Genomic DNA, 144,179 nt, shown 5'->3' with positions numbered 1-144,179 from the left:
AAAGCAAATTTAAACATGTTCCTATGGCAGCGAACAACACAACACCTTTGCTTCTGGCGCACCACAGGCAGTCCCGACGAGAAACAGTGAGCAGTGGGATAGGAAGGTGGTCTTACGAACCCTTCACACCATCCCCGGCAGCATAGTGGCCATACGTGACCACTATGAAGACAGTGGAAGAGAGGAGATGAGACTTCTGAAAAACCTTCGGCACTAAGTAACTCACTCCAGCCGACAGGACCGCAAGAGAAATAAAGGTCAGAGTCGAAGGGAACCTTCCCTTTCACTGATACCGCTTCTTCGGGGGTGGGGTAGTGAACAGTATTTCAGGACTTCAGTATAGCAGGATTTCTCAACAGCTGAAAACTGTGCTCCAGTATGGGCTAGAAGCGCCCACACTTCCATGGTCGATGTTTAATTTAATGCCACAATGCAAACCATCAGTGGAGCTTTAAAATTTACACCTCTCCTTTGGCTCCCCGTTTTTGCAAATATAACCGTGCCTAAAATCTAGAGAGAGATTGCAATACTGAAGGAATACAAGAAGGCGTTGCAAAAAAATCGTAATAACTTTGCACGATGATCTCATATTTTACCCTGCATGCCGCTTAAAATCCCAAAAAACCTTTTGAATGGAAGAAGAGAGGCTCCTCCGATAACTTTTCACTCCAAAAGATAGGAAGGAAACTTGCGTGGCAATCGGTCAACGTGAAAAATGCCCATCTCATGCCCAACCCCATTGAGAGACAGCCTGGATTCTTATTGTCTCGTAAACTCTGGTCCACCATCAATAGGATAATGTCCTCCGACATCCGCTGTGCCCACATGATGCACACGTAGGGCCTTAAATAGTCGGCCATGTGTGAATGCGTTGCTATCCCCCCACCGATATGAAAGAAGAAGAAGTAAATATAAATATTAAAAAAAAAAACAATTAAAAAAATATGAACATTGATGAAAACTAATCAACAAACACATAAAAAAATACGCTGGTGAAAATGTTAACAGAAGAATAAACTAAAAGCTGAGAGATCGCGCCGACTTATCGCCCTTTACATAAAGAATATCACCCTTTACATAAAGAACACAAAATTTGATTTACTCATTTCTGTTTATTATTATGTTTAAATTAGTAAAAGGTATAAACGTAGAACTATTTGTTTAAGATAAAAGTTATCGAAAATTCAACATTTAACACGCCTCTCGCGGTAAGTCAGGAGATCCTGGGTTCGATTCCTAGTTGTGACCGTTACCTTTTTTATTTTTCTGTGTCTTGTTCTGTTTTATGTTTTGTTTAGACCAGATATTATCTTCTTATTCAAAGAATAAACAACATCGATGTTCATTATTTTTAAGGTGAAATACATATACCTCCAAGATCAGAATATTTATTTACGAGACTATGAAGTCTGGGAAAGGGGAATTTCGATAAGCCAATGCTCTGGTGTTGTTGTTGTAAAAGGACAATAAATGTCGAAAAGATCTTTTGGGAACATGGATATTGATTAATTGAAGCATTCGAGGACATTTAATTTTGTAATGCAGTATTTTATTTATTTATTGGAAAATTTGTATAGCGCCGCTTTTGCGAGATATCACCTCAGGGGCGCTTTACAGTTGATGCAAGTATTATAAATAAAGTATTATAATATAAGTAAATATAAATATTACAAATATAAAGTGAAATTAAGTTAATTAAAATGAAGTACAGGAACATGTGACACGAAGATAGAAGATGGAGACTCTGCAGCAAGAATCCTAGGTGGTGAAGAAGCTGGACCAGATGATGCAGCGAAGGAGTCCACCGCAACTACCAAAAGTGCCAGCTCGAGGTTCGTCAGCCGTCCAGGTGTATGTCTGCTGCTAATAAGGTGCTGACTGAATTTCCTCTCACAGATACCAGACCTTGGCAGCACCGCTGTGACATTCGACGAAGATAGAAGATGAAGACTCTGCAGCAAGAATCCTAGGTGGTGAAGAAACTGGACCAGATGATGCAGCGAAGGAGTCCACCGCGACTACCAAAAGTGCCAGCTTGAGGTTCGTCAGCCGTCCAGGTGTATGTCTGCTGCTAATAAGGCGCTGACTGAATTTCATCTCACAGATACCAGACCTTGGCAGCACCGCTGTGACATTCGACGAAGATAGAAGATGGAGACTCTGCAGCAAGAATCCTAGGTGGTGAAGAAACTGGACCAGCTGCTGCAAGGAGAGAGTCTACCGCGTCCATCAACATTTATGTATCAGTTTTAAATCTGTGCTTTTTCTTTTTTCTTAAATTTTCAATTGAGACATTTTGTCTAGTAGGTAATTATAAAAAATCTTTTATGTACACATATGCAATTTATGCGCCCTTGAGGTGATTTTCTCAGGAAAACGGCGCTATATAAATAATCCAATCATTATTATTAATAGTTTATATACCTTAGGAACTTATGCTGAATATTTTCAATATTATCGGAATGAATACTGAAAAAGATAGACCATAACGCAGAGTTATACTCTAGTTGACATCTGACGAGGGTTTTATGCATGATAAATGTGCCTAAATTGTTGAAGTTATTAACAACTCGTAATGATAAATGAAATGGACAAAGATATTAAAGATAGTCATTACTATTATTTAACGTATTGTTTTAATATGTATGAGCGATTCAGCAGAATTCTGCCTGAGCATTTACTAATAATAATAATAAATAAATAAAATAATATGATGTCAAAAATCTTCAAAAATCTGTTAATGAAAAAATAAGAAAATACTCGTACACAGATTTAGGAATTGAGATAAAAAAATATTACAATTTGTTATTTCGGCTACTGGCATTATACCTAGCTCTCTCATTAAAAATTCAGGCGTATTAGATCTATCAAAAAATTATATTTAATAATTCAAATATCAGTCATTTTAAATACATGTAGGATAACGAAAGATCTTTTAAATATTTATGTTAAGGGATCAGTATGATTCATAGGCCCTGTTAGGAGTTCTACCGAGCCGAATCCTCTGATATGAAAATATCTGGAGTCGGTGAATTATTTTCCCATTTGATCTCTGGTGAGTTGACGTATTGTTCTTGTATTGTTTTGTATTCATTTTGCTTATATAATGCACTTGCATAATGTTGATTGACTAGAATCTAGATGATCATTTGTGGAAAAGTGTGTGGAAGGGTTTAGTTTTTCCTATGGGGAAGATTTAACCCGGACATAAAATCGGAAAGATAAAAAAAATAATAGTTATAAAATAACAAAACTCTTCAAATAATTTTCCCTAATACTAGTATTTGTGCCTCTACTAGTTTACATTTGTAATTGTATAAAATATGGTGTCTATTCGTTCAGTAAATAATAACATTTGTTTTGAACTAATTTATTTTAAGACATTGCTCTGCCTACAGGTTTCAGAAGTGCCCTTCTATCGAAAGGAGAAAATTTAAACATTATTCAGTTTTAATAGCCTAATATTCAAAGTTTTAATGAAGAAATGATATTTTGTAAACTGATAAAGCAATATGTTAAAATGAAGTAACTTAAAACAAATTTATTTGTTTTCAAAAAAAAAATCATTAAATAATCACAGGAAACTCTGAGGAAAATGATTTCACTCCGAGGTTTGGTGTTGCTGTCGATGGTATTTTTGAGGAAAGGAAGGGGAGGAAGTTCTGTAAGGAACAAAGTATGAGGGGTGGGAAGGAATTTGGCGGTCAGTGTGTTCAAGATTGAAGTATAAATCCATCCCTCCCTCTGCGGCGCAAGGCGATGGGTCGAGAAAGTCCCGCAGATCAAAGGGTATCCTTCGGCCGGCCTTTACCGATCTTGCCCGCCAGGTAGCTAACGGGCAAACGCAGCCGCCGATACCTGGACAGACCCCACCTCATAAACCCGGGCACCCCGGACCCCTGCCAATATTGTAAATACAAAGCAAGATACAAAGTAAATGTTTTTTCGTAACTTCATAAAAACTAAATTTGCACAAAGTAAACCCCAGATTTAAATTTATAAATTTCTTTGCATGCGTACTTAGGGAAACTGATTTAACATTGAAATAAATTACAACCTTACTTGGAATTCTGATACAGTCTTTCAACACGTCAAACTTCTAGAGTCTTAACCGAATACATTATTTAATCTTAAACCATTTTCGTATTCATTTGCAAGAATGGCGCTGTTCTTAAAAAAACGCGCAGCAGTGTCTTTTTCGTGAAGTGCATCAAGTCATTTAAGTCCCTTATTAAATTTGTTTTCAGCGAGCATAAAAATAAAGCAAAGATGTCGTGTAAGTGCCAGATGTCGAGTGAAACTAAAACCTTCCAGGGAGGTGCAACATTTGACTTGCTAAATTTCCCGGAGAGAGTTTTCTAGTATTCCCCGCTGCAGCGTCTGAAAAATCTAGGGACAAACAAAAATTATATCTATTCAGTAAGTTGTCCATACTTCGTAAAGTTGGGCGTATTCACAAACCATGACTTGTTATGGATCAGCTTGTTTTTGGTTGCAGGCGAATTAACAATATCTTCTACGTTCATGTGCAAGTAGACAAGTACCCATGACTTCAATTACAAATGAGGAGATCTGAATAAGACTATCTGATAAAATAAGCGTACTACATAAGTAAAATGAACACCAATAGACACGCTGAGGTTTTTATCTTCAAATTCTTTTCCTTGCAGGTATTTAATTACGAATACTTTACAGCTATTCAACATCCTTACTATATTTTTGTTCTACACAGACAAAACTTACTGTAGTAAAATATTGCTTATTTATTTAAAAAAATGGACTGCAGGCCTATGACGAATGAATTGACAGATTTTCTAATCAACTATTAGTAAAACACAAATGTGTTATGAGGATGTCCGAAACGTTCGTTTCGTCATTATATTTATCAGGATAGGTAGAGCTGCATAAACACGTGTTACGATATATTCCGAATGTTCTAAAAATCATCTCACACAAAAGAAACTTCTTTAAAAAATTCATTGTGATTGTCATCAAGTATTGTTTTCTGAAGAACAATAATAAAACATATTGCTTCCGTCGACCTGAATAACCACGTTCTAAAAATGTTGTATGTGATTTTCAGCAAAAGTGATGGAATCTGCCAACTCCTATCAGCTATCAGGGGATTATCCATATCGCACCATGGTTTGTAATTCTAGCACTTTGTGATTCCTGACTCGGAAAAGTGTTCAACTTTTAAACTTTCATAAGAAGACAAAATTATGTTGTTTGATGTAAAACGACAGGGAGAACAAACGGGAGCCAACTTGAGCCGAGTAAACAGCGGCCAGAGGGATTTCAAAAATTTTAAATGCTAACAACTTTTTATTCGTTTCACATATGTTTTCAGTTATAATGTCACTTTTATTTAAATATTTGCTTTTGTACAACGTTAACTAATAGCATTAGGATTAATTGTTATTATTGTTTCAATAATGTTGTTTTTTATCGTCTGAGCTTAATCACCACCATCTTTATTAACTCTTAGAAGACGGTTAGTATTTTGTAAATATCTCGAAGCCAAATATAATATTTAAAATAATATTTAAAATAATTAAAAGGCATCTACAATCTAAAACCTAGCTTAACATTGCAGTGCACCTGAAGGTAGTCATGATTTCACTGAACTGTTATTGTAGTTGGTCGTATCCTAAAGGTTAATACAGGGCGTATAGTAGAAAATGCGCTGACTATTTAGTACTAAGCTCTGCAAAAACCAGTGGAAGAGAACTTTTAAGTTACGCAAGGTTTTCTTTTTGACTTGATTTCTTTCAGGTTTGGACTTTTTAGTCCGAAGACAGGTCTCTTTAACTGTCAGTGCATTTTATACAGCACGGCCTGTATTAATAAAAATTTGAATGACGGTGTCTTATTGTAAAATTACTATTGTTTTGATTACTTTTATGTAAACTAAATTACGAGTTTCAGCTGTCCTGTGCCAGGGAAATGTGTGAGGACGCACCGAGAAGACATTGCACAGTTAAAATTATCAAATATTTAAGTCGGGTCTTAGTTCTTCAAGAACTATGAGCCTTGGTAGGCAAATAGCATTATATTGTCCCTATTTACCCTTGCGGTAAAAGGTAGTGTTAATTAGTTAGTTACTTCACTTCCAGAGAGTGGGACGAGCCAGTGAAGGTCTGTAGGTAGAGCACACATCTAGATAGTGAAATATCAATTTGGAAACTAAATAAGGCCCTCGCAGTAAATTAAATACATACAGGCACATTTAATTAAGCCAGTCTATGAATGTCATAAAAATTAGAAGCAAGGATTTATGATTCGTTTCACAAATTACGAATTTGTTATTTCAAATCAGATCCTTGCTAGAATTTCGATTACGCTCAGTAGAAATGTTTCAAGGAAGTTGCCTTTCTTTTATTCTCAGTACAATAATCCCTGCGTTTTTGAAATAAACATGTGTGACTTATTTAGATAGACTAGCCTATCCACTACAATAAACAGGCTTAAATAATTGTTAAAATTTGTTATTAAGACGAGACAATACCCTAAAATAAGGCCAGAATGTACACGGCACAAAAACATGGGACGCGCAGCCCTGGTGTATTGGACTGATTTGCCCTATCAAATCTCTAAAATAAATTGGGAATCTTAACGACATGAAGTCGTATAAAAACAATATTCGGCGGGCAGCCCAACGTAATGGAAGGACCAATGGCCGACTTTGCCCTAGCTGGTCTAGAAAGACGATCTTTCCGTGGGGTTTATTTTGACTATTTTTTATTAATTTGTTTCTAAAATCTCAAATGCTTCTGGAGGGATACCTAGAAAGTTACTTATTCATCGTATAAAAAAATTTAATCTGGTGTTAATCGCTAATTTTATAGTTGAAAAAAATTTATAAAGTTTTTAAACCGTTTTAAATAAAATATTTTAATTGGAATGTCCTCTTTTATTAATCTTAAATGTAAATAATTTACTTCCGTAAGGATCCTTATAGATAGATTAGAGATTTTAGTAATAAGTTCATCAGAAAACAATGATATAAATGTCGTGCACAACTATCAGAGCTGAAATATTTTAAATAACATTCATTCAACCGTATTCTTTCTTTTTGGCAAACAACTTCTACTAATCAATATGTTTAAAATTTTTAAACAAATTGCTTAAGAATCTTTAATATCAATTAAAACTTACAAACTCTGATGTGGTTTCAAAAAATCTCGGTCATTTAATAAAATACTGCGTAATTTCGCTCTGCAAGTTAATAAAGAATTCACCTTTATCAAACGTTAAGTTGAAATTTCCCAACTGCCGTAAATCGGAGCAACACCTTCGGTCCGGCGTGATTTACAAAACCGAGGCAGCTCATAATGACGGCATAATAATGGCCAACTGTAAATAAATCAAAACGGCTCCAAGGCGTTATTGTAAATTACGATAAAGTTGAATGTTAAGGGCCACTGGAAAGGCCCTATTTTACAAAAACATCAAAGGGCCATCCATTAAAGTCTCACTGCTTATTATACATCGTATTACTTTGTTTGTACCGAAATTTCTTTTCGGAATGGAGGGCAGTCAATATTTTAGGGCAATTATTGGACATTAAAAGGCAATCTAAATGTGGATTATGATTTTTAATACGTGGCTTCTCTCAATTTGTGTTCGTTTTTTTTAAACTTAAATATTTTAAGCATTCTCATCGGTACTTTGCATAGATTTGGTCTCTTAGGATTAATATTAACACTTACTATTGCGTAAAAAGGATAAATAATAAAACAATAATTTATTTATTTTTAACGTGAAAAGCACGTAAATGTTTGACAACTGTTTCAGATTGTTTGGCGCCGATTGTACGCCCTTAACGATTAAAATTTTAATAAAATACAAATATATTATCACGATATCGGAGCACGTGTTCACAGAATATACTATTCTATACTACTGCTATATACTATCAAGCATTAGAAAAAATTTGGCTATTGTAATACTAAAATTATTATTGTTGTTATTATGTTTGTAGTTAATTTGAATATTGAATTTTGTTAATTTGTGTATTTAATTACGTTTGTAACTTTTCAATAAGACTTTGATATATATTTTTTTAATATACTCCTCCCATAAACACGAGCCCTGCAGCTCACTTTATGGACTAGTAGAATAATATATGTGCCCGCCTCAGAACAGAAACCTTCTAGTGAGGCGGGTTACTTTCACATTTGTTATATTAAACAGGTAATTGCAATAAACGCCCGGGTTTCCGGCTATTAAAAAAAAAATAGAAAAAAATTTTTGTTAGTAATTGTTATAATTTGAAATGTTGTATTATTTTGTAATTAATAAAGAAAAAATCATAATATTTTCTAATTTCGCCATTTATATTATGAAGGTAAATGCAAATGCATGAAAAAGTGTTCCGTTATATTAGGAATTCTCTAAAACTTTATCAAGAGACGGTCTGCAATCTTTTGAAAAATTTTTTAATAAATTAGCAATACTATTTTTTTCCGTGATGTCAGCCCAAATCGGGGTATATACAGGGGTTGAAGGGAGTGGGAAAAGAAAGGATATATTATTTTAGAAGAAGGTTTGTACCTGCCTATTTAAATACTGTCTCGAAACAAGGCTAAAGCCATTCCAGTCAAGATTCACTTCTAAATGGTGGTGTTTCATCAGAGCGATGTTGAGAACATCTACCACTCGGCTTGTGGGGCAATTTCTGTTGATTAAGGATAAGTGTGGAAAAAAGGCTAAAGCCATTCCAGTCAAGTTTAATTCCTAAATGGTGGTCTTTCATCAGAGCGATGTTGAGAACATCTACCACTCGGCTTGTGGGGCAATTTCTGTTGATTAAGGATAAGTGTGGAAAAAAGGCTAAAGCTATTTCAGTCAAGTTTCATTCTAAATGGTGGTGTTTCATCAGAGCGATGTTGAGAACATCTACCATTCGGTTTGTGGGGCAATTTCTGATGATTAAGGATAAGTGTGGAAAAAAGACTAAAGCCATTCCAGTCAAGTTTAATTTCTAAATGGTGGTCTTTCATCAAAGCGATGTTGAGAACATCAACCACTCGGCTTGCGGGGCAATTTCTGTTGTTTCAAGATAAGTGTGGAAAAAAGGTCGATCCTTATTAATTATTGTCTACGTTACATCCTCAAACTTGTTTTTCAAAATATGTATTTTTAATGCAAATTTTCTCCCTTTTGGATGAGTGCTGTGGTGAAATGATCAACCATTTAAACTTTGAATTGAATGTCAGTAAGAGCAGAAATATCAAAACGGAAATTACTTTTGACTGTCTTTCATTTCAGCGCTCCCCTGAGAGAAGACTAAATAAAAATATATTACTGAATATCATGTTGTTTATTTTATCACTGTTGAATAGACATTTCAAACATGTTTAAAAGCCAAATACAAATGTGTTCTAAAATTCTAGTTAAAAAATATATCTCAGAACTCACACAAAAAAGAACAGGAATGCCCGAACACCGTAAAAAAAATTTTTTTTAAACTAATTTTTGATATGGTGATTTATTTTTGGTATATTATGCCGTCTTGCGTTACGCAGGACGGCATAATACACCATATAAAGGCAGAAGATGGACACTGTAATGCTGTCCGAATCGTTGGCTAATGAAGGAGGTAGCGCAACATGGCATAGTACTTCAAAAATACATACTATAATACTTTTGGCCGTGAGCAACTCAAATGACATCTAATCTCTGGGACTTTACTTAATTCGCTTATATTAAAAGAAGTTAACTTATATGTGCCTCGTGTAAGTATGCTCGTGGAAGATCCCATGCACTTTTTTATTCTCTGGAAGCGAGGACTATCAGAGTAGATTGTAATGTTGATTGTCACCACATATTATATTAAACTCACCGTATTCTGGTAATATGCTCCACCATAGCTTGTAGCAATAAGGGGAATTAAAAAGAAGACTCAGAATATCAATTGTGATAAAAAAAATATGAATGAATAATTAATTTAAACCTTAAATACAAGAGCAAGACTTAAATTTAGAAAATCAGGGGTGGTTGGCTATTTGATAGCACAACGTAATTTGAACTCGGCCACGACATTTAATCGTAAAATTAAATTAACTATAAAGCTTAAAATAAGACATCACCACTGAGCGCCAGTCTAGAAAACTCTTCTAAACGAATTTATAAACATGGTGATATCTAAGAAATGATGTGTCTTATTCATGAGGATTAATAAAATGTCTCACGTGCGTGTTTCAATCTCCGACGATCAAGCAGCCCGTCCTCAGGTCCGTTTCCCACTCGCCTCGAAAACCAACTGCCGGCTTCTCTGGAATTCAACGCCTAGCTTATTTGGATCCTCCTAGTGGCAGCTGTAATTCCATGCCAACGCGTGTCTAGAAGTCTTGGTATGTCAGCGGATGGTTCCTACCGCTACAAGATTACTAGTAGACTATCAGAGACTAACAGAGCAATTGAGTCGCTCTTAACGCTTCTGCATTGACCATCGACATTTTCAACGTCATTTATGGACAGATCAGCAAATACTATATTAAAGCACAGTAATAGTAAGACTGTCCACATGAACTTTAATACTTACGTGTACCTCAAATTTATTTGCAAGCGTATCCGTAAAATATTGGTACATAACCGTTTTATAGAGAACATGAATATGTGGCAGCCGCGTCACCGCTGCTTGCACCTTCCAAGATACCGACCCGGGAATCATTGATCAGACCGCATGTGTAGGAAGGCAAAGAAAAGCTAAATCAACAATCAGGCGATGTATGAATTGATATATCGACCAATGATACCGCGATATGAAAACTGCTGATAAGACGAATGTCAACGATCCTGCGGGTTTGATGTCCAGATGCTTTGCTCCAACCCGTGGAAGACAAGAACAAAGGAATCATCACCTATATAAGCGGAGGAGGACCTAAGTACTTGCATCATTTCACTTAACAAGTCCAACTCGACATAACGTTACTCTGCACAAATCAAACACTCTGTGCTTAATGATTATCGACGTATTATTTTCGTGTACTAAATCTGTTAAATCAACTGCTCATCTGCAGTTTCCTGATTATTCTCTTGTACGTAGAGAAGCATCCAACTTCCTACAAATATATAAATAAATGAATTAATAAATAGGAACAACTCGTTCTTTTAACTTATTTTAAAGGTTGTAACCATTGACGTAATATATCTCGGCAGTTATTTAATAAGACAAGCTTGTGCTACATACGGAAAAATAACCTGCTCAAACCCTTATCAAACCTGAGATGCGTGGTCCCTAAAACTAGAACCACATTCGATAAACGACAATTCTGGTTCATCGCTCCTAAAATATACAATGCCTTAAACACCGATATAAATTCAAACAAGTCTATATCCCTTTTTACTATCCGTGTTCAATATTGGCTATTTGAAAGGAGACGAGCATTTATTATTTACGATAATTTATTTAATTTTCTTTTTTATTTCTAATATGGTTTGTATAATAATATGCATTTTTTAAATTTTTGTTTTGCCATAGCAATTTCCTTTTCAGTTATGTTTTATTATTGTTATTCTTACATTTATGTATGATTGAGTGATTGATCATGTACGACTACCATAATACGGGCATGAGCCTTGTATGGTAGTTGAGCAAATCACAAATATTGTTTTTTTTTTTGAATTTATAAAATACATAAATATAATTGAAGAAGTACCTAATACTAATAAATTTTAACGATACGTGAGATAGAACAGAACACCGAAAATTAAAAAAAAAGTAAACTAATTATAAATAAATTAAACCAAATATTTTTTTTAATGATAAACTATTGTGTATAAGACAAGGTTTCATGCATAGCACAAAGGATAACAAATTATTATACGCAATAATTAGTCGCCTGAAATATCAATACAAATTGAAAATATCTCCCGAGTAAAAATAAATGCCGCAGACGGGGATTGAACCCGCACCTTATAATGTCCGGTCAGATGCTCTGGACCACTGAACCACGTCGGCTTATTTCCAACCCGCCGAAAAATTCAATAGGTACTGGTACTTCAATCAACAATAAAATTACTGCTTTATATTATATTTTTTCACCTGTAAATAACCAACTTTATTTTTGTAGGAAAGGCTTTGTTAGTGCTGAATTTCCCACTAGATGGCGTCGAGACATATTATATCTACATTTGTTGATGAAATTTTTTGACTTGTCGAATATTATTATTTTTTTATGATAAACTAATGTTTATAAGACAAGGTTTTATGCATAGCACAAAGGATAACAGATTATTATAAGCAATAATTAGTTGCCTGCCTAGTAAAAATGCCGCTGACGGGAATTGAACCCGCACAAATATTATGTTTAATTAATTGGTCCTAATGGTCAAGTGGTTAGAGACGCCTTTCTTGGTAATACAAGAGATTCTGGGTTCGATTCCTAGTTTATTTTTCTTGTCTTGTTCTATTTCTCGTGTCGCTTAGATTTATTTTGATGTTTGACAAACGAGCAGATTTCTGCTGTGTAATTTAAATACAATCCCGCTGAAGGAAAAGTAGTGATATAATTTTGTTTCTTATTCTTTACGTTTTTCCTGCTAAAATCCATTTGAATTTTGTCCGCTTTGTATATATTAACTTATACAAATAGTCCTAAACAATAACTGATGAGGAGGGACTTATAATCCTTCCACAGCATCCGACTAATTTTATCTCCAACCTTACTTTACTTTCCCCATCCGTTTCCCGAGAATTATTGGGTAATAAAGTTTAACATCTTATTGATTACCTAAAATCTGTATTACATTATGGTTTGATTGTTTGGTTTCATTCCGATTTAATTCCTAAGTTATTCAGCATTAAAACCATGATTTTTTCTAAGAATGGTTATTGCATATTATTCATCTTATTCAAGTGATTGTCGCAATTTATGGAAAAAGAATTACATAAAATCTAACATTTAAAGAATATGTTAAGTACGCAATGGCTAAATTTTCACTCGGTTTAAAATGCAGTCACGTTTATCAAACTCCCATTTTCTGAAGATTTAAAAGCATGTAATTATTACATTTGGTTCGTGATCTGTCTGCTAGAGACCTCCACTAATTTGTAGAATATCAACGTAAAAATACCAACTTAATGACGCAGGTACAATGTGTTCCTTATTTTACGCTGACTATAATAATAATAATAATGTTTTGATGATTTGTATAGCGCCGTTTTTGTGCAATATCACCTCAAGGACGCTGTACAAATATATACTACATTTAAAATGATCTATCAATAAAAGCAAGATATTTAAGTTAATTTTTAAGTTACAGTTACTTAACATTTAAAGTGATGTGAATTAATTAACAAAAAATTTAGGTACAACTTAGTCATTCAATAATTGAAATGATTTTTAACGGTGTGCTCTGGCCGATTAATTTGATTTAAATTAAATAAAAATAATAAAAAAATTTTACCACACGTCTTAAAACCAAAGGTTTCTTCATCAGGATTAAATGAAGGCATTCAAGAAGATATTAATAAAGTTGATGAATATTGGACAGAAAATCAATTATTTCTAAATATAAAAAAATGTATTTTTATTTATTTATTTACTAACGGACAAAGTCCAATTAACGCATTAAATATTACGCCTACAAGTTAATAAAAGGAGAAGTGTTATAATAATAGATGCTAAGACAAAAAAAAAACACAAAACAATAGAGATAATGTCAAGTCAAGACAGGAACAACGTTTTGATGGAGTTTACGACTTCTGCCATCTCAATACAAATGCGGTAACATTTTCAAAAACAAGTCACCCAATCACCCATACTTAATAATTGATTTCATTTTGGGAGGCGGGTATGGGTACCGTCACCTCGGGAACCATTTGTTGGATAACCAACACCCCTCCCTGCTGGTCACCACAAGTGGTCTGCTAAGTTTGGTGATTTAGCAGGGGTGCCCGGTTTCATGGGGTGAGGTTTGTCTAGGTCTTGGTGGTGGATGCATTTGCTTACCTACTACGTAGCGGGCCGGATCTGGAGAGTGGTTGAGGGAAACTTTTTGACCTCTCCAGTCGGACTCTCTTGAGCTATCATTTAATCGCAATGGGAGGGGTCGATATATGCGTCCGTCACTCCTCGATACTTCGACCCTCAGATCGCTACCCAACCCTTATACCTTTTCCTTCCCAGAACTTCTCTTCCTTCCTTTCCCTAAAAAGACCCTCCACACAGCATCTCCAAAAACGACAAGGCATGCGTCGCTTTAAAGAGTATAAAAAATCAGAGAAATTGGAGTAAAACTTGACTCTAAATTACTATTTAAAGATTATGTTGAAAGTGTCTTAGAAAAATCTTACAAACAAATGGGCTTCATTCTACGCATCACAAAACCATACAATAAACCTTTTCATCTTAATCTTTAAACTTTTAATATATGGCATATTTATGTAAGATCCCATCTCAAATTTGTATCTGTCATTTTGAATACTCAATACGAAACTTATATTAACCGCATTGAAAATATTCAAACAAAATTTTTGAAACACCTGTCGTATTGTTTTGTAAATCATCGATCATTTTTGACGTACCGTTTCTGTATAATTGTAAACTTTTTTATTGTCTCACCAGCTGTATCAGAAAGTATTGCTTTTTTGAAAGCAATACCAGATTAAATACCATATTTTATTTACAACATTTAAAATCAAAATACGCGCAAAACTTGTAGCTCGTGCGTATCTTCAAATAATCCCTTAGAGATATTGATATTTTCCACTGTACTCCTAAAATGTATTTAAATCAAAACTTAATCATGTCTTTATTGTTAATTGATTATTTTTATTATTTTTTTACTTTAACTATGTAATATAATAACTTTTAATATATACTTGTTTTGTAATCTTTCACCATAACAAAATTATTGTAAATTGAACTAAACTAGTTTATCTTATATTTACCATTAAATATAAAAATAGTTTTTGAATATTTCTTTAAAAAACTTAAATAAAAAATAGTCAGAGAAGATTGCAGGGCTGATGTAAGCGTAATGAGTAAGATTAAGAAAGGAACGATCAGATGGTTCGGGCATGTATTCTAAGAAGATTGAATGACACAGTTTTGAATGGTATAAGAAGTCGGGGACGCACGAGGAATAATGGAACGTTCATTATGTATGAATGTGAATGAGGCAAGTAGTGTGTGCCAAGACCGAGTTGATTGGTGGTCCGTTTTCTCTGCCTTCCCCTCCAGATAACGGCGTGTTAGTTAGTCAAAGAGTTAGTTAGTTAGTCAAATAATCAAGAACAAATAATTACTTTAGATAAACAGGCCAAACAGATATTAGTTCGACAACAATCTGGTTTTAGAAAAAATGTTCTTGTGAAACTGCTATTAATTATGTAATAGACGAGTAGAAACATTTTCGAGACATAAAAAGTAAAATTATTGCAGTATTTCTAGACTTAAAACGAGCATTAGAAACAATCGACAGAGATAGATTAATCAAGAAATTAAGTAATATTGGAATTAATGGTAAAGAATCTAAATGGTTCGTTGATTATCAGAAAGAACGCAAGTAACAAAATATGATGGTTTAACATCTGAACCACATCACACTAATAAAGGCGTTCCGCAGGGTTCTGTATTAGGTCCACTGTTGTTCATTATATACATGAATGATATTATCAAAGTGTTAAAGCATTGTGCAATTAAACTCTATGCTGATGATACATTGTTATACATAGCCAGTAAAAATTTACAGGACGCCATTGAAAAAATACAAATTGATTTAAATTGTCTAACAGTTGGTCGGGTGGTTATAGCGCAATACATTGGTCCTTGGGCCTGGACCGACATAGCTTCTCCCACCCTCACTTCTCATACCTCTACGCGGTGACCAACAGGCAACGGACTGGAGGGTGAAGTTGATGGTAACCAATCCGTCGGGGGACCCCAAAAGTACGGCTAAAGTGAGAAGCAGTGAGCGTCTGTTCCGCATGTTAGTGGCGGCTCACAAATGGTGGGTGTGGCAACTCGACATATTCGGGTACTAGTCGCATACACCATATCTAATGGGTATCCAGGCTCATTAGTTTAATCCGATAATTGACCATAAACGGACAATGATAGCGGATCCAGCTCTAGTTAGTTGGGTCACTCTGGTTCCACGTCTGACGACCATCGGTGGATAAAAACCATAGTCAATCAACCAAAGCTTCATGGAAAAACATACGCAAAGATGCACTACCCTGTCTGGCAGCGAGGGGGAATCTCTCCTCGGTGATCCAGAGACTGACATTATGTTAGGGTCAGCTTGCAGAACTCCAGGAGCAAGCAAAATGAAGCGGAGGAAAGCCAGTCGTTCTGGGTTTGAAAAGATAAGAGCCATTACTTGGAATCTGGGAACGCTTACAGCAAAAAGCAAAGAATTGGCCGAATTGATGAGAAGACGTAGGATTGATATTGCATGCATTCAAGAAACCAAATGGAAAAATACAAATATAGACAAGTGCCGCTACCTAGAAACACAAACAAATGATTACAAACTGTATTACTACGGAGAAAGTAGTACCAGAAATGGAGTAGCCATAGTACTACAGCAAAGGTTTCATGAAAATGTGATAAAAGTAATAGCACCCAATGATAGAATTATAATGTTAAAACTGGTAATATGTAACACTATTTACAATATCATTTGTGCATATGCACCACAAATGGGATGTGATAGAGAAGAAAAAACAGTTTTTGGGACAAGCTGGAAGAATTAATCTAAAACATTCCAGAAAATGAAGCTATCATGATGGGGGCAGATATGAATGGGCATGTGGGGATGTCAAATAGTGGCCATGATACTAGCCATGGCGGCTTTGGATATGGAGCACGAAACGAACTAGGAGATGAGCTACTAAATTTCTCAGATGCATACGGTTTCACTATCGTGAACACATTCTACCAAAAGACACCAGAACATCTCATAACCTACAAAAGTGGAATTGCTGCAACACAAATAGATTATTGGTTATGTAGAAATGAAATGAGAAAAATGCTCAGAGACTGTAAAGTTATCCCTGGTGAACCCCTTGTAACACAACATCGCCTACTATTGCTGGAATTACATTTAACTAGACATAAATTGTATAAGGACAAGATAAAACCAACAACCAAAATTAAGTGGTTCAATATCTCAAAAGAAAACGGAAAACAATTAACGTCAAAACTCCAAAACTGGATGCTTGAAAATCTCCAAAATGAAGAGACACAAAACCCAACTGAAATGTGGAAAGCATTTGAACAGGTATGTTTACAGGAAGCCAAACAACATCTGGGAGTCTCCAAAGGTAAACTGAAAATAAAGAAGGAATCATGGTGGTGGACAAACGAGGTGCAAAAATGTGTAAAAGAGAAGAAAACTGCTTTCAGAAACTGGTCACAATGTAAGTGCGATAACGAGAAAGAGCAACTCCGGATAGTGTATAAGCAAATCAAAAAGACAGTAAAGAAAATAATTGCCTCTGCACAACATGAGGGATTGAGAGAGCTGTATGATGACCTAGAAACACCCAACGGAGTGCAAAAAATATACAAAATTGCAGCACACAGGAGAGAAAGGGCCAAATCTATTAGAACAACCAAATACATAGAAAACACTGACGGTGAGTTGATCACAGACGAAATCAAAATATGTGAAAGATGGAAAGATTATTATTCTACATTACTGAACGAAGAATTTCCAAGAACAATTCATGTGTCAGAGAAACCAGTGCTGGGGCCAGTTGAAGAAATCACTCCGACAGAAGTTAAAGTAGCCATATCACAAATGAAAAAGGGGAAAGCAGTGGGGCCAGACAATATTCCAGCCGAATTATGGAAAGAGTGTGGGGAAGTGGGACATAAATGGCTGTGCAACCTGTATAATAAAGTACTGACCGGAGAACCAATGCCAGAAAGCTTTAGGAAAAGCTATCTTCTTCCATTTTACAAAAATAAAGGAGACTCTAGGAAGTGCGACAATTATAGAGGGATAAAGCTTATGTCTCACACCATGAAAATATATGAGAGGATTATAAACACACGAATTAGGAATATTGTAAAAATACACGACGATCAATGCGGCTTTGTATCGGGGAAATAAACAATAGATGCTATTCAAACAGTCAGAATCATAGTTGAAAAATATCGAGATGCAAACAAAAAGATTTACACATGGTATTTATAGACTTGGAAAAAGCATTTGACAGGGTACCCCGAAGCCTGATATGGGCGGCATTGAGATCTCATAACGTACCAGAAAGATATGTGCTCTCCATACAAGATATGTATACAGACGTAGAAACACAAGTAAGATGCACATCAGGGATGTCACCAACATTTCCAATTAAAGTGGGGGTACACCAAGGATCTGTCCTCAGCCCATTGCTATTCATAATGGTCATGAATTACCTAACGAGCCAAGAAATGAACAGTATTCTCAAGACTATGCTTTTTGCAGATGATGTAGTACTGATAGAAGAAAATCATTGTGATCTACAAAATAGCCTGGAAAGGTGGAGAAAGATCCTGGAGGATAATGGACTAAAAATTAGCAGGAAAAAGACGGAATATTTGTATTTACCATTTGAAGACCCAAATGCTGTAACTCCTTCGATGCAATTGGATGGAGTAACATTAGCCAACTGTGACTCATTTAAGTATCTGGGCTCACTCATCCACAGAGACGGAGGATGTGCAGCGGATGTCAACCATAGGATAGGAGTGGGATGGATGAAATTTAGATCCGTAACAAAAATTTTGTGCGACACGAAAATGCCAATAAAACTTAAAGGAAAGACATACCAGACTATTGTTAGACCCGCGATAATGTATGGCTCCAAAGCTGGACTATGTACAACTCCTACTCTAGGCAACTCGAATCAGCAGAAATGCGAATGCTTAGATGGACGGCAGGAGTATCATTAAAATATAAAATTAAAAGCTCACGCATTCGTGGTAGCCTGAGTGTCACTGAAATAAACAGTAAGCTAGAGGAACGACAGTTAAGATGGTATGGGCACATAAGACGGAGACCACCAGACCACACAGTGAAGCAGGCAATGTCTATAGAGCTTCAAAGACAGTCATCCAGAGGTAGACCAAAGAACTCCTGGATGACCCAATGCTCCAAAATCCTACAAAGAAACGGCCTAGATGAAAGCGACACTCAGAACCGAAGAAGCTATACCTGAGAACGAGAAGAGCCGACCCCAACAGCCTACCTAGGCAATGAGTTGGGATAGTGCTAGGAAGAAGAAGACTTAAATTGTGTAACACTTTGGTTAAACCAAAACAAACTAAAATTGAATGTTATGAAAACAAAGTATTTAATTGTGGATAGTGTAGGGGGAAACGAGCAGGCAATACTAAAAATTGATAACGAAAACATAGAAAGGGTGAGTAGTATTAAATATCTGGGTGTAATATTAGATGAAAAATTAAAATTTGATGAACACTTAGAATACATAACAAAGAAAATTTCTAAAAAAGTTGGATTCCTAAAAAGGATCAGAAATAACTTGGATCTAAAGACAACGCGCCTTTTTTGTTGTTTGTTTTTGGGGTGTTATGCCGTGTTGCGCTAACTCCTTCTTTAGCCGACGTTTCGGACAGCGTTGCAGTGTCCATCATCAGGGCAGATCCGGTAGATCCGAAGATCAAAAACAAACAACAAAAATGCTTTTGGCCGTGAGAATCTAAAAACTTACCTGACACAACGCGCCTTGTTTACAATCCTATTGTTACTCCGCATTTAAAGTATTGTTCTAGTGTTTTATTCTTATGTAACGAAGCCCAAAACAATAAACTCCAGATTATACAAAATAGGGGGATGAGGATGATTTTAAAATGCAACATTCTTACTAGAGTTAAAATTATGTTACAAAATTTAAATATGATGACAACCAAACAACATATAATATATAATACGTTAACAATGATGTATAAGCTTCAAAATAATATGCTCCCAAATTATCTGCAAAGAAATGTTATGTACCATGAAAATGTTCACAATTATCCTACGAAAAGACACAGAGATTTTAGGCTTCCCAAAACTAAACTTTCATGCACACAAAACAGCGCATTTTATAAAGGGCAAAAACTTTATAATAACCTACCAAATGTCATAAAGGAAGCCACAAGCCTTAGCACTTTTTGTAGGACATGTGCTTTATATGTAAAAAATAATTTTTGATTGTTGAACATACTCACCAATATTATTTTAGTCACCTAGATATCTTATATAATATAATTTTGTGTATTTATCTTTTTCTCTTAAAATGTAATTGTTATTTTTTGTATTTTTTATATTTTCCTACTAGATGTATGAAAAAATTTGCGTACATCTAAATAAAGATTCAAAAACAAAACAAAAACAAAAATATTACGACATGCGGTCATTAATTAGCTATCATAAAAAATATATACTCATCAATATTATTTCTTCTTAATGCTAATATGTTTCCTAGTATCTTCTCAGCGATGCAAATCACAACAAACAAGACGTAGAAAACTTCGTATTCCCTTTTGAGAAATTTGAATAAATGTGGAAATCGTTTATAATACATTATTCAGTAGACGACTCAAAGTGTTGCAAAATTGAACCAATCGTTTTGCAATTCTTCAAATGGAATACGCTAGGAGCTTTTTATTGTAACGTGTCGTGGGACGGTTTCAAGTGACGGACAAAAACTAAGATAAATGGCCCTTTCAACGTACTGAACCTTGTTCTTTGAACACATTGTGTACCCATGTATTATGGGATTGTAATGCGGAGTTTTTTCTAAAGTCCCATATTGCTTTACTTTGTGATAAATGTGAGTTGTGTTTTGGATAAATTACTGTTTCAAGGCTTCAAAAAGCATGTATTTATATTCCAGTTAGATCACATTGGGATTTGGGACTGGCTGAAAAAGATGACAGTAGACAGAATGCATTTAAAATGAGATGTCCAGGCTGCAGTATCTATGTAACTAGGCGATACATAGATTATTGTCTCAATCCGATACCTTGTATTAAATTCTGAATCCAAAGTCATATATTTATTAGAGGGGCAATCATTCTTACTTGATTGGTATATACCACAACGCCACTGGATTTCTCCAACCCTAACAACCTTCGCTTCTTTACCAACCTTTTTGCAGGTGCTGTCAGTGGGAATTCACCGAGTTTGGTTTAAGGAAACTCTTCACAAATACGGTCGTTTATTGTTGCTAAAAAAGAAACTGACATAAAATATTCATGGAAATATATTAAAAAAAAACATCACTTTCATAGAATTCTTATTCAATTTACGCGGTAAACGCCGATTAAAAAAAATATGTGGGAAATATCCTAATTTTACAAGACAATTTAATTTCACGTGGCAATCTGGCGAAATGTGACATTACCATTTCATTTAGATTTTCTTTTAGTACCAACACGAATTTATACTTTATATAACGTGCAACAAAAACACCATTTAACGGTTGTGAAGTAATTTTATTTATTGACAAATTATAGTAAAATTGATCTTAACAATGACGCTTGCTAAGAAAACAGCCCAATTACTTAGGATAATTGACATATTTTTTCATCTGCAAATAAACCTATCACCAAGTTAAGGAGGTTATGATTCTGTTTTCTTAAATCTTTTTCTCTTTTATTTCTCACACTCCTGTTATTATTTTGAGAACAATAAATAGCTTACAGTTTAAGGCCATTTTCAAACCGTGGTTATGCCACATAAAGACGACTTATTTATATGATTCTATTTCAGTTTCACTTTTTATGGTGTCTAATGTCTTACCGGTTAAACCGATTTATCGGTAATGTCTTACCGGTTAAACCGATTTATCGGTAATGTCTTACCGGTTAAACCGATTTATCGGTAATGTATTTGCGACAATAGATTTTCGTATTCTGTGGGGGATTTTACACATTCGCACATTAAATGCAATGTTTTCTTAATTGCTTTATAATGACGTAGCTACTATTTGCGATAACTAATATTGGCTGAAAATATCATGCATCCTATCACGTAAATTTAATTTAATTAACTCTTGTTTTTTTATTTAACATTTTTTAAAACTACCTTTTTACTAATTATATATTTAGCTATTCAATAAAATATTTTAAATAATATAAATAACATAAAGCGTAAATTAAATTCTTACTTGTATATATTTTATTTATCTCTATTATTTTGACTTATTCAACACAATTTCTGTATTGTTTTTTTCTATAATGCCATAAATTTGCAATTATTTTGAAGTACAACACTCTATTAAATTGTATGAACATGCTCAAATTGTCAGACAGAAGAATTTTCACTGACTTGGTATTTCTATATAAAATTTTAAATGATTAAGTTGATAGTCCGGTATTGCTAGAATTGATAAGCTTTCGGATTCCACGACATAGTAGAAGTCAGAATTTATTTCAGTGTAGAAATTGTGGGACAAACTACCATATGTATTCCTCTTTGCCCGGAATACTAATGGAGGAAAACAATTATAACAAGTCAGTGAACATTTTCAATTTATTTTTAAACAAATATAAAATGTTGTTAATGAATCAATTCAGTTATGTACAATAAATAATGGATATTTCTTTACATTCGTATGTAAAAGCCCTGAAAAGGGCGTTAATAAATAAATAGATGAAATCGTAGACTATTTTCGTAGCAAGTAGGGAAATAATATTAAATGTAACAAATATTATAAAACTTGTATTAAACATGTAAAAAAACCTTTAGACGGTGATATAAGTCATTTAAAGCGATGGAAAAAAGCTAATCTGTCAACCTAACCTACGTAACCTAGTTTTTGTTTCATCACTTTTGACGACTCTATTTCACATTTCAAAGGTGTGTTAAATTATGGTGTGTTGAGTTATCCGGTCTCCGAAACTAACCACCCATTACAAAAAAGTGTTTCACAAAAGTTAACCATTTATTTTTAGTTCATTTTTTATCAAAGCTATCAGTAAATATTATCATTAAAAAATCCATTCATCAACTAAGACAGATATAATATTTGTTAAAAACGCGTTTTCAAATTTAACGCGCCCTTCGTCAATAATAATGATTATTAATTCACCTAATCGTAAATTTAATGAAGTACTCAATGAAATAAAGTCTTCAGAGCTTTTTCGTTACAAAGCGGTTTTCATGTTAAATATTTTATTTTAACAACTTGAAATACGTTCTATATTTAAAGTGTGTGCGTTTGACAGGTGAAAAGGTAGGAACTGTCGAATGCTTTGATTTATTCGTGGTATTGAAATTTTCTTCGGTGATTTTCCATTCATCATCATTAAAATCAACATTGATTAATTTATAATAAAAAATACACATTTTAGTATGAGCATTAGGGCCTACTTTCGAAATAGCGGTCACTCTAGGAATAAGTTATACTATAATTTGTTTTTTGATGTTGTAACACCTTTAGTCTAATGTAAAGAATAGAATATGGTTGTATTCGAAAACAACTGGTGTTGCAAAATTGCGATTGTATTAGTTGGCGTTTGAAGGTACTGCAAGGATAAGCCTTTTGCAATACACTCGAAGGAGTCCTTCAACATTTGACATACTTTAGGACTGGTCCTTTGGAAGGACCAGCCACAGACTGAAAATGTTAAATTTAAGTTGAAGACAAACTGTTGATCCTATATTTGTAGAAGAAATTGTAAATTATCAGCTGGATAGCCCTGATATATTAATTTTGAATCACTTTCATTTTCGTACCATTAGATCAAGGTTACCTAGTATGTATTATTGTGATAAATATACTACTGTTTTAGGCTAAAATTATATTAAAAATAAATTGTATACCTTTGGTAACTCTTATCCTTTGTTAGCTATTGTTTTAACGTGCCTCTATTGAAGTATAAAACTGTTTTAATTAAAAATTTTAACAGTGTATATTTTAATGAGGTCACTACATGACAGATTTATTGTTTTTGTTTTGTATTCTTCTTACAGGGTTTCAGGTTTGTCTAATGTCATTTAAAGCGTGGCGGGCCGGATCAGGATAGACTGATTGAGTGAGACAATTTTACCTCTCCAAAATCGGGAAGCACAATAAATGTACACAATGTTAATAAGACAATATTTAATCTACATGAAATACAGCTAACGAGTATGTTATAATTATTAAACTGCGTATTATTTCACAGATGGACGCATTGAACTTTAATAAATTTCCAACCCAACACCTTTTTAATATGCAATCTAATTTTTTGACATGTAAATAAATCATAACACTTTGTACCGTGACATTTTTACAAAACGTTATACAAAAAAGTTCATCGAACCACCACTATTGTAAGTTAACGACACGCCGGAATTGCGGAACTTTAATTGCGTTTGTTTAACAGTTTAGGAAGGGCGCGGCGTCGCGACGTCCTACCGACCAGCGGCGACGCACGAAGTCCGGTAAATGTCGCCGCGCCAAAAACAGCCTTTGCCAGTCGGATGGGCCGCTGCCTCTCTATACTCTATAATCCACATAATGGTTAAGGGTTGGATTGAGAACTTCATTTTCGATAGCCCTGGTTGGTGTCTTTGTTCAAGGAAGAGAATGGGAGGTTCAAGGATGCAATGGGTTTTCAATTTTCGGGGGAAGCACTCACCAGTAGTGTTCAAATCAAAAGTAATTTATAATATGTGCTTAAGTGCTACACTTATTTTATTTTCTTACACACAAGCGTTTTTAAATGAAAGTATTATTAATTCTTTAGTAAAACTGAGATCCCACCTACGATCTATTTCATGGAATGAACTCTATGGCCGATTCTATGAATAATATGATGAAGGCTGATAAAATATTGGGTTACTATTCCTATCAAGCATTAAATGGCATAAAAAGCATGTTCTCACTGATTTATCGATAAAGGCTTAGTCCTAGTGAGGCTGATTTTTATGATAAAAAGCGTGACATGCAATAAATAAATAAATAGATTCTATGAAATAAATCACAGAATAAATTCCCACAATCATGGAAAAAACTTCGACATCATTTTTTTTAATTTTTAATTTTTTTAATATTAACTCCACACAGGAGGCCCTGAAGAAAATAATTTCCCTCAGGGCCTATGTCATCTTTGGGGATGCTGTGTGGAGGGTCTTTTTGTGGAGAGGAAGGAGTGAACATGGGTCTTGAAGAGTCCCATGTTGTAGGAGGGTGGAAACACAGAGGCCGGCAGTTCGTTCCACAGCCGAGCTGTTGAACTTAAGAACGAATCGTAAAAGCGACCCGTTCTCATGTGACAAATGTCAACCGTGTACAAATGTTGGGCGCGCGTTTGGCGTGTATCCCGACTACGCACCGGTGCCGAAGGGATCAATGACGCTAGTTCCTCAGAGCATCTTCCATTGTAATACCGATAGAACAAGGACAGCATACCTACCTGACGCCTGTGCTCTAAAGATTGCAGTCCGTTTGTTAAGATTGGGGAATCTATCAAACGGACCGCCCGTTTTTGCACAGAGTCAAGGGTTTTTATCAAGTATTTAGGGGCTCCGGACCAGAGATGGTTGCCAAATTCGACAGTAGGGCGCACTTGCGATTTGTACAGGGTCAGCAGTTGTGTACTATTAAAGTATCTGCGGGCCCTGTACAGTACGCCCAGCTTCTGAATGGCCAGCTTTACTCTGGCTTCGATGGAGCCCCCATACCTGAGCTGGTCACCTATAGTTACACCAAGCATATCAATGGAAGGCCTGTTCAGAAGATTGCTTCCGTTGAAGGAGACTAGGTTATCATTTAGATCCCTTTTAGACGTAATCAGACAGGATTGGGTCTATGAAACATTAAATTCGACGAGATTATTTTTACTCCAGGAAGAAATACTCTCGAGATAACCGTCCATTCTCTGCTTCAAAGCCCTCCGAGCCGTTGGAGTTTGTGTACCATGTCATCAATCGTTAAAATATAAATCAATTTAGAAAAAAAAATCAACTCAATTACTGTTGAACTTATTGAGAATTTAGGTATGAGAGCATCAACAAAATGCTGACTGCTAATTAAATAATAATAATAGCCAATTTATAATATGTTTTATTTATATGTATTATCTGCCCCGACAAAAGCACGCTGTAAAACAAGTTACAATCTTTCAATTGACGGAAATGGTTACGCAGCCTTTTTAATACAAAACTTTAATTTGTATTTGAGGCCAAAATACCCAACCAAACTAAGAAAATATTATTTTATTCAAATTAGTAAATATCTTTCAAGTCAAGTTTGTAAATTATTATTATTACTAATGGTGATAACTAAAAATTAAATTGTCCCTTTTCTAGTATGAAAATATAATGAAATAATTATTTTCTTATATATATATATATATATAATTATTTCATTATATATATATATTTTTAAAAAGAAAGTCAATCATTCCCAGGTTACGAATAACCTGAAAATATTTAAAAATCTCCTACTACCACCACAGTAAGCTGAAAATGTTGCTTGTGTTGTGATGGAGGACTTAGCCCGCCGAGGAATTGAACACACTACGCCTGGGTGGGACCCAAACGCGATGTCAACTCGGCCACCGACCGGTATATATATAGTTTTATTTTAATTATATATTTATATATGTATATATAATTTAAAAAAAAACTATTTTCAAATCATACACGACAAACGTCTTTTTTACGATGTTTAATTTTATTGTATTTACACAGTATATTGGAATAGATTATTTTTTTATAATTACCGTTAACTCACAAAAATTGTCAAAGTTTCAAAAATCGGCCTATTTTTGATAATTTGAAACACAAATAAATATAACAGAACATATCCGTGCTGGATAATTTCCATACCTTTTGATTACAAAAATAAACCGCGCAAACAAAAGCTTCCTTATCAGTAATACGCATAATTCTTTTAGTTACTTCTTCAATCCGTTTTTTCCTATGGGATAGACTAGTCTCAGAAAGTAGGAAGCGCCCCCATGCTCCAGGTAGGTACCAAGACTACCCGGTACCCAGGGGGCCTGGGCCCACGGTACAGGTTGATATACCCGCTAACCGCAACGAGCGCATAAAGTATTTCGCTGTCTCGTAAATGACTGCGCTTCACAAAAGCGGCTGCTAAGTGCCCCTCAATTCTGGGCTTCGGAATATTTACGTGTCCATAAACATTCGCAAAGTCGCATACCGCACACCGCACACTGTGTAGTCAGAAGTGTGTACCCGGACTAAGGTATCTACTACGTAGGAGGGTTAAAGACGGAGTTGGTAGCTGTTAGCTAGAGGGTGTGTGTGTGCGGCGGTTAATGTGCCAGACTGCATGGAACTAATTTTTAAATGTAGATTATTCAAAAATCATCATCAACAAATCAGAGTTATTGTTTACCTATGCTTTTAATTTCATACTTCACTATTCAATATTCTCACCATATAAGCAATTAACATCTCTTTTATTAATAAAAATCTTCCTTACATGCCACAGCATCTTTAATAATTTATTTTCATTTAAGGTTTATTTGCAGCATTTGTTGGAGTTTTTTTGTTGTTTTTTTAACTGTTGTTTTTATAGTTTGATTATCTATACCTTCGAGTTTTAGTAGATTGATAATGGAGATGATAAATATTAGAATGTCGGTTACGTGTGAAAAGTCTCCTAAAAATATCCTCTACTTTAGTATGAAATTGATAACTTTCGATGGTTAGCATTTTTTGACTGTGTAAATATTATGTATTGCCTATCCAAGCAATGAATTATTAAGGTTTTATTAGTTAGTTCGTTTTTTTTTAAATTTCATAACACTTTTTAGGTTTCGTTTTACTGTATGGATGATTTTACTATGAAAACCCTTTATTTAATACAAAAAAAATTGAAAAAATTAAAATTTCAAAAGCAATATTTTTTTGAAGATAACGAAGAGTCTAAAGATTAATGCGATATCCGAGTAGTTAGATACGCAGTATATAGTGTGTAGCATATTCCGACCGTGAAAATAACTCCCTCTCACGTGTAATTATTATGTAGCGGTTACGCCACCGCTCCTAGGGTCATCATATCATAACCAGACCGCACGAATTAAAAAGCTGAATTAACAATCACACTTATGAAACTTCAATTGAAATATCGGTACCGCGATACGTAAACTGCTGATAAGATAATGTTTGCATACAGGGTGATGCAAACGTTCATACAATGATCCTGAGTCTGCGATCCTGCGGGTTCGACTTCCAGACAATACTCCAACCCGTGGCAAACAAGAACAAAGGAATCATCAGCCATATAAGCGGTGGAGGACATAAGTACATCATTATTACAGTCATTCAGTCCAACTTGGCATGACGTTAGTCTGCGCCTCGGCCCCGTGGCATTTTCGCTGGTCAGCATCTTCCGCTCATCTGCAGACCAATCCATCGCACCTTCGCCTATCTCGTTCACACTGGAGTACGGGAGTACTGGAGTACCCCACGTCTTCATCAGTGCTGAACGCAGCCACGAGGCCAGCGTCATCGGACCAGAGCCATCTCCCAACGGCGCAATTATACTGACTTAAAATAAACACTGTGAAACAACACCATCATTATCTTTCATTGTCACATTAACAAGATCCTACAATTAGAAGGCAGGATTTACCAATAAAAATCATCAATACAAACAACAAATCATTTTTAATATTTCTATTTTTGAAACTGATAATTTATGGTGGAATTCGATTATAATATATTAATTAACACTAATTAACTTAACTTAAAAATGTAACTTAACCGTAAATGTATAATATACCTCCTATGTATATATGTCAGCGACATGTCATTGGTACCAATTATTATACTAACTTTTATAACTTTGTAACTATTGTCATCTATGTAATTATGTACTGTTTGTTTCTGCAATAAACAAAAATAAAATAAAATAAAAATAAAATAATAAAAGAAATATAAAACTTTTTTCCATTTTAATTGGAAACATCACATTGACCATAACCGGTTTCACCTCGTTAAAGCCATCTTCAGACTGGTATCATGACATATTCGACCAGTCTGAAGATGGCCGAAGATGACGGTCAATAAAATCAAAGTGGAAAAAAGTTTTATATTTGTTTTATTATAATATATAAAGTCATTTTTACATATTGAAAACACAAATAAGGTGCATTGATGCCTATCATATGGGTTCAAAAATATAGTCTAGGAAACTTACGACCGACCCGCCATACCTCTAGGCTGTGAAAATGGAAGATGTCTTTATTTCTCTCCAGTAGAAAAGACGAGCAAGAAAAACTGCCGTCAGAAGTCGGGAATATTCGGTAAACTGGGGGAAAATGCCTAAAACTCAGCATTAGTGTTACTGTGTAACGGGGACTTGGCAGTACCAACTCACAACTCGGGTAAGCCCGACAATAGATTACCATGATGACGTCATTAAACTTAGCCAAATTACTACTTGTAGTATGTTTTAAGGTACTACGAGAATTTCACCATGTTACACATCTTGAGAAAATGTCTCTGTTGTTTTAAAAAATATTTATGTTACCAAATATTTTGTATCCATTCCGTTTTTAAAATGTTATTTAAAATGTCGTTAAAATTTCACTTTAGGATAAACGTTCAATGTTGAGAGTATGTTTGAATTTCTAAAGTAAAATCCAAATTCACGAAATTGCGATTGCCCTAAAACAATGGTTTCAAAAGCAGAAATCTCGGATATAATATTTAACAGGCACCACCGGAAAATATACACTATGTAGTCTGCTAACGCAAGAAGTACTACGACTTATTTATCTGAAAATTGAATATGGGTAGTTAGTAATATGTATAATGTTTCAAATGATAAAAGTGCTTACACTGTAAGCTTTTTAGTTCTAAAAAAATATATTTACTGGAATTTTAGATAACCCAGTAAAAAAGATATTCTGAGGGTCAAGCATGGATATGTCAATATGATATTGACTAAATTCGAGATATACGAGAATGTCTACGTCGTCAGTTAACAATATTGCCTAGCACGGCTCCTTGACTGTTTATTTTTGACAAACGCAACTGAAAAATTTCATTCTTTATTCAAAATTACTGGTTTATCAATGAACGGAATTGTGCGGTAAATAATTTATTTTTAAAAATTACAGGCTAATTAATTGAGAGAATTCGTATACGGGCATAATATGACTGTTCGGGCTTTGAATCGAATTTTGTTCTCATAAAAATTTGCGAATAAAGACCTAATTTACTAATTAAGTCCCATTTTAGAGCCAAAAAGCAAAAACGAACCAATTCATATTGAGGTTAGTATTTCAACACAATTTCTTAATATTTTCCTGATTTATTAATATTTTTACCTAACTATACAACGTTTGAAATTTTTCACAGGAAAAATGATTTTTCCAGAAATGCAACTTATCGTTTTGGACCATGATCCTTATAAAAATTCCAAAATTTCACCCCATTTGGTAGCGGAGAGCCATAAAAAATTGCTTCTAAAATTCTATATCATCTATGGACAAGTGAAAACAACAGCTGATTCTGACAGATCCATATTTAATGACAAAAGTAGTGAAATTTAAGCAAATTTAGCAAATAATCAAAGTTGAAACATATAAACTAGTGAAAAATTTATCAAAATAATAGTGTATTTCGTGGTGACAGTGCGAAACCATTTTACATATTGCCCTGAAAAATTACGCATAACGAATTCATTGTCATTGTAAACCACAACCACAGACAATTTATGTTTTTGAATTTTTGAATTTGTGAACAGGTTTTTTTTTTGTCATAAACAAATAAGTTAAATTATTTTTAACTCAATAAGGGGTATTTCTGAACAACTGTAAGAAACCTACCTACAAACTAAGAAATAAATCAACCAAAATGTCTAAAACTCGCAAGGTTTGCAGTGCAAAGAAAGATACATCTTCACCTTTAGCAACCACGTCTGGCCCTATTGATTCACCGTCGGCGCATCAGTCAATGATTAACATTGACACTGACTCATTAATCAATTTTTTTGAGTCGAAACTTGAAATCATGCGCAATGAAAACAAGAAAGCAATTGACGCTGTTCAGTTAAAATTAGATGCGCTGTCTAACGAGTGGAAGGATCAATACACAAAAATTCTGGGATGTGTGAACGTTCTCCAAGAAGAAAACTCAAACCTCCGGCAAGAAGTCCAGTCACTCCGAGATGCACAAGATGAGATGGAGCAGCCCAGCAGAATATGCAATGTAGACATCCATGGGATTCCCGAAGCAAAGGGCGAAAATTTGATGACATTAATAGAAAAAATAGGATCCAACATTAACGTCCCGCTTCCAAGTAGCTGTGTGGTTTCTGCGCATCGCGTCGCTCGCGGCCACTCCTCGCCCTCCAACCGTCCACGCAATATAGTCGTCCAGCTCTCCACAAAGCGACTTCGTGATGATGTCATCGCTGCAGCAAGGACTCGCAGCGGCCTTACCACGGAACAATTAGGATTTGGTGCTCCCACCACCAATTTTTATATAAATCAGCACCTTACATTGAAAAATAAAATCCTATTTGCCAAAACACGAGCCGCCGGAAAAGCTAACGGCTTTAAATACATATGGGTGCGGAACGGCAGTATTCTGGCGAAGAGGAACGATCTATCTCGGGTTTTCACCATTCGCCGTGAAGGAGACCTTCAAAAGATAATCACACATGAAAACATGTGACTACAAACATGTTACTGCTGTCTTCGGTATCCGCTTTCTCACAGTATTCTGTATCCTGTAATTTGTTTCTTTCAAAGCTACTTTATATTTTTGTTTACCGCGCAATATCCCTATAACTTTAAACCAATACCATGTTTCTCACATATTCATTCACATTCTAAAATGTCAACATATTTCACATTCCTTGATCTAATAAGTAGTCTATGTTTTTTATGTAATTTCGAAGCCTCATATGCCCTGCATAATGTATCACTCGTGCGATTGTGGAATATGTCAAACGGCACTCCTACTCTGGTAAAATGATCTCATCATCATCTATATCCGTTTATTACCAGAACTGTGGTGGTATTAGGACCAAAACCCAGGAGCTACTAATTAATGTATTATCGAATAACTACGACGTTATAGTTCTAGTTGAAACATGGCTTGTAGCAAGTATAAATACGGCTGAATTCATAGATTCGAGTTACACGGTGTTCCGACGTGATAGGGACCGTACACTCACTGGTAAAATGGACGGAGGCGGTGTGTTGGTAGCAGTGCGCAAGGAGCTTGCATCTTCCCGGCTCGATGACTAGGAAAATGGTCAAATCGAACAAATCTTCATTTCTATTCCGGTAAGGTCTTTCAATCTCATCATATGTGCAGTATACATACCTCCTGCCTCACAACCTACGGTCTATGATACGTTCTCCAAAAACCTGGAATCTGTATATTCATCACAACCAAATAATACTTTTTGTGTACTAGGAGATATGAATCTACCAACTCTGACTTGGTCATTTTCCGAAGACAGCAGTCAAGGTCTTGCCTCCTCAAATACGGCTGCATCGAAAACTTTGCTTCAAGCAATGTCATTGATGGACTTACTCCAATATAACTGTATTCCAAACCATAATGAAAAATACTTAGACCTCGTATTCTACAGTCGCGAAACAAATGTTAAACGTAGCAACAACCCTCTCCTCTCAGAGGATAGACACCACCCAGCCCTTGAATTTGATATATCCTTCGTAATTCAACCAAAAATCAAAAACAAAATACAGCGTAGGCGCAATTTCAGGAAAGCTAATTATGCTCAGATTAATGAGGACATTAATTGTATTGATTGGTTATCTGAAATCGCAAATTTACCAGCCGAAAAAGCAGTAGATCGATTCTATTTAAAAATAAACAGTGTAATTGATAAGCTTATTCCAGTATTGGCACGACGAAATGACAAATTCCCCATATGGTTTACTCCAGAACTTATTAGGTTATCAAGGAAAAAAGATAAAGTCTGGCTCAAATGGAAGACATATAAAGGTTTTTCTGACTATCGTGAATTTTCCTTCTTACGTGCTACATACAAAAAATTGACTTATGAAACCCGAAGGTTATTTTTTGACAACATCGAAAGTTCATTGCAAAATAATATCAAAAGCTTTTGGTCATACATATCCTCATTTAAATCGTCTGATGGATACCCTGCTGAAATGTCCTTCGAAGGGCGCAAATCTAACGATGCCCAGGAAATTTGTAATATGTTCTCTGAATTCTTTAAGTCAACATTTGAACCTTCCTCTATCAATGACCCAATTATTAACATTGACCAACTCGAGGAAGTTCAGGACTCTGGACTTGCGCACATTCACACAATTAAACTAACGGAAAAAGAAGTGCAATCGAGTTTAAAATCGATAGACATAAACAAGGGTGCGGGTCACGATGGAATACCGGCGTTTTTCCTTAGATCTGCTGCGTCGTCACTGTGTGTGCCGCTTACCATTATATTTAATAAATGCCTGAGTGATGGGGTTTTCCCTGATAGGTGGAAGTTGGCCTATATTATACCGGTCCACAAGGGTGACTCGCGTCAAAGAGTGGAAAACTATAGGCCAATATCCATTCTCTCGGCGATCCCTAAACTATTGGAAAGACTTGTCCATGACAATATATATCCCCAGCTTGCTGCCAAAATTATTGAACAACAACACGGGTTTGTAAAAGGCAAATCTACCACGAGTAATTTACTTATTTACTCAAATTTCTTATTTACTAGCATGGATCGAGGCCACCAGGTAGATGCAATATATTGCGATTTCAAAAAAGCTTTCGACAAGGTTGACCACCTTATTCTTATTAAAAAAATTATGTACAACGGAATAAGAGGAAATTTATTACGTTGGTTTATCTCATATTTAACAAAAAGACAACAAGCCGTATCATTACGAGGACAGACTTCTACATGGGAACCAGTTACTTCTGGCGTGCCACAGGGGTCAATCCTGGGTCCGCTGTTGTTTATTATTTTTATTAACACTGTTACTAAATGTTTCATGCATTGTTTATATCTTTTGTACGCTGACGACATAAAAATATTTGCCATTGTTTGAAATTTAAACGATTGTCTTCTCATACAAAGCGACTTAGTAAGGTTCGAAACGTTTTGCAATGAAAACAAAATTTACCTAAGTTACAATAAATGTAAACAAATAAGTTTTACTAAAAATCACAACGCTATCAAACACAATTATTGCATTGGTAATTATTTACTCGAGCACGTTTACTGTATAAGAGATCTAGGCGTACTGTTTGATTCCAAACTCCACTTCGATGCGCACATAGATAATATTGTGAATAAAGCTTACAGCATGCTAGGATTTGTCATCAGAAACAGCCGTGAATTTCGAAAACCTGAAACATATCTTCTCCTTTACCACACTCTGGTCCGTTCTCAACTTGAATACTGCACCTCCATATGGAATCCACTTTACGATATCTATAAAGAAAATATTGAAAATATTCAAAAGAAATTTCTGCGATGCCTCAATTACAGAATGAGCGCACCCAAACGTGGGTACATAAATATGCTCTCGAGTTATAACGTCTCCACTCTATCTAACCGGCGAACATACCTTGATCTCATGACTCTGTATAAAATCTGTAACAACGTTATTGACTGTCCCGACTTACTGAAATTGATAAACTTCAAAGTACCACCCAGAGTAACAAGGCTTAACGACTTATTCCACATTAGCAGGACGCGTACAAATGTTGGTGTCAGGGATCCAATCAGAAGAATGTGCGAATCACTTAATCAAAATCAAAACCTCAAGGACTCTGACTTATTTTTTGATACACGCACTACTTTTAGTAGAAAAATGAAGACTGTTTTCCTACAAAGTTCAAAGTAAACAACATAGACATACTTCGTTTAAATATATTTATATATTTTTTACTTTCTGTTTAACATTGTTTATCTATTTATATGTATATTTTTTTTTGTTTTACCCTCTAAATTTTTTCAAAAATAATTTGTAAATTCTTAAAAGGATATTGCGCATTTCTTTTATATCTCTATTTGTAAAATAATATTCTTATGTATATATTTTTCCCCTATTTATAAGTGAAAATATTTGTAAATGTTTTCTGCTGTTTAAGTTAATTCGAAATAGTTTGGATGCAGGTGAATTCTCTAGTTGATGTTTCGTATATATTTTTGTCAATTGATATCTGTATCTGTTTTTTCTCCTTAAAAAAAAAAAAAAAAAAAAAACCCAAGTCTGAAATTTTGTCCGAAAGTTAGTTTGAAATCAGTGCACAAAGGAATGATGATTTTTCCAGAAATGCAACTTTGCATGGTTTGTGACTGATTTCGTTTTGGACAATGATTCTTATCACGATTCAAAAATTTCAGTCCGTTTGGTAGCACAGAGCCTAAAAAAATTGCTTCTTAAGTTCGAAACCAAGCCTGAAATTAGTGCCCATAGGAATGATGATTTTTATTAAAATAAAACTTAAGGCAGATTTTGAGACTGATTTCGTTTTGGATCATGATTCCTAAATTTCATCCCGTTTGGTTTCATAGTGGCTGAAACAATGGCTTCTAAAGTTCGAACCCAAGTCTGAAATTAGTGCTCATAGGAATGATGATTTTCGTAACAAAGAGAAAAATATTAATTTTTATATATATTGTGTAATTTTTTAACAAGCTACTTGCATTTGAAATCTGTATCAATTTTAGAATAAAAATTCGCCATTTAAGGCCATTTATTGAATTAAGGTCCCCCTAGACAATACGTTTTCGATTATTTCGTTTTATAAATTATTAATTTATTTCAAATTTGAACGAATTCAATAATCTTCAGGTTTGAATGTATTAAAATATATATAAATATTTTTTTGTATATAGTATTTTAGAAAATATAAGTATTGATAAATAAATAAATAATAATGAATTTATTTTAACCCTTTTTTTCAATGACTCAAGTGAGAGTGAAATAATGAAAAAAGGGTTTCTATTTCCTAGAGAATAAAGTTTGGGCAAAAGAATAAAGTGATTTACTTTGTCAAAGACTTTTAAAGTTTGTGAAGATTAGAGTAAAACAACCTGTGTGTTTTCCTCCAAGGCTTTATTTATTTCCTCCATGGTTTTAAAACTGGTATTTTGTAAAGGAACGTAAATTAGTTGTATATTTCACTTTATCTAATTCACTGATTATAAATAAGTGATTTTCTTTTTAATGACATAAATATTAATGGTCTTTATTTCAGAATAATTGGCTCAAATATTTTAAAAATATTTGTCAATCAATCAATTAATAATTATTAGGTACTATTGGCCTGTAATAACCTTTGCTTGTTTCCCAACTGAAAAATTAGACGAATAAAATATTTTTCCATGAATCTGATAGTATTATTGTCCTAGTCTGATAGTATTATTGTCCTAGCGTCTGGACGATGTAGGCCCTCTGATTGGTCAAATTTAAATTGTTTGTTTCGGTTAAATTCCGCTAACTTGAAAATTAAGACCCAATTTCATACTAAAATAGGATCACCAGATTTCTTCAAAAGCATCGTTTCTGCTCATATAATTTTTGGATAATATCGAAGAAAATATGTTTTAGAAAGTTCACAATCCATTGGATTAATTACATTACAGTAAAAATTATCCACAATTACATTTTATATATTTGACGTCTGTCAAGAATCAAACATTCCAAAGTTCCTTAAAAATGTCAATCCCTCCTTTACCGGCCGCTGGAGTAGTTTCCCTACTGGCCGACAGAGCGGATAAGAGCGATATACAAATACGTACAATTACTGTTTCAATACGCATTTACAAATAAAACAAACATTTGAATCAACTTAATGACAATAAACAACAACTCTTTGCATGTACGATTTTGAAAAATATTGATATTTAATATTATAAACGTAAATAATAATCTCGCGCTATTTTGACAGAACACCGATATGAAGTAACGCATAATACGCGTATGTTTGTAGGAAGTATAGGCACTGCTAACCCAATAAAATAACATGAAAGACAATCGGAAGATAGAAACGCTTCGTTGATTGTAAAATTAGCCAACAAATCTCTAATGTGACATGTACTTATATGTATAATAAAACAATCATTTTGTCAGGTATATAATATATATTAAGGTATTATTCGGAATCGCTGGACAAGGATAATACGAAATATTTTTAAATAAAACCTTCAGATTTACCTTAATTAATATAAAAAGAATCTGAATGCATTTGGGAAATTTTTAATTTTAGCAATTTAATTTTTAATTACGTAAAAATTGGTAAAATGTAAATTAACTAATAGTTAATGTATTTAAAAATTTTTTTTCACGGATTCTATTTTAGTTTAAAATCAAAACCATCTAACGAGTATACATCCATCTTTGCGTCCGACATCCTTTCTTCTTTAAACTTCAGAAAACCTCTTCCTCGGCATCTTAATGGAAAATACTGAGTTCACAACTTACTCATCAGGGTTGAGACCCTATCACAATGTAGTACACTCTCAATGCTAGTACGATGGCATATCGAGCACCCCTTTGTGAAAACATACCCCTAATAGGGTTGAGAATATTTGCGAAAATCTTATACAGAGTTACTGGTTTTCGATTCAAAATATTGAAAGACGTTATAGAGTAAGTGAGAGAGACAACTTGAGCTTGGTTGCTTAATGGTTTTATTTATTGTTATTTTTGCCTCTTTGATGTTATTTGTTTTTATTAAAATGCATTAAACGAAGCACTTTTAAAAATCCTATTTTAAAATCACAAGAAAACAAGGTATGATTTTGGATTTTCAAGGCCAAAAGTATAAAAGTGATTTATTTGTGGGGTCCACATCTGTCCCGATGATGAAAACTGTAATGCTGTCCGAAACGTTTAATAAAGAAGGAGGAAGTATACCGCGACATAATACGCCAAAATAAATCACTTTAACACAAGAAAATAAGTTCAGAAGAAAGGTGTAATTTACCACGCAATTTTATATTGTTTACAGTAAAGATTAAATCGAGTTATTGTAAGGTCGATACTATCAGTGTGGCCCTGCAGAAAGATCTCATGTTTCGTTACGACATTTGTCATTTTTCTGGCTACGCCACATTATCAGCTTTGTTCTGTTCCCGCCAACCATAGAGCAGAAATTCAAACTCCAAGCTTGATTGTACGTAGAACAGCACGCACCTAGTGAAAGTGCAGTAAGTAAAAATTCAACCGTCATCGACTCAAGATCGAAGAGTTATTTACCGGAGAGAACACAAGTGACTTGTAATTCATTTTTATTGAACTTTTTTCCCAAGTGCGGGCCCGGCTGGATATCAAACCAAAAGAATCACCAAACCTGTAGAAATCTTGCGATTAATTGATGTGTTGGTTGGGGCAGCGTAATTCCCTATCGAATTACAAGACTCCCTAAAACAGAGAGAGGATAGAACGCCTTTCTTTGTCCCAATTACGGTGACGCAACCTACAGAGTTATCGCACACCACCGTTCAGTTTAAAAAAATTTAATATAATTTTTTTAAGTTAACTTCGTGTCCTTAGTGGAGACCCCAAGAGAGATAACTTCGCTGAGGGCATTTACCATCTTTGATTCTATGTGGAAGGTCTCTTTGAAGGAGATGCCATAGTCTCACGGAATGCCATAAAATATGTGAATATTTCTAAAGCCGACTGTTTTTTTCTAAAGGTGACGTTATAATTCAAAACCTTGATCTGATTATTGAAAAATTATTATTTGTATCTTTTCCCCAAAGATTGGCGCTGCCACCCTTCAATAATTCCACTTGCCACTGAATTATTTGAGTGAATTGAGTGCACTCTGACTGCCGCGTCCTAATTCCAACTTTTACTGCAGTCGACTGCAACATACGGTGTACTCCTGTCCGCCCCCGGTGCCAGGCCGATATCGCCCCCCTACACGCCACTGCAACAACACCACAACCTGGACTCAAAATAGAAAACCTAACCTAAATAATTTAGTCTCGCGGTGGAGATAAAAGTTGCGATCAGGTACCTACTCCAGAGAAGCTTCACATACATAATATTGATCCCATAAATAATTGAAATTGAAGTTCTGTTTCTCAGAGGATTTGGTGGTTAGTGTTTTCAATTACTGGATGATATGATTCGTCTGCTTTGGGTTTTTATTTAAAATACTTTGAGTACTTTTAAATAATATACGGTTTGCTAAGGGGCATCTTGAAATTTTTTTATTGGATTTTTACAAAGGATGAATAAAATATTATAAGTCGTTATTTAATAGTGTTTTCTACGTAAGTTTTCTTGGAACTTTACGCCAAAATATCTTTTATCTACCATCATAACCTGAATGCATTATTGTACTGATGTATAATGTGTGCCGCAAACGATAAAATGATAAAGTGAATTCATTAGAAATAATACGTCTAAGTGAATAGTTCTAATTCTATTCATAAATAAATAACACGAGAAACAACAACATATTCGTATATTAGAATACAGGATCTGATAAAACAAGAAACTACCAATTCAAAATTATAAAAAAGCCTTCTTATTCTGTGGTACTAAACTTTACATCAAATACCCACTCACTTTAAAAAATAACAAAAACGTTATGTAAAATATTTAATTGAAAAAAATCTGGGTACGAAATATGAGAATATCAGAACAACCTTCATATTCTGCTATATCTACTATCTATATATAGATATAACATATAGATATTCTACTACAGATATCTTGGAGTACAATATTTTTGTTATTTGTTTTTGGGGTATTATGCCGTGTAGCGCTAACTCCTTCTTTAGCCAACGTTTCGGACAGCATTGCAGTGTCCATCATCAGGGCAGATGTCTTATTTTTAATTAAATTTAATTAAATCAAAAATAAGACATCTGCCCTGATGATGGACACTGCAATGCTGTCCGAAACGTTGGCTAAAGAAGGAGTTAGCGCAACACGGCATAATACCCCAAAAACAAATAACAAAAATACTTTTGGCCGTGAAAATCTTAAATCATATTTGGAGTACAATACATTACCAGAAAGTTTCAGAAATATAAATAACAATAAAAATTTAAAATTTCAACTAACTAAATAAATGTAAATTGTAACCTGACTATTTAAACATGTAAATAAATAAATAGCGAACATTATAACCCACCATTTCTACACACCCCCTCACACAAGCCTAGCTTTATTGTGGTGGTATATCTTATGTGAAATGTTTACTATGTACATTACAGTTTTTAATGATTTTTGGTGAATATAAGTATTGTCGTATAACCCCACTTCTAAGGGATTGCCTTCATTGGTTTCGATGCCCTGAAAGAATAGAGTTTAAGATCCGCTTAATGTCCTTCAAAGCATTGCAATGAATGGCGCCAGCCTATATATCGGAACTATGTGTCCGACAAAACTTAAGCAATAGACAGCTTACTCTAAGGTCAGCAGATCTAGATGGTAGTAATCGTCTAATCGGACTTTCTAGGTCAAATCGAGCCGTTTACTATGATCGCTCTTTTAGTGTAACAGGCCTGCTCATTTGGAATAGACTTCCCTCAGCTCTTTCTAATCTCCAGAATTTGGCTGAATTTAAACGGGCTTTAAAAACAAAATTATTTAAAAAATCTTAACTTCTTTTCAATATTTTATACTAAGCCATATATTCTAAAACTTCCGGTAATTGTTTTGTTTCGGTTGCCTCCTTAATGTACCTTTTTAAAATGTCTGCTCAGAAGATTCTCATTTCTGAGCACAAACTGCCTCCTGTTTTATGTTATATTTTAGTTTTAATATTCTTGTTTTGTCTTGTCCTGCTGTCATTGTTATTCTAAGTTTTGTCATCACTTTGTAAGAGTATATTTATTGTTATAATATTAGATCTGTATTGGGTAAGACACACTGTAGGAATAATTTTAAGAACATGACCACTAAAACTGAATTACCGTTTTTAAGTTTGTTATAGTTAAGTGCACTTGAAGTGAAATGACACTATTCCATGTTATTAAGTAACTTTCGATTTAATGTCCGGATTAAATCTTCCCCATAGGAAAAACTAAACCCTTCCACACACTTTTCCACAAATGATCATCTAGTCAATCAACATTATGCAAGTGCATTATATAAGCAAAATAAATACAAAACAATACAAGAACAACACGTCAACTCACCAGAGATCAAATGGGAAAATAATTCACCGACTCCAGATATTTTCATATCAGAGGTTTCGGCTCGGTAGAACTTCTAACAGGGCCTATAAATCCTACTGATCCCTCAATATAAATATTTAAAAAATCTTTCTTTATCCTACATGTATTAAGAATGACCAACTTTTGCATCTTTATATATAAATTTTTTGATAGATCTAATACGCCTTAATTTTTAATGATAGAGCTAGGTATAATGCCAGTAGCCGAAATAACGAATGGTAATATTTTTATAGTCTGCGAATGCCAAATTCTTTTTATTTCGTTTCCTAAATCTGTGTATTTTCTTATTTTTTCATTAACAGATTTTTGAATATTACAGGAATTTGGAATAGCGACATCAATGATTGAGTTATTTTTTTAATTTTGTCATGTAAAACTATATCGGGTCTATTATGACTAATCGTTCGGTCTGTTAGTATAGTTTTATCATAATATATTTTATAAAATTCGTTTTCTAAAAATGAATTTTGTTTGTATTCATAATATGGTACTGTATTACGGCAGTCAATCAAGTTATGTTTAATTACCAAACTTCGGTGAATTATTTTTAAAACTTGATTGTGCCTAAATGTATACTCGGACGGTGCTAATATAGAACATCCCGATATAATATGTTCTATAGTTTCCGGAAAAGCCAAAAATTTTCTACACAAATCATCAATTTGATTTGTATCTTTGATTACATGCTTCCTACAATTTTTAGTATTAATGACTCTATCCCGAATGAAAGCATAATAATAATTATTATTATTATGATTGAAATGATCACTATGTACATTACGTTACACATTTTCTGTTAATGATGTAACATTATTTTTTTTATAGGCACGTGAAAAAAAATAATTAATGTAGTAACTAAGTAATTAAAATGTAAACGAGATCCCAGAGATCATATCATTATCTTCCACGTATCCAAAAAAGATTATAAAACATTTATTACAATTATATTATTATTTAGACGGTGTGTGAAGGTAACTGAAGCAAAAAATGTGTGCTTGGGGCAGAATTGTGTAGAGGTCCATCCTTTCTGAGGAGAAATGGCGTAACGGTTGGCAAATCAGGTAGTCATTCTCGCTCAATCAATAAAATATATTCCAACCAATTCGTTTTAGTTGACAGTAATCGCTCTGTTGTTGAAATTATCTGGTATCGCAAAACATCTGTTCGGGTGTCCAACTAAAAGCTTTTGAAAGGTGAGATCTACCAAAAATATATTTGAACAAACCTGTCTGGACTATTCAGGAATTATCAGTTATATGTTTTAACATTGCTACATAGAATAAAGAAGAACACAAGGATTGCGATGTGGGCATGTTTCGTTATCCAAATGTTCCATTAATATCCAATAGGTGCAAAACTATGTTTCATCATTATTATAAAAAATGAATGGGATGGCCATATACGACTTCAGGCAAGTGTGAAACAGATAGTAACTTTCACATTTAAAAATAAAAAGAACCGTAACGTTTTAAGTTAGTGGCGACAGTGGTTTCCATTTAAATCTACATTTAAGGAATTTCTAGTGTATATTATGTATTTTCAGCCTTTCTATAGACGGCCTCCGTGGTCGAAGGGTAAGGTCAGGTAAGGTAAGGTCAGAATCTAGTCGCAGGTTCAAACCCGGCGTGCGCAAGTAATTTTTTTTGATTAATTTGTTATATTACAATTTACTCATTTCAAATAATATTTAGTATTTTTGTAACGTTTCAGAGTGGAAGATACTGTCAGTATCACCCTGGTGCAAGACCACAATTTATAATAGAAACGTTGCTTGAAATGGCTTTGGCCATATTTGGTAACAAGATCTGAATAGGTACTCCCCCACCTTCCTCTACCCCGTCTCTTTCGCCTTCACCACTACCTTCAGCCTCACAAAATACCCCAATTGGGGATGCCAGAGCCATTTTTTTAAATCAACGCTAACATTATACATATATTATGTTAGAGCTGATTTATATATCCTTTTGCAGCATTTTACGGAACGTGCTAAAAGTTACGGTCGTTTGAATAGTTATGAAACAGAACAGCAAAACTTTTAACAAGCAATCAGAAAACTAGAGACGGTATGCTTATAAAAATAATTGCAATTATTTTTTTAATATTTTTATTTCTTGCTAGAGCAATCCCGATGAGTTACAAAACTCATTGCAAGATGATAGGAACTTATAATACATAGGTGGAAGTTGATAGGTGCAATTTTAAATTGGTATTTTGATATCAACATTATTAGTTTCACATACGAAACAGAACAAAAATAGAAAAATATAATAATTATAAGTTTCACATACAAAACAGTAGACAAATGGAAAAAAGGAGTTTAATTGGAACAAACAAGAAGAAACAAAAAAGAAACAGACAGAGATATACACACAGAACCAAGGTAGGAATTTAGAAGAAGGTACTTACCCACTAATAAGCTAATATTTTATTGGCGAAAAATTATTATGCATGATTACAGATACACAGTATAGAAAAGGAGAGAGAAAGAAACAAAATAATGTACAGCACAACAAGAAAAACGTATTTTCGTTTTTAAAAAATATTATTTTAGTCTTACTTCGAATTGTTGGATTATGCTGGCTGTTTTTATACATATCTGAAAGAGAGTTATAGAGTGTGTACTGCAGGCAAGAGGAAGCTACAAACCAAAAATGTGTATATTCTTGGTATACCTTATAACGCAGGTAATAGGCATTAAAATCGCTTGACAAACATAGTCTAGAAACGTTCGATTTCAAGCAAAAAACTCGTTTTTAATTATTTTGTAAATAATTTAATAAGAAAGCAAAAAAGTTAATCAAGTGAAACTGTCACAGATAATCTTTGCTATAATACTGTATTTTTTTAAGATGTTTCCATTTGTGCGTTCATACATTTCTATTGAAAAAAATTTTTTTTTAGTAATTTATTTTTTTATTTGTATTCTAATCAAGCGAAGCGTTAGGAAAACCTTCAATTTATCTAAAACATATTTTTTGTATTCATAATGTACACTAATTTGTTATAAAGATTAATCAAAATAGTGATTTGGCATTAAGCTTCGCCTTAAGAGATTTTATGGCATTTTTCGTAGCCTGTGTAAGAGGAATGCGGATTTTATTGTTATTCAGGGTATTGTGGTTTTGGATTTTTGATTGTAAAGTAGTTTGATGTTACTGTGGGTTGATTGTTGGGTAATTTGTAGGATGAAGCTCGTGATTTTATTTTTCTGAAGGACTGTGATTGGAAGGATACTGGAAATTAAATAGATGCCTTTGACATCTTAATTGATGTCCCATAGAAAACCTAGAACATTTCTGAGAGCTCGGTCTTGGACCACCTGCAGGTCATCAGTAGCAGTTTCTTTAAGGCAACGCCCCAGATACAAAAGAGATAGGATAGGTGTGAATGTACCATGACATAATACACCGAAGAATATTATTATTAGAATAGTAATAAGAATAATAGTTTATGAATGGGTAGTAATCCTTGAAGCCTATACAGTACACAAGTTTATGAAGGGTAATTTTCTCCTTCAGATGAATTCAACATCAAGGATTTTCGTTGGTCCGAATTATTAGAATTTTTTTTTAAATTTCTTCTTGTATTAATTTAAAAGCATAAAATATTATTTCAGTCAACTGAAAATCACAAATTTAAAGCTGTTCAATCTATCAGCTCAGAAATGCGAATCAATATTTCCAAATTTTGAATGGCAATCTTGGTATTTCAAGTTTTTTCAAGGTTCGTAATTGAATCAAAGGCTCGTCTAAGTCCTCTAGAAACCACTTTACAAATTTCATGAATATTAAATCTGAATGTCGATGTCAAAATGGATTCTGCTTCTGTATAGGAAAATTAATACTTTTTAATATTATAAATTTTGATTTCATCTTTTGAAATCTTTCTCTAATAGTATTGAGAAAATTATTAAGTTTTCTTTTAATTTTTGTTGTGCTAAGAAAACATCTCAATAAGTATCTAGAAATTTTATTTATGGGGAGTAGAAATGTATAATATGTATTTATATTTGTACAGTGCCCTTGAGGTGATTTTGTACAAAAACGGCGCTATACAAATCATCCAAATATTATTATTATTAACTATATATATATATATATATATAGTTAATAATAATTATATATATATATATATATATATATATATATATATATATATAATTTAAATATATATATATATATATATATATTTAAATTATAATCAATTTATGGCTAATAAATTGAATCCACAGGTTCGTCGATCACTAATACAAAACTGTCTGTCATTTGGTTAATGAACGTGATTCTTGTACATATATTGTTATTATTTATTCATATTTTCTACAGGAAGATAATGTACAGGACCATACTTAACTGGTAGATCACTTGAGATTAACACTGTTTATTGTTTTTTGAAGAAATTTCAATACAGTTCGCACGAAGAGGGCATAATCATTGGAACACATGTAATTGGAAATGCCATTATTTATTCTGCTATTTATTTTAGTAATATATGTAATAATAACACATCTTCCCTGATGATGGACACTGCAATGTTGTCCGAAACGTTGGCTAAAGAAGGAGTTAGCGCAACACGGCATAACACCCCAAAAACAAATAACAAAAAAGTAATATATGTATTTATGTTCTTTAATGAGCGTGTTTGGGATAGGATAAGCAAATTTTATGTTTGGCGGTGCATCAGAAGATTTTGATAAAAATTTATCTTCCAAAATGTGATTCGTCCCTCGGTATGAAACAGATTTCGAATAATGTAAATCGAATAAGAAAGTCTGATTAGAATGTATTATAGACAAAACATGAATGCTTCTATCACACAGCTTTATTGCATTTAACTGAATGAGAGAGCCCCAGAATGTAGGTTTTTAGTTAATACCTGAATTCAGTTAGGCTTGTTAGTTCGGGGGAAGTTTATTGGAAGCTTTCGGCCCAGATGCTCCGAAAGCGCGATCACCAAACTTAGTATTTGTCTTGCGCTTAGGTTACAACAGTCTGTTTATAGCTGATGATGTTGCTTGATCTAAGAGTTGACTGCCTCAGACCAGTATTTTCCGGGATGCATACATAGATGTTATGCGGGTCCATTTCTTTGATGGATTTAAACACCATCCAGCACAACTTGTACTGGATTCTTTTAGAACATTTGAGCCAGTGAAGGTTAGGAAGGTGTTCTTAAATGTGCGAATATTTAGAAAACCCGGTTTCGAACCGTGCTACTGAATAAAACACTGATTGAAGTTTGTCAGATTGATATTTTGGAAGGCTGGCGTAAGTGCCATTACAGTCATCGAAATTTAAGACTACGTAAGAGTTGATTAGTAGTTTTGTTGATTCTGTAATACGGTTTCTTCGGACAGACTTGAGTGACTACGTAAGAGTTGATTAGTAGTTTTGTTGATTCTGTAATACGGTTTCTTCGGACAGACTTGAGTTGTCTTAGGTAGAAAAAAACGGTGCGTACAGTCCTAGTTTAATTGACTTTCAAGCGAAAATTCAGAATCTAAATTGACACCGAGAAGTTTGATTGTTGTTTTGGAATGATATCGCTGCCGGAAATAGAAATAGAAATTGGCCGCCCAGATAAACTCAGTCTTGGATGGATTCAGCTTCAACTTGTTTGAAGACATCCAACGAGTTATTGCTTCTAGACATTCAGCTGCACGGATTTCGAGATAATTGATTTCGTTTGGAGTGCAGTAAAAATAAACTAGCAGATCATTAGCGTAGCAGTGAGACAAAAATGACTACATTATTTTGGCGATATCATTTGTAAGAAGGATGAAGAGAAGTGGACAGATATTCGTTTTGGGTAAAAACCTTTGAAGAAAGTGTTGCAAAGTTAGACAGTTTATTTCTAACCTTCACGACTTATGTGCTATTACGTTATGCGTTTTATGTTATGTGTCATATATTAATATATGTGTTATGTGTCATATGTTATATTTTTTATGTTATATTTTATCTGTTATGTGTTACGAATTATGTGTTATGTGTTATTTATTTATGAATTTAAGCGCCCTGATGTGCTTTTACTTGATAAATATTTTACATGACTTACTGGATAATATAGTGCCAACGGAAGGTTTTTATTTTTAAAACAACAACAATAATAACAATACATAAAATAAGTATGTTCGTACATGCATACATACATTAACACATGCATATGTGTGTTAAAAACAAAATAAAAAAATAGTAATAATAAAAGTGGTACTCGTAGAAAGGTATGGAGAAGAGATTTAGAAAAATGCAGGAAATGATAAAAGTAACGAGCGAACATTAACGACACCCACAAAACTAATAACACCAAACACATCAATAAGTTCACAGCGTTTGTTTGCAAGGTGATGAATTCTTAGTATTGGGAGAGTAGTTATTATTGTTATTGTTACATTTTAAATTGTCTTTGATTCGAGTTAGTCTGGCATGTTTATTAATTAAAATTAATTCTAATTAATCAGGGCTGTGAATTAGAGATTTAATAATTTTGAATAAATAAAAATTATGTGTTATTTGGTATGGGTAACATTTATGTGTTATATGTTATGTGTTATATGCTATGTGTAACATTTAAATGATATATGTTATGGTACGATTTGAGATTTTCACGGCCAAAAGTATTATAGTGATTTTTTACTTTATTTACTTAATAAATAACACATTAGCAAACAGCAGAGTTATTAGATCGTTCGGTAGAAAAATATATTTGATGAGAAACCCTCGCGATCCATTACTCGGTTTTCGGTTCAGATATCAATCAAAGTCAATTTTGGATAGGCCATCGAGGAGGTGTGTAGAGGGGTACGAAACAAGTTAATTTTGTACTAAATACTAGTAGTTCGATTCCAGAGAAAAAGGTAAAATTGGGGAAAAAACCAAAAACCGTAAAATAAAAAAAAGAACAAAAACAAAGAAATTCACTTAGTTTTTTTTTTTAATTGTGTTTGCTATTTCGGCCTTCAGAGCAATTTATTATCAAACTGTGGTTACGCTACATGGGACGACTTATTGTTATATTATATAATTTAACCACCCCATTTAAGTTGGGTTCGATGTACGATATTTTGGACGGTGGAAAACCGATTGACATTATGTATTGTTTATTTTTTATTGTTAATTGTTTATTGTTTATTGTTTATTGTTTATTGTTTATTGTTTATTGTTTATTGTTTATTGTTTATTGTTTATTGTTTATTGTTTATTGTTTATTGTTTATTGTTTATTGTTTATTGTTTATTGTTTATTGTTTATTGTTTATTGTTTATTGTTTATTGTTTATTGTTTATTGTTTATTGTTTATTGTTTATTGTTTATTGTTTTTTGTTTATTGTTTATTATTTATTGTTTATTGTTTATTGTTCATTGTTTATTGTTTATTGTTTATTGTTTATTGTTTATTGTTTATTGTTTATTGTTTATTGTTTATTGTTTATTGTTTATTGTTTATTGTTTATTGTTTATTGTTTATTGTTTATTGTTTATTGTTTATTGTTTATTGTTTATTGTTTATTGTTTATATTGTTTATTGTTTATTGTTTCATTATGATGACAGGTTGTCCTCATTAGTTTATAATGACGTGGTACCACGTACTTTATGCCTTTTTGTACACAGTTTACACAAAATCACATTGAAAATCTAGAAACCGAATAACCACTAATGATAGAATCATTCCAAAACTACTTTATTAAATACTATCAAATAAGTCCAATGCTAATCAAAATATGTAGCCTCGAGTAAATTTTCAATCCGAATATATTATGAATGATCCTTACAAATGAAATAAAGCCAACCACTTTTACTGGAATTTACTGAATTGAAATACTTCCGTTGTACGCAGGGTTAACGCAAATAACCAACATTCTCAATACCGGTAAATTACAATCGGAAATTCTCAGCAGGTTCCGGTTTTTCAATTTCGCTATCCCAGTATAAATAGTTTCTGTTTATTGGTCTTATACTCGTATACATAATTTCAACCTCCGTTATACAAAAAACATCTAGTTAGTAAATATCAATAAAAAGACAAAGCGAACTCCATATTTATATCATAAAAAGGCATGTGTTTTCGGGTGAAACGTTTGGAACTTCAATACCCTCAGGTGGCGTTTTTCGTTGGAACAAATAACCGAGAAAGCTATGCAGATATGAATAATAATAAAATTTGGCTAATTTAATTTTAATTTTCGTGAGAAATCACCTCAACGTACAAAAATACAAATATATTTCCCAAATAGTTAACACTAGAACTATAGCTCTTAACCTAAATAGATCCAATAACTTCGGGTGGGCAATACTCGCCAATTGTCATTTTCATTTTTTAAATGTGGTTAATTCTGTAGAAATGAAATCACTATTAACTGTAGTAAAACTATGATCTAGAGAGAAATGTGGAGATTTGCAAATAATGCATGGCTGATGTCAGCGTAATGAGTAAGAATACGAAAGTAACGTTAACATGGTTTGGGCATGTAGAGCAAAAAAACAAAGAAAATTGTGTAAGGAAAACATATGAAACATACTTGAGTCAAATCATGTCAAGAATCAAAATAAGATAAGATGAATGAATAAGAATGAAGCAAGAGTGTGTGCGAAGTCTATCATCTCTTATTTCTACGGGTAAACAGCATGCTGGTAAGTTAGTTAGTCAGGATAGCTTTACGTCTCTTTCTAATGTTTCGTACTCGAAGTAACAGAAGTTGAGTGACCACTGACATACTGACCAGCATTCTGTCCGCTTCATAATCATCCACCAATTTCCAACTAATTTTAGTCACCTTTCTATGAGATTCACAAAAAGCAGTCTATTTCCTGGCATTAATGTTTCGATAACGGTACACACCAATAAAAACCGGTATGCAAACCCTTGCCCCATCGTTTCGGCTCCAACAAAAAGTTAATTTGTTTGAGTTCCAAAGCTTACATATTATTTTGGGTCGACGGCATTTATTGGCGGCGTTTAGTTTGTTACAAAAGGCTCACTTATTGAAATGGACTGGTTTTCAATCGTGTTAAGTGGTGTACTTCGGATTTTATCATTTAACCCGTTTGAACAAATTAATGTTCAAAGTTTTGCTTGAAACTTTCTAATTCTGTATACTATTGATACAGTTGAACCCAAAATCATGTTAATTAATTCCTTAACTTTACATATGTATCCTTAAAAGTTTGATGATTTCGGTCAATATTCGTACCTACCCTTCATTTTTTTATTGGAGAGTGTCCTTTGTGAAAATATATGTATTTTGTTTATGAAGTTGTAGAATGTTTGAGTTCGAGTTAACAAACTAGTGGAGACGTTGATTTTATTTCCAACATTTTTAACAATTTCACTGTAATTTATTTTGGATTAAATGCGTGCTTTACAATTATTATTTTTTTAAATTGTTCTCATTGCTGTTGGTGAAAAACAAACATTTCACAGAAGCCTCGATAATATACTGGCTTAGAATTAAAACACAGTATCTCAAAAATTGTGTCTTTTAAAATTTATAAAATAAAAAAAAAATAATTGAGAAGTGAAGTGCACCTAAGATAGCCTATAATTTTATGGGTCCAAATATTGCATCTCCTACCCACCCACATCCACATCACCCACCGTCCAAGAGATATAAACATATTAAAATATATATCCATAGTCGAGTATCGCCATGGTGATAAGACCACCATTCAGAATTGAAACGTTGCTTGAAATGGCTTTGGCTGTGTTTGGTAACCAGATCTGAATAGCCAAGCACTTCCTACCCACCTTCATTTTACCCATCTCCTTCTCCTACCCACAACCTTGAGCCTCACAATATATTACACATGGGGTTGCCATAGTCTCACTGGCTCCCTACGGTTGGGAGCAATTGAGACTCTTGTGTGGTAAAAACATAAAAAAAAATTCTCCCAGCAATGTTTTATAAGCACAGATACTGCACCTCCTTCACAATTATATTTACCCTTATGCTAAAATCCATGCCAAAATATTGTGTTTTTTACAAGATATAGATTTCCAAATATCTATAATCTCAATATTATGATTTATGGTGATAGAATATTTTAACCTTAAGCCATCGAAATAAGTAAACATATATGTATACTATATTATTTCGTTGCCTCGTTTGAAAACTGACACTAAACTGAAGTGTAAATTTTACAATATGATAAATGAAGATTACAACCATTTCTCGAAGAAATTCTCAATATTCTGGCCATTATTTCTAAATAAATCTGTTTATATTTCAATAAAGCAAAATCATAAATATAGTAAAAATAATTGATGTTTTGTAATTAACAAGTATTTTTTATTAAACCAGTTAAACATATTATATATAATACAAGCTACAACAAACAGTTTAAAATCTTATCAATTTCTTCTTATGAAGTATTGTGGAACAATCGTCAACCATTTTACGTTTCAGAGGCTTACTGGCCCCAGTTCCAAACGTCTTCACAGCGTTGAAACCAAAAGTAGCGCTAGAAACAAAAGTTGATTTGGAAATGTTTTTGACCAAATACTCCTCAGTATTAAAACGCCGAAGGTTAAGAGGATCACAGATCTTAGACGAACGCACATATCTGCGAAGTCTTGTCCTTAGAACTCTATCTCCCTTGATGACTGATGACCATACGGGATCAACCTTAGATGCTGATAGCAGGGAAATATCATCAAGTTTTCTGAATATAATAGATGAGATTTCTAAAGGCAAACTGCTTATCAAATCAGTAACATCAGCTACAACTCGAGTAACTCCCATCACACACAATAGCGAATAGAATGAATTCATATCTGGTATTATTAGCAATGCAGTTAAATGGAGTTAGTAAAATTTTGTATTGGTTTGGTTTTAGATTACCATTAAATTTGGTGGTAGTCCAATGGTTTTGATAATACCGTGTTGCGGACGTGAATTTTTTCAAGACAATTTTTTTTTAAATATTTTTTTTCTTTTTTTATCTTTCATTCAGTAGGCAAAGTGCCATTTTTAAATTAATTTTGTGATTTATATTTTACGTGTTATGTATTTATTGTTGTTATTATTACGTGTTGAAGGCTGTATAAATTCATCAATTCCCGATACTTGTACCCAAAAATCAAAATCAATTTGCAGTTTTGGTGAAGTTTCCTTTCTCCGTTTACTACTAAATACGCCCAAATGATTACAGTAATACTTCGTTAATAGGTACAAGAAACACGTATTTACGTCGGGGGAAATGGAAAAGCATGCACAAAATAGGTTATTAGGTTTTGGTTTGGATTATTTAAAAAAATTGTGCGTATTGAGATTCGCCTAACGTCACTTCAAGCTAACATAATCCAATATCAAACTGCGGCACTTTATCTTTAAAAGAGAAATTTTTTAATTCGAGTAAAAGTAAATTAATTTGATTGCGTGTTTCGACGTAAATAGTTGTTTCTTGCAATAATTAAGTTGAAAAAAAGTGTTTTTTAAATAATTTATGCGGAAGTAGGGAAACTTTACCGCAGTGTTTTTACAGAAGGCAATTTAAAAAAATATATAATTTAAATAAGAAGGTTCTTATTTTCCTACACAATTTTTAAAGGAATATTCTGAAATATTCATAGTTTTCATTGGAAAATTTAAAGGGTACCATTTGACCGTACTTAAACGACATCGTGGGAAGAAACAGCAAGATTCTTATTTTGTTTTAAATATGTGCAAAACCGTTTTGTAACATACCACACGACTAAATTATTATGTTTCTTTGTGAAAACAAGAAGAAAAAATATAACAATCCTAGCACAATTTTTAAGAAAAAAATAACCGTAATGATGGCATTTTAATTTTATTTTTATAATGACAAATACATTTTCTACAGCGGTATATAATGTATAAACTTTGATTTGCCGCCAAAACCACAGGATTTTATTTATGAATAGGCGGGGTTGACGTCATGACGGTCACATTCAGTGACAGCTGTCTTACCAGGCAGTAGGATTTTCTACTGTCTTCATAGTGACGTTATATTATAGCTAGTTTGAACCTTTTAATTATGTGCGGTTCTAGATCGTTTTTTATTCAAAAATATTATGAATGAAATTATTACAATTGCACATACTACTTTCCAGATTCCGGAAAACTGAGCATTTATAGTAATTTTTACAACTTTTTGAAAATCCCAAGAACATAAAATTTTTAAATACGTTTAAATCAGTAGTGACGCGATACTAAAATGATACGAGCCACTCGCAGCTCAGCTTAAAATGTTCGAGACTTCTAGTATGTCATCGCGCATTACAGCCTGGAAGCTTTTGGAATTTTCCCGAGTGGAAGGCACCGCGCGTCTATATAAACGCCGCTGCATTCTCAGTCAGTCTAGTATTCAACAACTCACCATGACTTACGACACTAGCGTCGCTAGCATTAGCAACTCCAGCCTAGATCACCATCCAGCCTCCGCCCACATGGCGTTGAGGACCGAACCACAACGCTCTGGGGGACCAGGAAGATTCGTGATCTTTACCACTAACAATCAACCTCATCATCAAGTCTCCGCCTACCACGCATCGAGCACGCATCCACATCCTATCATTCGTCATCAGAAGCCTTCGCCTTCGTATCCACATATACGTGTTATCCATCCCATTGCGATACACACACACACCTACACTGTCTACATAATAAAGACGAATTGATCCATACATTTCTCTCTACCTATCGTTACCCACAAATCCATTAAAAACTGAATGCATACTTTTCAATGGCTTTGTTATACTCTCTGATAGTCACAAATTATCGGTAGGTTCATCATAGAATTACAGGCCATCGCGATCCACCCTACTATTTCCCATGATTAATACAGCTATTAAGTAGTCGGATCCGAGGAATCACCACGCACCACCCAGACCTGCGACCTCGAGTTAAATGTGCCGTGCGTTGCTCGAACACGCAATTAACAGGTTAGTGTTATTAGCTCTGCACGCGATCCTTTACCAGTACAGTTTGATGGTGAATAGTGAATTATCGACAGTGGAAAGGCAAAAGGGGAGGGCTCAAATTTTTAACATTGAAATTATTGTAATATTATCCCAAAGAGTGAAGGAACCTTCCTTAACAGGCAGGGAAGTTTTGGTTCTAACTGCGATTCCAAGTCTCTCGTGTGACAACGAAAACATCGTTAATTTTAAGTCTAAGGACAATTCCTTATGCTTAAGTTGAACCGAAATCTCTCCCCTGACAGATTGTTCCTCATTTTGCTAGATGATTGCTCCCCTAGAGCTGTTAGAGTTGGGGTTCCGATCCCAAGCAAAATAACTGCAATCGCCTTCACTTCAAACACCTTTCTAATAACAAATAATGCTCTAGCAGACTTCGTAACGGTAAAAAAACTTTTTATATATAGACTAACCTATTAATAAGTGAAAAGGGCGGATACAAAACAAAAGTGAAGGATTTGCATAAAAAAAGATGTCTAGAGTAAAATGCAAAAGGAATGGAATGATATGCATAACGAAGACCACAAAGACGAGACTCGTAGTGGCGGGAAAAAATAGATTTTTAGAGTCAGTGAAAGAAATTGGATGGACGTCCTCGAAATATGATGTTGGGAAAAATATTTAGTATTTCATGGACTAATGCATCTATTCTGGAAGAGCTAGGGATCCACAATATGCTTCCAACTGTCTACCAAGCATAGGATGCTAACTTGGAAAAACTCTTGGTCATTGGAAAAGTGTTTGACAGGAAAAGCAATGGAAGGTCACCTATACGCTAGAGTGACCGAGTATCAGTCCTCAGCTTTTATCTATCCCACAGCCAAGTGGGGGAGTAGGTAGTACTCAAAATTAATATCCTCCTTATATTAGTTTAAATACTTGACATATCATTTTAGTGTTTTACGTATTTTTGTGCAAAAACATTTATAATTGACTGAATAATTGGGATTTCTATAGTTTAAAAGCACATAGGACAGAAAATGAATTTCATTAATGTCAATTTCAGATGTGCGCGTATATTTGCGTGAGTTATACCAAAAGTTGATAGAGTGTACTGTCATCGAGAACGAGTCTATCTACCACAGTGGGTTTATTTCCACTTTAAAAATTCCATTTTGTTAATTAATTCAGTTATATATTCTCTGAAATTGACATCATAAAAATTTATTGCAGTTATTAATCTCGGTACTATCCAATTAGGATTTAGCTTAAGTGATAGCGCGATTCACTCATTTTAGTCAGTTCCTGGGGAGGTAGGTTTAATCCTCAGTCAGACCAATTATTTTTAATTTAAGTTTTAAAAAACTATGAAAAAAAAACTTTTTATTCATCACTATGTGATTAAAATATATCACATTTGATCTTTTTTATTTAAATGGTGTTGTATGGTAAGTATATTATTTTCAAATAATTAAGATGACACCACAAAGTAATTTTGCAATTATTGAAGAAGACATGTTATAAATTTACAGCAGTTAAGAGCCAGTCCATATAGAGGAAGGTTTAATCTACAGTCCCGTGATGGAACTAATGGATTCTTTACCAGATGTGTTAAACTTAATTTTTTTCAATGTTTTCAATTAATGTAAAAGCTAAATATTTAAAAAAAATTATACAAGCTATTTAAGACACAGTCAAACTATTCTTACATACCTAAAATTAATTACGTAATTAGAATTTTTTGAATTGAATGTAGATATGGGTCATGGGAAAAACATTTTCTTTTCATCTAAATATTCTAAAAAATTAATTAAAAATATGTGGAGGTTCAATAATTGTATATAATTGACCAAATAAAGTTAGGTAATAGTAATTTTGAAAGTTAAACAAATCTTTCTAATACTCTGCAATATATAACCATGAAAAAAATACGTGCTATATGACAAAAACTCAATGTACAAACTAGGTCGAAAATGCCAAAATACGTTGTTCTACATACTGTACAACATAGCCAAAAAAACTTATAGCTATTATTATTAATTTTATTTTATTTCATCATCATGAATTTTATCAACCAGGATGGAAATAAATTGTTTCGACGTCTCTATCGTTTTGGCAGCCTTTATTACGTCGGGTAATTTGTTTTCCCAATCATTTTTTATTCTCCGTCAAACTACATAATTACCTTCTTATTATATTTTATCAATGCTCATCATCGACGGCCTCCAACGGTGGTCGATAGGTATAATCTAGCGAGCCGAAGTTTGCGGGTACAAATCCCGGCGTGCGCTTGAAAATTTTATTTGATTAATTTGTGTTATTTCCCAATTGAATAATTAAAAATAATATATAGTTAACTTTCGTAAGTAGGGTGGAAGATGATCTCAGTATCGCCCTGGTGTAGGACTTGGATTCAAAATAATAATATTGCTTGAAAAGGCTTTGACCGTATTTTGGTTACCAGCTATGCATAGCGAAGTACTCCTCCACCTTTCTCTTCCCCATGTGCTTCCCCTCCTCAATAACTTGAACCTCACAATATACCCCGATTGGTAATGCCATAGTCTCACTGGCTTCAGACAGTTGGGACTTTTGTGCGGAATTAACATAAATAAATAAATTGGTAAGGATTACCAATGAAGATGAAAAGGTAATTATTTTTATTTCTAATTACTGGTGAATTTTGATGAACAGATAAATTGATTTTAATAAATCATAAAAATGACCAAAAGTAATACATTTTCGGGCGATTTCAGTCAGGCCCATTAATTCCCATCAAATTGTATTAAACAGACCTTCCCACAATAGACTTACCTCTGAATGCTTTTTAATTGAGAGTTCAAAACTTTTGTCCGTTATAATTACCAAAAAAACAAATTTTTCGTTAAATTTTCAGCACAGCAATTTGTTTTCGAAAATATCGTGATTTTAAATTGTTGAAAATGTATTTTTAATCACAGCAGAGAAACACGAATTTACTCGGCTTTTTTGCAATACGGAGTTTTGCTTAAATAATAATCATCTTGTAAATGTAAGGTTTTTACTCTGCTTTTGGGGATATATATTTTTAAGTCTTTGAAGTTTTTCATCTTTACCAATTTACCGATTTAAATCTATCTATGCATGATGCTCTTGCTCACGCTCAAGTGTTTGCAGAGTTTTATTACGGGATTTACAAGCATAAGATATAGTCAAGGTATAAAAACTAAAGAGTGCTGTGGAAAACTTTTATTTTCAATTTAAAGTTGTTAAGTGTTTATATCGTAAAATAAAATTAATTCCAAATATCTTCGCCCTGTGTTAAACTCGATCGGTCGTCCGTGATATTGAGAAATAACTCCATTCACATGTAAGCAGCATTCGGTAGTTTATTCAGTGAATTATAACCCTTTCGGACCCCGTACTCACGATTGTGAGGGTAATTTCAATATTTAATTTCGGATAGTTCAAATGCTTCTATAGGTTTGGGACCGGGCTAGATGGATTGTGAGCATGGTGAACTATTTGAAAAATGTTATTTAGCCGTGTAAATGATATATTATATGACTAGAGAGATGTTTAAAATGATCTAGCGCCAAATGCATGTCTATCAAAATATGTCAACTGTGTCCTTATATTTCATCGCAATCAATGATTCTTATCAACTGACCTATGAATGTTTTACTCTATAGATACCTTATTTTGGAACTGATGAGACTCGGTACTCACAATTGTGAGTATTGCTTTATCAAAAATATTTGATTTATTTCTTTTTTAAATTTTGTTACCTTTATTCATATTATCAAAAAAAACTGTTTGTCAATAGAGCTCAGGTCTGAAAGAAATATAAACCAACATATTGGTGGACATTGGCTTACAGAGTTTGACACAGTGCATAATAGAGGGTGCGTGTACTGTAGTATGTTGACTTACTCCCATGTTAGGTGCGAAGGTAGAGTTATCTGTCTGCTTCTGAAATGCCCGATTTATTTCACGGCAGTAAAGAAAAACCTTTTTTATATGATAAAGTAGTAAATGCTCTCAGTATTGCCCAGGTGAAAGATCCTCACTCAGAATCAAAACATTGCTTGGAATGGTTTTAGCCGTTATTGTAACAAGATTTGACTTCCCCACCATTTCCACTGACTCTGAACAATGGGCGGTAATCGGGGCTCTCGTGTGATATTCACATTTTTTTTTAATTCCAGAAAAAAGATAAGAAAAATTGTTTTATTATTCGTTTATTTTAATTTTTCCCTACTTAAATGTACAATTTTCAAATATTTTGATCAGAATACTTCATAAAATAGGTTTTGGCATCTTACAAACGAGAAATGATATGCATTTGAAGGACTTTCTACAATCTTACAACAATTGAAATATCTTACATTATTTACAAACACAGTTTTACTTAAGACAAGGGATTTTGGTTTATGATTTCTTTTCGGAAGGAACATTGCTGACAGGATAAATGGTGGTATCAAAAATTTTATTCACTCTTTATAAAATTAGCTATAATCTAGTTACACCATTTCCAGATTATTAAAATTAATTAATTTTATATATACTTTAAACATGTGCTTAGGGATCGGTTTAGACAAACATTGACATTTTTAAAAGTATAAAACAAATTACTCAAACAATAAAAAAATGCAGCATAATTTAGAAATTAAATTTAATATTTTCATAGTAACGGTTACTTCAGTCCAAAATTAAGTAAAAACTTATGTTCTTAAAAAATGCGTTCCTTATACATTTACATTCACGTTAATTAAAATACTGCCTATTTATAAAGAGAAATAAGAGTTTAAGGAAAAAAAATGAGAAAACCAAAACATTTATTTCATTCAAAGATTAATAATTATCGTTTCTAAAAATTTTAAAAAGTTGAAAATCTTGAAACGAAAAAAAAATTATATTCATTTAGTTTAATGATTCAACAAATATACTTGTTTATTAAAAAAAATTAGAACTCAATATATCGTAGAAAAATAATCTTTTTTAATACACAAATTAAAATAATAAATAGGCCTATTATGCACAATTTAACAAAAATGTTTGGTATTAATTGAATTACATTTTGTTTTCAATCTCATCAAAAGATTAGAATAAAATATTCAGTAAAAGGGGAAAGTATAAAAACAATGATGATAGCAAAGATGAAAGTCATATACGTGACGAAGTGATTGATGAAATGTAACACTAATTAATACGAATATTATACAATATGGTCCGACGTCAGTATTAAAGATAACAATTTGTTAAAAATTTAATTGAACGATTCGAAGTTTACATTAATTTTAACAGGCCGTTACATTGACAAACATTTCGGTAAAAGAGGACAATGTATGTTAATGGCATACCGTCGATATCAATGAATACAAACCAATATACAAGATGTACCAGAACATACCCAAAAGACTTTTTCCATCGAGTCCTGGGAATATTTTGAGTGAAAATATCATGGACCTAATAAGCCCTGGACTGAACCATTCATATAAAAGTTGAAGCTACGGGATGAGGGAAAAGATGCATGAAACATTCAAAATACTATTACAAATTTTAATGAGATAATATCCCATTGCCTGTCTCATAAAATACTAAAAAAATTGTAAGCCGTTATAATTGCATTAACAATACAGATAAAAATCATTTTAAAAAGGTTGTCATACAAGATGGCTTCCAGGCAATTTCCCTTCACCCTAGATTTGGCTTCAATGCCGCTCATACAAAATCGCACTAATGTTCTATCCAGGGCTTAATAGGTTCATGGAAAATGAAGATGTAATTTATGATGCTCGCTTGAAATGGCTATAGCCGTGTTTTATGACCAGATCTGATAAGCCAGATTACTTCCCAACCTTCCTCTTTTCGTCTCTTTCCCACTACCTTCAGCTGGACAGCATGACGCAATTGGGGAAGCCATAGTCTCATCGGTTCTAGACGGTTGGGAGCAGTTAGGACTCAAGACAATTAAATGACAAAACAATGAAATTTATGTATCAAAGTCAACATCCATGAAAACAGATTCTTAAAAATATTCAAGTATCAACAAAAGATCAATCAAATTTCAAAAAATCTCGACAGCACCAAAGACGAAAGCACTGCGATTGCCGTGGTCGACGTATGTTTGGCCGGTACGGGAGCCGCGGCGGCCAAGGCGCTGGCGTGACACCTCAGGTCCTCGGGGTAGAGACGGAGCAGTCGGCTGCTGGAGTAGGGGGGCCCCGCGTAGTGCGCGCCCGAGCGGGAGCACTCGGCGGGCGGGGGCAGGCGGCCCACGGGACCCGACTCGCGCGCCCAACGCCGCACCCAGCGGGCCAGCCAGGCTACCCCGCAGTCACAGGGCAATGGGTTGTCGGAGACGGTTAAACCACCTAAACAAGAAAAGATATCGAATTAAGGGTCAAATAAAAATTATTCACACTTACTACCATCTACGAAAGGGGCAGTTTATGAATATTCTAAAATTTACCCTCAAGGTGAATAGTTTGTTGACGGAAGGTATATACGGAATATGAAAATATAGTTATTTTTTCCCACTCGAGCGATTAGTGGCGTATAATGCCATGTTTACAAAAACGTTTTGAGCGATCACTTGCCATAATTTGCCAAATTTATAGAACCTAAAAATATGGGATAAACGATGAATTCTGGGTGGATTCATTGGCTCTAAACCAAAGTAAGTAGTTTCATATGTTTCCATATTAATATTTTGAGGAACGGTATCAAACAAATAATACGGTAATGTATATATATTATGACAAAAATTTCTTGAGTGGATTAACTATAAATTCAAATTTATATTCCGTGTGTACATCACCCGCCAACAAACAATAATTATTAATTTTTCTTAAGATTTTAAAGCAGAACAGGCAAAAAGTTGTTTTTTTTTTTTTTTAAATTTAATTAACGCAATCTATGAAGGTATCGATCATAAATTGTGTAACGTTTTTCTATTTCCCAACCCCTATTGTTGAATTAAAAAAGCAAATTTTCAGAAAATAATCGATCTTACAAAACACATTATTTCTACGGTAAAACGCGATCGTTACAAATTTTGAGTATTGATATTGGTATAATTCTTCTTAATAAACTATGAGTTTTACCCACTTTACAGAATAATTAACCATTAATTGCCTGTTTACGTATTGAATAAGGAGTTTAATATCGAGTATTTGGATGTTAGACGATGAAAACAAAGACTGCATTCAAAATCCCCTGCGATTTTCAGGATATTTTCATTGAAAAATCGTTAGTACACGAACTATTTTTACAAAAAATAGCCACTTCTTTGGTAAAATGCCCGAAACTTCTTAAATAATTCAATTAAGAGTGACCAATAGAAAAACCAGACAAAACCACACGTTGAACGTCCCTCTATGCAATACTCACTCAAAACAAAATATATTAATTCACCGCGCTTCGTACATGCTTAACACTTCAAACAGTGTAATGTACTTATTTAATACAGAATCTCACATTTTCAAACCCAAAATCCATCAAGAATTTCAAGAATTATCCAAAAATATATACACTCACATATAAATGTGTGTTTTCATGTTTCAATATATGTATGTGAAAAAAAATTAACTTTCTACTACAACACATAAATACCTGTCACACTTAATCACAAACACGTTAACACCTCAGCACAGGTTCTCCTAGTGAGGTGTTCACGTAACATACAATATCACCCATACACAGTTTTACCTATATCAACCTATGTTCTTTATTTTTTTATACCTTTTTCTGTACTTTTTTCTTTGTACTACAATAAAAAACACTGTAATCATTTGTAAAAAGTGTATTCAAGAATAGACATAATTAAATAAATTAATTAATTTTGTTATAAATAACTAAAGGTTCGTTAAATCTATTAAAAAATGGTCAAAAATTCAATACTAGCCGAGAGTGGTGATTTTGGATTACCCACATTGTGGTTGTTATCATAAATCACCATAGAAACCCCATATTCAATATGGTGACCGGATACATCATCAAAATGATAATTCATCACATCTTTGAAAAGTTATATAAAGTCATGGAAAGTGATGAAACAAAAACTTTATTAACTGGGTTAAGTAGGTTAGGTTAGGTTAGGTTTAAAAAAAATAATTTCATCGTTTCTAATGACTTTATATCACTTTTTAAAAGTTTGTTGAATTGTCATTGTGTTGAGTTATCATGGAACCGAAAAAATAGGCATTTACAATGCATTATATGTTAGGTCATAATTGATAATTTATGCTTACCGGCAATAAGTTTGGTGGCCAGTTTCTCCCAGGTGGAAGAATTTGGGTAGAATGTAGCTGGACTCAGTGAAGCCAGTTGATTTCTGCTCAGGTCTAGAGAGAGCTGTGACACTTTCCCTAAGTCCTCCAATAGCCCCGCTGGTAGTTCTCTGATAGCCGTGTCTTGAATCTGTACACTGAGTTCATAAAGCCTCTCAGCTCCTTCAAAAGCTTCCGCAGAAATCTTCTTGACCTCTTCCCCAGTTATTTTTAACTCTTTCAGCTTGGGCACAAAAACTCCATTCAGCTGATATTCAATTGTTTCTTCTTTTATGTAAATTTTTAATGTCTGTAGACCTAAAACTTCTGAAATAATACTCCCCAGGTGAAAGTCTTTTATGTTATGTCTAAGTTCCGTTCTCAGCGACGTCAAACTTTTGAGTGAGGACAAAGTACCGGGATCAAAATGCTTCAGCTTGTGAAGGTTGCAAATATCTAAATTCTGTAGCCTCTCCAAACCGTGAAAGCTGTTTTCGTTCAACGATTGAATCGGGTTCTTAGATAAATCAAGAAACTTTAAATTTGGCGTATGGGTCCAAATATGCGCAGGGACCGATGTTAGAGAATTTCCCTTCAAGTAGAGATACCTTAAAGCTCCCAAATTCTTCACGGAAATTTCTTTAGCGTGTTCTATAAAATTAAACGTTAGATTAAGAGAGGTGAGATTCCTCAAAGGAATAATGGGGAAAACTTTTAGCCCGATATTTGAAAGACTTAAATATCTCAAGACCGGGAGGTAATGAAGAAGTTCTTTGAAGTTTGCATTCACAGTGTTTGAGCTAACATCCAAGTTTTGCAAATTTCCTAAGCTGTTGAAAATATTATCTGACAAAATAGTTAACCTGTTGTTACTTAAGTCTAGACTCAGCAGGAATGGAATAACTTGGAATAAGGTACTGTCGACACTCTCTATGCTATTGTGACTTATATCTAAATACCTCAGAGTAAATCCCACTTGCGAGAAAGCCATCGAGGGAAGAATTATAAACTCGTTTATACTCAGATCTAAATGTTCTAACATCGTATTCTTAAAAACATCTCTTGGTAATGTTCTTATATGATTTCGTCTTAAATTGAGAAACCTTAAACTATTTAAATTCGAAAATTGTTCTACGTATAATTGTTCTATTCTATTATGGGACAGATCGAGTATCTGCAATTGTTTTAAACCTAAAAACGCCCGTCTCTGTATTGTGCTAATATAATTGTGGTCTAAATTCAAAATTTCTAATACATCTAAGTTTTTAAATGAGTTGGTATCTAAGTGTCCTATCTCGTTGTAGGAAAGAATGCATCTTTTAAGTCTTTTTGCAATTTTTGATAAAAACGATGTAGGAGTATCAGCTAATCGATTATGTGAAGTATCTAATGTATCAATAAAAACTTCAGTGCCACTTCCATCTAGTAAAATAATTTGATTTCTACTTATATTTAAAAGAAAGGGAATTTCAAAATCCGTCACATTGTGAAACACTTTCAAAGAGAATTCTTTCAATTGATTTTTCTGTAATTCTAACTTAAATAAACTAGGAAGATCGTGGAACGCGTTATCCCCAATATCAGTCACGAGGTTATCGAATAATGCTATATGCATTAACTTTGGCATATTATGAAAAGCGCTACTAGAGATATTCCTTATTCTATTAACTGTCAAGTCCAGAATTTGTAATTCGGAAAGGGAATTGAATGTTTCAGAATCTATTATTTCCAACAAATTATAAGAAAGGTAAATTTCTCGGACGATCTCAAATTTGTAAACGTCAAAAAAACTGACGGGGATACTAGTGATCCTGTTAAATTCTAAATTCAGGTATTGTAACTTCTGTAAGTGGAAGAGCGATTGTACGAATAGCGACTGAATATTATTATTATCTAGACCAAGCCATTCCAAGCTGGTGAGGTGTAATAATACTTCTTCGGGGAAATCGTCGCGGTACATCGACAGAGACATCTCTAATATCTTCAGAGTCTGTGACATGTTCACGAAAACTTCGGGGTGAACGAAATGAATATCGTTGAAACTTAAACTAAGTTCTTTCAGCTGCGGCAGGGAAGAGAACACCCCTGCATCGAGTCTTGTAATTTTATTACTTCGCAGGTATAAAGTTTTGACGGAGTCACCCCACTGATCGAAATCCCCTTCCTCCAAGTAGGCTATCAAGTTGTAGCCCATATCGAGATGAGTCAAACTGCAGTTGCGCAGGGCGTCTCTCGGAATTGATGTCAGCAAGTTTCCATTCAGAGATAAAACTTTCACATGTTGCGGTAAAAAGTGTACGTTTGCAATTTTATTGGACGGCAAATATAAATGTTTAAGTCTTTTGAGATTCATCACGGCGTAAGGGATGCTAGAAAGTTGGTTGTGTTCTAAATCTAGTTGTTCGAGGGTGTGTTCCAACCCGTGGAAACAATCGTCATCTAAATGTTCTATCCTGTTGTATGATAAAACTAGTTTTACTGTATGCATTCCTTTGAAAGCGTTCGCCGGTATCAGTTTTAATTGGTTAAGTTCTAGACTCAAATGCCGCACGACGAGGGTATTGTTAAATAGATTGCTAGGCCAAGCCTCCAGCCCATTATCTCCTAACTCTAGTTTGTCCATGTTTCTATGGTTTTTAAATGTTATGTGTGATATTCGTTGTATGAGATTTCCTCTGAGATTTAAAGTTTGTAGATGTTGGAGATTTGGAAACAAATCCACAGGGAACTTGTTCAAAAGGTTATCAGCCAGATTCAGATTTTTTATATTCGACGGTAAAGACATCTTGGTTATTGAAGATATCTTATTTTTATCCAAGTCGAGTTTGTTTAGATGTTTAAGTTGATGCAGCGAATCACTTGGGATTTCCGATATGCTATTTCCCGTCAAGATAAGACTAGTTAATGATTCTCTCATGTGTGCCCAATCTCCAATTAAATCTACAATGTTATTGCTGAAAACAAATAAAAATATTTGATAAATAATGAATTTATGTTCATTTTCATACAATTTATATCCACATTGCTTTAATGGTGTTCTAACTATATTATTCAAAAATAATTACGTACTTTTGAAGATTAAGCCAATTCAGAATTTTCAGAATCTTCAGGGTGTTAAACGGTATTTCTGGAAACTCGTTGTAACCAAAGTCCAGGGATGATAAAGTTTGTGACATCGACCTAAAATAAAAATGTTTAAATCAATAACTATTATCTTATATCACTAATTAATCTTTATCCTAAAATTTATGCTGCAAATGGTGACTAACGTCAATGCTCGATCTGGAAGGTTTTGCAGTCGGTTATCCGACAGAACTAAAGACTGTAGTCTGAGAGCATCCAGCGCACCACTTTCTACCCCTCGTAGTCCGGTTCCAGTGACTTCTAAATGCATGAGACCCGAGCTGCTTAGTTCTGTAACAATAAAAACAATTAGTATTTGTCGGCGTGAAGAGACCTATTTTTTGTTTTGGCAATTTTGTAAATTTCTTAGATTTTCTGGCATCCGATCAGCAAATGTATAGTGGAAGCATAGAGCTATAATTAGAGGTGATACTGCGTACTAGTACGAGTATTTCGTCGAATCGGTGCGCGTAGACCGGAATCGGTAGTTTTAGTTAGAGCGTTGGGAGAGTTGGAAGTCACAAAACGAATTGTTGACAATGACATTGACAAAATGTTTTTTTCGCTTCATGTCTCATCTAAATATAATACACAATGAGTGGAAGTCCCTTTAAACGTCTTCCCAAGATAAGGAACAGGAAATGATTTCGCAGCAAGTGGTAAGATACCTACTATTGACTGCGAGTCAAATTTTCTCAAAAAAAGCAGAAAACAAATAAAAAAGCACGTAACTATGATCAAGAAGAAAATACTATCTGTAACAAGACTAAATCAGAAGATCACAATTGAGAAAATAATAGTTGCTAGACTGTGCAACACTCATAGCACCATCGCCGCTTAGGGACGTTTGTCCCTGTTGCTGCCGTAAAAAAAGACCACGAGTGATATTTGTTACCTGGCAGTTTGTGGAGCGGCACCGCCACGCAGGAGATCTGTCCAGGGCGGCACCAGCACAGCGAGTTGAAGGAGCAAGGCCACTGTGCGCGCGCGCCGCCCGCCCACATTCCCATACACACCCATAGCGCCAGTGCCGCCCAGGGACGCATGCCCCCGCTGCTGCTGTAACAAAAAAGATTATTACGGCAAACTGCTGGAATTAGGGCAACATACATATTTAAAAATCCATTTATTAAAAAATATTACTGAGCAAATTCGTGCATAGGTCCGTCCATTACGCAACGCCGCGCGCCGAAAATTGATTTTACACGACTTCATCACTTGTGTCGTTAATATTCACACTTTATTCAAGAGATTTGTTGGGCAAGTTCAACCGTATCTCTGTCCAATACGCAGGGCTAAGCGTCGCATATTTATGTGCATGGCTTCTTCACTTTACGTCGTTACGATTCTGACTTTATTTGAAGGTATTGTCTCGTCTTAAGGCCGCATATATCTAGCAAATGATTACGGTTTGATAGAACGGATGAAAACCTTCCTAGAAGGTGACCGTGAATACCTATTTGTATTGTAAGTCTATTGTCCACATAATATATCAGCACAATATACTAAACATTTGGTGATATATCATATGCAAGAATTGTTAAATTAGTCGTGGTAAATTTGCCATGATTTACGGCTGATGGTTAATTGAGTAAAAGTTAGTTTGAAGATGGGAAAAATCTAGTGACAAGTTTTTTTGAGGTTCTAATTTAACACAGTAAATTAACCACTTAAATGATGTGATCGACAATCGCTTGCAGCGATACTTTTAACGAAGATAAATTTTAACTATTATTGTTCGCCTTTCTTTCGTACTTAATTCCAAGACTCAAAACCATTTCTTTACCGTCTGCACTGTGTTTAAAGTGATGAACTTCAAAATGTTCACCGAAAAAATGACAGCACTTAAACATTTTTCCGTTAATTTATATTTCGTACGTGAATACTAAAATTAAACTGGAAACTTTTGATAAACCACTGAAAAATTTAGCATAATGTTTACTTTTTAAATATAATTTTTTTATTTATTAATTAGGTTTTAGTATAGTGGATTTGCACAAAAAAATAAGCTTGTACCTAAAAATTCCATCTTGAGCTACTACTGTCATACCGTGTTTTACCTAATTTTACTAAAAACACATAGAAATAAAATTTTATCTCGATGATTAGTAAAAATGTCTTAATAAAGCGAAAAATTACACTACTATAGTTATTATGTATAGATACACCTAATACTTCTTCAGTTATATTTTCTGGAGAAAATTGAAGAAAACTTTACCGATGGATCCTAAACCAATAAGAATTTATTCCTAAGTAATTTTACTAAAACCAAACCAACCACGAGTTCCATTTTGAGAGTATTTTTCACACAATGCGTGGCTTTAAGTGGGTCATTAGGTCCGCTCTCTTTGCCGGAATGGAACATGGAACATCTTCTTGTAAATACGATCTTTCCTCACTTTCTCACAGGATTTGGAATACGCGGAGTTGCTTCGACGGATATCCCCACATACCAAAAATTGATTTAAAAGATTATGAATAGAAGAAAAATAAATATTTTTTACTAGAGCTACTTGGTTTAAAAGACCCCGATGTTGAGGAATGTTATTTTTCAGATATAATAGACGAATTCAAGAAAAATGTACTTTTATAAAATGCTTTTCCTTAAATCTTATTATGTAGTTAATTCAAGGTGATGATGAAATTATTTACGCCTTTAAAAATAATTAATTCTTTTGTAATCAATTCTAATTGTAATAATTATCACCTTAAGAGAAAACCTCAACCATAAACAGACAATAAAAGTATTATTTTATTTATTGACGCCCTATTGGGCTTTTAAGTACATAAAAATAAAAAAAATTATTTTAACAACAGTATAAAACAAACAATAGAAAATCGAAATAAAATATATTGATTTCTCATACATTATTTACATTTAAAAAGTTGTGGACTAATTTGGCTTTAAATGTATTGAAGTTTAAATTAAATATGTCAGCGACATCACTTAGTTCATTGCCCAACCTATGTATTCTTTCTAACACAGAATTCGTAGCGAAGTTATTGTTGTAGAATAAAATATTCCGTCTAGTATATTTTGGAGGTATATGTAAAGATAGCAAGTTTATAGTGTCAGGGCAGTCTAACTAACTAACTCTTGAATGAACAATTTTATATAATAAAAGAAGATCAAATATTTTTCGCCTTTCAGATAATTTCGATAAGTTAAGTTTACTGCGTAAATTGACATAATTGATTTCAATAATAGGAATACCAATTTTGAAATTAATAAAACGTAAAAATTTATTTAGAATTTTTTCAATTTGTAAACAATGAGAGTTGAAATGAGGACACCAAATGGTTGCATTGTATTCAACCTGACTTCCAACCAGAGACGTGTATAGTAATTTTATAGTTTTTATGTTATTGAAGTCTTTAGCGAATTTATTTTATTTTAATGATAATCTAATGTTTACGAGACAAAGTTTTTATGGATAGCTCAAAAGATCACTCATTATTTTTAAACAATAATTATTATCTTGAAACACCAATATAAAATTGAAAAAAAATTCGAGAAAAAATACATGCCGTCGACGGGAATTGAACCGGATTGAATTGCCGGTCAGGTGCTCTACCAATTGCGCTAAGAATAAGCCGAAGTAGAGAAACTGACCGGCGGTAATCAAAAGGTTTTATCAGTTTATATAGGTGTTTCAGGCTAATAATTATTGCTTAAAAACAATAAAAAAAATAAAAGTTTTAAATAAAAAATGGTGTATTTTGTTTTCATTACTACTGGAGACATTTTATGTAGCTAAGCGAGGAGGTGAAGAAATTATTTAAACCTTTTAAGAGACATTAAAAGTAATTCTTTAGTATTTAATTCTACTGGTATCATCACACTAATTCAAACTCACAACTTCAAACAGAAAACAAAAACTTTAAACAAATTATAGTGTTATTTATTTAGTAAATTAAAAAGGGTTTCAATTTTTTAAATATTTCACAAGGTTAAAATAAAATAAAACAGATTTTTTTGCATAGCTCATAAAAATACACAAGACAAATAATTTATTTCTGCTCTTGACCAGGTTGTTACCCGTTTGCAATGTCCGAGTCTTTAACTCCTTGAGGTACGAACTTTTTTTTCTTATTTTTTACCTTTTTTTTTTTAATCAATTGATGTTACTTATAATAACGAGGAAAAAATATTTAAAAAAAAATTGGACTGAAGGCTTTTCAGGAATGAGGTGGTCAAAATTTTATACCACAGTACACATGGGAAAAAAATATTAGGTTCAAATCAAAAGTTTATTAGAAATAAAAAAAGGCCATTTTATATGACTAATTGTGGAAATTTTCAAAACAGTTTTTATCTTTTTTTACACAAAGGGGTACTTTGCAAACACAACATATCCAGTTGGAACGTATGGGCCTGTCTTTTGTACTACAATTCGCACAACGACGTGAAGTAGTATGTTCTGGCCGGTGGGCGCTATTTTTCAGACGTATTTCAGGGTCCACGTAAGGCTTATGTCTCTTAATTTCCACCACCTCCGATGTGGACCCACGCTTTTTGGTGCATTTCAGCTCCTCTTCAGCCAAAAGTCCTCTGTAAACTTGCCTCCTGAAATCTTTGAGCCTCAATGGATTGTCTTTGTCAGCCTTACCCAACTTGCAGAGCTCTGTGTAAACAATGTAAGAATTTACAATTGTTGCATCTAAAAAGTGGAAAAATAAACGATGCCACCATTTTTTAGACTTTCTGTTTATCGAGTAAACCGCCTTCTTTTGATCAAACTTGTCCACATAATTCATGCAGTTGTTATAATTATTTAGAGCCAACGGACATGGCACCCTTGTGATCTCACCAGTTTTCTCTTTACGGTTGACATGCATGGCATCCTTTGGGTTGTGAAAGTTTGAAAGGAGGTGTACAGCTCTTCTATCTCTCCATTTTATCATGGAAATTCCTGTATCACTCACGTACCAGTCATATTCACCTCTTTTTAGGTTTTTATCATCCTTCATCTTAGGCAAATATTTTCTGGTTGATTGGACAGTTCCACATGAGCGAATATTCATATCTTTCAGCTGTTTTTGTAGGGAGTAGCAATTAAAATAATTATCAAAGTAAACTGTGTAGTTACGACCTTGAATAGATTGACAAAAATTTAAGACAACTCTTGGCCCTAAGTTAGACTCAGCGTAGTCACCAATTTTTCCTGTGTATATTTCAAATTTTAAGTTGTATCCATTTTCTGCACACATCATCCAGATCTTATAGCCTCTTTTAATGGGTTTTTTGGGCATGTATTGCTTCAATGTGCTGCGGCCTTTGAATTTGACCATGCTCTCGTCAATTGTCAAAGTAGGTGATGGCTTGTAATTTCGATCAAAGGTGTCTGACAAGCAGTTCAACAAAGGCCTTATTTTATATAATTTATCGAAATTAAGTTGACCTCTAGCAGGCATCAATGAATTGTCGTTGAGATGAAGGTTTGACAACAGCCAGCCAAACCTATGGACTGTCATAAATCTTGAAATATAGGGGTCGTGTAAATCAGGGGACGATGACCAATAGTCTCTATAACTGGGGGATTTTTTAATTCCCATTACTAAATTTAGTGCAATGATTTTTTTAATTTCCTGAACGGTTGTGGGTTGGTGATTTTCCCCGACTTGTTGTGCGTATAGATTGGTCTGGAAGCAGATATTTTCAATCAAACTAGGAGTCCAAAATTTCAGAAAAATTTCCAAAGGTGTGGGATTTTCCATCGTAAGAAAGTCATTATGTAGTCCTGTTTCTTCACGGAATTCACCAGGGAGGGCGGTATTGAACGTACGGCTCCATTTAGGCACGACTATAATCGCAGGTATGACAGGTGTAGATGCAGTTGTGCCTGGAACAGCAGCGGTGGATGACAAAACGGACATTGAGATATTAGGACTATACTGGGCAGATGGAGAAGACGATACTGGTCGGTTACGCGTACGCGAAAGATGAACATCAAAAGTAGATGGTGATTGTGAACCAGAAGGGCTGGATGTGCCTGCTATAGGGTGATCGAGTGTGGTAGATGAAGAAGACGCCGGGATTTGATTCCTCACACAAGATAGAGGCAGTTCAACATCATCATCGTCCGAAGAGGCGCTAACTGTGACATTTGCTAGATGCTCCTCCTGTAGATCCTCTTCCTCATTGTCTGAGCACCCATAACAACTGTCATCATCAGAAGGTATCTCTTCTAAAAGTATTCCTGCGATTTCTTCTTGGCGAAGACCTTTCTTCGGCATGGTGTATCTGTAAAATTATAAAATCAGAATAACCATGTTGTAAGACTAAAAAAATTACCTCAAGTACGGTGGTCGAAAAGCAAAACCACCAAAAAATTTCGATTTTACAAAAAAATACTATATTTATAGACATTTCTTATTGATAATTCAACAAATGAAAAACAAGGGCACTAGAATTCATAAGAAATGGACAAAAATTCGAAATACATACCGTTATATTTCACTTTAAAGTCGGAGATCACAAAAAACCACAATTCGCTGGCAATTGTCAAACACATAACCAAACCGTGCAAAGCCACCTATTATCGCTATTGGAAACTAAATAGTAGAGAATCTATGTCTCACATGGCATTTAAAAAACTTGTCAATAGATGGCCGTTTTAGCATAATTATTTATTTTCAAGGTGGCCGAATTTTGAAACCACAGTACTTCAAAGAGTTAAAAGCTTTAAAAAAATAAAAAAATTGAATTTTTGATACGTTGGAACAGTTAATAATTTATTTTTTAAAAAGGTGTGCAAATAAAATAAAATCGTTCAAATACAAAGCCCATGCGTGAGTATTATAATTATTTTTTATCACGATAAAATATTTTAAAACTTAACATAAAATCTTGATAAAGAGAGTTCCTTGGTAATTTTTTAAAGGATAAATGGTAAAAAAAAGTTGTATGAAATAAGAACAAACTAAAAAAATATAAAAATATGACAATTAAATTTTTTTACGCATAAGAATGGGGTTCGGATGAAAGTTCAAATCAAACATACAAATATGGTGCTAACATTTAAAAAATATTTTTTATAAAATGTGTTATTGCTGCAATAAAAAAAACAAGAATTTAATGTATGTCATTGTACAACTAGTATTAAATTCAGTTTCTGAAAGTTTATGTTTGAAATTTTTTATTATGTAAAATTGGAGAATTTCGTTCAACAAATACTGTAGGAGTAATTATGACTGTTAACCCCTCCGGCGTTTTGGGGTCATATATGAACGGGTGTTTTTTATAAAAGTATTTTTATGAGTTTTTTCTATCATGCGGAAATACTTCATTTTTTGACACTAGAAAGACTTATAATAACTCTTTTCAGTTTGCCTCAATTATATATACTGGATGCCATTAATAAAATAGGCAAAATGAATCATTCATATTTTGCTCCGCTATCGTAACAATCGGTTTAACTTTAAAAATTATTTCTTATTTTTTTATTATATGAACGAGATAAAAAAGAAGTTACTGTTTTCTTACAAATTCTCCAAACAAAACGAATGTGTTTTCGAAATATCGAGTTCTCTCCATTTTTCTATGATTGTGGTAAAAAAATTAGTAATGTTTTTGGCATCTTTTTTCACGCTTTATATTAAAATTTTATTATTTAGATATAGTTTTGACATATAATTTTATCTGGTTTCTAAAACAGATTTTTTTTGAAAATATAGCAAAGTGAGCAAAAGTTTTGAAAGAACAAGCTTGCCAAAAAATACTGTTTCAGTTATAGGTAATATTAGGTATAAATTCAGTGACGCGAAACAAAGTTAGGTGTTTCAGTTTCTTCACGGACATGTGTTATCCATTCAAACTTATAAATCCCACCCCTTTCGGCTGGGGTTGTGTTCTCCTGTGTCACCCCCTCAGAGATAGTACCCACCGAGATTAAGTCGAGCGTTTTAACCTCCGCACTTCCGCCACGTTCCGCCTCACTTCCACATCCTATCTGAACGCAGCCTAGGAGATTCATAACATGCGGAATTTCGGCACGCGAAATTGTTAATTTGAAGCCAAGTTGGATGTGCTAATATTGGAGTGTGTAGTGCTTAGATTCTGCAATAGTTACTGTTAGTTTAAGCAGAGTGTGGTTGGTAAGCTTAAGTCTAGTGTGTACATAAGTCATAATGTGTAGTTAGTACTAAGCCGAGCTTTTAAAAGGATCCGGCAAACTTAAGGCGTAACTTTAATGATGATGTATACGATTATTGAAAAAATTATATGTATCCTTTGCTTCATTTGAAAGGCAAAATACAAATTAAATTTTGGATTTTAGACCAAAATACCATATTAAGTATTGTAAGGAAAAGGTTGCGCAGCCGTGTCCATTAAAGCCAAATTATTGACATGTATCAAAAAATCATTATTTCAAAATGGAGTTTCTTGAAGTATCTCAAATACCACCGCAAAGCATAATGGATTATACCCTTCTGTACTTTCAACACTTTTGTTCAGTTTGCAGTGTTTTCTGTGTATTTCAAATGCGCTTTATACATCTAATTCTTAAATTTTCCATAAAAACAAATACACTGATATAGAAACAAGTTAAAATTATCTTTTTGGTGTATGCGTTTAAAATAAACATTACTATTTCCAAATAATAAAATTTTAATGTCAAACGTGAAATTATTGTTAAAAACGCTAACTACATTTTTACTTAATTTTTTCCCCCAATCATGGAAAAAATTAAAGAAATCGATATTTTGAAAAAACATTCGTTTTGTTTGGGGAATTTGTAAGAAAACTGTACCTTTACGTTAATCTCGTTCACATAATATTTATTTTTTTAAATTTAAACCGATACATAAATTATTAATTTCGGCTATTTTTCGAATTTGATTAATGTAATCTAGTATAAATATTTGAGACAAACTGGAATGAATTATTATTTCTTGTTTTTAAAGTAAAAAAAATCGTATTTCCGCGTGATAGAAAAAAAATATGGACGCCGGGTCATATATGACCCTAAAACGCAGGAGGGGTTAAGGAGGTTTGAAAAGTTGATGTTTTTATGTATGTACCTATCTAAAATAATAATTTCCAGATGAAAAAAAGTATTTAATGGTAAAAAACAAATATTGAACTCTATAATCCTGTAATATTCTACTTATCCTCAATTTTTTTCTACTTTTTCAATACGTTTCTTTTAATTTAATAATCATTATTAAAGTGAAACCATCACTAAATGTATATAATTTAAAAAAATACTTGTTACATACCATAATACATTATTAAACTTTTATTAAATAAAAAATATATTTTTTCCATTTCTTTCATTTCGGTATTTCATCTATTATTACTATATCAGATTATTATTTTCGGTTAAAAATCTAATTTTAAGTTTTAAAAAATGCTCCGTATTAAAGTACGTACTTTACTTCACATATATGAATTCTTATTATACTTTCACCGTTCTCGGTGGTACACTAGTATGTTTGAAGTCCCCACTCGCCAACGACAGTCTGCCCGTAAGTGGAAAAAGTTGGTGAGAGTCTTGACCTTTCTGATTTCGATGTGGACATGGTTTCTTGAATTAATTTTGAATCTCATACATGTGAAGTATTTGCCAAACCCATTGAGGCTTGACTCTGGCTGACCCTCATTCGAACCAGTGCCATCGAAGTTTAGTGGTGTAAGTGAATCAGAAAATTACTAATTTTGGGTAAGGGTAGTTAAGTTCTTATGTATAGAAAAAAGTTGAATACAGTATTATTAATTTAATCATCTTATAAAGGGTGTTAAGGGATGTACTTAACATTCATTAACCAGTGATACCTGACATTATTTAGAGTAGAAAATGTACATGAAATATTTGTCTATGGTGACACTTTTTATGTTTGTTTTTAAACAAAAACATAGAAAATCAGAAGACATTGTGAGATGATTAATCGGCTGAGTTACCAGTGACGTCATGTGGAATTTTTTTTCAAAATTGTTTAAAAACAATCGAGAACAAAGTCACCGGAGACAAATTATTATTTTTTTACTCCAAATAATGTCAGGAATCACTGATTAAAGTAAGTCAAGCACGTCCCTCAACACCCCGTATGTAGATACTCACCGAATATATATAATAAATTACTTCAACCTACTTTTGTACATCCTCTATATAATCGTATATTATTATTATTTTCTACAGAAAATATACTGTATACTTTGATTTCATGTATTACCTTTGTGAATAGAATTTAGAAAGGGATGGAAAGGATTTGGGCATGTAGAGCGAATCAACGAAGAAAAAGTATAAGGAGAAAATATGAATAACTATTTTTTTGATGGTAAACTAATGTTTATAAGACTAGGTTTTTTTTATATCTAGGATAACAAATAATTATAAGCAAAAATTAGTCGCCTGAAATATCAATACAAATTGAAAACATCTCCCGAGAAAATAAATGCCGCCAACGGGAATTGAAACCGTGCCTTCTGATATCCAGTCAGGTGCTCTGAAACCACTGAGCTATGTCGGCTTATTTATAACCCGCCAAATGATTCAATATGTACTAGTAACTCAATCAACAATTACTGCGGATTGTATTTTTTCCACCTATAAACAACCAACTTTATTATTGTAGGAGAGGCTTTGTTAGTGCTAAATTTCTCACTAGATGGCGTCGAGACATATAATATCTTCATTTATTGGTGAAATATTTTTGACTTGTCAAATATTATTATTTTTTTAATGATAAACTAATGTTTATAAGACAAGGTTTTATGCATAGCATAAAGGATAACAAATAGTTATAAGCAATAATTAGTCGCCTGAAATATCAGAAGGCATTGAACCCGTGGCTTCTGATATTTGCTTATAATTATTTAGAAAATATGAAAGTGTGGTAGAAAGAGCTGTTTGGTGGTTCTTCCTTTCTGCCCACCTGGGGAAACGACGTGTTGGTTAGTTAGATAGATCCCTTTATGTAAAAGCCTTTTTAGGTGATAACTAAATAAAGGAAATAATTAAATTTTGACCGGTCGGTGGCCGAGTTGACATCGCGTTTGGGTCCCACCCAGGCGTAGTGTGTTCAATTCCTCGGCTGGCTAAGTCCTCCATCACAACACAAGCAACATTTTCAGCTTACTGTGGTGGTAGTAGGAGATTTTCAAACATTGTCAGATTAATCGTAACCCGGGAATGTTTGTCTTTCTTTATAAAAAAAAAATAAAAAATAATAATAATAATAATAATAATAATAATTAGTGAATTGACAAATAAATTAAATAATTAATGCTTAAAATAATCTACGAACGAATAATTGAATTCATGAATTAAGGCATCAATAAATGAAATAAATAGTGAATTTATTAATTATTTCTTAATTAATTAATGAAAAATTGAAATATACGAAGTAATATATTAAAGAATGAATTGATCAATACATAAATATGCAATCTAACATGAACATGAAGATGAGGAAATTCTTGAAACATTCTTATAAAGAGACGGTAGGTTGCAAGGATTGTTTTTTATGTTCTTACGAAGGTTGAAGATGAGTTCATGTAAAATTATATAATATATTTATTCTGTTGCCGGGATAAAACAGTTGTGAATAAATTTTAACAATACTTTATATATCATAAAAGTTTTTAATCACATCAGACACAGCAAAGATTATTTAAGTAATTGCGGCGCGAAAGGATAAAATTGTTTTGATTAGCATGCTAAAGATATGCAATTAGTAGACTGCCTGAGTAGCTTGCTGCTGTCGCTTATATAAGGTGCGAATGCATCGAGAATCATCCAGCGGGTAGGTAGAAGGGCAGTACCTACGGTGTTCGCTAATTAGTTCCAATGCAATTCAAGTTGCACCTAAGAACGTTCACGAACATTCTAGTTACTATCGCTACAATATGTTGCCGCCCGTAACGCTGAAGATTCTAGCGGTCGCCCAATGCCTGTAGGAATAGCGCGGTAGTTTCAGGTACCGTCTGGCTTGACCTTTAGGCAACGGCCGAAGTGTCCAGTAAGTTCTACCACATCCTAGGTACCTAGGTACAACTGTGTACTATGCAGTCCCCGGCACTACAATGTTTTTAATCTATTTGAGACAGTTGACAATTTTTTTTTGAGGGAACATTATATAAATGAGAAAAATACAAAATTGAATAGCTTCAATATAATCTATCCTTTATCATGCCTGCTGCCGAATATATATTATGCAACTAATCTGGAATTTCAATATAAAGCCAGTTCTAACGGGTAGTCGGAATCAAAAGGTTACCTACATATCAATTGAATTCGTATTTCGGGGTAAATTGAAACTTCACTCCAATGTAATGTATCAGTTTCCTTTGAATTTCGCTAGTGCGTCAGACACGAATACTACGTTTGTATGGATATTATTCAATTTCAGTTGATCCTATATTACATTCTAAACTATATTGTGTAACTAATTTGTTATTTCTGGAGAAGTTTATATTATTATTATTTTTTTTTTTTTTTCATTATTAAATTTGATTACATTCAATAAGAAATATGAGTTAAAAATATTTCATTGAAGAAGAAGATAAAACTAATATATCTAAGCGAATGAAACAGAACAAGACACAGAACAATAAAAAGATAACGGTCTCAACTGGGAATTGAACCCAGGATCTGGGTCTTACCGGGACAATGTGTTTAACCACTCGGCCATTGGGAACAAATTATTGTACATTATTTATGTTGATCTCATATTAAAAATTCAGAATTAACAATATCATTTAGCAACTATTTTTTCCATATCTATTTGAATGATTGCAAATTTCTAAAAAATTGGTTTGTAATCTAGATATAGTCTCGGATAACTTTTTGTTAAATTGATTTTTTCTAAAAGTCTAAATTAGTATTTTTTTTTTTTGGAAAAAAAATCGTTTAAATAACTTTGAAGGTTAGTAACTAATAAATCTAAACAAAATGTCTTTTTTTACTTTTCTTTGTCTTGTTCTATTTCATATTCCGAAACATCTTTTTTAGTTCTATGTACCTTGTTCTGTTTCATCCATCGTTTAGATTTATAAGTCTATTCATTTTCTTCAATGATATATTACATAATTGGGTTAAAAGTTGTTTAAAAAATTGGAATAATTTTATAATTTAAATTTTGCACTCAGGACAGTGGCAATTCAACATACTTCTGAAAAGTGATGTAAAGTCAGTAAAAATGATGAGAAAAGGCCAACAAATCTAAACTTTTCATCTCTCTTATCACTTTTCAAAAGTGTGTTGAATTGCCACTGTCCTAAGTTGCCCGGTTACCAAGTATGTATACAAGTTTTATAAGTTTTTTTTTCATGTGATAATTTAATTTAAAACAAAAAACAATAACTTAGAAACCCGGTCGGTATTAAGTTTAAAAAGTAAGATAGATGTTTGTTAGTTATTGTTTTATTGTAAATTAAAAGTTTTATTTTAAAATTAAAAGTTTTATTTTAAATTAAAAGTTTTATTTTAAATTAAAAGTTTTATTTTAAATTAAAAGTTTTATTTTGTTTAATTATTTTGAATTTATAAATCGTCATTCAAAAATGATAAAAACCGTTAGGACTTAAAAGCTCTGTGATAGTTCATTTATGAACCACAGTTTTGTCATTTTGGGGCAAGGTCTTTTATTATCCTCCAATTTTAAGTTTTTATTAAGTTTGTTACAAGTCATTCAAGCGTTCAACCGCCATACTTTTTCGTGACCGTAGAGTTTTTAGACCTTTTATGCCGGTAAATCTTGAGCTGTGTCTGTGTAACAAACAAATAGCGTATTTAAGTTCCTACCAGCAATGATTTTACTACTGCACGTGCAAGTCAATTTGGGATTGGCGTTTGGTGACTTAGCAGGGGTGCCCGAGTTTATGGGTAAGGTTTGCGTCTGCCCACCTACTGTGTGGCGGACCAGATTTGGAGCCTTGCATCGCATTGAGAGGGATGGATATAAACGTCCATCACTCCTGGACACACTGAATTTCGTGTCCTTCAGATTTATACCCACCCTTCATACCTTTTGCACAAAGAAAACCACAAAATACTTTTTATTTCAAATAAAATAAATTAATGTTTTATCCGTAAATAATAATATATCTCAAAGATGTGCACATAACATAATTTTATAAAAGAATCCTGAGTACAAAACAGTCAAACAGAGTCCTTTTAAGTTAATTTTATATATTATTTAACCGGATCGAGGCAACCTAGAGGCTTTGAAAAAGTAGAGACAGGGGTTTTATATTTAAATCCACTGCCCCAAAAATCTACAGGGTCAACACTTTGGATTTATTTCCTTTTTTCGAATATTGCAATTTTATTTAAGACTGGCTTTCATACCCGGCTATTCCATCGTATTTTATTCAGGAATATTAAAAACAAAGGATTTTTTTATTGCTGAATAAAGTACTACATTTTTCAATCATTTGTTGGAAACAGGCTACCACTTCATTAAAATCAAAAAAAAACTACGTTTTAAAACATTCATAGATGATGCATATTTCAAATTTTCCTCCGTAGAAATATTAGAATTTTAAAATATGAATAAGTACAGTAATAGCACCCTATAAATAACTTTGCTAAAGAATAACCATTTTTGATGTGATTTAAGATTTTCATGGCCAAAAGTATTATAATGATTAATTTTTGGGGTACTATGCCGTGTTGCGCTACCTCTTACTTTAGCCCACTTTTAAGACAGCATTATCTGCCCTGATGATGGACACTGTAATGCTGTCCAAAACATTGGCTAGAGTAGAAGGTAGCTACACACGGCACAATACTTATACTAAAAAAATAAATCACTATAACACACTAATAACCATGTTTCCTTATTATTATTCCACCAACTCAACGTTCTTCGAATATCTACCCCACTCACCCCACTCACCCCACCTAACAATATCTTTTACTGCATTCTTATGTTTTTATTTGCGAACTGTACGTAGATAATTTTTATAGATTTTTTCTTTTCGCGTATTCCAAGAATTTAAAAAAACTTTAATAATTTAGTAGCTACACGTTATAACAGTGATTGTCTTGACTTTGGTGATGATTTTTGTGCAGTCCCACACATTTCATAAATAAAAAGGTGAACACTGTAAAACATATTTTTCATATATATTTTTTGGTTCCATGATAACTCAACACAGTGACAATTCAACACACTTTTAAAAAGTGATATAAAGTCATTAGAAACGATGAAAAAAATATATTTTTTAATCTAACCTAAACAAACCTAACCTAACCTAACCTAACCTACATAAAAGTTAATAAAGTTTTTGTTTCATCACTTTCACTTTATATAACTTTTGAAAGATGTGATGAATTATCATTGTGATGATTTATCCAGTAACCATATTTTTTAAAGCCTCCATTATCATTTGACAATGTTCATTGATCAAATATTTTTTTGCTCATTTTGTGACAATAGATTTTTTTTTAATTTCGCGTAGCAATAATCTATGTCATTAACCAAATTTTTCGAAACGGTCAATTATTATTACTTCCCACTTGAGTAGCTACCAATTTGATAATGCAAAAAAAAACTTGCAGCATTGTCCAATTTCACAATATAAGACCGCACAGGAGTTAAGTGAGTAAATATATCAATAATTGAAAAATAAATAGTAACAATTATTTTACAACCAATAATTATTCGCCTGAAACACTCATCCACATTCAAAAATTATTGCTTGTAAAATAATTGTTACCCCTTGTGCTATGCATAAAAAAACCTTGTCTTAAAACATTAGTTTACCAAAAAAAAAAAAAATGAAAAATAAATAACTTATAAAATGTATTGATTTTTAAAAATTCTTGCAGGCAGTTGCTATGTAAGGTAACAAAGATATAAAACAAACTTTACATAAATGTTACATAAAAATAACTGGAAAACAAATGTAATATAAAAATAATCACATTCCGCTTAACAAAAAGAATCAACCCTTACATGGAGAAAGAAAGAGTCTTAGAATAAATTTACGTGAAAAATTGGAAATCCATTAACAATTGAATGATGCTAATGAAACATTAATTAATATAGTATGGAAAATTATTTATTTCCCACTTCTCAGTATGTTCTCAAGACCTAAACAATATAACACATTTAAATAGCAAGAACAAATACCATTTCTATAAAAGTAGTGTAAGTCAAAGTGTGTTTTTTTTCATTTAATATATAATGTCGCACCCCAAAGTATTTGCTTATTTCGAAAAAAAATATTACTCCTTGTTTAGTGTAATTTTATACTACGTACAAGAATTTGTTTGTAATTTGTGCGAATTTGTCGTATTTAGTCGAAACTTAAAGAATCACACGAGGAAATTACTTTGCTAATTTCGCAGTTGGTTTAAGTGCATAAAAGTACAATGAAAAAATATTTAAAAACTGTTTTATTAAACATCTTGCTCGAAGGTTTCACTAGAATATACAAGTCACAAATATTTTAGGCAAATCAGTTTGTTATTTTATTGTGGACTGAAATCAATATTCGACACAACTATTGTGGTATCTGTGATTAACAGTTAAATTGACAGGGATTCCGACTTACCCTTGGTCTTTTTGATCGTTATTATGGCCCTCGGGGACACTTCTGGTCATGACGGCACTTCTTCGGCATCTTCGGCAATATACTCGAATTAAATGCAGTAAATAAACACTTCATCGGTTTTCTTAACAGACCGGTAATGTATAATACATTGTAGAAATATCACTCATGTATGTATCTAGGTTCTCCACACTGTCAGACAGGGACAGGTAATTGAGTGGAGGAATGTAGGAACATATTTTAAATGTAGACGCACAAAGTCAACATAACAAAAAAGACAAAAAAAGTCAGTTAGTCAAAAAAAAAACAAAAATAAAAAATAAAAAAATCTAAGAAACTCAATAAATAATACCTCATGCCATACACACAAGCAATTGCTTATTATGGGAGAACATTGAAAAATAATAAAAAATAATCATATCATAATATCTTTTATCTTATTAATCGTGAAATATGTATGTATATCACACATTGTCAAAATTTTTCTTGAATAAATATAAAAATAAATAAAATAACCTAAATTAACTTTAAGAATATTTAACATTACTTATATTTTAAAAGAGGACCTTTCAGTATTAGTATTTTTTCTGTTTCACTTCAATAGTACGCCTCCGCTCGGCTTTTGCAAGGATCAAACAAGATATCATATTAGATTTCTTTCGAAAATGAAAAAAATGACAAAAGCGTATTTAATAATATAAATTTCACGTGTTTAAGAAAGACTGGTTTTAAAAAAAGAACAGCTTCGTTTTTAAAATATCACCCTGGATTGAAAGTTAAATCATTATCCATATTTAGATGATGAAGTCAAAATAAATTTAGTAGACACCTTAATAAAGGACTCTGATCTCTCGACATTAGCCTTATAATATTATCATCCGTAATTAAGAATCCTAATATGGGTTGTGATTCCATCTGTCGGCGATTTACTACCCACGAAGACGTTACACGATGCGAAAATATTGGTTCCATTTTTTTACTTCCAGACAACTTTAACCTCCGAACTACCGAACCCGGTCCCCGCGCACTGTAACCAGCGTGCTCATAGTAAGAGCGCCTCTACGACTAGGTCAGCGAAGGTATAATAATATGCGTGAAAGAAATATGGTGCCTAAAAAATAATTGTTTTATTTGGGTCGCTTGCGTAAAATGCTCTACATTTTGTAAGAAATAACTAAACTAACTAACCATCAGGGATTGCAACAATAACATTTGGCTGTCATCAGTTGTTTTGTTTTGCTCTATCTAAAAATAATTTTATACCATTCTTTTTTGCTTTCTGGCAGAAAAAAAAGTGTAGTGTGTTGTGCCTTGAGGTTTCTTCTCCCTTCTGATCATCCAGGAGTCACTTTTCGCTGCTGATTTCCAGATATTTATAAACTTTTTTACTTCTGTCATTTTCCATACTATTGTTGTAGTTGTTTACTGTTGTGAATAATGGAGGAAGATTTCCCTCCTGGACCCCCTACAAAGCCCCCAGATCCCTCTCCGGACCCCCCAGATGGGGAAAATGTAGAAATTTCTGACAGTGATTCTGTCATTTTGACTTCTACCAAAAAAAGGAAATTTACTCCTTCTTCCCCAATAAAACTTGACTCGCCTTCGACTTCACAGTCCCCACCAGCACTTTCTCAACTTCCTCCAACAAACTTTTACTCTCCTCATTCCCGTGGCCCATTCATAGTATACGCCCAAAAAACTGAGCAAGGAAAAACCATCCACCCTCTTGAATTTGGCAAATTCTTATCAAATAGCAAGAATCTTTCAATCAAGCCTGGAGGTGTAAAAGCCGAGGATCGCTTCCGAATCTCCGTCGAATTCCTCTCAGGGTCAGCTGCCAACAGTTTCATCAAAAATATCTTCATTTCATCTAATTCAAAGTTTAAGGCATATATCCCTACTTTCAATGTCACTCGCATGGGCCTGGTCAGAGGTATCTCGACCGATCTGTCCATCGAAGAAATTCTGTCTTCACTTTCAACCCCCCAGCACATTGGCAATCCCATAAAAGCCAGGAGGCTAAATTACAAGGACTACTCTGAGGGTATAATTTCCTGGAAGCCCTCCCAATCTGTCGTTATCACCTTTGAAGGTCAATCTCTTCCCTCCCATATATATTTATTCTTCAACTCATTACCAGTTGAAATGTATACTTATCCCACCACTCAATGTTTCAATTGCTGCCGTTTTGGTCATACCAAAGCTGCATGCAGATCTCAACCCAGATGTTTTAAATGTGGAGAAAACCACGCAGCTGACCAATGTCCTTCTTCCTCCTCACCTAAATGTTTTAACTGCTCAGGCTCACATACAGCTATCAACACATCTTGCCCAGAACAATCTCGCCAAAAAAATATTAAAATTTCTATGGCCTCTCAGAACTTGTCTTTTCTACAGGCTTCTAAACTATTCCCGCCTGTCAAAAAATCATTTGCTGAGGCTTTATCCAGCAACTCCTCATCCAACCCTCTTCCCTCCACTACAACAACTTCTTCTCGTTCAACTAAATTCACATACAAAAACGCTATCTCTAAACCGGCTCCTGGATACGATCAGCAACAACACAACTCACTGCTCTTATATCCCAATGGTTCACCTCTTTCAAATGCCACAAATGGGTGTGCAAATAATTATAATCCGTCCTCAATGAACTCTCTTAAACTTTCTGAAAAACTCTCCCAAGACAATTCTTCATTTATCCAAACTCTTATTATGCTTCTAATTGACCTTATTTCTTCTCAAACTAATCTACCGTCCAACGCTGCTACTATTATTTCCACATTAAAATCATTTATTCAAAATGACTCTTCAGGATGTCAGAATACTTCAGTGGAATAGCCGAAGTGCTATTTCTAACAAATCTGATCTCCTTAACCTATTAAATTCCAACATTATTTCTTTGGCTGCTATCTCGGAGACTTGGTTTACTCCATCCACCCACTTTAATGTGGGAGGGTATTCCTGTCTCCGCGACGACCGCCCGGAAGGTTCGGGCGGCGGTGCTGCCCTTTTTATTAAAAAATCCATATCATTTTCCCCAATAAATAATATCAAACCCCCCAATGCTGACTTCCAAATGGTTGCAGCTAAAATAAAGGACACATCCTTTATTTCAGTCTATCTTCCCCCAACAGCCCACTTCAATAAACAAACTTGGTTGCAAATTGTAAGTCAACTAAGCCCTCCTTTCTTTATACTAGGCGATTTTAATGCCCATTCCCCCGTCTGGGGTTCTGCTTTCTCCGACCGAGATGGTCGAAGTGTGATGGATTTCCTAGATCAATCCAACCTTTTCCTTTTGAATGACGGATCTCCTACTAGGATCTCACGCCCCAGCACAAACCCTAGTGCAGTGGATCTATCGATATGTTCTACTAGTCTGGCTTCTCTCTCCTCATGGGTGGTGTCCCCCGACCCTTGCTCCAGTGATCATTTCCCGATCACCATTACTTATCAAACTTCTTTCCAATCAGACAAGTCTCATATTTCGACAAAAATTAAAACGAAACACACCAAATGGGATGAATTTAACTCTCATATGGACAAGTTCCTATTAAATTCACCCGCCACCGATATATTTTCCGTCAAAGATGATTATAATAACTTCAAATCAATGCTCATAACTGCAATAAATAAATCAAATCCCCCCCCTAAAACTAAATCTCTCAAAAAACTCCCTCCAACTCCCTGGTGGGATGAGGAATGTTCCAAAGTAGTAAGAATTCGGAAAGCTAAATCTCTTTCCTATCGTTACAATATGACTATGGAGAACTATCTTATATAAAAAAACGCTGAATCCAATGCCAAAAGGGTATTGAGGTCAAAAAAAAGATCCGGGTGGTACAACTTCTGCAGTTCAGTATCTCCGAACACTCCAATTTCGGAAGTTTGGTCTATGATCCGAAGATTTAGATCCTCCTTCAGTTCACCATCTCCTCGAGCGTCTCATTCTAAATGGATCGATGAATTTTTGGACAAAATTGCCCCCCCTTCTGTACCTAACTTAGATGAAATAACGCCCATCTATAATACTCCTATGTCTAATCATTGGCTAGACTCTCCATTCACCTTAATTGAGCTAAAAAATTGTTTATCAACAGTCAAGGACTCATCTCCAGGCAGAGATGGTATACCTTACAGCATAATCAAAAATAGTAATGATAATGTTCTAAACCACTTCTTAAGCATCTTAAATAAAATCTTCCAGACTGGTATAACGCCTGATGACTGGAGTTGTCAAATAATCATCCCTATTTTAAAAACAAACAAATCACCAAATTCTGGATCCAACTACAGGCCAATCGCTCTTTCATCCACCTTCAGTAAACTTTATAAAAAATTAATTAAAAACCGATTAGAATTTTTCGTCGAGAGTAAACAGCTTCTCTCTCCATCTCAATTTGGATTTAGGAAAAAAAAATCCACTCAAGATAACCTTGCCATCATCAGTACTGATATTAATTTATCAATTTCTAAACAGGAAGTTTGTCTTGCCGTCTTTATAGATATAGAAGGCGCCTTTGACAATGTTTCCATCCCAATCTTGAAAAAAAAACTTCTAGGCCTTGGCCTTCCCCCCATGTTTGTCCAATCTATTATTAATCTATTTCTAGATAGAAAAATTTTCATTGAACTTCCAGATATTTTTCCTCAAAGTAGGTCTATTTGGAAGGGTTTACCACAAGGCGATGTATTGTCCCCCTTACTGTATAATATATACACATATGATATGCATGTCACTATTCCCCCACAAGTAAAAGTTATTGAGTTCGCAGATGACATAGCTTTCTTCTTATCATCCAAAATCATCCCTCTCGCCGTCAAATATCTTAACGAAGCCATGAATGCCCTTTGCACATGGCTCACGTTAAATGGTCTTGAACTTTCAATCCAAAAGACTCAGTGTGTCACCTTCTCAAACCGCCATAAAAACCCCCCCGTTCAAATTTTATTTAAAAATTCTCCAATCCCCAACGCTTCTGAAGTAAAATTTTTGGGAGTAACATTTGATAGGAAACTTAAATGGTCTTCCCATATTAATAATTTAGTTACTAAATGCGAAAAAAATTTAAATTTCATCAGATCATTATCTGGCGTTTGGTGGGGTGCTCACCCTACTTGCATTAAGTTGCTTTACAACGCACTTATTCGAAGCCATCTTGACTATGCCTGCCCACTTTTTAGTACTGCCTCAAAAAATGTACTTGATAAATTAGACAAAATTCAATCTAAATCTTTGCGAATTATAACTGGAGCAATGCAATCGTCACCCACCAATTCCCTTCAAGTAGAATGTTCTGATCCTCCTCTTTATTTAAGGCGTCAACTATTTGCTGACAAATTTGTTCTTAAATGTTTAAATTCTAAATGTCATCAGGTTATCCCCAGCGTCTCGTTGTTCATTGACTCAACCCATTCATCTACAATCAGAGCTTCAACTAAACCTCTTCCTGACATCTGTAAAAATTTTAAGTCTCTCTCAGAGCTTCACATCATCCAAAATGATCTACTTCCCTTATACAAATTAAAATATAGTCACGTCACCCTATCCCCAACAATAATAGAAGGGATCGGAATCCTTAAAAGTCATTCCAATCTCCCGGCCCGAACTGTCAATAATATGTTCAATGACATTATTTCATCTAAATGGCCCAACTTTTCTCTTTTATTTACTGATGGATCCAAATCTCCCGACTCTCCTAACTGTGGTATAGGTATTAACGTTTACCACAATAATTCTAATGACAGAATATTTCATTCAATTTCAAATCAATTTTCAATATTTTCAGCCGAGTGTATTGCAATAATAGAATCTCTCAAATATATAATCAAAAATAATTTTGAACATTCCCTCGTTCTCTCTGACTCTCTCAGTTCCCTCCAAAAACTTAAATCCAGTCCTCTTCTTCATCCTTATGATCATTTTGTATGCCTTATTCGAGAGATGATAGCCTCCATTCAAAGCTCTGGTAAAACTGTAACTCTGATTTGGATTCCTGGACATGTTGATGTCATGGGTAATGATATTGCGGATGCCTTGGCAAAACAAGGAGCGTCCAACCCTGTTGTTACCCTCGTAAACCACATTCCCCTATCTGACATTTTTTCCATCATCAAAGATAGATCCCGCAATGTTTGGTCAGAGTATTGGCACATTGCTAGTCAATCCAAGGGAGCCTGCTATGCCTCAATACAAAGGACTATTCCATCAAAACCGTGGTTTCAGCAATTCCCTCATTTTTCCAAAAAAGAAATTTTTTCACTCATTCGAATGAGGATCGGACATTGTTCTGTTCCTTCCCACTTTTTTAAAATTCACGTCCTTGACTCCCCAGATTGTACATTCTGTGGTCTAGAAGTGGGAACTTTAGATCACATATTTTTTGGTTGTCCCTCTCTAAACAAATATCTTCTCTTCTATCAAGCCTTATCTAAAATTGCCTCCCCTCCATTCAACATCTCATCTCTTCTAAGTCTGAACTCGACTCCAATTTTCATTATAATTTTGAAATTTGCCTATTTAAATAAAATTAATATTTAAATTCACCTTTCATTTCTCAATAATTTTAAATGATGGCCAAGAACACCCTTGAAGGGTGAAAGCCAGAAATAATAAGAAAAAAAAAAAAAACTAACCATCAGCCCGTTTCTCTGCAAGGGTAGACAGAGAGGACAGACCGCCAAATATCTCAGTCATGACACACGTCTCTAAACTCCTTTCTTAGTTTATTCACTCTACATGCCCAAATCATCTGAGCGTGCCTTTCTCAATCTTACTCATAATGCTTTCATCAGCCTTGAATTCTTTGCGGATCTGCACATTTCTCAGACAATCATACACAGTTTTATCTCACATACGTCTCAGGGATCTCATTTCTACAGCATTCAATCTACCTCTGCCAATTTATCATCGCCACATATCCGGGTAGTCACCAGCACTCCATTGTGGACTGCAAGCGTTGTTTATTCGAAAAGTTTCAGCCTTCCCATTTTTGGTAACGATAAAAACTGTTCTGTCAGTCACCTCAATTTTAAATTTTATTTCGGCAGGTACCTAATAATTAATTGTACCTCTGACCTCTGACTCCTCTACACAGTTTGAACACTATGAAAAAAAAATTACAAGCCCTTATTTCAGAAAGGTTTATTGACTTTAATATGTTCATATTGAACTAAGACCCCAATGGTTACGCAATTCCAAATATTTTTCTATGGTTACCTAATAAAAAATTATGTTTAGTATCCGATAATACTGAATTAGTCGCGTGGTGCGCTTGTTTACATACTTCAAATGTGATTTACTGTTATAGATTTTCCAATTACGAAAATTCATTCAATTTCGGGAAGCAAGATAACTTGACGTGTATTTTTTATATGGATTTTCAGTAATGGACGAGTACTTATTTTTAACTGGCAGATTTCGATTTGCCTGCATTTAATTGCTAGTTAAATCGTTTTCTTGAACACTTGACCAAAATACACGATATTTTGTTAGATTATTTTATTACTGTAAAGTCGACCACGAGATAAACAACTTATTACCCCCGTCAAAATTATTGACTTTTCGTGACTCTCAATTCTTCATATTTACTCATTATATGCCTTTGGATGGGCTGCACAACGCACGTGAGTCGCTTCCAACCAGCAAAGTAATAATTGAGCAGTCAAAAGGGATAAACAAAGTGTATGCCGTAATAGCGTATTCAAGAATTCCCAAACATGTTATAAAAATTACATTAGGGGCTAACAAAAGGCCCTGAAAAAAAAAGTCATCTTAGGGGATGCTGTGTGGAGGGTCGCTTTAAGGCACAGAATGAGAGGAAATTCTGAGAAGAAAAAAGGCATGTAGGCTGGTTAGGAATCTTGGAAGGTGAGTGTGTTCACGAGTGAATAAAGTATGAATCCATCCCTCCGATTACAGTGCAAGACGATGGGTTGAACCAGTCTCTTTCAATCACGCCGGACGTATGCGCCACCAACACCTATGAACCCGGGAACTCCTGCTAAGTCACCGAACGTAGCGACTCCCCTCGGGTGATCTATGGCATAGTTATCCAATAAATGCTTCCCGGTGTAAACTTACTTGTAAGCCGGGAGAGGCTTATGTGCGTTGTGCGGACTGTCTGAAGGCAACTAGGGATATTATTTTTCCAGAATATTGTTAATAATTACAACCACTTGATGAAATAATTAAAATTATTAAAACCCTCAGATAAAAGACTCCAACGTGATTTTTATTTTAAAAAAATGTTCAAGGAATTATAGACAGCCCTGATTTATTGAGCCAAATCACTTTTAACATACCAACTAGAACTACTCGATCAAAAATTATTTTTAATTACAACAACAATATCAGGACTGGGTCACGTAGATACTCACTTGTATCCAGATTAAATGCAGTTGGCATAATTTCACAGAAATCGTAAATGTGTTCAACTGCACCGAATATAGTTACAATAAGGCTATAGTAACGAACCTCAATAATATTCACAACTAAGCTAAGCGTAATACTATTCTCCTGCAATGAATTTCTACAGGTATAACTAATAGCAAACTTTTTTTCATGATTACTTTTGCACTAAACTATTATGTACATCAAACGTTTGAAAAGCCAATTTGGGCGTAGAATATATAAATAATCTTTAAAATAAGAAATCATAAAATATAATACAGTTTCAACTAAAGTTTCAAATCGTATCGTTTCTGTCAGTAGATTGATTTACATTATCGGTTCTTTCCCACAAACTAGACATTTAAAATTGCATACGCCACATACATGCTCAATGATATTTCAACAATTTCTGACTTAAGCATAGGCGAAGCTTAGTGCTAAATCACTATTTTGAATAATATTTATAACGAATTGGTGTTCATTATGAATACGAAAAAACATGCTTTAGATAAATTGAAGGTTTTCCTATCGTTTCGCTTGGGTAGAATACAAATAAAATTAAAATATAATTAAAAAAAAATTTATGTAAGCTACTAAAAAAATATATTTTAATAGAAATGTTTGAACGCGTAAAGAAAACAACTTAAACAATACATTATTATAGTTTAGATTGTATGTAAGAGTTTCACTTGATTAATTTTTTGCTTTCTTTAAATTTTTACAAAAAAAATAAAAACTTATTCTATACTAGCACAGAACATCTCTGGACTTGACACGGCCTCCGTGGTCAAGGGGCAAGGCTCTCGACTAGCAAGCCGAATGTCGTGGGTTCGTTTCACAAATTATTAATTAAAAATAATATATTGTATACTTACTGCCTGTTCCAGGGTGGAAGATATTATCGTATCGCAATGGTGTAAGACTACAATTCAGAATTGAAAAGTTGCTTGAAATGGCTGTAGCCTTGTTTGGTTACCAGATCTGATAGCCAGGTACTCTCTCACCTTCCTCCTCCCTATCATCTTGCCCTCCCCACTACCTTCAGCTTCAGAACGTACCCCAATTGGGGATGCCATAGTTTTACTGGCTTCAGGCAGTTTTGAGCAGTTGTATGCAAACAAAAAAACCAGTAACAAATCACTAGATAGTATAATTCTTGGATTTGTCAATCTGAAAGAATTTATAAAATATTTGCCTCGGGATTATATTGCCTTTATTTCGACAAATTAGAGAGACGAATGAACACGTAAAAAAAGAGATTTTAATTTTCTAGAATTATTAATTAAATAATAATCATTTTGTAATCATAGGTAGATACTCTATTGCTCGTTTGAATTCACACAATCATCAGTTATAATTTTGAAGATAATTTAAAAAAATTGAGATTATTACGCATTACGTATATGTTATATCACAGAAAACCGAAATTAGTATGTTGAATAATACAAATCTTTTCATCTGTAAAAAGATAATACGAAGCCGTTCAGGAAAATAGCGGATATTAGAAGAAAGGCGAATGCCACTGGTTGGCGAATAAACGGGATAAATATATCAGGAGAGTTAATTATACGTTGATATAATTAGGACGTGGGGGATTTGGTGGCTTGGGAACAATCGTTAGCAGACAGGTGTAAGTAGCAGTTACGGTTGGTTGAACATCCAGAAAGGTTTGTTAGGTTGGTCGCCAGAACAAATTAAATAACAGTTCAGGAATAAAAATTTGTCATATGTTTCACGTAGTACAATTCAAGTGTTTTTCACTTAACAAACGTAGTTTAAATTTTACACAACTGATAAATAACCATTTAATCTACATTAATGTCAGTCATGTAATAATGTCAATAATCAGATAAATAAACTTTAAAATACGTGTATTAGCAAGGAAGGATATAAAGTTATTGGGGTCAATGTGTCTAGCTCAGTGAAATCTATAACTTTTACAATGTAATCAACAGGTGAAATTTCAGATGGTTTTATACCGATTTCCCGAGCACGTTTGCGCTGTTGATAGCCAGACCGATATTGATAAAGAAATTAATCTTAAATCGACGAATGCTAGCAACAATGGATGTATTATCTACGAATTGAGATTCCAATAAGAGAACCTCGGGACCTGGATAAACTTCACCCAATGAACCTGGTTACCCCTGCTAGTTACCAAACGTAGCGAACCACTTAGTGTGATCTATGGCAGAGTTATTGGTAATTAAATAAATATGTCCCGGGCGACGGCCCCTCAGTTCTATAGGAAAAAGAGGATAAGTCTATTGAAATGTTGATGAAGAGATGATTATGATTATAATTTATTGTATTTCTTTAAAAAGTATAATTATTTAGCTGGTGGATGAAGTTTTACTTAGTTAAAAGCAGTAGGTAACTATCTTATACAAACAATTTGGACAGTGCAGTCATGAGGATGCGATATAAACTGTTATTTTTATAAATATCAACCAAGTTACTAAAGAAGGCTCTGTAACTAAGTACTTATATTGTACGCTTGTTATAGTATGTAAAATTATTGAACACCTTTGTGCAACAAAACTCTCTACGACCTGCTATATGTATTATATAGCAGGTCTAGCAGCCTACTGTATTGTACCTGCTTTTACTGTTCATACTCAGTTTATTATGTTTTGTATTATACACTTACAGTTGTTCCTTACTTACCTATAACAATGTTTACACGTAAAAGCCTTCATGTGAATAAATAAAACTGCACGGATAAACACTTTCTGCCAAAGTCAATTATTTTACCAGTCTCAAAAGTCTTCCATTCCTGAAAGTTAAATAACCAAAAAATTAAAAAATAACACAATGGTTTCGTTGATTTTCTTATTTTCCTAAAGAATCGCGGATAACAAAGACGATTTATAAAAAGAAGATAAGTTGATTCACAAAATTTAACAAACGATAATATTATTTATCGTATTATTGTCGAATTATTTCATTGGAAGCCCCTTGTGTTTCCGGCGGAACAGTTCCCCGTGTATTCTAGTAGAGTTTCATTGTGGTAGGGGACGGTAGGACGAGATAAAATGCTGATCCCGTATTTTCCGCACTTGACAAGGAGGCTTCCGCGTGTTTCACGCGCGTTCGTCAGTTCTAAGACTGTTGATATACGCACACACTTTACCGGGTACGAGCTAAAATAAATACGCTTTAGGAAGAACGTAATAAAAAGGCTTTGTAGAACTTTTCGTTTTGATATTGCGTACACGGAAAAAAATGGGTAGGTGTTGCTAATTTATCAAGAAACTCTTTAAATTATTGGGTGGTACCGTAAAAAAAAACAGGATTGCAGGTTATTTCCTGATAAACTTTTAGTAAATTCCTTATATATCAGAATACGTGTTCATGCACTTGATTATGTATGATGAAGAAATGTGAAAATATTAGGATTTTGTACCGATATTTGTATTTTATAAAAAGTAAATGAACCTTTCAATTCATTCGTTAAGAGCCTGCATTCCTGTTTTTAACCAGGTTACGAATAATTTTAAGAGATCCTTAATCAATTAGCAATACTCATTTTTCTCCGTGTCTGATCTGTTATAATTCTGCATTATATTTACGCGTTTTAAAAGGTTTGTTACAGACAAACATTTCCTTATTAAACTAACAACTGAAAATATTTTAATTCCTCTACATTCATCTAGATATTTATTATTTTTTTTCATAGCTTTTTTGTAGTTGTAAAAACTTTGAAAAACACTACGATGTAAAGTAGTTGTAATGTTGATGAATACATTTTCTTTAAAACATTTCAATATTAATTTTTTTCAGTTCGAGAGTATAGCGTTGTTTATCACACTCCGGGCCGTTGGCCAGTTAGTGACAGACGTATTACCGTTTTCAACGTGAGCATGTACAATATCAGAAATATGCGGTTTAGGTGATTTTCAAATAAATGTATTTGAATTTCGATTTGATTTTCTTGAATGAGTGAATGAATACCGGTATGAAAAATCAATGAATGAATACAGGCGTGAAAAATGAATGAATGAATACAGGTGTGAAAAATGAATGAATGAATACAGGTGTGAAAAATGAATGAATGAATACAGGCCTGAAAAATGAATGAATATAGGTGTGAAAAATGAATGAATGAATACAGGCGTGAAGAATGAAGAATGAATACAGGTGTGAAAAATAAATTAATTAATACAGGTGTGAGAAATTAATGAATGAATAAAATGGAATCTGGTAAGCAGACATTAACCCACTTCCCGACGTGGCTGCGGAAACTCGGCAGATTTGTGAACCAAAATTTGTACACGGTTGACATTTGTCACATGAGAACGGGTCGCTTCTACGATTCGTTCTTAAATTCAACAGCTCGGCTGTGGAACGAACTGCCGGCCTTTGTGTTTCCTCCCTCTTACAACATGGGACTCTTCAAGACCCATGTTCACTCCTTCCTCTCCACAAAAAGACCCTCCACACAGCATCCCCAAAGATGACATAGGCCCTGAGGGAAATTATTTTCTTCAGGGCCTCCTGGGTGGAGTGAATATAAAAAAAAAAATCTAAAAAAAAAGATTGACTCGTTCTCAATGACAATGCATTCTATCAACACTAGAAAATCACACCTACACATGCGAACATATACGCATTTCTCTGAAATTGGAAGAAATAATATATAAAACTTTACAATTGTTAATATGTGAAATAATTCTCAGTCTTATCTAATTGAGATTTGGCTTAGGCGTTAACGGTGTTCGGTGAAGTCCGAGGAAGATATGATACGATCAAATGAACTAATATTTATGTGTGGGTAAATACGGCGTATATTGTGAAAGAGGAAAGCATTTAAGGATAATGTATGACGTGGAAACGAATGGAAGGAAATGTAGAAATGGCACGATCATTGCGTGGAAAGATCAAACACTTAAATAAGGAAACTCCTTAAATTCTTCATAATAATATTATTTCCAACCAAAAAATGCACCAAGTTTTCCGGTACCCTATACCCTACTACTCCATTACTTTATGCCAAGCCATTCATAACCCCGAACATTGCCAGGTATAAATAAGCTAGTAAATGATACAATTGCATTGATATAATAACGTTAAAAACCTTTCCACAGCACAGTTTCGTCGGATACCAAAACTCTTCTAACTTATGCATCACTCTATTATAATATGAAGCATGCCAAAAGTCTCTTAAAAAACCCTGTACCCAAATACCAGCATGCAATCATGATTTCCAAATTCATAGGAATACAATCAGCAATCCTGAAATTTGTCCGGAACACGCATCACGATATAATACATAATATTACCCGTCAGCTTCTACTTCTTAGGTCAATCAATCATGATACTAACAGAAACGCCCAACACGGTTTCTTGACAGACAATACATTTTTCTCAAACTAATTAAAGATGGAAATCGTGAAGACTTTGGACGGGTTGTTTTGCAGAATTCGAACAATTCATCAAATTTCAAAGTACGTTTTCGGGTTCTGTGATAGTCCTATTCAAGTTCTGTTATTATATCATTATAGTCTAGTTGCTTGACAGAACTTGAAAAAATCTTTCACAGTCGTTGTGTTTCACAGTAATTGTTCAAATTCTCCGAAACAACCCGTCCTTAGTTTCTGAATATCCTTGACCAAATTGACATCATTATTAATAAATACTTAAGTATATTTTAATATCAATGAAGTTTTCAGTTCATCAATTTAACAGCCATTTAATAAGCCATAACCAACACGTCTGCCATAGGTCACCCTAAGTGGTTCGCTACGTTTAGTGACTAAGTAGGGGTGCCAGGGTTTATCGGGTGAAGTGTATTCAGGATGCGCCTGTCCACTAGCTGTGTGCCGAATTGGGAGAGGCAGGTTTGGGGAGACCCTTTAACCTCTCCAACCGGTCTCTCTTGACGTATCGATCATCCTGACTGCTAGACACACTGACCCTTAGATTTCTACCCACTCCTGATACCTTTTGCCTTCTCCGAACTTACTCTCCTACCTTTTTTAAAAAAATACCCGCTACATATCATCCTCAAAGATGACAAAGGGCCTTGGAGAAGGGAAATTAATTTCCTTAGGGAAAGTATATCGAAACTACAAGGTACGGTGTCAACTTACATAGTATGCAAAATATAATGTCTCTATTATTTTTTATAAAGCTTCTTCTAGAAGAACTCTAAAGAACTCTAGACTCACTACTCTACATTCTACTACTACAGATTGTAAGTCAGGTAATATTGTATTTTTCGCTCCTCATTATATGACCAAGATATCAATTTTTTTTTCTATTTTTGATCTAGTTACAAATCGGTCATTTTTAGCCACTTAATGCATTTTGTAAAACCCCTACCCTAGTAAAGTTCCTCTGACCGTCTGGGTTATTTTAAGGACACAACCACAGATGCACATGTAAAAATTGTGATCGTGTAATCCTTACTTGACGTTCAAACACATACATTTCAGTAAATGGTGGTAGTTAAATACACTTAAGTGGTTTATTATTTAACAATCGGCACTGTTTACGTTATGGTCTCCAATAAATACAATCTTTACTTCCACTTTTGTGAGAATAACAGCACTTGAGTAGAAAAACATTAAAATTAAATAGTTTGAACTGCAGAATCATCAAATACACTTGTCGGACATGTTTATAACACGGGCCTCTTCAAGTTCTAGGTTAGTTCCCCTTTCCTTAAAAATATCCTTGATGCTTCTGTATGGATTAATCATTATCACATATCCCAGGACAGAATTTTGTGTCCTCCTCAAAGACTCTCCACTGGCTTCTATTATTTGCCATTCACCTTAATTCTTCAGTCTTTCCCATCCTGTTCCAATCCTCTTCCAAGCACTCCATACATCTCATCCCCAGTCAACCTAAGTGTCACTTCCACTGGGGCACCCACTTCGTCAAAAATATCGGTGTCTTGTCATCTGGGATTCTTTTAACATTTTCACTGTCCAACTAATGGTTATCCTAAATTAGGTGAGAGCATCATGTGAAGTTAAAAATATATTGTTTGAAAATGGTGTTGAGAAACGACTCCAATTCGTTACCTCAGATTATAAGCCCCAATACTCTTTCAATAGTATTTTATCAATCAATTACCCCTGCCTTCAACAAATAATGGAGGTTAATTTAGGTATCTTTTGTATGTTTCCGGATCGGACTCCGAGTGCCTTTTCTAAGTGGAAGCCATGTTCACTGTCATTTCCCAAATTTTATGACGTTGATATTTGACTCTGCTATTTTTTCTTTTCTTTCATTAAAGGAAACCCCCAGGTGGCGTGTCTAATGTCTCCCACCCCTCTTATAATAAATTTATAGGTTATGTATTTACATAAACCAAGGGAAACTCAGGCAGTGCCTAATATTCCAGCGATTATCCTATAGAATATTCCGTTTGCGATGAGTAAAAAGCAGGCTTAAGTTACCAAAATAACCATAACAATCTCCATTAAAAAAATTATATTTTATAAACTACGTGTATAATGATTTTCCGGCCTCTGTGTTGCTCTGCCCTCCTACAACATGGGTCTCTTCAAGACTTTTGTTCACTCCTTTCCACAAAAATAATCTTCACACAGCATCCCCAAAGATGTCATGGACCTCCAGGGAAATTATTTTCCTCATGGCCTCCTGTGCGGAGTTAATGAAAAAAAAATCAAGCATGAATTTTTAAGCGTACATGATTTTATCTATGAAGCAGGAAATTTGCATAACTATAATAAAACAATAAAAATCTCCAACTGAGAGCTGTGGCGCAGTGAAATTAGCACAGATTTTTCACAGAATGTGTTCGACTACAATACAAAAGCTTATTTCCCAGTTCGTTGTGTTGTGTCGCGCCTCACTTCAGCTTTTCACTTCATCAAGAGCTAAAAAGTTAATAATTTTATACAGTACTGTCAAAAAGAAGAAAAAAACATGTCATGCATTTCAATACACTTTATGTATTTTACTACACACTTTTGCATTTCAATACATTGTTCCTTGTATTTTATTAAACACTATTCAATACACAGCTCCATGTATTTTAATACACTCTATTGCATTTTAACACATTGTTCCTTGTATTTTAGTACACCGTGTTGTTTCAATACACTGCCCAATATATTTTAATACACACTTTCGCTTTTCAATGTCATTTTTGTGCATTTTAAGACACTATTGTATTTCAATGCACTGTTCGATGTATTTTAATACACACCATCGCATTTAAATACAGTGTTCCATGTATTTTAATACACACCATTTGCATTGGAATACACTGATTCATGTATTTTAATACACACCATTGCATTTAAATACACTGTTCCGTGTGTTTAAATACACACTAGTTAATTTCAATACACTGTTCAATGTATTTTAATACTCACTACTGCAATTCAATTCACTGTTCCATGTATTTTAATATATCGTATTTTATTTGATTCATAGTCGAAGTTGGTTTTGTGGTCCGTCCTCTCTGCCTACCCCTGCGGGGAAATGGGGTGATGGTTAGTTAATTAATAAGTTATGTATTCTCTAAACCTACACATTTCTTCAAACTATTACTATCAATATTCGTTATGTGCCCCACAAAATTTCTAATAACTTATGAATTTCAATCTCTGAATTTAACAACAAACCGACCCCAAAACTTCCATGTTTACCAAATCGGATTACATACTTATTAATACATCAAATAAAATCTAATCACCGAAAAGTTCTTCTCATAGTTGACCCTTTACCCCAAAATTTGGCCTCAAAGCATAATTCCAATTGCGTTCAAGAATAATTTAGCGCAAACTAAGCTGGACAAACATGACCATATAAAATTCATCGAGTAATTTTAGATGTAGTAACGCAAAAAGGTGCTGAATCGTATTTAAATTTATGAATCTCACGTAATTATAAAGAAAATATTTTAAATATTGAAGACAATATTAGAGATTTTTAAACGAAAATCTGAAACAGAAAAATCAGAAAAGGAAACGGTCACATCTGGGACTCGAACCCAGGACCCTTGTCTTTCCGGGACAATGCTCTACCAACTGCGCTAATGGGACCCTATTAATAAGATAGGTTTATCTAAAAGACGCTGTCTGGATTGCATTTAGTTCGGGTTGAATCTTGCGATCATACATAAAGATAGTTGCCAATAAAAATGTGCGGTGAAAAAAATGAAGACAATGTTGGTAGTTCTTATTCGAAGTATGATACAGTTAAAATTGACCGAGGGGAATAGGGTCCCATTAGCGCAGTTGGTAGAGCATTGTCCCGGAAAGACAAGGGTCCTGGGTTCGAGTCCCAGATGTGACCGTTTCCTTTTCTGATTTTTCTGTTTCAGATTTTCGTTTAAAAATCTCTAATATTGTCTTCAATATTTAAATATTACAATTTGAGGTTTTACTCAATAAAGTTATTCCGAAAAATGAAAATATTTTATGTGATACCGAGATTTTCCAGTTTGGTAGATACCACAGTATTGCTCTTGTGGAAGACCAACATTGATTATTGAAGCGTTGCTTGAAATTACTTTAGCCAAGATCGACCAGATCTGTACAGGGTTTTTTTCCATACAAAAAGACATACCTACTAAAAATCCTTAGTGGAGGTACACACTTACCCAATAAATTCGCTGTGTGCTTGTCGAGCGCGAGACTGGTGACGTTGTTTATTATTACATCCACCTTCTGTCCGGTACACCCCTAACGTGAAAAAGTATTTTTCACCAAATAGTTTCCTCGGACAGTAAGGTATCTTCTTAAGGGGTTGAACACGATGGTTTTCACAGAAAGTGTGTTGGTATCTTCCAACTGTAGGTATTCGTTGAAGTTCCCGTCGTTGAGAGGTATGTTGTAAGTATGTAGTCGTAAATGTAGATTAAAAATCGTTATCTCTTTGACTGCATGAAACGATCATTGAAGTAATCAGCTTTCAGAAGAATTAATGAATGAATCTCTTGTTACGTAACGGGTGGCCTTCAGGCTCTCTAACCCATTATCGAGTTATGTATAGTGAGTACATGTGAGGTATTTGTTTATAATATTTCTTTAAAGTAAACAAATCACAGCTATTCTGTTACCAGCTGTAAAGCGTGGGAAGGGGGGGGGGGGGGGGGGGGGGGGGGGGGTGGTAGTGGGTGTTAGTACTTGGATCGGCTGGTCGATTTCAAATGATCCAAAAGCAATAATAATGCAGTACGCACACGCCGGCGCAATTTTTCGTTTGTAGCTGAAAAGTACATCTAAAAGTTGAAATTTCAATAAGTTATTAATCTTTTTTACTTCTACCATCATGTAGAATCACCTCACGAAGTTACTGCACTTTCACCCCGAACACCCTGATAGTCAGATATTTGCCAACCTTCTCTTTTTCTTTTTCTTAATTTTAAGAGAAAAAGATTACTCTAATAAATAGGGAATTTGACTAGTTTAGTGGGTATATTATTGATAAAATTTCAATTCTTAAATTTAATTTACCCATCGATGATTTAGAACCGACAACTTGCTGGTCACTAACCAAGAAACTTAACATCCTGCCAAGGGTACATTCAAGTCTTAGAAAAAAAGTAATATTAAATTAAAGGGCTCTCGAGCTTTATAAACCAAATAATATTCTCTTCTTGTAAAGCTTTAGGCATAGCTACGTCCAATAATGTCAGGTGAATATTATATCCGAATATGAATATTATATTTATTGTTTTTGTGTTTAATTCGTAGAACTCCATTTAATTTTTTTATAAATTTAATTTAGATTAAATTTGATAATATTATTATTAAGTTCTGCAAGTGTTTTAGTTTTTTATTATTGTGACAGCTGTTTCGGCTTACAAGGCCATTTTCAAACTGTGGTTAGTCCACATTGAGACGACGTTTTTATACTATTTCAAATGTAAATTTTGAAGGTGCATAGATACATTGATTTATTACTGGTTACACCGATGACATGATCTATTGTTGGTTAAACCAATCTATGTTTTCCCCTCAGTAAATGGTAATGGGTTCTTAATTATTAACTAATGACTTTATTGCTATGAATTATTTGGGTGCATTATACTGCTTGGGTTTGGTGAAAATACTAAGAAGTGGTGAGTAAATTATTTTCCGTACTTTATTAATTAGTGTTAAATTTGGGTCATTCGTTCGTTTATTGATTTCTAATTGTTCAAGTAAATTTAATCTAATGCCCTTTTTTTCTATATGCAATGGTTTAGGAGTGGTTGTTAAGTGGGGTATGATTATTCACCAAGAGATGTTCTGCGAATTTTGAGGATGTGTTTTTATTATTATAACATCGTATATGTTCTTGGAATCTAGTTGAGAATGCCCTCCCCGTTTGTCCGATGTAAGTGGCGTTACAATCGGCGTGGTCACATTTTAATTCATATATGCCACTGTTATTGAGTATAGGGATTTTACTTTTAGAGTTTTTAAGGCTTGTTCCTAAATTATTGTTTGTTCGAAAAGCTATATTTAAACCACATTTTTTAATTTCTTTTGCAATTTTTTCAGATATTGGGCCGAGGAATTCGAGACATGCAAATTTTTCTATATTTTTGTTATTTACCGGATATATTAAATTGATTTTATTTTTATATTTCTTATTTTTTATTATTTTTTCAATGTTATTTGCCTCATAGCCGTTATTAATCGCGATCGTTTTTATCGTTTCCTTTTCCTTTACATAAGCTTTATTGTCTAAGGGAATGTTAATGAGTCTATGTACCATTGAATGGTACGCTGATAATTTATGAGACCAAGGATGATTTGAATTTGAATTTATTGTTGTATCTGTAAAAGTTGGTTTTCTAAATATTTCAAAGGTATGTTTATTATTACTTTTACCAATTGTCAGATCTAAAAAGTTTATTTTACCTTCAATCTCATGTTCAACTGTGAAGCAGATTTTATTATTAACGGTGTTGGCCCAATTAGTAAAGATATCTAACTGTCGGTTGGTACCATTCCAACATATAAGGATGTCGTCTACGTATCGGACATAATATACTATATGTTTAGCTAAGGGAGATTTAAGAATTATATTTTCAATAAAGTCATTAGTAAATAATTAATAACCCATTACCATTTACTGAGGGGAAAACATAGATTGGTTTAACCAACAATAGATCATGTCATCGGTGTAACCAGTAATAAATCAATGTATGCACCTTCAAAATTTACATTTGAAATAGTATAAAAACGTCGTCTCAATGTGGACTAACCACAGTTTGAAAATGGCCTTGTAAGCCGAAACAGCTGTCACAATAATAAAAAACTAAAACACTTGCAGAACTTAATAATAATATTATCAAATTTAATCTAAATTAAATTTATAAAAAAAAAAAAAAAAAAATGAATATTATATATTATATGCTAACCTTGTAGGTTTCAAATCGGACTTCCCATGTATATACAGAGATGCCAGGCTTTGTTAAAAGCTCCCATTATACGATGCTGGCGGATTGAATTATTAATTCATTACGGAAACCTTTAACATTACATCATTATAAATACTCTTTGTTATTATCATACCGGGAACAGAAGCTATTGTGAAAAGTTATATTTTATACTTAAAAGACTTTAGGAGTTAACCCATGCACGTATTATTTTAATATTATTTATACATTCGTCAAAACCATAAATTTAATAACTATATAGTTCAAAACAAATTGACACTTCGAAACGTCGAGCGTCTGCGAAATAATACCTCCGTCGTGTTTAATTCGTCGCAAAAATTTACGCGTGGCACGTCGTGCGCCAGCAGATTCTATTTTCGCAATATGTCACGTGTTTTTTTTTAATATGATGTTTGTGTAATTTTTTCCATCGTACCAGATAATGCGTTTATATATTTTTACAAATATTATAAAATACACCACAAATAGTTTCACCAGAATAGAGAAATGATTTTTTTCTTAGTCATCAATCAATCACAAACATTCCAGGGTTACGAATAAACTGAAAATTTTTGAAAATCTCCTACTACCAATACAGTAAACGGAAAATGTTTCTTGGGTTGTGATAGAAGACTTGCCAGCCGAGGATTTGGTCGCACTACGCCTGTGTGGGACCCAAACGCGATGTCAACTCAGCCACCGACTGGTCAATAAGTATTGTTGACCGTTCGGTGGATAAGATAAGATAAGTAAGATGTTATATAAAAACATTTTAAAGAATTAAGATAATATTCTTGAGCTTTATTATATTTTCCATACAGCTAAATAAGTGTTTTTCATAGTACAAAATAAGGGAATGAAGCAGTAGCAACTTTGTTATTATTTTACATGTTTTAGATGTTCTTTACAAAACGAAAAGCTATAACGCTTATCGCACAGTTTATTTTGTTTCCTAGTCGAATAAAATTTATTTTAGTAAGCTACAAAAATTTTTAGTATGCAAAATTCCATGAAAATGAAGTATTTGAATATTCCCATCGACTGCGATGTTCAACGGGAACAACATTTTTGTGGCTCTTAGGCACTTTCCGCACTCAAATAGTTAGTTTTTACGTAAGGTTAACAGTATTATATTATTGCATTAAGCATTTGAAAAATAAGTGGATCAATATTTTTCGGATAAAATCTACACAAATGGAATCTATTTTCTTTGAAATTTGATATTAAAGAAATATTATGGGATTTATTTATATTTAATTAACAAAGTCTTCCGGCTTTTACGTGTGATACTTTTAGTATAAGAAACATGAGTAAATAACAAAGACAATTGAGATCCTGTTTAAGTAATACAATATTGGAAAGAAAGAAATATGTATATAAAATATATACTGCTTTATCTATCAGTAACTGACTTAAGTTAGATGACGTACACAGTAAATGCTTATAGGTAGGTGTATAATAAGTTAAGTATATTTCAAGATGAAAAGTTCTAAATGAGAGCTGTGTGGAACTCGTATGAGCGTGTATAACATCAACTAATACAACATAGAATTTAAGAACATAACATATGTAAATAAAAAAAAAACTAACAGTGAGATCTTGTACTCAATAAACGATTTAAAAAAATATGTATATAAATATATAAACATATATCTATGTAAAGTATATTACATATAATATCACATATTTTTTTATCGTTTATTGAGTACAAGATCTCATTGTATATATATATATATATATATATATATATATATATATATATACGTTCCGTCACGCCGTTTGCTTTTGACAGGCCGTGTGGTAACCAATAGTATGGTCAGAATTTGAACTGTGTAGTTTAAATTCACACACGTCAGCTATAACCACGGAGGGCCGTGAGCCGACACAATCGCACAAAAAAACGTTCGTCCTGTCAAAACCAATGTTTATACTATCGTCGGTTTTTTATCGGAATAATCCCTTAATACGTATTTTATCGTAATCCAATTCAAAATAACGAGTGCTACCGTACAAAGATCACCGTTCCAGTGCTGACAGATGATTCTCGAGATGCAGATTTCATTCGCCACCCGGTAAGTTGATTGTGAATTAACCTTACGAATTGTTTTTTCGCATTTGCCTGTCATAAACCATAGGCTTCATCCATGCTTTATCTGTATGTAATAGCCCTTTTAAGTACGGCTATCTCAACCCTTGTTCCTTCCTCGAACAATATGCTTAACGGTAGGTATACAATACGTAAAATACATTTCTAGTTGAGATGATGATAATATTATGTCATAAGACAAAAAACCTACTTTTTTAAGAAGTTTTTAAGAAAGTTTAAGAAGCACCTACCTGGCTACTCAGATCTGGCAACAGCAAATAGATTACTACAAGTCAAGCTAACCAGTGACCTCTGGGTTCAGGGTAATTTGACACTTATTATAATAAGTTCTAACGCAGACTCTCGAAAAACCACGGAATCACGGGTTGCTATTGCGTACTAATATCTAGTCGAAACGTATCCTACAATTACGAAGCGAGTACTGGTTCGGTGGTTTCCGGTCGTTCGGCGCAAGAGCATTGGTAGCGTTAAAGGCCAAATTGGTCTACATGGAGGCGTTAAAGTGGAACAATTCTAGACTTCAATAGTCTCTATTCTCCATTTATATATCTCGGATAGTTTCGACAGTATTGAAAATCGTAAAAATACAATATTATAGGTAATATTATAGGTATTTAATTCTACAAACAAACACTTCCAATTTTTAAAATGAAACAGCAAAAGTTCTAGAGTTCATTGAACCGTAGTTACAGACAGATCCACAACTAAAGTTTATATTTTTAATGCAGTTTTATTTCAGTTTCCTTAGAAAAATATCAAATAAATAGATATCACATCTATTGTTACGTAATTCAAAACAACATTTTTATTTTCTTCACACTGAAGAGCTCTTAGTGTTTTTACGCGTAGGAATAAAAAAACTTGTATGGTCTAAAAACTATATTTTAGCTTAAAATTTCACCGTTAGGCTAATCTATTTATTTAATTAAATTATTATCTAACTATTATTATTATATTCTTCATACGAAAACTGAATAAACATTAATTTTATTGACATTTACAATTTCTATGACGATATTAACGTGTAATGACCGTTTACATTAGTAATAAGCTAATACTCCTAATAACGGTATTGATTATTTGATTGTATGTAGCATTGGTTCATTATGTATTCAAACACAAATTTGAAAAATGAAGCGTTTCTATATGTTAATTAGAACAGAATAAAATAACCCATTCATCATAAAAATCATTAAGTTTTGACACATAGTATTCATCGCTACATAATTTCATATGTATTCTTTCACCTCTAGGTTGTCATCATTCTTTAACGTAATTTAAATGAATATAACAAAAAAGACTGCATCGCGACATTTAAAGTTCAAGGTGTATATTTTTTCATAAATAAATAAACATACTTGAAAATAAGTCGAGACGAAGAGAAAAATTAATGTGCGGAAGTGATTTTGAGAGATATGCTTTTCGCGTAGAATACAATTTTGAATAATTTAGTTTTACCAAAAGTCCAATAAAATATACTTGATTTGTGCTTTGAAAAGAGCTTCTAGTAGCATGGTAAAAAACAGTTATTTTGTTAATTTAAGGTTAACCGCGCCATTTAAGGATGCCATCGCTGGTTGATAAAAATTTGTGTTTTCTCTTATTTAGAATAGGGTAAAAGATTAAAATATAGGGATTTTTAAATACTCAAAAACTGAGAATTCTGAGAACAGGAGCTATTGAGACTGTACGAAGAACTATTACTGATGTTTTAAAGGATATGGAAGTATTAAATATACCTGACTGCTCACAGCTGAATTTTTGCCATTTCTTTTAAATTGTAAAACATTAAATCATATTTAATATTTGAAATACTCCTACTTCCTTAATTATAATCCTAAGTTCTAAGGTGTTCTTGCCGTAATGGAGAACTTAGAAAGCATAAAATTGAACCAGTGGCGCCCAAATGTGAAATAAAAAGAATTCCATGCTATAAACTGCAAAGCACCGTAATTTAAGAATAACCAACATATGACTTTTTTGAGGTAATGTCGACCTCTGGACTCATTGTCAGAGAACTTAACGCTATGCCATGTAAGTCGCCTGTCTCATTACTCATTCATAATTATTATTAATCACCAGCCCATATTTGTTTTTCTGTAAAGGCTGTTTTGTTTTTCCACGTAGAGTGTTTTTTATTGCAAGACCCCTGTCTGAAAACGACTACGCCTATGTAGCACGTAGCGGCTACGGTGGGCTCTACGGCTGCCTAAAGAGGAGTAGGGGCGGGATGGGGTGAATAAATGTTTTCAAATATGTAGGGGTAGTTCCGTATTCATTACACTACAACCTTAGTTGAGCATCTCCTTGTCTCAAACCATCTGAATTCTGAACATTCTCCTAAAAAGCTTCAGCTTAACATTGAATTAATGTTTTTTTCGTATATCATTACTGTCCACTCAAAATCATAAAATAATTATTGGGATAAACTTTCGCCTTAACTGGCATTATTTTAACACAATTTAAATCCCGGCGTGCATAAGTAAATTTGATTGTGTCAGTTAACAATTTAATTATTTAAAATAATATAAGGTTTCGAGTCGGGCCATGTCAAGAGTCAGAATAATAGAAGAGTATGTATGAGACGATGTATGAATGTGAATGAGGAAAGAAGTGTGTGCCAAGACCGAGTTGTTTGGCGGTCCGTCCTCTCTGCCTACCCCTGCGGGGAAACGGCGTGATGGTTAGTTAGTTAGTTAGTTATATTTGGTTTGCGGTAAGTTACAGTGAGGAAGATACTTTCAGTATCGCCCTGTTGTAAGACCACCATTCAGAATTGAAACATTGCTTGAAATGGCTTTTAGAGTTTTTGGTGGCCAGATCTGAATAGTCAAGTACTTCCCACCTTCCTCTTCCTCGTCTCCTACCCCTCTCGCTACCGTCAGCCTCACAACATACTCAAATTGGGGATACCATATTCTTACTGGCTCTAGGCAGTGGGGACTCTTGTGCGGTATTCACATTAAATAAATAAATAAAAAATATACTTTGCGTTTTTACAGAACAATGTTTTTACTAAGAATTTTTTCTTTTAGTTTTTTTTCTCAGTAGTTGTTCATGTTCACTCCTTCCTCTCGTCAAAAAGACTCTCCACGCAGCATCCGCAGAGATGACATAGGCCCTGAGGGAAATTATTTTCCTCAGGGCCTCCTGTGTCGAGTAGAAATAAAAATAAATAACAGCTGTATTACAAAATTACTGTGAACGTAGAAGGAAAGATGGTTATTAAAAAAAATAATGAATTGGCTAAACAATTATTTGGTCATCCACGTACTGAGATGTTATACTCAACAATGTTGGAAATTGGCATAAATAATTTTAATTTACAAAAAAACATACTTGTTATTAATTTAACTGCCCTAACCATATTTATAAAAAAACATTAATTCAGATTTTTTTACTTCGTAATAATTATTTTAACCACAATGAGTAAATCATTCAAAAATAACGAGTTTAATAACATCAAAAACAATATAAAATGCTAATTTAAGGAAAAAAAATCAATTCGAACCCCTTTTGAGTAATTAAAACTCATTCTTTATCTCGCGTTTGTAATTGGGGTGATTTAATCCTGGAAATACTGTTGCTAATAAATCAAAGTCAATTTAAACATAAAGCGAAAAGCAGAAACACGAAAAAACAAATCCGACATTTTAACTGTCAAGGGAGTCTTACAAATTATTCCAAACCCTTGATTCAATTGTCAAATTGCTACCATTTCCTTGATGTCTAAATTTTACCTTAACACACATAAAGAATCTGACGCCATTTGAATGTTTTTTTTTTTTACATATTTTTTACAGCTAAAATTAATCTAATCATGGCAGAAAGGGAGCGAGCGGAGAATATAAGACTTTTTTGGATTACGTATTTTTTATTAGTTTACTTTACTACTATATTATAATTTTAATAATCTCGACCTATTGGGCTATCTCTTCCGCCGGCTAGAAGCCAAAAAAAAATCTTTTTGGTTTGTCTGAAGATTGAATCTTCCTGCCCAGGGATTGGCACTTAAACTGCTGTGAAAATCTTTTGAAATGTCTTTTAAAACATTGTTTTTTGGTTTAACTGAGAATCGAACCTTCCTCCACACCAACCGAATAAAACACCGTTGACACCTAAGCCAAATCCTAATTAGATAGTACCGAAATTTATGTCGTGAATTTACTAATATTTTTAATATAATGTCATCCAGTGCTATTCAAAATGATGACTACTAAAACATGATAGATTGCATTGTCATCGATAACGAGTTTGTCTTAGATAAATCAGATGTCAGAAAGTGAGTAAATTTTTACTTGCGAGATTCCCCTTCAGTCATTAATTATTGATTCCGAAAAAAGCCGAAAGCCGACGTGGCTCAGTGGTCCAGAGCGTCTGACCGGACATCAGAAGGTGCGGGTTCAATTCCCACCGGCGGCATTTATTTCAATTTGTATTGATATTATAGGCAGCTAATTATTGCTTTTAATAACTAATTATTCATTCATTCATTCATAACTTTATAAGTTTTTTTCAGTATGCGAATACCACACAATAGTCCCCATTGCTCCCAACCGTCTGGGTATGTTTTGAAGCTGAAGGTATTGGAGATGCGAAGGAGATGGGGTAAAGGAAGTTGGGGTGTACCTTACTATTTAGATCTGGTCATCAATATCGGCTAAAGCCATTTGAAGCAACATTTCAATTCTGAATGGTGGTCTTACACAAGGGCGATACTGAGAGTATCTTCAACACTTGAAATTTGCTGCAAATACACCTTATATTGTTTTCAATGATTAAATAATGAACTGACACAATTCAATTTAATTTAATTTACTAATAATTTATTCATTTATTGATACATTCATTTCATTCATTCAACCAAAAAAACAACAACTAATTTCATTTGATAATTGAATTTGAAATGTGTTGGAAAAAAAAATTCTGATTACAAGTGGGTACCTACTTTATTGCTTGTCTAAATTCAAACAATCAGTTCGAATTTTGAAAATACATTTCATTTACATTGTAAATATTAGTTTTTTTGTATGCCAACAGTCGCACTTATGACCTCTTATATACTTTTTTTTCTTTTTCTGACAAATGATATCACATTGCATAGTAGTGAGTGTACAAGCAAACATTTAGTTATTTTAATCCTATGCTTTAAATGATGCTCCGCAACCACTGTTAATGCCTAAAATTATAGGTTCTTGTCAGAAATCCAAGAAAACCATTTCAGAATCAAAGCTCTCAAGAGGAACGGCTATGCGGAATTTTCCAGCCAAAACTTAAATGTGTATTTGTTATACCTTTTGAGTAAGAAAATAATTATTCAATTTGGTAGAGTATTTTGGCCACAAATTCATATTTAATTGTTGCATGAAAAAGACCTCATAGACGTTCCTCTTAAGCCCTCTTTACAACGATTGACGAAAAAAATAATAAATTATACAAAGTTATAAATCTTTTTGCCAACTTAAAGCAGAAGACAAAAAGTAAAAACACTTAAGGGTCCTTGCGAGATCATCTATTAAAATGTCCCAGATTTTATGTCTCCTGTCTATTTGCCTAAGGAACCGTTCCTAGGGAAGTTTTATAGACCATTCCATAGGAAATACTGGGGCTGGAGTTAGGCCGTAGGGTAGGGAGCTGTAAATTAGTTCCATTTCAATATCCCTTCTGAATATTCCAGATTGCTGGAAAGTTTAATGGAAATTTTTAGTGCCTTTCAATATTATAATGGCACCCCCCGAATGAAGCCCGAATGAAATATTTACCTACCGGCGACGAGAATTTTACAAGGAACATTGAGTTTTATATTTTAATTAAGAAAGTAAAGTGTTTGAGATAGTAGGCTAATGGCTTGGTATAAAAAAGTTACACTTTTCAAGCCACGGTCTGCACAGTTTGCAAAGTATATTATCACTTTGGGGGAAGAAAGGGCGTTAAGCGACGCTATTAATTTCTATTTTTAGGAGACTCTGTAAGACCAATATAAGTTACATTAGAGCAATTCTTAATTATATGTTTATTTTTTTTAAATATTCAATCTACACAAGAGGCCCTGACGAAAATAATTTCTCTCAGGACCTAAATTATCTTTAGGCATGCTGCGTGGAGGGGTTTTTTTAAGAAAGGAGTGAAAGCTCTGTGAAAAAAAAGAGTAGAAGGGGGTGGGTAGGAATCAGTGTATCAAGGAGTGACGAATGAATCAATACCTGAAAAGGTCCAACTGAAGAGGTGAAAGGATCTCCCCCAGCTAGTCTCTTCAGATACGGCCCGCCACGAAGTTGGTGGACAGACGCAGTCGCCAACAAAATCTGGACAAACCTCACCCCATGAACCCGGTCACTCCTGCTAAGTCACCATACGTAGATAACCACTCTGGGTGACCTATGGCAGAAAAGTAAGTTATCCAATGAAAGGATCCCGGGGAGGCCGACTTATTACTCTTGTTACTTTGTTTTATTTCTTGTTGTTATTTATTTGAACTTAAGATCTTATCTTTTCTTTATTAAATCAGCTCTCTTATTTACTTTTGTACTATATTGTACGTGTACAATAAATTGTATTATCTCCCACTTATGTTTTGTTTGGATTGTTAAAATTCACAATATGATGGATTATGCACGTGCAGGCGATGCTTTCAATGGGTGAACTAACAATTTAATGCAATGGCTATAATACCTTGCAATGGAAGGGCCAAATAAATATTTTGTAATTTGAAAAAAAGGTTTGTAAATTAATGTTTCGAAGATTAATTTCTGTTATGACACAAAATATTCATTTAAAATAACATATATTATATTTGCGGCACGTTCCGTAGTGGAAGATACTCTCAGTATCGCCCTGGTGTAAGACCACTATTAGGAAATGAAAAGTTGCTTGAAATGGTTTTAGCCGTGTTTGGTGACCGGATCTGAATATCCAGGTACTTCTCCACCTTCCTCTTCCCGACAACTTCCCCTCCCCACTACCTGAAGCCTTATAACATACCTCAATTGGGTATGCCATGCTCTCACTGGCTTCAGACGGTTGGGAGCAGTTGGGACTCTTGTGCGTTTCATATAATAGTGTTACCTGAGGAAAAAGAATCTATTTTCAGAACTACGAATAAGGACGAAGCCGGAATCAAAACACTTAAACCAAAAAAAAATTTATAATAAAAACACGTAAATTTGTTTTTGACCACGATAGTTTTATTTTCACTCTACCGGTTTCGGAAGATCCCTTCCTTCGTCAGGAGAATATTTAAAACAGTTTTAAATATTCTCCTGACGAAGGAAGGGATCTTCCGAAACCGGTAGAGTGAAAATAAAACTATCGTGGTCAAAAACAAATTTATGTGTTTTTATTATAAATTATGATGAGCCACAAAGTGAATGCTTTTTACAATTACGCAAAAAAAAATTATATTCGCGGATACAATTCAGCAATCCAGAAGATATCTTAACTGGTTTTATGCCCGCATTAAAAGTTACTTAAATATTTTAATTGCTCAGAGTTTTTCTTCCATATTACAATCTAACACCCAGCTTACTAGAATTCACATCAAAACTTTACTAAAAACCACCAGCAACCCCGATCAGCACCGGTAACACGTGAGCCAGTATTAAAAAAATACAATCACACTGCCTTATACTTTCCGCAAAGTACTTTTTTCTATATTTGCATAATTCGACATTTTCTCATCCGCACTCATAAAACTTCAAAGTCACACATACATCAATAATATTATTCAGGCTTCTCACGTATTCTTTTTTGGAGTTTATTCACAGGTACTATTCTGTCCCCTGCGTTTCATATGCCTGGAACTATTGTCATTTGTCATACGTTTTATGTGACTGAGAAGCCTGGGCGCTTCTTTTAACATTCTTTCTACTTCTGCCGGCTTCTGAAAGCGCGAAAGCCTTCGACTCGAATAATTTATGTGCGAAGGTATAAAAGGTTTGCCGGAATCTTTTTATTCCAGGTGAAATTGTGAATAATGAAGATAAATGATGAGGAGCATAGACATATGAATATTAGTAGACCTGCCCTAAGTGATTAAAAGCGTATTATCCCCACTCCCCATACCGGTTCCATTGAGCCGGCTGGGCTCGCGTATGGCTTCCCATGAATCAAAAGAATGTGACGTCATCATTCTTGTTCGAACTAGCGTCGAGCTACGGTCGAGTTCGTTTTACGAAATAACGCGGCAAAATGGTCGGTTGCGCTATGAAAACTTGTAAAAATAGAAGTGAAAAAGAGAATAAACCCAATTGTCGTATTACATTCCATAGGTAAGCATTATTTTAATTTGTTTTAAGCTTATCACATCGTATAATATAGATCAGTTTTAGAAACATATACTATCACGCGATGGACGCGAACAACAAAGCCGTGTCCACAAGAATCAGGGATGTGCCTTCGCCTTTTGCGCTTTGATAAAATATGTATATATATATATATATATTTTTTTTTTTACTCGCCACGTTATGAACTAATTTGCGAAGTCCAAATTTGGCAAAGTAAATTTCTTCTGTTTGCAGAGTCGTAGTTAGTTTCAGAGTATTTAGTTAAGAGACTTTTACAAATGTTTCATAATTTACTTACCCCAGTAAACAACGATGAGCACACTTGAGAATCGCTACATTGTGATGTGATAGTATGTGTTTCTAAAACTGATCCATATAATACGGTGTGAATAAGCTTAAAATAAAGTAAAATAATGCTTACTTATGGAATGTAATACGACAATTGGGTTTATTCTCTTTTTCACATCTATTTTTACAAGTTTTCATATCACAAGTCAACATTTTGCCGTGTTATTTCGTAAAATGAACCGATGATGCCTCGACCATAGTTCGCACAAGAATGATGACGTCACGTTTTCAAATTTCACTTGAGGCCATACGCGAGCCCAGCCGGCTCCAATGGAACCGGTATGGGGAGTGGGGATAATACGCTTTTAATCACTTAGGGCAGGTCTACTAATATTCATATGTCTATGGTATTACGTTGTTTTCGATCATATTCAATTATTAACCTATCAACTGTGGGAGGGACTCCGGAGTCCTCCAAACTAAAATCGAAGATTTTTTTAAAATCAATTTTAACCCGTGTTTACAAAGGAACTGTATGAATAATACGGCCAGAATCGCTTGCGCTAAATATTTCTTTAGGAAATATTTTTTATTTGATAAACGCAGCTTCTTTGACGGCGTTGGAATATATTATCTTCCACTTTAGAACGTGCCGCAAACATCCTTTAAATTATTTTAAATTAGTAAATCGTGAAATAATTCAAATTAATCAAATAAAAATTTTATTTGCACGCTGGGTTTCGAACCCGAAACTTCCCGCTTGCTAGTTGAGAGCGTTACCCCTCGACTACGGAGACCTTCATATCTATGATTTGTAATTTTTCTCACGGACACGGGCGTCATCACAGTCAACAGATTAATACCTTCTTTCTATGTTGGTTCATCTTTAAAATATATTTTTATTCAGCTGTTATTATTTATCTAGCATCGATAATATAACTATTGTACATGTTGTTTTCTCTTAAACTGTGCTTTTATTTTTGTACATTATTTAAACCCCTGTAAGTTGTTTATTGGATGCTGTTCTTACAAATATACTTTAATTATTAACCCTTTTGTCTTTTTCTTTTGATTTCTTCCATTGTCCGTATATATTTATATATACATAATTTATATGTATAACTCGTATATTTTTGAATAATATTATGCATAGTCTTAGAATACTGTTATTATGTCGGTGTATATAATACTGTCTTACTAATTTCTTGCAGACATATTATGATGCTTAAATGTACCTAAAAAAATGTTTATGCAAATATTATACCCAAAAAATAAATAAAAAGCACCTTCATCGACAAAATACTCCCAAATAATACCCCACACCTGGCTATGTGGTGGTGAGAAGTACCTAGCTATGTAAATCTGGTCACTGAACACGCCTAAAGCCATTTCAAGTAGTTGGGGCGATACTGAGAGTATCTACAAAAACAAGGAGCAAATAATAATGTAAATGCTACGTATTATTGTGATGAAATAATGTTTGAAATAATTCGCGTAAATTAATTTTAATTAAAAGTGATAATTACATTATTTTATTATTAATAGGAAAAAAAGCGGTTGTGACAACCCTAGATCATTGTTCGAATGTGGCCGTTGCTTAGAGTAATAATATAGCCGTTGTCAAGTGTGCTTGTCGCTGTTTACTGGGGTAAGTAAATTATGAACATTCGTAAAAGGGTCTTAACTAAATACTCTGAAACTAACTACGACGCTGCAAACAGAAGAAATTTACTTTGCCGAATTTGGACTTCGCAAATTTGTTCATAACGTGGCGAGTAATTTGCGCTCCCATGTAAAAATGTCTATTCATTCAAAGCAGATTTTACTTTTAAGAAGTAAATGGTGATATTATAATGCGAGATGCCTATTTACTGTCAGATTGATTTATTGACGAATCACAGTCATCTTCACTCCCTTCGTTCTTCAACAGTTGATTTTACCCCTCGCCTTTATCTTCTCGTCTATTAATTCCTATGTCTGTGATGAGGAGGCATTGTTTGGAGAACGGAAGTTACGGGTTCAATTTCTATGGAAGTGCGAAGATCGTCAGCTGATCTGTCCAAATTGCCTTTATGGAAATTTTACTGAAAAAATTTTTGTTATTTATTTTTGGGCGGAAAACATTTTGCGTCTTTTTATTCATTTTTTGTATACTATTGTTGTATGTACCTACTCTTATACTTTATTTTTTTTTGTGTACCTACTATTATACTTTATTGTTTTATGTACCTATTCTTATACTTTATAGTTTTGCGTACCTACTCTTATACTTTATTGTTTTATTGAAAGTTTTTAGTTAAAATGCTAACACAAAAATTATAAAAAATACAAGGTAATATAAAAAAAGTGTAAACAAAACAATCCAAAAAGGCAAAGCTTATTAGTTCGTATTAGCAAATTTTTACCATATTACCCATCCAAGCAATTCAAATGTCGCGAATGCAAATCCGGGCATGCGCAAGTAAAATTATTTTATGAATTTGTGTTATTTCACAATGGATTAATTTAAACTAATATATAGTATACTCGTTCTTTATGTTTTTGTTTTGTTTGTTTTTTTTTTGTAATTTTACTATGCTTATATTGAGTTCTGAGTGTAAATATTTTTAGCTTTTTTTTGGAACATGGGACAATGTCATTATCATACTGTGGTAAAGCCATATCGAGATGATAGACTTATTTACATGATTTTGCTTACCAAAACACTATATTTTATTTGAACGATGTTTTAAGTGGTTTATTTGTCGCAATACTTAAAAATAAAATCCTTGCAAAACTTAAAAATAATATTATTAAAATAAAAACTTTTAATTTAAAAAAAAAAATCAATGATTTTTTTTTGTGTTTTGTATATGTAGAAACTGTAAAATTATGTACATATTTAAAATGGAAACTATAGAAATTTCAGATTCTTACCCACTCCTCATACCTTTTTTTTCTTCCCACAACTTCCATCTCCTTCCTTTTTTTAAAAAAAAACTCACCTTACGGCATCCCCAAAGATATGACAAAGGCCATAAGAAAAAATATGTTTCTAAAAACCTTCTGTTTTATTATTCCAATCAGTTTCATAAAGCAAACAATGAAATAATTACAATATTAATTTAGATCATTTTGAAGAGATGCTAGACATCAATTACGTGTAATACCTACAATATATCCTCGTTCTCTCTTTAGCAAAAATGTCTCCAATTTCAAAAACTAGATTTTGTCGACAGACGTCAAAATATGCAGTTCAATAAATTTACTTTGTCCTCTAACTATTTCATAAAGCTATCCAGTTTTTAGGTTGGAATCACTTTAGCATTAACGTGGGCGATATTACCCACATTTTCCTACAGAATTTTGTGAAAGCTCTCAATAAAACATGCTACATATTTTTACTATGACATTCACTAGCCTTATGTAGATGTAGTATTCGAGGATATTGACATTAAATACAGAAAATGGCTTGTGAAAATCATTTATGAAGACCTATTGCAAGGATGCTGAAATAAGTAATTAATCAACAAACATATTTACTATGTCAATATATATACAGGGTGTCCAGGGGTAAGGTCGGCTATTTTCAGGAGGTGATTTTACATTCTACATGATGGTAGAAGTAAAAACTTTTTTTTTTTCAAAATTCCAATGTTCATTTTCCCATACTAAATAATAATCTTTTTTACATAAAAACTGCCTTACAACATTAGAATTTCTAAGAAAAAGTATTTTTTTTTTTAAATTCAACTATTATGTAGAATCACCCACCCAAAGTTAGTGCACTTTACCCCCGAACACACTGTATATTTATCTTTATCTCAAATAAAAAAATTTCAAGAGAAAACAGTGTTCAACTTTTCCGAAAAATATTTACCTAAATTAATCTAAAATTGTTTTAAAATTATAAATAAATCCTCCAGATATTCGTGCAACAAACTTTACAAGGATATATTTGATATTTGTCAGTTTTATATTAAAGAATAATACATAATAGAAGTTCATAAAAAAATAAAGGAAAATAATCAAACACAAACATCATACTGGAAAAATTAAGGAAAGAAATGGTATTTCTGTTCCAATAAGCTACACAGCGATATATCTAAAAGCACGCTCGTTCCTCGGACCGAAAATACATTGTAAACTCATAAGAAACAGTGTGAATTGTCAGCATTCGGTCCAAAAATACCTACATTAATAATTAATTTAGGAAGGATCGATTCAAATAGAAATGTTAAAAAATATGTAATAATTTATTACAAGGTGTCTTATTTCTTTTTTTTCTTCACTTTCCCATTTTTTTCTTCTTTTTTATTTAAGATATTATTTAATTGATAAAATGAGAGATCTATGTAATTTTATATTATGTATCTTCAAAAAAAAAAAAAACAACCTTGCACATGATTAGTTTCTTAAAACAGGCATTGTCTACTAAGAAACTTATGTTGACTGGACTATAACGTGTTCACACCTGTATTGCAGCTTATCCTAGATGCACATTATATTTATCCACTGTGCAAAATAAACTTTTTTTCACTATTTGGCTTATACTACATATCTACATGTATTTTTTTTAAACAAAAAAGTTACAAGTCAAATATGAAAATGTCAGTGGATTCAAAAATCATCACCTTATTGGATGATCACCTAAAATATGACCCTTATTTCAGTCATCAGAAATTCCCAAACATAAAATCTTTGGAAAGCGTTAAGCAATCCCCGTGTTTTTGTTCTGGCAGTCCATGCAAATTGCTACCAAATTATCGAATTAATGAAGCAATTTATTAGACAAACTTATAATTACATACCTTATTATGACATTCCACGATAAATTCACAAAATCCAAGGCTCTTCACTGATAATAAAATTTATTAAAAAATTCAACTTAGTTTCACCAGAAAATGTACATTTTTCATTAAAAAAACTTTTTAATAATGTCCCACTCAAGTTCTAATACCCATGTCACTCTCACATAAAAACAATAAAGGTTGAGAGATACAGCAGAAGCAGCACACTAGTTCACATTCCTGAATAATTCACGTGTTCATAACTGATAATGCATTATTTAAAATGTCGACAGAGCCGTAACAATTCCCGGACGGGACCTAACCGTACATAATACCGTCACACCTTCCGTCGTATATTTTCCAGGCAGGTTTATATTATTCATAGTATTACAGCGAGTTCGGTACGAGGACGTAGATTGGTAAATGTGTAGGATCGCACGGCGAGAAGCGACCGTTCCCCGGTCGTGCCAGACCCCGACTGACTCTGAACCCTCTAATAAATCCTTAAGTATAAAACAGTTTCCCATTATGTGGTGGGGATTCGATTATCCGGATGGAACGCGGATTCGAACTTATTCCTTTTTCAAAAACTGGAATAAGGAAATGGCAAGATTGGCCATTATCGGACATTATAAACTTTTATAAATTATGTTCGAAACTGACAGTTTTTCCGCGCGGAAATTCATGAGCGAGGATTTACAGGGAAAAAACTTTTTTTTTAATGGTGAAATCAAATGATTTACTGTCTTATTTTCCGTGTTTTATTTTTTAAAATCAATAGAATTTTTTTAGAAAGCAGTAATAAAGAAAATTCAGATTGGATTAAAACATAATTTTTTTTTGAAGAACTGAGAAAATAAACGGTTTATTTATATTTCATCACCGAATATTGTTAACTTTAAATAATTATTTTCCACATTAAACTTGTACAGATTTCTCAGCGCAAAGTATTTATAGAGAAATTATTGTCTTCCCAACGATGCAATCCAATAACTCACTGTGTTTTAATGAATCTTTCCAATGATTTTCTGATGCAGAACAAAGATTTACTGGGTGTTATTGATTTACTGTGTTTTAATGATGCTTTGCTATGTGTTTATGAATCTTTTCAATGATTTACTAATGCAAAACAAAAATTTACCGTGTTATATTGATGCTATGCACTGATTATCTGTTTTATTTTTCACTTTTTAATTCCTATTTAATTTCAAAACAGAGATTGAGTAAAAAAATTGAATGAATAAACATTTTCAAGAAAGGGATTTATTTAACTCGATCGCATTAACGTTAAAGTGATTAATCTGACACAATCCGGAAGGTGTTTTAATGTTTTCTTTTTGGGATCTTTCGTGGCATTAAAGCGATTCCTGAAATTAAAAAAAAATCCGGCGTTAGCGATTCGCAAATTTCGTAATCTTGGACGCTAAAAGAGGCATTATTATAGTACGTGTTCTTTGAAATATAATATATATTTGTACGTTGTGGGTCACTTTTGTAAGAACCTCGTTTTTTATATCTGTTTCTTTAAATTTTTGTATTGAATAAATTTCTTAAAATTTTATCTTTAATTTACAGTTTTTATTTATAAAATAATTGTGTAGGTGTTTCCATCCTAAGAGAATATGATAATAATCAGAGTAAAAAAAAAGCGCGTCAAAAACTTATATTTTATTTCATTTTAATTCTTAGAAATCAAATCACCTTGATTTTCTTTCCAATTTCGATTCCAATACAAAACTCGGTAAGAAGACTACGTAGAAGTGAAATGTAATATTTGAAAAATCAAAGCGGTGAAATTCGTATTAATTTTACTTTTAAAATACTACACTTTAGTATAAACTTCCGGTTAGAAGGAATACATTAGGCAATTTAAAAAAAAAATTTCAACTCAAAATTTAAGTTCAGAAAAATATCATGAAATATTTTTTCAAATTATTATTAGCCTGAACTACTAATACAAATTGAAAATATCTCCCGAGAAAAAAATAAGAGAGAAAAAAGTTCTTTGTTTTCAGGTGAAAAAATGAAATAAGAAATAATTTTTGAATGCAAATACTAAGACATATTGAATAATTTGGCGGGTTTGGAATAAACTGCTGTAGCTTCATTGATAGAGTAGCTGACCGGCCATCAGAAGACTGCAAGTTCAATTCCCGCCGGCGGATTTTTTTTGCGGGTTATTCTTTCAATTTGTATGAGTGCTTCAGGCTAATGCATAAAAACCCTTCAAAACATTATAGTCCAGTCAGTGGGGGATAAAAAAGGGCTCCACCTTGCAAAAGGTTAGGTAGTAGCGATTTTCACATATGTTGTTAAGATTGGGACTCTAAAGAAAAAAAAAAGTTTTCGACCTTGGGGAGGTCGAGCTCGATCCGCCATCTTGGATTGAAGGTGCCAAAATTTGGTTTTTTCAAAATAATTATGAAGTGGTTGATTTTACAACCAAATTGTTGAATGCAAACTTAAAGACAACTAAATTATCTACATTTTTTGTAAAAAGGTTTTTTTTTGTAAGTCTAATAGGTAACGAGTTACAGCGGTTGAAATAAGAAAATTTTGACAAAAAATTGTAAAACTCCAGTTTTCTTGATAAATTTTGTACACAATATCATTTTAACGTATTTCTACGTTACAATATACTTATATAGCATCATACGTGTACTCGATGACGTTGATTTGTTATAGTGGGATCCTAGTCTACAACTGACTTGGCAACACTGATTGAGTCCTGGTTAGAGGACGTTGACTGGATGCTCATGTCTGCAGATGTTCTTTTCGATGAAACAATGCCAGTTCAAGTTTCACAAGAACGATTTTTAGCCAGTGAAAATAACAAAGTCCGTCTGATTTCGATGCTTACAAAGCAATTTATACAGGATGATTTTACAGTTAAGCAGGCTGAAGAAGATGCTGATGAGTTGATTGTCAATACTGCGATTTCCTTGTGTTCATCATATGACGCTGTTTTCATTATTGGCGAAGACGTTGATCTCCTAGTTCTGCTGACAGCATTAGCACCACCCAAAAGTAGTATATATCTTCCCAAACCCGGGAGAGGCAAAACTTTTGAAAGACTGTGTTCCGCGAATAGTGTGAAATACAAAGAGGCGGCTGAGAATATTCTGTTTCTTCATGGCATTTAAGGCATTTAGCGGCTGCGATACAACATCGTCCTTCTTCAACCAAGGAAAAACAAAATTTTGTTCGCTTGTGCAAAACGACACAAGACTCAATGCCATGATAGGAATTTTCAAACAACATGATGCAACACCAGAAGACATAGCAGTTGCAAGAACACGCTTTCTTGTTGCTTTGTACGGGGGTGACATGGATAAGGAAACCTTGGAAGAAGTCCGCTACAAACGTTTCGCAAAGTCGATAACAAAAAGCAAATCAATCAAGCAATCAATCTTGCCTCTTTGCCACCAACGAACGACGCTGCACGGTACCATGCATTTAGAACGTACCACCAAGTCCAAAAATGGTATGGAATCCAAAAAAATCCAGAAACTTGGGCTGGAAACGTGACACCAACGGGCTTGTTCCAGTAAGAATGACAAAGAAACCAGCACCCGAGACTTTATTAAAATTTATTTCATGCAATTGTAAAAAAGGATGCGGCGTTGCATGTAGCTGCACGAAAGCTGGATTGAAGTGTTCTATTGTATGTGGATGCTGTAATAGTCAAACATGCTGAAATTCGCTAGAGGTTCACATCGATGTAGAGGACGAAGAAGAAGAGATTTTGTCAATGGAAGCCCAGAATCTCAGTATCACAGGCAATGAGTTAGATGATGATATTGGTGACGAAGACTGTTATTAAGTAACATAATTTATAGTAACATAATTCATAGTAATGTAACATAATTTCGAAATCTACCATCGCTGGTATATCTGTGGACTAGACCTACTGGAGATACCACAATAAAAAATGTGCCATGTTCTATACCTCATGGTGGTGTGGAAATGAGTTTACAAAATCATTATAATTATGTAATGAATAACCCGAAAAAATTACAAAGTTGGGAATTTCATCATTTTTAGAAAAATATTCACATTTCCGCCACTGTAACTCATTATCTATTAGACTTACAAAAAAATATCATGTAAAAAAATGTAGGTAATTTAGTTGTCTTTAAGTTTGCTTTCAACAATTTGGTTGTAAAACGACCACTTCACAATTATTTTGAAAAAAACAAATTTTGGCACCTTCAATCCAAGATGGCGGGTCGAGCTCGACCCTCCCAAGGTCGAAAACTTTTTTTTTTCCTTAGAGTCCCAATCTTAACAACATATATCAAAATCGCTACTACCTAACCTTTTGCAAGGTAAAACTCCCCACTGACTGGACTATTAGTTTATCATTAAAAAAAATTAAAATGTTTTGCTAAAAATCATCAGCAGATAAATAAAATTAAAATATTCTTCAGGGAACATAAATTAAGATAATTTTTCAGTTTTGAATTTTAGTGGCTATTCCAAGGGTTGTTTTAGGTGTTTCGTTCTCTTCCTAAATTCTTAAACACCCTCCTTTCAAAAATGAATCCTAAGGACTGAATTCCGACAACTAGCAAATCATTTTTTACTTTCCGGTACTACTCAATTTCGTTTATTCTTTATCCGCGTTCTTCGGGAAATACGCGTTGTGGAAATTATTTGCATAAAATGATTAATTTATTCTGTACTTAAATGATTTCCTTACGAACTTTGCTTACATTATTTCAGTCCATTTGGTCGATTAAAGTAATTCTGATGGAGCTATAAAAACAATACATAAAACATAAAAAAAAGTGTTTTTGTTGTTTGTTTTTGGGGTGTTATGCCGTGTTGCGCTAACTCCTTCTTTAGCCGACGTTTCGGACAGCGTTGCAGTGTCCATCATCAGGGCAGATTCGGTAGATCCGAAGATGTCACACAAGAAAAGTATATTTTTCACGTTTGTGAAAACGCCTTGACAGCATACCTGCTCTAATTAATATCGCTCTTCTTTGCCTTTCCATATCCTCCATGTCTTTCAGGTTGTCTGTGATAATATGTCCCAGGTATTTGACGACTAATATCCAATTTCTTTCATCTAGCCATACTGAAGGTGTTAGCATGTTTTAGTTTTTGCATTTGAAAACCATAACTAAATAAATAAACATCCTTCATCTTCTTCCCTTTACCACTACATTCAGTCTAACAACACATTCCAATCGAAGATGCCATATACCAACTGGCTCCAGACAGTTTGAACAGTTGGAACTCTTGGAATCAAATAAAATAAAAATAAATTAACCACCGTAATTTTTTTCAGTATAAATAATCAATTAAACTATTGTGTGCGTTTGATTAATCCACTTGATTAAGTGAATACGTTCTGTAATGATAAAATAATATGAAACATAAATTAAATTTTGACAGTTCGCTTTGAGCCAAACTGTATTGGAACGAAACCACAAACGTTAATTATCGGCGCACTAGTCGTTTGTGAATTTCCAAATCGGGTAAATAATAACAACTTTATGGTTAAGTCGATCGCGTAGTTTAACCATACGCCAAAATTAACGATAATGGCTTAACTTCCAATAGCCGAATGGAGATTTTCCGATTAAATTCGGTCTATCAGAGTATTAAAATAAATAACATAAATAATATTATGTTTGCTTCGGTGGTCAGTTAATCCCTAAACTAGTAGTTCTTTGAACAGTTATACACCCGGCGTCCAAAAAAGGTTGTTTCCAAATTGTCCCTTATTTAATATTTCGATACCAAAATTTCCTCTAATCATAAGATTTATAAGTAAATACTTAATTTTAACCCATATAATTTATGCGACATTTAAAAAAACAAACAAGGAATTTACAATGTGTCCAAAGAAAAGTAACTATCTTGATTACATTTTTTTTTCAAACTTTCTGCAGGTAAAACGATGTCACATTTAAAAAAATGATATTTACTGATTATATCACGCTTCACTTATTTTTAAATAATTAAGATGTTTTATTCCTTGTGTACTTTAAAAAATATATTGGTGCTAGCCGATGATTAAAAAACATATTTTTCATCTTTGTCCTTTTAAATTAATGGCATAATATGCTGTATGTATTTTTTTTTCAACCGTGCCCTTTTATATATTTTTTTCTTCTCGATGGTCCCATATAAAATAATGGTTTGTATGTTTTTTTTACAATCAAATATCAATGTATATCATGGTCACACTACATGTTTACTACATTATACTGTAATGAATTAGCTAGAATTAAAATTCAATTGGCTTAGTAGGTACCATGTAGGTACGCATTTCGTAGAAACATTAATGTAACAACATTGTTCTCTCAATATATAATGCTGTTACATTAATGCTTCTAACATTATATATAGAGAGAACAATGTTGTAACGTTAATGTTTCTAACATTATATATTGAGAAAACAATGTTGTTCCATTAATTTTTCTAATTTGTGATTAGCATTACTTTGTCAAATTATTAACCTCAACACAGGCTTGTTCTAGTGAGGTTAAAAAAATTGACATAAAGAGATACAATGTAAAGAAACAAGAAATAATAAACTAAACCAATAAAAATGCCACCATTCCGCAGCAAAAACGGGACGTACAAACAAATTTACAGATAGACGATATGCAAAACGGTAGAGTTAAAACAGAACTAAGCGTAAATAGAAGGTTATAAATAAGTAAACGCCTACCTAAGATTCTACCATTAATTATTTTCAAACCATGTTTTATTTGCTCTTTAGAAAGGACGGGCATCCTTTAAGTTCCTCATCGGTGTCTATTCGATGGAACAAAGTTACGAACATCGGAAAATAAAACCTTCAGAATCATTATCGGTTCGACATTTAAGCCAACAATTCTAATTAATGGTGAAGCAACAAAACAACCTCTTTTAAACAAAGAAGACAAAAGAGCCTTAATGTTAAGTTGCCGAAAAATTGTTGAAAAGTTTTGATTGCAGGCCTTTTGTTAGTGAGAACAGCAAACAAAATTGTATTTTGAAATTCACCGACTAAGTCAGCCAACCATAAATCAGTAATTCCCATAGACATCCAAATAGTCTTGCACTAATATGATATCCAGGTATTATTTTGATGAGCTGGAGGTAAACCACGTGACCATATTTTTGGCACCAAGAGTTTTTGAAAAACCAAGCTCTCTAATGTTAGGCAATGGTTTGCAGCGCAGTCCATTGTGAGACTTTTTTGTGCAGGATTGGAATGTTTTTAAAAACGGATAAAAAATCGAACCATATTCAAAATAGGTTACACAGTGACGCTAAAATCAGTGAGGTAAGTAAATTATTAAAAATCACTAATTGCAAGTAATTATGCCAGACATTTTTATTTACATGACTTGTCCTGAAACCCGCTGAGAGTCACAACTGCAAATAAAACTAAGATTATTTTGTTAAATGCTCTTTTGTCGCTACTGTCTTAGTGTGACTCTTCTAGCAGTTCATCGAGTCAGACATCTTGGTCTTCACTCCTTTGCCGCTACTTTTTTAGGGTGATTCTTCTACTAGTCTGTTATGTCAGACATCTTTCTTCGAATTTATTGTCCTGAAACCGGCTGAAAGTCGTGACTAAAAATTAAACTTGGATTATTATTAAAAAGGCTCTTTTGTCTCTACTGTTTTCGTGTGACTCTCCTAGCAGTCCATCGTGTCAGACATATTAGTCTTGTCCTAAAACCGGATGGAAGTCATGATTTAAAACTAAACTAAGATTATCTTGGTCTTGACTCCTTTGCCGCTACTGTTTTAGGGCGATTCTTCTACTAGTCCGTTATGTCAGACATCTTTGTGCGCATGTATTGTCCTGAAACCGGCTGAAAGTCGTGACTGAAAATTATTTAAAAAAAGGCTCTTCTTTCGCTACTGTTTTAGTGTGACTCTTCTTGCAGTTTATCGAGTCAGACATCTTGGTCTTGTCCTGAAACCGGATGGAGGTCAAAAACAGGATTTAAAACTAAACTAAGATTATTTTGGCAAAGACTTCTTTGCCGCTACCGTTTTAGGGTGATTCTTCTACTAGTCTGTTATGTCAGACCTCTTTGTGCACATGTATTGTTCTGAAACCGACTGAAAGACGTAATGAAATTTATACTGAAAACTTAACTAAGATCATTTTGGCAAAGGCTATTTTGTCTCCGCTACTCGTATTATGTACGGTGCGGTTTTTCTTACCATTCCATTATATCGGCGTTCTGAGTAATGTCTTGTCCTGACGTAACACTAATAGGTTGTACGTCCTGTAGGCTGTAGGGGACGGGAGGCATCACTGGTCGGAAACGGCTCCCTTGTAATCCTCGGTGCGACCAGCCGGATGTGCCTGTCTGAACCAATCTGCTAAGTCACTTCCTTGGCCCGCAGCCTCCCACTTCCGTCGGCCATTAATCTCAGACCTGAAATCTAACCCCGTTCATCTATTTTACAGGAAAACGCAATCTGTGCCGGCGGGTTGTATGATTAACGTGTCTCTCATCCATTGCCTGCCCACTGCAGCCAACAGAATGCTACGTGGAGTTCAAGTTCCAGGAATATACTTTTAATAGCTTTGAGTCCCTTTCTATTTTCATAACTATTAGTGTTAATATTAAATTAAAATAATAAGATTGTAAAGCTTTTTCAATCGGAATGGTGTAATCATGTTAGGGGAATCTTCATACAAATACATTTTAAATCCATTTATTAATACTTTTGATTGATCTTTGGTACCACTTCTACACAAGGTCTGAAGATGTGCACTGCAAGGCAGTTTGAAACTTTGGTTAAATGAGGAGAACGCGTAAAATACAAAATTCAACCACGACTTGTTTATTTTACGACAACTTAAATGTGATTGAAGAAAAAGATAATACTAATACATCTTAATAAAACATGAAACAGAATAAGACACAGAAAAATAATAAGATAACTGTTACATCACAACTAGGAATAGAACCAAGGATCTCTTGTGCTACCGGAACAGGCGTCTTAACCACTCGACCATTGGGACCTATTTATTAACCCTAAAGTTGGCGCGCTATGAGCATTTTGCCGCCCTCTGTAGAAAAACGTTGATATTTCTTAATACTATTGCGCGTAAACTTTGCGCTTTTTAGTAGCTGCTCCCACTATCGTTCGCAACCCATGCCGAAAGATTGGACGCCATCGGCATGCAGGGGGCTGCTTGAGAAAGAGGTTATTACTATCAAGTTTAGTCTCGTCCGGCGGCGATTTGCTCACTGCGCGCCTACTCACGTTAGTAAAAATTGTGCTCTATATTATTAACGGTTTAACACATTTATTTTCTCAAAATGAAAAATATTCAGTTATTATGAAAAATACAAGTGATACTTAAAACTAAATATAAGTATTACTTATGAGTATTATAGTAGGTAATTCTAAATAAAGAAACTAATAAGTAGTCGGACACTCTTAGTTAACCAATAAATTACAGTATTGTAGGTAGAATGAAAAGGTGAATGTTCTATGACGTATCATTATAAACGCAAGTCTATAGCAATTGGAAATTCTATTATGTATAGAGTAAATAAGAGTTGTTTATTTACAAAGTTGAAATGTGGACTATATCTTTTGATACTTTTATTGTAAAAACTAGAAAACCCTTTTTATTTCAATGTATCATACGTGTCCAGAACTATGCCAGAATTTTCAATTAAATTCATATTTACGTAAATGAGGTTGTTTTTTTAAATGATGAATACTGTCGGTATAAATAGCCAAATAATTTACAAATCCAATACTGAACACTTGATGCTACGCTGACAGTACTTGAAGGAGATTGCGATGGTCCTGGTTAAGCCATATATGACCGCAAGGTCTTTTGTAGACACTTTAAATATTTCTCTTAGGGACCAAATTCCTAGCTTTGTTCATATAGAACAAGCATCATCTTCAAAGACGGAAGGCAAATGTATAAAAATCAAAGAAAAATAGACGCACGAAAAAAAGGTGTTGCAGATGCTCAAAATTGCAGTGCAACGAACATTTGCACATTCTTATGTGAAGACCTTTTCGCCAAAGCATATCATGCAGATTTAAAAAATATTTAATGTTGTTATTTTTTCCATTTTTATAAATATTATAGAAGGATAATGTAGGATTACTTAAAAAAGTAAATTAAAATGTTAAATTTTATAAAATCGACTGAAAACCAAGTTTCCTTTGGCAGAGTTCAATAAATATGTCGATTTGTAATTCTTTATTTCTGTTTTACTAAAATCCTGAGAGAATAAATCAATTAAATTGCATTATTCCTACTTAAAATTGTTCACGAAAACGAGCGGCAAAATGCTCCCCACGCGCCTACTAACGTTTTACGGAAAGACGCGCCCACTCTAGGGTTAAACGTCATATTTCTCGATATCATATTTCAAATTTAGAATTCACAATATTATTTTTCAACTATTTTTTTCCCATATATTTGGCGGCTATCTTTCTTCTTCAATAATATATAACATTTATGGGTATAAACTTCAAAGTAAGTAAAAAAAAAAGTTGTTTCCGAATTATTGAAATGTTTATAAAATTACAAGTAATTTTTTTAATGCATTAAAATCAATTCTAACCAGCTTGAACTAAAACGTCAATAAATTCACTCTTAATCGATGTATTTCACCAACAACACTGGTGAATTATATGCTATCTGGGTCCCAAATCAAGGAATTGAACGAAATGGTCAAATTTTTTCATGATAATTGCATCGACTTCATCAAAATACTCGATGCGACCAGTCTATCCATTTGAGAAAATATTTTGTTTTTAATTCATCTTACAGTTGGCTTTTCTTGGCTAAAAGCAACATTGAGATTAAAAAAAATAATATCTCTAAATAATATAATATGGTAAAGAGGTGAGAAAATCATCAGTTTTGGCTTTTATTAAACTTAGGGAACGATAGAAACCTTATGACGTGAAAAATTGGCTGCCGTGTGTTCTCAATTCCTTCCGATTTGTGTTCACCGAGCAAATTCTTCCAAATTGTTCTAATCACGCTCCGCATTTTGTTCGTAGTATTTATGTCATTTACCACGACTATCGTCTTTATAGACAAATCCTAGTGACTTATTACGTAGCTTAATACTGTCTAAACATGTCGTTCACAAAGAAAACTTACTGATATCAAATATTGTTAATTTTTTAAATATCTGGTCAAATTTTTCGTTTTCCTGTTAAAACGGGACTAGTGGCCTATAGCGATTTATTTGATAAATTTTAAAACAAACTATAAAGCAAGAATATGTTATGAGGAAGTCGGAACACGTGTTTGTCAAAATTATAATATTTTCGCATCTCGTCTTTTATATGTTTTTATGCGTTGAGCACTTGTTGACATGTGGAAACCTGGCTATAGTACTTACATTACATGGTGATAATATTAAATCCAAACAACCTATATTACATTTTGATTTAATATGTGAGAAGGGCAATAATTCTTTTTACATTGATATTTATTTATTGGCAAAAACAGTACAAAAACCAATACATTGCAAAAGCGGTAAACAAATTATGGAAGAAAATTTTATACATAAGTATACAGTCAAAACATATGCAAAAGCGGTAAACAAAATATGGAAAAAAAATATACATTAGTATATAGTTAAAAAAAATACAATATTTCGCGCTTAAAGTCGTTGTAGGACATATGGAAAATATCCAAGTTAGCTGGAAGGGAGTTCAACATAGTGAGTCTTCCCAGGGGCATCACCTTTGGTAAGTTAGTTCTGGACCTGGGAAGAATTAAAAGCCTGTGTTGACGGCCTCTCGTGAAATTATCCGGGACATAAAGTCCTATTTTTGACAGAATGTCTGGAATTGATAGTAAACCATTCAGAAGCTTGTAAGCCATCAACAATAATGCGACGTCCCGTCTGGAACTAAGGCTGCAGATATTCAGCATTCCCGAGATAAATGCTGTTGGAAACAGCCATGGGTAAAAACCAAACTCTCTCAATATATACCACTGTCAGCTTTCCCTTCTCTTTCTTTGTCAACCTTCGCTTCTTTACAAACATGAACTGAATTAACATCTCTCGGGCGCTGTCTGTGGGAATCCGCTTATTTTTTGAGGAAATTTTAGATATTAGTGCAGTAGTTTATTGATGTTAAAAATAATTACATTTTTTTATATCCGAAATAACAATGAAATCTGTGGAAACTCAGAAAAGTGGCATATTTCCTTAGCATAGTTGCCGTATTCGTTCATTATCAAGTTAGGGAGGTAACGATTTTTTTTCTTAATCATTTTTTTAAAGTTTTTATATCTCATTTTCATTTTATTTCCATAGAATTAGGTCATATGAATAAAACATAGTGATACAGTTGTTTGGTAATAAAACCATTCCCTATGTTACTGTGAGCAAAGTTCCTATAACCATGTTACCTAAGCTTTGACCTGAATTTTAATCTGCAAAAATACCCTTTGTCCGCACATATTTTTGGATTATTTTGTATATTTACACAGAAACAAAATCTCTTGAACATTTCTTAAAAAAATCTTACTATCACATGTTACCTCAGTTTATCCTATTTTATGCATGTTGCTATCTTATCTGAATTTTTCCATATGCTTTTCATAACATTTCAAAAGGTGAAAGGGGATCAATCATTTATCAATACCTGGAGACATTATTGAATTACCTGCAATTTCTCTCACCGTAGAACTTTACTGCCTCGTTTTCTAGGTAGGATTTTTGCGATAGATTAGTAGTAAGAGCAGTAGCCGGGATAGCAAAAAGTCTTTGTATTAACGTTCCGGATGTAACGAAGCTTTTTAATTCGCGTTGTTTCCTAACGAAAATTTGATATTAATTTTAATTTTCCGCACAAATAATTGTTGCAGTTTTGTATGATATTTGTAGATTTTTCTTGGAGTATTGCACGTTCATTTTCGATGCCCATCTACAGATGTCAACCTGCCCCAATGCTGGAAATTTTGCGACAACCAAAACGTCGCAAGAAGGTACCTAAATGAAACACAGCTAAATTCCCCATGCAAAAGCAAGCAACACAATGAGTGACACTTAAACGTCATGAGTGTAATAAATTAATAATGTAGTAAACAATTTCACAACAATGTTTTAAGTTCATGACTTGGGTTAAATACCATTATTGAAGTTGGGCTCCGGAGAAGTTACTGTTTCGTTATGCTTAATTAATACAAAAACAAGGTTTCCTATATTAAACCTTTAAGTGGTGTTCTTGACGAGGGTAGGTATGCCTCAAGCATTCCTACTTTGATAATGACTTCACTAGGCGAAACAGCTATTTACACTTGACGTCGACTCAAAAAGTTTTTTAAAACATTTTTGATTTTTCACGAAAACGACGCTATACAAATCAGCCAAATATTGTCATCATTATGAATTATTGGTGATGATGACGAATATCGATAAAAATATTATAGCTTCAATATACACATGATATATTATTATTTAAAATAGTTTGATAATTTAAAAATTCTGAAAATTTTATTGTATTTTAATTTAAACCGATTTTTTTGGTTCTCCACGTGATGTAGACTTACCAGTTTCACGCTAGTACCGTGAGTATCTCGATACCGTGTATATTCAGGTTAAAAAACGTTGATTTTTGACAATTAGGTACGTAAAATATTCTGTCAAATAATAATTTTGAAAAATTATAAAATATACCAAAGTAATATAAGAATTTATTTATTTCATTTGTTAACCACATAAAAATCTCTAATAAGGCCTTAAAATGTTGGGATTTATAAATAGGCTAACCAGAAATTTTAACAATACAAAGTGTATTAAATTGTTATATTTTGCCTATAAAAGAAGTCAACTTGAGTACAATTCTCCTGTCTGGAACCTACATTATAATATACTTGTACAAGCTGTTAAAAGAATACAGAACAAATTCTTACTCTTTATAAATTTTAAAATGGGTATTCCAGCAAATACGTTGAACTACAATACTCATTATATGAATATGCTCAAATTGTCAGACAGAAGAATTTTCACCGACTTGATATTTCTATATAAAGTTCTAAATGATTTAGTTGATAGTCCGGTATTGCTAGAATTGATAAGCTTCAGGATTCCTCAACGTAATACTAGAAGTCAGGATTTATTTCAGTGCAGAAATTCTAGGACTAACTACCATATGTATTCCTCTTTGCCCAGAATACTAATGGAGGGAAACAACTATACTAAGTCAGTGGACATCTTCAGTTTATCTTTAAACAAATATAAACTGTTGTTAATGAAGCAATTCAGTTTTTGGAGAAGCTTAAAATTAGTTTGAAATAAAATTTTAAAATTAAAATTAAAAATACTGGACAGGATAGGCATCTCTGGTCAGTTTTGTATAGATTTTGCTCTGCAGGTGAGTGATGATGAAATACAGTCATCTATGCACTAAGCAGCTGGATTCATCCGAATTATATTGTTTGACAAGAGAGGGCACCACTAGTCCTGATTGTCATCTTCTAATTTTAAATATTTTCGTAACAAGAAAAGTGACAGATCTTTTAGAATTACAATGTGTTAATTCAATTTTATTCTAAATTCTACTCTCTTGAGAGCTTGTCGTGACAGATTATTTCATGGTTCGAATGCAAGTTTTATTGTGCTGATTACCGTCCGCTGCCGAATTTGGAGATTAACTTTGAGAATAAGGAATTGCTGCCAAACTCAATGCGAGTGATATATTCGGTGAGTTCTCTGTTTTTTTGTATTTGGTGGCTGAATGATTTGTTACGTCTCCTGCAGAGTGAATTTTGTAATCAACCCATTTTTTTCATAGGGAATTAATTATTCCCTGATGGTCTGTGTGGCTTACAAGCCAGATCATCACCAGTTATGTACAATAAATAATGTATATTTCTTAATATTCATATGTAAAAACCCCAAAAAAGGGCGTTAATTAATAAATAATTTGTAGATCGGCGTTTTAAATAAAAAAATCACCTCAAAGGCGATGTAATAACGGTCAACCTTTGCATCACGTCATTTAATCCCAATCGCGACGCCATCACGGAGATATCGACGACTATGTGGCGTCATTTGATGCGATTCCCCCTGGCGCCACTCAACGCTAACTTCATATTGAAAAATGTTTTCCATGAAAACGCGTTTCTTAGCCTTTTTGGCAATATCAAATTTTCCTAACCCCTTATCTTTTTTTCAGATCATCAGAAACAATTGGTGTTTTATTGATTGAACGGTGATGATTGCAAAGCACTTATGTTTTTATGATGAAGACAAAACAATTGTTACTATTAAATAAATAAACCACCTTCAATCATAAATCGCTTTAGATTTAATATAATAATACTTTATTTCTATTGTTCAAGAACACATTTATCTTTTATTGATGGACAAGTGAAGGTAAAATGACAAGAATTCGATGCAATCATCGTCAAAACTCACAACATTGACACATATGTCGAATATTTATTGAAATGTCTTGTCTCAGGGTAGCAAAAAAATATTTAAGTCATTCATAATATCAAACAAAACATATAATAATATATTTTGATGAAATATTGTTTATTATAATGAATTTAATTCAACCATTAAATAAATGGAAACAAATAACGAAAGAAAACCTTTTTTTCTTTTTAATTTATTTTGAAGATTAATAATATTACAATATTTGGATGATTTGTATAGCGCCGTTTTTTGTGCAAATTCACCTCAAGGGCGCTGTACAAATATATAATACATTTCTACAATGATATTTGTTATAACTAACTTTATATATGGAGATAATATAAAGTACCATACTTACCTGGTAGGTCACTTAAGATTAACACTTAATTAAAATTAACTAATTGTTTATTAGCGAAATTTACATACAGGATTTAAGAAATAATTGGAAAATTGGACATAATTAGACTTTTCAGTATTTATTTTAATAATATATATTTATGTTCTTAAATGAGCGTGTTTAGGAAAGGAAAAGCAAATTTTATGCTAGGCGGTACAAAAGTAATGTTATACCCATCAATGTAATAAAAGATAATACTAATAAATTTAAACGAAACATGAAACAGAACAAGACACAAAAAAAAAAACAAAAAGATTTCAAACCGATTTCATTAATAAATATGTCCCAATGGTCGTGTGGTTTAAGACGCCTGTCCCAGTAAGAAAAAAGATCCTTGGTTCAATTTCTAGTTGTGACCAGTGGCGGCTCGTGACTTTAGAGTGTGACAGAGTAATAAGTTTGAAAAATTCGACATTTTTGATGTTGTTTAGTCCAAAACGATTTTTTTTTTTTTTGAAAACTTGATTTTTGGTACGAAGATTTTCAGATAAATTGCAGGTTGACTTTTCCCAAAGATATTAGAAGAACGAGATATGCTATGTTGGCCGCCGGACCGTAGCCGGAGTACTACCTAATTAGGGTACTTTGAACGGTATCGGGACGTGTACGCACAGAAATCTGTTCTATGTATTAGTGCGGATACCTTAGCGCAAGCGAAGGTGTGCAGTAGTATTGGTGAACAAAACCGGCGACACTCGGCAAAAAAATTCCACTCAGTACGAACTGCGCGTAGCACATCTCGTTCTTCTAATATCTTTGACTTTTCCATATACATTTATAATATTTTTATCCCTGTAGGATAACCTACACCTTTTATTATGTCTTCACGGCTTAAAATGTATGCTTGTATCAAATAATATTTAAATACTCATTTAAGTATCCAGTACGTCTGTCTCGACACAGGTGAGACAGATATCTAAAAATACCTGTAAAACAACTTTATATTGATAATAAAAAATAATAAATTAAAAAATAAATACCAATAAAATATTGTAAAATATTGGCTTTCCTAATAAAATAACATAAACACAATCGTAACTATACTCACAATTACCGTAATAGCAAAAATAATTATTTTGAATTCAAGCACAACTTGACAAACATCGTAAGTCTTCGAAAGTCAACCTCTTGGATTAAGATACGCGGATTGTATCGGCATGAATGTATTCAATATCGGGAATCCCTAAATCACCCCCTCCAATAGTACCTACCCTTTCCTCTACCGTCAACTGTCAACTGTCAAATGCTCATTTGAGATGTCGCTTGTCACCAAGACGAGCAGTACATAAACGATACAAGTCGTATTGTGACAGGGTTGCGCTAAACGCTTAAAAATTGAAAATGTATTTTTAAAATTTTTCTTATACGTATTCCCAAATGTTTATATGGCTTGAAAATCGATACCTGGTACATCTATCTAACCTAACTACTATGAAAATACTCTGATCATTAATGCAAAATAATCGTAAGGTAAATCAAATATACTGATCTGTGCAAAACCAGGAAAAAATCTTCAGAATATCTTAAGAGAGGTTAAATTCTTGAAATAAAAAGTTTTCTTTATTGGTACAGTTTTGGAACGAAGGTTCAAATCGCATCTTAAAAAATTCCATTATATTTCTGTCTTAATAAAGAACATTCATCTGCGAACGATCTGTCCATGACAGGTTTATCATTTTTGTCGTGTCTCACACTTATAAAGACTTATTTTGGTCCAGTGGTCGTCAACATTATAAGCACAGTAAATGTTGTTAATTTTTGAGTAGTTGTTGTTGTTATAATTGGAAATTAACGAAATCCTATAAATAAAAACAGACGCATGAAAGAAGTGAACTTAGTATCAACAAAAATTGGTTTAGAGACAAGTTGATATTTTTATCAAATGGAGGTTTAAACCATGTTTGAGATTTTCAATTTATCAAATTTGTCAACAAAGTGAATTTACAATTATTCAAGAAAATATTAAAGAAGTCTTTAAATCTTACAACATCTGACTGAAGAGATAACCAGTTAGAAATGAAACAATGCCTAAAATCTATTGATCTAGGTAAGTTTAGCAAGCGGATCAGAAAAAAAAACATCCAATCCTTCCTCTCCCTTCAATACATTATTGTAATGTCTTGGATAACAAGCAATATTTAGTTTCCCAGTTGCAACGTTATTTACAGGAGATTATTGGTTTGGTTCGTCAAGATTACAAAATGATTAATTTACGAATATAATTACAAATCAGTCTTACTGGACTAACGTCTGCTCTAGTTGAGTCCCTAAGTTATTTTGTTTACAAATTAAAGACACAGAATTCTACCCCTACAAGGCTGGATTCGGGTATCCCAATCAGAACTAATCGAAAACTGACGTGCGCAAGCGCCTGCTTGCTGAACAGGTAGTACCACCTATGGTTAATTATCAAAACTATGTCTTAACACAATAATAATAAAAAAAATCCTCAAATTCAACAGCAAAATCTCACTGGATTCGAGCATTTGGAATGATATACGTACTAAAAGTGGTTTTGATATTGTTTATGTCAAACCTAACTCTTTTTTTGACAGAAAAATGAGTAACATTTTTCCGCCCCTCAAATTAGATTATCCGTACATCCCCAAACACAGCAAATTTATTCAGCAAAATCATTGTCAACCCTATCATAATACTATGTATGCGTGAGTCCCGTTTAGGTTTACTTGACAGTGAGATTAGCATATACGTCGGTCGTCACGCGCCGCGATCTTCGAATCTGTACCCAGCCCTTGCTGCGTACACCCCGTGGCCCTATCTCTCCGCTCAACCCTCTCTGCCCCTCTGCCGGCTGTATTCCCGCTGTTGGAATCTTCTCACAGTAGAGGAAATACGGTGACTTTTACAGCGAGATTAAATAGTATCAATTGATGTTTTCATGGGGTCCTTGATTTCTTGTGCGAATATTTGTATTTTTTATTAGGTAAGGATTTTGCGGTGATTTTGATGTTCGGTTAACCATTTGGGTGATGGGTATTTGTACCGAAATATTTAAGGGCAGATTTATTTTCACTTTTATGCGAAGATGCCCAAGAGTTCCAACTGCTACTAGCCGTCTGGAGCCAGTGAGGCTATTGTATCACCAATTGGGGTATGTTGTGAGGCTAGATTTAGGGGGGAGGGGAAAGAAATGGGGAAGAGGAAGGTTGAAAAGTACCTGGACAATTAGAACTGTTCACTAAACATGGCCAAAGCTATATCAAGCAACGTTTCATTTCTAAATGGCGGTTTAATACCAGGGTGCTATTGAAAGATACTGAGAGATACTGAAAGATATCTTCCACTAGGAAAAGTGACGCAAATAAACAATATATCTATATTATTGGCCTCCGGCTTGTTAGTCGCAATCCTTATCCGTCGACCACGGAGGTTACCTTCACCAATTATTAATTTATTTCAACTGGTAGCTGGTAGAGTCGTATATACTGTCAGAATCACATTGGTGAAATAAATACCATTCAGTATAGAAACTTTATTGAAATGTCTCTAGCTGTGTTTAGTAACCAGATCTGAATAGCCAGATACTTCTCAAACTCCCTCCTTCCATTTTCTTCCTTTCGTTACGCGAACATAAAATATCTAGTAAGAAAAAAAAAATTCGCTCACTAGGAAAGAGCATTAAAATTCTTGAAAATATATATCTGAAACTATTATTTTATGTTAAATTGTAATAGAAATCAAACATCAACCTGTAAAAACAAAGTTTTATATTAATGGATGTATTTTAAAATACACTTATTTGGTTTGACTGAGGATTGAACCTTTCTCCCCAGGGAATGGAGTCAACAAAGTTAAAATCTATGCCAAATCATTATTTCATATATTTACACCTGTAACGTCATCCGTGTCCGTGTCTGTATGCGTGATTGCTACCAAAATACGTTTTCATCGACAACGAGTCTATCTGAAGAGTTTCAGATCGTTCGGATGTTGGGAAGTGGGTTAATTTCCACTTCGAAGTTTTTTTAATTCAAAATCATACATTCAAGAAAACAAAATCATACATTCAAGAAAACAAAATCATACATTTAAGAAAACAAAATCAGACATTCAAGAAAACAAAATCATACATTCAAGAAAACAAAACAGAAATTCAAATAGAGGTATTTAAAAATTATATAAATCTTTCACTGCAACAATAATTTCAATACCCATTCGTTTATATAGTTTCCTAAACCAGGTGTACACAGCAAATGTGCATAAATTGTCACACTGTTGCAGATATTTTTAATAGCACCCAAAAGTTTGCAGAAAAGAATTTCGCATGTTTTTTTGAGAACAGATTAAGTAAAAAATAACAGTATGTAATTTTTTATTTATTTTAATCATATAAGTATGTTTTCAACTAAACTTTTTTTATAGAAATGATTTATTCCGCGTAAGTAAACATAATTAACTCAAACACCAAACAAATAGTTTTGTTCCAACCATTCTTATTGAATATTTCCTTCAATAATAATAAACACATTCCTTTTTATAACTTTTTGTTAATGTGACCCTTTCCTTCGTTAATTGAGGTCAAATAAATTCATTTTGTAATCTCGAAAAGTTATCTGAAATTTCCTACAATAACAGTTTTACATCAATAAAACCAATAAATCGGATTACCCGAAAACTACAGAAAAATCAGAATCTTCAAACTGAATAATTTATTTGATTTTAATACAATTGACAATTTTTTTATAATAATACAAGCTGTGGCTCAGTCGGTCTGTGCATTTATAAAAATAATAGTGTTGCTTTTACGTCTAACAGATAGCGCTGTTTAAAAATATACATATTTTTATTTGTCACATATATACAATATGGATACATAAAAATACATTCGTATTCGAATGCAACTTTGTGTCAAAATTCCATACAATTCTCTGCACTCTTCAAATATTGAATATTTAAATATATTATTTTACATGCAGATATTTTCTTAAGGTTTTGATGTATTTCTGAAGTACTGTATAATTGTAATCATTTGAAATACCTACTTAACAATTTCCTTTTTGATATTGTATTAAAATTTATTAAAGTTCACTAGAAAACTATTTAGATGGGCAAGAATAGTGATTAAATTATTGGAAGACTGAACACAAATGTCGCTATACTCGTTATTAGACGAAGGTGGTTACAGCGGTTCTACAGCGGAGTTCTGACTGTTTTTGTTAGTGTCGAACTGAGACACAATGTAAAAAATAGACTGAAAGCAGAAGAAATGCGATTCCTGTGTCGTGTTTGTCATAAAATCATAATTCTGTATAACAAATTTAATGAAATAAAAGTAGTGATACAAGACCGATCGTAGCGCAATTAACTAGATTATTAAAGGTAACTTTAGATCGATAATCCACGTTGAGCCAATAAACGGAAAAATACCTGGTAAATAGGATCACATATTTTTAATGCTGATAATTATTTTATGACATCATAACTAGAGTCAAGTCATATCACGCCTTGAATATTTCAAATAAGAAACATTTAATGAAAGTTTTCATAAAAATGGTTTAAAATTTCTTTCAGAAATTATAAATAACCATTAGGAATCTACCCTTTTGGCCACAACCAAAATCAATCTCAATCACCGTCTTCTAAAAAACCCCGAAACTTTCCATGTTCCTTTCCAAAAAATCAATATAACCTTTTCTCAACCTCTTTTGCGAACGTGTCGATTAAATAATATCTTCTGTAGTGGAAATATTCCGGGCATATAATTTAGGGATAGCCAGCAGAACATTATTTCAAAGTTTCTTGTTTTACATGACGCAAACATTAGTCTCTTGTTTTGGTTGTTGTTTTAAATACTTGTTTTATTCTTGCATATGGTTATACGCATTTATTTGATGATTGGTATTTATATCATGTATTTTTTAACCCTTCTTAATGTCTGCTGTGTACATTATAAATAAAATAAAAATTATAAACGGAAATAATACAAGAATATGAGACAGTTTACGAATGCGAACGAAACAAGGAGGGGGTATCAAGGCATCGCTTTTCGTGCATTTAATTTTTTCTACCCTGCCCAACATGAAATAAATTCCCTGATTGTTATATTGCGTGTCGCAAATTTTTAATTTTAAGAACTGTCAACCATGCGCACTCGATATTTCGTTTTCATAGAACATTTTTAATTCAATTTTCATATCTTCGTACATTAATTGGTAAAAATGTTCACTGCAAATTAGAACAAGTTTCAATTGAAGCTGCCGGCATTGTTGTCGATAGACTTCATTGTATTTTTTGTTTCCGTCACAGCTAATATAAACATTTTTGCGATAGGCAAATATCGAACTAATTAATGTTTTTCACCGAGTGTTGATTTGAATGAATGAAACTTTTTTACAATTTTATTTTGCCTTTAGAAGTAGATATTCCGATCAAATATTGGGTGATTTCGAAACACAGTATTATATTATACATTATGCATATTGTTATAATTATGTAGATGTGTTCCCTGTAACTTGCCTTTCCTTATGAATGCATTCTTTTAATAAATAAAAAAAGATATACGAATCACATTACACAATTTAATACTGTTATTAATTTACATATTATAATATAAGTATTTAATGTACTCCCATAAATAAGCAGGGCTTGTGTGTATGGGGGGTTTTGTTATATTGGTTTAAATTTGGTATGATTCAGTTCAAGTGTTCGGAATACTTTTTAAGTTGGCTTTTGAATTCTTTTATATTTGCATTCATGTTGTTAATTTTTTCTGGTAATGAGTTAAAATAAATCAACTCCGATATATTCATGGTTGAACTGTCCTATTGTGTTTTTACATTTAGGAGTAGGAAGTATTGACGTTTGTCTAAGATTTCTGATATTTTTAAAGACTGCAACTTTATTTTGAATATTGTTTTTATAAATTTGTAATGTTGCATGGTAGAAGTATAATGCACTTAATGTTCTGACCTTAAATTGTTTGAATAAAAGTTCGGACGAATATGAATAGGGTTTTTTTAATATAGTTTTTGTGATATGTAAATTATTTATGTTTGATTTTTATATGTACCGCCCCAGCCTATAATGCCGTATTGTATAATTAATCGACAGAAAGCGAAGTATGTGGTTCTAAATATTTTTTTGTTTAAAATTTAATGTTTATAATAAATAACAATGGTCCCAAAGCCATGCCTTGGGTTATTGAAAAGTCACTATATTTTAAATCGCTGACTTGATTGAGTAATTTTACTTGTTGAGGTGTTTTATGTAAATAAGTAGTTATCCATGCTAAGACTTTTCCCATAATCCCTACTGATTTTAATTTATTTATTAATTTTTTGCTGTCGAAAGCTTTTTTAAGATCTATAAATATGCCGATACATTTTTTATCGGAATCTAGGGCCGTATACAAAAAGTTCGTTATTTTTGCTATCGCGTCGTGAGTACTTGTATTTTTTTAATCCGAATTAGTTATAATCATTTTTTTTTCTTTTAAGAATGTCAAATTTGTTTTTTTACAATTTTTTTCAAATATTTTTGATATATTTGATAGAAGTGAAATCGGGCGATAATTTTATGTATCTTTACGACAGTCTGTTTTATAAATGGGGGTTATTATTGATCTTTTAAAGTAATTGGGAAATTCGCCATTTGCTAGACTTAGGTTTATTATATGTGTTATGAGGAGAATTAAGTATGCTTTCATCGATTTTATTGTTTTAGTATCTATGTTATCAAAGCTGGGGGCAGAATCTCCTTTTAGTTCCGAAATAGTTCTGTCAATATCCATTTCTGTGTCTGAGTGAAATTTATTCATTTGACATTGTGTTTTTGTTGTGGATTAGATATATTAGTCTTATTTTTGGATTTTGCTAAGTTTTTCCCCACGTTACTAAAACAGTTATTTAAAATATTACAACATTTTTTTTTCATCTTGTACGTTATATAATTTTTTCCCATCTGAGACTTCTGATATGTGGTTATATATATATTTTTAATTTTTTCATTTATTGTTTGGCCATATTTTTGTCTTTAGCTTTTGTTATAATTTTTGAGTAATAGTCGTTTTTCGTTTTTCTAATTAGTGTACTTAATATATATTTTTATAGTACAATACAATGTTACTGTTAACTAGTGGTTGTGTTATTTTATAAAGTTTATTTTTTTTCCTAATGGCTTTTATTAATCCTAGAGTAATCTAAGGTTTAATTTTCTTTGTTTTTGAGTTGGAAACGATCTGCCTTGTTTTTGTTGCTTCTAAAGCGTGTTTATTTAAAGTGTTTTCAAACAGTAAGGCACTTTCGTTGGCGCATTTATTTTTTTAAATTTCTTCCCATTTTTCAGTTTTTAATGATTTTCCTAATAATTTGTAGTCTGCTTGGGAATATGGAAGATTTAATTTGGGTTTTGTGTTTATTTTTCTATTTGTATCATGAAATATAAGACACGCGTAGTGATCAGTTATGTTGGTTTTCCACAAGGTAGATTTAATACTTTTTATTTCATTTAAATGTATATTACACCAGATGATCTATGCATTTTTTTTGGTTTTTAATTTCTCGGGTGTTACTATTTATATAAGATTTAAAATTGAGGTGCATCATCATGTTAATGAAATTATTTTTTTCTGTTGAGTTATGGTTTGTAGAAATATTTATATTAAAATCACTACAATATTCTAGGTAATTTGCTTAGATATTCACATAGTTCGTTTATTAAGTTAATTTAATTTGATTTGTGTGTTCTGTACACTGTTAAAATTCTGTATAATTATTTTTTTAAATTTTATATCTATTTTAAGACAGTTTGCATATTGTATATAAATTTCTTCAATATCAGTAATTTCACACTCATTGTGAACAAATATAATTAAACCACTATTTTTGTTTATCGGTCTTGTTGTTACGATGCCTTTGTAGTTGATCGATTTTTATCGAGAAAAAAACTTGTTAAAATATTGCCAATTCTATTATTGCTATTCACAATTTTCTTTAAAGAGTAAATTTATTCGCTTTTCAGAACAACTTATAAAAGACGAAAAAACGTAAGGGTACGTATTAATTTGCGAACTGTACCACGAATTACGGGAAATGAACAAATCAACTGCAAGCGGCGTTTTGCGCCATTTGCGGTTGCTTCGTTTCTTTCCCATAAGATGAGGTTCAGTTCGACAGTTTGGCTCGCGAATGTATACGTAGCATAAGATCATAAGTAGCCATTTAAAAAAAAATGTTTAATATCATTATTTAAAGATTTCAATACTATAAAGTTTAAAATCATATTTTAAAAACAGTTTTTATTTTTCGGATTTGTTCAGAAATATTCCATTTATTTGGATTTTATTGCTTTTATTGTGATAAAACACAAATAAATCCTTATTTTTATTTCCAGTTCTTCTGTTTTATAGTATACTGACTATCATGCTATTAAAAGATTATTATTTATTATATTTCTGTTTATTATTCACATTTACTTTCCCTCCTTCCTCCTCCCCATCAGTGCTGTCAAGGTCTGTTATCTAAGTGAAGATATTGTTTCAGCTCTTTATTAGCAGCAGACACATACCTGGAAGTATGACGAACCTCATGCTGGCACTATTGGTGGACGCGGTGAACTCTCTCGTTGCAGCAGATGGTCTAGTTTCTTCACCACCTAGGATTCTTGCTGCAGAGTCTCCATCTTCTATCTTCGTTTCACCTGTTCCTGTACTTCATTTTATTCAACTTAACTTTTTTTTTGTAATATTAATATTTTTTTAAATACTTGCATAAACTGTAAAGTGCGCCTGAGGTGTCTCACAAAAACGGGAAATAAAATAAAATATTCCCAACTAACTTCAGCCTCACAAAATACCTTAAATAGTCTCATGGGCTCCAGTCGGCTGGGAGCAGTTGGAACTTTTGAGCGGTACTCACGTTGAAAACAAAGAAAAAATAGAACAAAGAGTTCTTTTTTTTAAACCATAAACTTAATTATAAATCTCTGCTATGGCAATCACCAATTAATGAACACATGTTTGGTCACAATTTACAAGATTCCCATTCCGTCATCCTTCAGTCGGGTTCCTTCAATTCCCTTAATCCTCTCACAAATGCCTGCCAGTAAGGATCCTGACATTAACAAATTACGATATAGGACACTGATGATGATATATTTATAGAGAATCTGTTACATATGTATAAATATATATTTACATTGAAATCTTACAAATACACCAATGTATTTTTTTTAAAGAAAGCTCCCCCCTTACAAAAAACTTGAGAGTATTTAATTTCCCTCTCTACGTCCGTAATATAAAAGATGACTATTTTACTTGTGCCCTGGTGGAAGATTTAATTTTCTGTGAAATTAAATTCCAAAAAAAGCATGGGACG

General features: G+C 33.3%; 1 protein-coding gene across 1 annotated transcript; it reads right to left on the bottom strand.

Annotated features, from left to right (window-relative positions):
* Nucleotides 1-60,014: 60,014 nt before the first annotated feature.
* On the bottom strand, nucleotides 60,015-118,505 carry LOC149419065 (uncharacterized). The gene is made up of 6 exons (XM_089637926.1): nucleotides 118,069-118,505; nucleotides 66,243-66,406; nucleotides 65,494-65,638; nucleotides 65,294-65,404; nucleotides 62,207-65,178; nucleotides 60,015-60,328 (listed from the first exon to the last, which is right to left on the bottom strand). Exons 2-6 carry the CDS (start codon nucleotides 66,391-66,393, stop codon nucleotides 60,015-60,017), a joined length of 3,693 nt encoding a protein of 1,230 aa, XP_089494052.1. The 5' UTR covers nucleotides 66,394-66,406; nucleotides 118,069-118,505.
* Between the last annotated feature and the right edge of the window lie 25,674 nt (nucleotides 118,506-144,179).

This window comes from Hesperophylax consimilis, chromosome 12 (assembly GCF_061612785.1).
Source record: "Hesperophylax consimilis isolate HC1 chromosome 12, BYU_Hcon_1.0, whole genome shotgun sequence".
NCBI lineage: Eukaryota > Metazoa > Arthropoda > Insecta > Trichoptera > Limnephilidae > Hesperophylax > Hesperophylax consimilis.
This window is presented reverse-complemented; position numbering and strand designations above follow the sequence as displayed.

Bases quoted from the DNA above. Each gene is read 5' to 3' on its own strand.
- LOC149419065 (XM_089637926.1), bottom strand. From the start codon at position 66,393: ATGCGTCCCTGGGCGGCACTGGCGCTATGGGTGTGTATGGGAATGTGG. The intron at 65,639-66,242 runs GTAACAAATATC...TTATTGTTACAG, and splicing joins GCCGCTCCACAAACTGCCAG to AACTAAGCAGCTCGGGTCTC. The intron at 65,405-65,493 runs GTTAGTCACCAT...TTTTTATTTTAG, and splicing joins CTTCCAGATCGAGCATTGAC to GTCGATGTCACAAACTTTAT.